A 117,950-nucleotide genomic window follows, 5' to 3' on the forward strand; every position below is an offset into this window, starting at 1 on the left:
TCTCTACTATTATTCTGACATTTCACAGTCTTAAAATACAGTGGTGATCCTAACTGGCCTAAGACAGGGAATTTTTACTAGGATTAAATGTCAGGAATTGTGAAAAACTGAGTTTAAATGTATTTGGCTAAGGTGTATGTAAACTTCTGACTTCAACTGTACATCAGTTACATCATGTCCATGTGTTTGTGACAGACATTGAGTGACAGTGACAGCCACAATAACAGACATTGGGTCATTGACGTAACGTAACTGTAGCTTTCTAGGCATGGGTCCTGGTTTGTGACCCTGCTGGTACGATCATGTGACTATTCTGGCATTAGCTAATGGCAGACCTGAGGCGGTGATCCGGTGTATCGGAGGGGTTGTCACCGACACCGGCGCTCAGGGACAAGTGGCCCATGTCTAACCGGGTGACATAACCAGGGCCAAGGGCCCAGTGACAAGCATTCTCCGTCATCGCTTATGGCCGTTTGCCCGTGCTGAAACTGATAGGGCTCAAGTGCCACCAAGAGACACCACAGGGACATGTTATCCACACCATGTGTGTGTGTTTCTGGTGTATATTTTCTGTTATGAATACAGTGGCTTGACTCTCTTCCTGTGACAGGTGTCACAATCTCTCTCTCATCATGTCTTAATACTGAGGGTTTGAATGAGCTACAGGCCCTTAGTGTGTGTTAATGAGAGAGTCTGTATATACACTACATGCTCGTCAAACATCTCATTCCAAAATCATGCCCATTAATATGGAGTTGGTCCCCCCCTTTGGTGCTATAACAGCCTCCACTCTTCTGGGAAGGCTTTCCACTAGATGTTGGAACATTGCTGCGGAGACTTGCTTGCATTCAGCCACAAGAGCATTAGTGAGGTCAGGCACTGATGTTGGGGGATTAGGCCTGGCTCGCAGTCGGCGTTTCAATTAATCCCAAAGGTGTTCGATGGGATTGAGGTCAGGGCTCTGTGCAGGCAAGTCAAGTTCTTCCACGCCGATCTCAACAACCCATTTCTGTATGGACCTCGCTTTGTGCATGGGGGCATTGTCATGCTGAAATAGGAAAGGGCCTTCCCCAAACTGTTGCCACAAAGTTGGAAGCACAGAATCGTCATTGTATGCTGTAGAGTTAAGATTTCCCTTCAATGGAACTAAGAGGCCTAGCCCAAACCATTAAAAACAGCCTCAGACCATTATTCCTCCTCCACCAAACTTTACCGTTGGCACTATGCATTCAGGCAGGTAGCATTCTCCTGGCATCCAACAAACCCAGATTCATTCATCGGACTGCCAGATGGTGAAGCGTGATTCATCACTCCAGAGGATGCGTTTCCACTGCTCCAGAGTCCAATGGCAGCGAGCTTTACACCCCTCCAGCCAACACTTGGCATTGCGCTTGGTGATCTTAGGATTGTGTGTGGCTACTCGGCAATGGAAACCTATTTCATGAAGCTCCCAACGAGCAGTTCTTGCTTCTACAGTGGGGAGAACAAGTATTTGATACACTGACAATTTTGCAGGTTTTCCTACTTACAAAGCATGTAGAGGTCTGTAATTTTTATCATAGGTACACTTCAACTGTGAGAGAAGGAATCTAAAACAAAAATCCAGAAAATCACATTGTATGATTTTTAAGTAATTAATTTGCATTTTATTGCATGACATAAGTATTTGATACATCAGAAGAAGCAGGGAACTGGAAGTATGGTTGTACAGAAAGACCATTAATTTAATATGCAACTTACAGAGAATCAATACGTTTCCCTGTAGTTGCTATTGCCCAGTTTGCACACACTGCAGGCAAGAATTTGGCCCACTCCTCCATTACAGAACTTCTCCAATCCCTTCAGGTTTTCCGGCCCCCTGTGCTGGGCATACGCGACTTTCGCCTCCTCCAAAGATTTCTATTGGGTTCAGGTCTGGAGACTGGCTAGCCACGTCCAGGCCTTGGATGCTTCTTACGGAGCCACTCCTTAGTTCGCCCCTGGCTGTGTGTTTCGGTCTGTTCATTGCTGGCAAAGACCCGAGCCCAACGAGCCCTCTTCCAATATCTAGCTGAGGAAGGATGGTCTGTTGGTCAAGATCTCGCGATGGCACGATGGCGGCCGCATCCATGCCCTGCCCTCAATACCCCCCGGCCCCTTAGCAGTCCGTCCTCTCCTCTATCAGAAAGTCATCACACCACCCGCAATGATGTTTTCCCAACCTCATGCGTTCACGAGTTGGGATAGTGTTCTTGGCTGGTGTACTCATCCTTCTATTCCTCCACACGGGCGATGGAGTTGAGCAAATGAGCTCTTTTTGTCTCATCAGCCCCCACTACCTCTCTCCATTCTCTCTGACCTCACCATGGTCCATGCGCCATTCAGACTGGCCTGAGACATGCCGCTGCCTTGAGCAGGGACCATTGCTAGTGCGCTGCAGGATTTATAATCATGCGCTGTTTGTTACTAATGTTTCTTTGGACTGTGTCCAAGCTCTCTCAGTCATATGCATTCCTGCCGGTAGTCTGGGCTGATCCCTCCCTCCATCATGCTCATTGATGCCCCACATCGTGATATCTTGCATGGCAGCCCCAGACCGAGGTGATTCGACCGTCATCTTGAACTTCTTCCATTTTCTAATAATTGTGCCAACAGTTGTTGCCTTCTCACCAAGCTGCTTGGCTATTGTCCTGTAGCCATCCCAGCATTGTTCAGGTCTACAATTATCCTGATGTCCTCTACACAGCTCTCTGGTCTTGGCCTTGTGAGAGGTTGGGTCTGTTTGATTGATGTGGTGTACAGGTGTCTTTTATATACAGGTAACGAGTTCAAACAGGTGCACAGTTAATACAAGGTATATGATGTGGAATGTAGAACCTAGCGGGGCTTCTTAAGAAAACATACACAGTCTGTGAGAGCCGGATTCTTACTGGTTGGTATGATTCAAACTTTATGTCATGCAATAAAAGCAAAATTAATTACTTAAAAATCATACAATGTGATTTTCTGGATTTTTGTTTAGATTCCGTCTCTCACAGTTGAAGTGTCCTATGATAACAAATGGACAGACCTCTACATGCTTTGTAAGTAGGAAAACCTGCAAAATCGGCAGTGTATCAAATACTTGTTCTCCCCACTGTATATTCAGTTTGGAACTCGGTAGTGACTGTTTTTTTACGCGCAACACGCTTCAGTAGTCACTAGTCCCGTTTTATGAGCTTGTATGGCCTACCACTTCCTGGCTGAGCCGTTGTTGCATCTAGGCATTTCCACTTCACAATAACAGCACTTACAGTTGACCAGGGCTGCTCTAGCAGGGCAGATATTTGACAAACTGATATGTTGGAAAGGTGGTATCCTATAACGGTGCCACATTGAAAGTCACTGAGCTCTTCAGTACAGGCCATTCTACTGCCAATGTTTGTCTATGGAGATTGCATGGCGGTGTGCTCGATTTTCTACACTTGTCAGCAACAGGTGTGGCTGAAATAGCCAAATCCACAAATTTGAAGGCATGTTCACATACTTTTGGCCATGTAGTGTATACTGTATGTTAGGGTCATGTCTGTCTGTATTAACAAGGTTGTTTCTGTGTATGTAGGTCATGTTTGTATAAGAAAGGTTGTATGTAATTATGAGGCCCAGTGTAATTATGGTGTTGGGGGTTGAGCCTTGGGGAACGACAGTGAGGGGTGGGTTCCCATCGCGTGCAGAGCTAGGTGAGATCAGGAACTACGGGAGGAAGAGGGGGGGAACTCAGACAGAGAACAGGAAGATGGAGAGGAAGAGTTGCTGACGTGAATGAAGGTGGAGGAAAAGAAGTCAATAAAGTGAGGAGCAGGGAGGAAGATAGAGGGATTAGAGTAAAGGTTAGGGTCACACTTTACATTCAGTTGTTCAGACACCAAGTGGTTAATGGTGGGAAGTCTCATTCCATTCATCACAATTCAGTCATTGTTTTGTGTACCTAGTTGTTTTATGTGTAGTTACACTGCGCAGCTGAGTAATTGCATTTTGGCTACAGCTGAGTACTTACTAAGTAAGCCCTAACTACTGTACATGTCATAGGGGCGACTTAACTACATGTCATAGGGGCAACTTAACTACATGTCATAGGGGCAACTTAACTACATGTCATACGGCAACCTAACTACATGTCATAGTGGCAACCTCACTACATGTCATAGTGGCAACCTAACTACATGTCATACGTGGCAACCTAACTACAGTCATAGTGGCAACTTAACTACATGCATAGTGGCAACCTAACTACATGTCATAGTGGCAACTAACTACATGTCATAGTGGCTACCTAACTACATGTCATAGGGGAACCTACACATGTCATAGTGGCAACTAACTACATGTCATAGTGGCAACCTAACTACATGTCATAGGGCAACTAACTACATGTCATAGTGGCAACCTAACTACATGCCATAGTGGCAACCTAACTACATGTCATAGTGGCAACCTAACTACATGTCATAGTGGCAACCTAAACTATATGTCATAGTGGCAACCTAACTACATGTCATAGTGGCAACTACTAACTACATGCATAGGGGCAACCTAACTACATGCATAGTGGCACCTAACTACATGTAAGTAGGCAACCTAACTACATGTCATAGTGGCAACCTAACTACATGTCATAGTGGCAAACCTAACTAAATGTCATAGTGGCAACCTAACTACATGTCATAGGGAACCTAACTACATGTCTAGTAGAAACTTAACTACATGTCATAGTGGCAACCTAACTACATGTCATAGTGGCAACCTAACTACATGTCATAGGGGCAACTTAATACACTGTCATAGTGGCAACCTAACTACATGTCATAGTAGCAACTTAACTACATGTCATAGTGGCAACCTAACTACATGTTAGTAGCAACTTAACTACATGTCATAGGGGCAACTAACTACATGTCAAGGGGCAACCTACTACATGCCATAGGGCAACCTAACTACATGTCATAGTGGCAACCTAACTACATGTCATAGTGGCAACCTAACTACATGTCATAGGGGCAACTTAACTACATGTCATAGTGGCAACTTAACTACATGTCATGGGGCAACTAACTACATGTCATACGGCAACCTAACTACATGTCATAGTGGCAACTTAACTACATGTTATAGTGGCAACTTAACTACATGTCATAGTGGCAACCTAACTACATGTCATAGTGGCAACCTAACTACATGTCATAGGGGCAACCTAACTACATGTCATACTGGCAACTATACTACATGTCATAGTGGCAACCTAACTACATGTCATGGGGCAACCTAACTACATGTCATAGTGGCAACCTAACTACATGTCATAGGGGCAACCTCACTATGTCATATGGCAACTAACTACATGTCATAGTGGCAACCTAACTACATTCATAGTGGCAACTAACACTGTCATATGGCAACCTAACTACATGTCATAGTGGCAACTTAACTACATGTCATAGTGGCAACCTAACTACCATGTCATAGTGGCAACCTAACTACATGTCATAGGGGCAACCTAACTACATGTCATAGTGGCAACCTCACTAATGTCTAGTGGCAACCAACTACATGTCATAGGGGCAACTACTACATGTCATAGTGGCAACCTAACTACATGTCATAGGGCAACTAACTACATGTCATAGTGGCAACTTAACTACATGTCATAGTGGCAACCTAACTACATGTCATAGGGCAACTTAACTACATGTCATAGTGGCAAACTAACTACATGCCATAGGGGCAACCTAACTACATGGTCATAGTGGCAACCTAACTACATGTCATAGTGGCAACCTAACTACATGTCATAGTGGCAACCTAAACTAGTCATAGGGGCAAACTAACTACATGTCATAGTGGCAACCTAACTACATGTCATAGGGGCAACTAACTACATGTCATAGTGGGCAACCTAACTACATGTCATAGTAGCAACTTAACTACATGTCATAGTGGCAACCTAACTACATGTCATAGTAGCAACTTAACTACATGTCATAGGGGCAACCTAACTACATGTCATAGGGGCAACCTAACTACATGTCATAGTGGCGAACCTAACTACATGCCATAGGGCAACCTAACTACATGTCATAGTGGCAACCTAACTACAGTATAGTGGCACCTAACTACATGTCATAGTGGCCACCTAACTACATGTCATAGTAGCAACTTAACTACATGTCATAGTGCAACCTAACTACATGTCATAGTTGGCAACCTAACTACATTCATAGGGCAACCTAACTACATGTCATAGGGCAACCTAAACACATGTCATAGTAGCAACTTAAAACTACATGTCATAGTGGCAACCTAACTACATGTCATAGTGGCAACCTAACCACATGTCATAGGGGAAACTTAGTGGGTCAGTGTTACAAGAATTTTGTTCTCAGTTGTTCATAATACACAAATTGAATTAATTACTCAGCCTGAAACCCAGAGTTTGTAAGAAACTGGTTGAAATGAATCAGGCGGAGGCCCAGCTACAATTGTCAGGAATGTTTATTTAGAGAGCTCTGTTGTGTATATACAAAAACGTTCCTTTAATACCTTCTCTTAACCTACGCACATACATACACACTAAACTTTGGATTCTCTCTTATCCTGGAGTCTCACCAAAGTTTAGTACCACACAGCTGACAGTTCCAGTCCCCTCCAGATACGGGAAATCTGGAGGGGCTCTCCATGTCTTATCTTATCTCCCCAGAGTTATAGCCCGGTAGGTTCAAATATAGTTTAATGATCCACTTTGTTTTCTTTAGGCACACACATACCTTCCTCTCTTCCCAGGTACATGCTACATAACCTCTTTCTTATGAACTAACATTATTTATCAATACAGAAAAACAGGGTAGAATTCAATTAGTTCTAGTTCTAGTTAAATGTATACATCATTTAGTCATTATTCATAAAATTCATAACAGTCAGGGATCCAGACAAGGTGATCTGTATACAGTATGCGGGGTAAGTAAGAGGACGTCACTGTGTTGGGCTCCCGAGTGGCGCATCGGTTTAAGGCACTGCATCTCAGTGCAAGAGGTGTCACGGCAGTCCCTGGTTTGATCCAGGCTGTATCACATCCGGCTGTGATTGGGAGTCCCATAGAGCGGCGCACAATTGGCCCAGGGTCACCCGGGTTTGGCCGGGGTAGGCCGTCATTGTAAATAAGATTTTGTTCTTAACTGACTTGCCTAGTTAAATAAAGGTTTCATGTTAAAAAAAGTGTGTCTGGAGCTTAGTGTGCCCAGGCCCACCCAACCAGAATGAGCAAAAATGTATTTATTTATTTAATGCTCTTTACTTGTCACTGTTCAAAACTGGACATTATTTGTATTTTTACCTAAACATGCAAGCTCCATCAGATAGAATCCATAGCAAGCAGTACACTGGGTTAGTCAGATTTGATTCAATATAACAGAACAGATGAACTGAAATGACATTCACTCTCACAGGATAGGAAGCCAAAAATAACTAAACACCCCATAATGACTTAGCGAAAACAGGTTTAGAAATGTTTGCAAATTTATAAAAAATAAAAAGCATAAATACCTTCTTTACATAAGTATTCAGACCCTTTGCTATGAGATTCGAAATTGAGCTCCGGTGCATCTGGTTTCCATTGATCAGGCTTGAGATGTTTCTACAACTTGATTGGAGTCCACCTGTGGTAAATTCAATTGATTTGACATGATTTGGAAATGCACACACCTGTCTATATAAGATCCCACAGTTGACAGTGCATGTCAGAGCAAAAACCAAGCTATGAGGTCAAATGAGTTGTCAGTAGAGTTTTACGTCATGAGGAAACCTGGAACCATCCCTACGGTGAAGCATGTTGATGGCAGCATCATGCTGTAGGGATATTTTTCAGCGGCAGGGACTGGAGAATCATCAGGATCGAGGAAAAATGAGAGAGAACCTTGATGAAAACATGCTCCAGAGTGCTGAGAACCTCAGACTGGGGCAAATGTTCACCTTCCAACAGGACAACGACCCTAAGCACACAGCCAAAACAACACAGGAGTTGCTTCGCGACAAGTCTCTAAATGTCCTTGAGTGGCCCAACCAGAGCCTTGACTTGAACCCGATCTAACATCTCTGGAGGGACCTGAAAATAGCTGTGCAGCGACGCTCCCCATCCAACCGGGCAGAGCTTGAGAGGATCTGCAGAGAAGAATGGGAAAAACTCCCAATATAGGTGTGCCAAGCTTGTAGCGTCATACCCAAGAATACTCAAGGCTGTAATCGCTGCTGAAGGTGCTTCAACAAAGTACTGAGTAAAGGGTCTGACTACTTTCTGAAATCACTGTATAAAACTGCAATTGTTCCTCTCTGCCCCATGGTAAATTGTGTCATAATTTGCAGGAAATTAGCTTTAAAATAGCAACATTTTCTCTCAGCCTCATGGCAAATTGTGTAAAATAGCAGTACGTTTGATTAAATGCTAATATCGGTCCCATGACTTGAATGGGATTTGTGCAACAAATGTTAAAATATTAGCATTTGGAAACAGTGTCAGGGAAACTAAACCAAAGAATGTGTTGCTGTCATACCTTGTCCATAAGCAAGGGTAGGCATCCCTGTTTCTGGAGTGCTGCAGGTACTGCAGGATTTTGTTCCAACTAGGCACCATAGGCTAGCACTGCCCCCTTGTGGGAAAAATGTGTACTGAATGTGCACAATCTTCCACTGTAATTGTCTTTAATTGAAGCATTGAGCATTAAGACCATCACACATGCATCCACACCTCTTACCCATATGTAAAACTGTGATAAACAGGAAAACATGTACACCCACGTGCGCACATACACCACCCCCTGGTTGATGCTTATTTATTAAACACTCTTAGGCCTCACTCCCCCATATCTGAGATATCTACTGCAGCCCTCATCCTCCACATACAACACCCGTTCTGCCAGTCACATTCTATTAAAAGTCCCCAAAGCACACACATCCCTGGGTCGCTCCTCTTTTCAGTTCGCTGCAGCTAGTGACTGGAACGAGCTGCAACGAACACTCAAACGGGACAGTTTTATCTCAATCTCTTCATTCAAAGACTCAATCATGGACACTCTTACTGACAGTCGTAGCTGCTTTGTGTGATGTATTGTGGTCTCTACCTTCTTGCCCTTTGTGCTGTTGTCTGTGCCCAATAATGTGTGTACCATGTTTTGCGCTGCTACCATGTTATGTTGCTACCATGGTGTTGTTATGTTGTGTTGCTACCATGGTGTGTTGTCATGTGTTGCTGCCTTGCTATGTTGTTGTCTTAGGTCTCTCTTTATGTAGTGTTGTCTCTCTTGTTGTGATGTGTGTTTTGTCCTATATTTATAATGTATTTTTTATTTTTTCCCCCCAGGCCCTCGTCCCCGCAGGAGGCCTTTTGGTAGGTCGTCATTGTAAACAAGAATTTGTTCTTAACTGACTTGCCTAGTTAAATGAAGGTTAAATAAAATAAAAATGTTAAAGAGAAAAAGAACAAGTCTTTATTGGAAGCTAGTAATAATATACTTACATCACAAATGAACCTGAATAAAAAAAATCTAGAAAAATATGAAATGAACAACTGAATCCAGAGCGGAAATAAAGAGACAGGAATGTAGTTCAAATATCACCTCCATAACTGCATCACCTCACACAAATACTGCAGCATCCGTCTTAAGAACACTAAAGACAAATATACATACAAATACATCCCTGCTAAAGTAAATAGATCATAACAGCTCTGGGTCCATGGTCACACATAACATGACACATGAATGATTGTACATGAAGTCAACAAGCACAGAAAAATAGTACAAAGTTCAAACAACCTGCCCCAGACAGACAGGCCTGTATAAAAGAGCTGCACTGTGAGGGGCCTCTCTGCTTTAAATACTCTCAGCCAACAAACTATTCAGTACATCTTGTTTCAATACAAGAAAAAAAAAAACCCAACACAAGTCATACTGTTTGGGTTGCAGTTTGGTTGTGTGCCAAACTCTCCTATCCTTAACCTGACCTACCCTGCGACCTTGGTTACTTTGCCAAAACCTTCAAACAGAAAGACAGGTACTCTTCACCGACATCCTATCTCTTTGAATGTTGTCAATGTAACGCTTCTTCTTGGTAACCATTTCACACTGAGCAACCCAAATAGTCATTTTTTGGCCCATGCCCTGTCTTTAGCTGCCACTAAATGGCGATGTAACTTCATTGGTATCAAAGACGCAAACAAGAATCTATAATGTGCTTTTTAGTCTTAAGATGAAGCTCATTCGCATATCAGTTACATACTAATCTCAATGCAATACAAATGGTAGCTATATGATGACTATTTAACTGAAAGATTCACATTTACTGAGTTGTTAGTCTAGCCGAGGATAGTGTAATGTTTTAGTATCCTCTGCAATAAAATGAAAAGTCAGAGGAACACTATTATTTTTAAGTAGATAAAAAAAAGTTAAAGACTTTCAATAATGAAGAGGCAAGGCAGATGGAAACGTCTCTAGTTGCACACTGTTTGTTACATGCAATTCCCATACCTTAAAGTTAGAGGAAAACGATGTATCTGAAACCAGCTAAGCTGCTACAATCGCAGTATAAGCTACAGTGAATAATTATTATCATCACAGACAAATAACAAAATCAATGTAGTCAAAAAGAGAGGAAATTAATATATACTTGTTTTAAGACTCAACCACAACCCCCACCACTTCTAAATGTCTACATCATCTTCATCTTCTTCTTCATTGTCGTTACTTAGAGGGTGTCAGGCGGGCGGTCACTTCCTCCTCTCCACAGGAAACAGGAAGTGGTCACAGCTAGTCGGTCAGCGAGCACTCTGACGTCATTGAGCACTCTGACAGGGTGCGCTCGCGTGTGCTTCCCTGCCTCTCGCGCGTGGTGATGTAATTAAGCATGTCAATGGCCGTCACCACCCCGAATACCATCTGTCTAAGACAGGGCGAGCCATCCTCCATGTCTTAACAGAGAGAGAAAGAGAGAGGGAAGAGAGATGGTTATTACTACTATTGAGATAACAGACTGTGACGAAGGTTTGTGACGAAAGGTGAATTAAGAGCAGTAGAACCACATCAATTATGTTAAATTACTTCTCCAAGTTCAAGATTTGGTAGATGGGAATGTTTTCCACAAAGGAAGTTGGAAACTAACTTCCCAAGCTCTTTATCCAAGGATGCAATAGTTGGCAATTACGCCAAATCAAACCAATCGGTTTACAAGAAGTTATGTAACTAGCTTCCTGTTTCGAGAGACAGGGTTACATGCTGACCAGACCGGACACGTCGCGTGCGCGAGCGCCGCAAAATAAATGTAGAAATCCATGTTATTCAATTATTGCACCCACACTGCTCGCGCTCGTCAACGAGCGTCTGCGACGCCAAGGGCTAAAATAGAACTCATTCCTATTTCTGACGCAGATCGCGCTGCAAGTCCTGCCTCTCCCATCTCCTCATTGGTTTATAGAAGCAGGCACCCACGTGCCATCTCCTCATTGGTTATACCCACGTGGGTGATTGAAAGACGAACTGTTTTGCGGTAGTCGTGGTAATACAATAAACAATAAAAGTTCAGATGTGATCACCATATAAGTTAAACGATGAAAAAGCCTGGAAGGAGGAGAGATGACTAGAAACGATTCGGTTGGCCGTTTTGTGTGTGGATTAATTGTCGGAGTAGAGGTCCTTGTGCATTTCAGGTAAAATAACAACTCAATGTTTATATCCAAGGACAAATTAGCTAGCAACAGCAAGCTAGCTAAATAGGACAAATTAACGTTAGCTAGCAAGTGCAAGCTAACTAGCTAAATTACCGTACATGTTTAATGCTTTTCGACCTGTCCCCAAATGAATGTCATTGGTTCAGAGTTTGTTTTGATATTTTAACCTGCGTGTCGTGATCGCGTTTGGTGTGGGGGGGCAAAATAAATGTATGCACGATAGCGCACGATGGCGCAGCCGGTTTGGGTTCCGTGTTAGGTCCCAACTAGAGTTTTCAGGGTAACATTTCTAGTGTTGATTCAGGAGTTAAATAAATAACCATTGTTGAGTGTGTCAGTTTTACTCTGTTGAGAGTAAAACATTCCCATCAAAACCATACCCAACATTTCCCAGCATGCTCTACTGCAGCTAGATGTTTTTAAAGATTGTTTTTTAAATCTGTGTTTTTGCTATGTACAGTACATTGACTGAATGATTGATTAATCTTATGCTACACAAAGATAAATAAAATCATTTTTCTAAACTAATCCAATCAGTTAGATTTATTGCACCCGTTACTTAAATGGTTTAGGTAGTTTCCTTTATCAATGTTCCCAACCCGGACAGTCATTATAAATACAGGTTGCAGGTGAATACAAATTCTAACTGTTAGATGTCTGAACTCTGGCTGGATTCCAATAAGAATTACATATAATTTTGCAAGCCAGCATAATGTGACTAAATCAAACATGGCCATCAAAGTAAGGCCTTATGATATATGTAACATATTGTCATAAACAGTTTCATTTTAATGATAACATTAGCCTACAGTAGGAGCTCACTTGGTGAAGTCCACAGGACTGAAAATAAATGAATTCAACAACCATGTATCTGTCATTAACAAATACAGCCATGGGTGGTAACTCTACAATTCACTCGAAAAGGCAAAGCACACTGGGAAATTATGTTGGGTGTGTGGCTTAGTGGGGCCGTGGCTTTCAATTAATAATTTTTGGCCACCCAAGAGTGGTAGTGGTCTATGGTTATGTTGATTCAAGTTTGAGCATGTCTGCTGCCAGTTCTGAAGGCTTTGTACTGTAAATGCTTACATAAGAGCATGTCGCAATAATGACATGTAAATATTTAGAGACACAGGCCTCTTGGTGTAATGGTAAAAAATACAATATGATGGGTTATTGCATAACACCATTGGTGCAAACTATATACACTTCCTAGTGTTAAAAATACTTTATATGGTGTTATTATATAATGCTGAAAGTGTTAATTCCCGAACACTGAAAAAGTGGAACAGCATCAGCACGAAGCACAGTGTTAATTCAACACTCAAAGTGTGGACCCATATAGACACTGGCCCAGTGATATATTGAATACTGCTGATTTTACACTGGAGAATTTGCGGTATACGAATGAGTATAAACTAAATAAATGTTGAAAGTTCTTTGTCATCTGATGAAGGTGTGGTGGTGGGTATGACCTATTAAGCAAAGTCCCCTTGTCTGTCTTTACACAACAGTCTGAGTATTGCACCATTCTACTGGTGGCCAGGCACTTCCAGGCACACAGTCACCAAAACACCACCGGTGGACTTTGACATCCACCACACACCTTGTTTACCTAGTAGACCACAACACTGCCAGGAAACAAAGCTGATGCAACAGGGCCTTAGAGCAAGCTAATCAGATTCCTAGAGAAACATGGGAAAAACACCAGCGAGGGAAAACAACCGCCATGTTGCCTCTGGCTGGGAGAGGGGCTGGTCACCTTCAACAGAAGAGAGCAGGGCTGCATTCAGTGCGTTTTTACGTTCTGGAACGTTCAATTGAACAGACACGGTGCTGTACTTAACAACCAATTGAAAAACGGGGAGAGTTGTGGGTTGGGGAACGCTGGCCACTGCCCTTTAAATACGTCACTCATTGCTTCAAGCCTCACCTTACCACACCCACCAAACGGGCACAAACGTTCCTCAACGTCTGTTCAAGAACGTAAAAGAGCGTTTTAGGGAAATTTGTCGTTCAGTACAAACCGTTCCGCAACGTAGCAAATGTTCAGGCGAACTGAACGCACCTCAGGTTTTTCTAAGACTGTTCGTCTCTACTGTCTGACAGAGGTAACCAGCGGTGGTAGAAAAAGGACAGAAGGAGCAAAGTGGGGGCTATAAAAGGTGGGAAGAAAAAGATGGCATTGGTGAGAAGATTGTTTTTAAAGGAGCGAGAGAAAAAAATAGGATGAAGCAATACAAGAAGAGTAGGAGTGTGATAAGAGGAAGTGAGAAACAGGAAGACAGAAAGATGGGAAGATGAAGGTCGATAAAAGAGAGGAGGAGGGGTAAACTTACATTGGATCTGCTCATGCACCACCAGGGCAAAGTGATCTGTCTCCAGGATACGGGACAGCTTTCCCAAGTTATCGGTCAGTCGCACCTGAGGACGACAAATGAGAATTAGGAAACCCTACTCAATGATGACCTTTTTGTTTGAAAGCTATTTGTTTAGGAGGTTCCGGTTGAGTGGAAGTATGAGGGCATATAGGTGAGGGGACTGACCTGTTTGAATTGTTTGTAAAGCACCTTGGCGACAGGGTCAGAGGCCTTGACCTTCCCAGCCAGTACTGAAGACAACATATTGCCCAGGGTAACCATCCCTAGGATCACGCTACACAGACAAAGATAGAGAGGATATGGTCATTATTATTATGACAACTGAATACAGGCAATGTTTTTTTCAATAATAATCAATGTTTTGTCAATAACAATACTAATATTTTGTCAACATTTGGCCCGTGGCCTCTATGACAACAAGGTAACTAGGGTAACCAGGTGAAATCGTACCCGGACTCGTCAACGACGGGTGCCTGGTCGAAGGCCTTCTCCTTGAGGATCTTGATGGTCTTCTTGATGTTAACTGAAGGCAGCACAGTGAGGGGGGAAAATAGGTCCAGACCCTGCAGACTCAGGTTCCACCACCAGGGTTTGGACACCATCTGGTCTTCTGGGGTTAGGAAGCCCTTATCACACATCCAGTTGTCACTCAGGAACTTAGACCTGGGGGGTAGGGGTTAGAACTGGGTTAGAATTGGTCCTACTGAAGTTAAATCACTGGTACCCCATAAAAAAAAACGTAGCAATTCTCCTTCATCCCAAACTTAACTCCCCCACATCATCCTTTTCCCATCAACCTCCCTCCTCTCCCTCTCCAGTTGCTTACATGTAGTTGCGGATGGAGTCAGGCAGGATGACGACACAGCGCTGGCCCTCCTTCAGCTCTGTGGCCATTCTAACTGCTGCAGCCATGGCCGTGCCTGAACTACCTCCTACACTTACAGACAGAGAGAGAGAGACAGACAGAGACACAGAGACCGAGAGAGAGAGAGACACAGAGACCGAGAGAGAGAGAGACACAGAGACCGAGAGAGAGAGACAGAGACAGAGACAGAGAGAGAGACAGAGACAGAGACAGGAGAGAGAGAGAGAGAGAGAAAAGAGGACACAGAGAGACACAGAGAGACACAGATAGACACAGAGAGACACAGAGAGACACAGAGAGAGAGTGAGACCGAGAGAGAGCGAGAGCGAGAGCTAGACCATACAGTACTACACAGAGATACACACTATTACAGAATTATGCTTTTTGGGAGCACCAGTCATTGTGTGTGACGTCAACCTACCGCAGAGAAGCCCCTCCTCCCTGATCAGCATGCGTGACATGGCAAAAGACTCATCGTCATTGGACTTATACCACCTGTCAATTACCTGCAAAAGAGAGAAACATTCATATGCATTCTACCATAGCACACAGATACAACATACATTATGTATAGATAATGAATCATTTACCTTCCACAATTTGAACACACTTGAGTTTGAGCTGTCATACTGTATATTATTGTAGATCTTACTGTATACAGAATAGAAAACCCAGCACTACCAGTCTCACACACAGCTCATCTCAGGAGGTCACTGTCACACACTCACAGATCTGTCTAGTACAGTAGGGATGAAGTCGTATCCGATGCCCTCCACCTCGTACTGGGTCTTATCGGTTTTGTTCAGCTTCTCTGGCTCAGCCAGTATAGAACCCTCAGGGTCCACACCCACGATCTACACAACACAGAACAACAATGTTAACTAACCATTACATCAATAGACCAAAATAACACGGTAATAAATACATCACACACAAAGATAAAGCAAAGGCAAGTGAGGCAACTGTTTGATCTTTACTTTATCAATTTGAGATACATTTTATGGCTTTATTTATCAGTGGCAGGCTTAATATTATTTTAGGATCCAACTTCATGGCTTAGCTCAATACGTTACACTACATGACCAAAAGTATGTGGACACCTGCTTGTCGAACATCTCATTCCAAAATCATGCTCATTAATATGGAGTTGGTTCCCCCTTTGCTGCTATAACAACCTCCACTCTTCTGGGAAGGCTTTCCACTAGATGTTGGGACATTGTTGCAGGGACTTGCTTCCATTCAGCCAGAAGAGTATTAGTGAGGTCAGCACTGATGTTGGGCGATTAGGCCTGGCTCACAGTCGGAGTTCCAATTCATCCCAAAGGTGTTTGATGGGGTGGAGGTCAGGGCTCTGTTCAGGCCAGTCAAGTTCTTCCACACCGATCTCGACATAACATTTCTGTATGGACCTCGCTTTGTGCGCGGGGGCATTATCATGCTGAAACAGGAAAGGGCGTCCGCAAACTGTTGCCACAAAGTTGGAAGCACAGAATCATCTAGAATGTCATTGTATGCTGTAGTGTTAGGGGCCTAGCACGAACCATGAAAAACAGCCTCAGACCATTATTTATCCTCCACCAAACTTTACAGTTGGCACTATGCATTAGGGCAGGTAGCGTTCTCCTGGCATCCGCCAAACCCAGAATCGTCTGTCAGACTGTTAGATGGTGTAGCGTGATTCATCACTCCAAAGAACGCGTTTCCACTGCTCCAGAGTCCAATGGCGGCGAGCTTTATACCACTCCAGCCGACGCTTGGCATTGCTCATGGTGATCTTAGGCTTGTGTGCGGCTGCTCGGCCATGGAAAACCATTTCATGAAGCTCCTGACGAACAGTTCTTGTGCTGACGTTGGCGGTCCTGTTCTGTGAGCTTGTGTGGCTTACCACTTCACGGCTGAGGCGTTGTTGCTCCTAGACGTTTTGTCTTCGCAATAACAACACTTACAGTTGACCGGGGCAGCTCTAGCAGGCCAGAAATTTGACGAACTGACTTGTTGGAAAGGTGGCGTCCTATGACGGTGCCACGTTGAAAGTCACTGAGCTCTTCAGTAAGGCCATTCTACTGCCAATGTTTGTCTATGGAGATTGCATGGCTGTGTGCTCAATTTTATACACCTGTCAGCAACAGGTGTGGCTGAAATACCCTGTGGGTCTTAAATTGACGTTGTTGCTAAAAACGTTCAGCTAAATTAATTTGCAATTGTCTCTCGAAGACAAAGTACACAGGGCAGGGCAATAACATGCAAGTCAGATTGCCTTATAGAGCTTGGGCACTGTGTTTTTGACTCAGTGCACTACCTTGATGTTGGGGCATCTCTCCTTCAGCTTGCGGGCGATACCAGTGATGGTGCCACCTGTGCCAGCTCCTGCCACCAACATGTCCACCTTACCTGCAAGAGCAGAGCGACGCAGAAAGATTTGTCTATTAGTACAGTAGTAGGAAAAGGGTATTCTTTACTCAATTTCTCTATCACACACACACATACCATCGCACTGCTCCAGGATCTCCTCGGCAGTGGTGTCGTAGTGGGCCAGGGGGTTGCTAGGGTTACGGTACTGGTCCAGGATATGAGAGTTGGGAATCTCATTCTTCAGACGCCAGGCCACGCCCACGTGGGATTCCGGCGAATCAAAGCGGGCGGCGGTTGGGGTACGCACGATCTCCGCCCCCAAGGCTCTAAGCACATCCACCTGAGGAACACAAGACCAGATTACAGTTAGTTACATAACAAATGCCTATGCATGGACACACAGACACAAACGTACACGAGTGCACAAACACACAGCAGCCTCACCTTCTCCATGCTCATCTTCTCAGGCATGACGATGATGCAGCGATAGCCTTTAACTGCAGAGGCCAGGGCCAGACCAATACCTGCAGCACAGAGAGAGAGAGAGAGAGAGAGAGAGAGGACAGGTGTAAATACAGGTGTGAATAGCTGCAGGTCATGTCAGCAGTACAGACCATACTGCACAACACAGGGCTACAGTGGATCCTAATGTCAAAGGTAGGCTGGGAGGTCTCAGTGACCACACCAGGCAAAACTCATTTTAAACGCACACACGTGTACACACATTTGTACAGGCATACTCACAAACAAAAAAACACAAACATAAATCCTTTGACTGGGGTGTAATCTTTCTGCTGTGAGTCACATAGCCAGTTCCACAGAGAGGGCCTTGTCTGTCTGTCTCTCTCATGCGTACCTGTGTTGCCAGAGGTGGGCTCGATGATGGTGTCTCCTGGTTTGAGGATCCCATTTCTCTCTGCATCCTCCACCATCCTTAGACTGATACGGTCCTTCACACTGCCCCCTGCGTTAAAGAACTCACACTTGGCCACTACACACACACACACACACACACAGAAAGAAAGAAAGAAAGAAAAAGAGACAGGGTGGTAACATGTGTGAGGAAATGTTGAATTTTGAATATGTACTCCGCTGGCTCATGTTATCCTTTACTTAAGCGTAACAACATATGGGAAAAACAAACCAATTTAGAAAACATATTTTAATACCACAGAAAAGACTCAAACTAAAATCCCCCTATGTACAAGTTAACTATAAAGCCCCTTAACAACACAAGGGATTACAGTAGAAGTTGCCCCAGGCAGGGGGGGGATCATGGGAAGAGACTGAGCCCCCATGAGCCGATTTGGAAAATGGGGGGGGGGGGGTCGTCCAAAGGTCTGCACACATACCACACCCACTCTCCCTTTCACACGTACAACAGCCGATTGGCACAGATTCCAAACTGCCCCAAATCCACTATGGACAGCCAAAAAGTACATCTGAATCACGTGAAAATCCATGGAAGTACCATGGAAACAGGCCTCTTTGTCCCACTAAGCCATGTGAATCAACCAGAGATTGACTCTAAACAATCAGGCCCATAAAAAAAACACTCACTGGCAAGAGGGGAAAGATTTAGACGGTTCACATGCAGTGAACTCAAAACCCCCCCGACATGGAGGGTGGTACCAAACGGCACTATTATTAAGTCTAGTATTATTGTACTTTACCGGTCATTGGTCAACTGTACCAATCAATCAGACAAAAAACAAGGGTCTGTCTGAGCTAGCTAGTCGCCGTGCAGAATAACTGGTCTTTAACAAGAACAACAGATGCTATTAGGTAATGAAGGGAACATTTCCCTCAGAATCGACCTCCTGACTTCCCAAGACTTCCCAAACCTTGTGACTGTCACAATCCTGCCTAGTGGCACCTGATACAAGACCTTGCCCCTCTCCTGCCGCCCCTCCCACCCCACCTTGCTACAGTGGCCCTCAGAAGGTCACCTATTCCCACAGAGCAGAGGGTCTTTCAGGTGACCATACCCCCCTCCACCCAGAGTGGACTAACCTACTTCAGACAAGACCCCTACCATCATACAGTGAAGCCTAGTGAACTGTAATGTCAGGAAAGGAGGCTATGTGATACCCTTACGTTTACTTTGAAGTAATGACAGTGTAACAAAGGGTAACCGTTCACAGCTAAACTGTACTACAGGAGGAGTCTAGAGAGCCTCCTCTACCTCGCTCTTGCACTCTTCTTTGGTCAATTATTTCATTCTCCCTCACTTCTATTTTATCCCTCTCTTCATTGCTATGTACCCATTTCTTTCTCCATCTCCTTCTCCCTCTCTCCATTTCTCCTAACCCTCGCTCSTTCCTCTCTCGATCCCTCCCTCTTTGTCATGTCCTCTACTACTGGATTTATGCTTTAAAACATATAACTGCTCTGGGGAAGACAGCTGATCGCCCACAATGTGTAAATCAAACACACTCACAGTTTTTTTTGGGGGGGGGGGCAGAAAATGTGAGTTAAAAATGACACAGCCAGATAGGTTACTGTATTTCCATCATGTTGACACAAACAAGGAAGTGCAAATACAGACATTGCCTTTATCTGGTTGTCTTTTGGCTAGTGTCAATATGCTTAGTGGGTGCCATGCTGGGTGTGTTGACTGTGTGTCATGCCTTCAAGGTTGACTGTGTGTGTCATAACATGACTGTGTGTGTATGTGTAAATACTCACAGAGTTCACACTTAAGGCCAAAGGCTTTGGGGATCTTGTTCATGCGGACCAGAGGTGTGTCTCCGATCTTCCCGAGGATGTTGGGTAGAATGCTGGGGGCTTCAGTCCTGAGAGGCGGGTATGGGATGGAGACCCAGTTAATATACACAGAAAATCATTCCCAAATAGCCAAGGAAACAAAAACAAATCAAATTAAATTGTATTTGTCACATGCTCTGTAAACATGGGTATATTTGCTCCAAAGTACACTATATATAAAAAGGTATGTGGACACCACTTCAAATTAGTGTATTCGGCTATTTCAGCCACACCTGTTGCTGACAGGTGTATAAAATTGAGCACTCTGCCATGCAATCTCCAAGTACAAACATTGGCAGTAGAATGGCCTTACTAAAGAGCTCAGTGACTTTCAACGTGGCACCGTCATAGGATGCTACCTTTCCAACAAGTCAGTTCGTCAAACTTCTGGGCTGCTAGAGCTGCCCCGGTCAACTGTAAGTGCTGTTATTGTGAAGACGAAACATCTAGGAGCAACAAAGGCTCAGCCGCGAAGTGGTAAGCCACACAAGAGGACCGCTAACGTCAGCACAAGAACTGTTCGTCAGGAGCTTCATAAAATGGTTTTCCATGTCCGAGCAGCCGCACACAAGCCTAAGATCACCATGAGCAATGCCAAGTGTCGGCTGGAGTGGTATAAAGCTCGCTGCCATTGGACTCTGGAGCAGTGGAAACGAGTTCTCTGGAGTGATGAATCACGCTTCACCATCTGGCAGTCCCTCGGACAAATCTGGGTTTGACGGAGGCTAGGAGAACGTTACCTGACCCAATGCATAGTGCCAACTGTAAAGTTTGGTGGAGGAGGAATAATAGTCTGGGGCTGCTTTTCATGGTCCGGGCCCCTTAGTTCCAGTGAAGGGAAACTTTAACACTACAGAATAAAATTACATTCTAGACGATTCTGTGCTTCTGACTTAGTGGCAACAGTTTGGGGAAGGCCCTTTCCTGTTTCAGCAGGACAATGCCCCCATGCACAAAGTGAGGTTTTGTCAAGATCAGTATGGAAGAACTTGACTGGCCTGCACAGAGCCCTGACCTCAACCCCATCGAGCACCTTTGGGATGAATTGGAACGCCGACTGCGAGCCAAGCTTAAATCGCCCAACATCAGTGCCCGACCTCATTAATGCTCTTGTGGCTGAATGGAAGCAAGTCCCCGCAGCAATGTTCCAACGTCTAGTGGAAAGCCTTCCCAGAAAAGTAGAGGCTGTTATAGCAGCAAAGGGGGAACTAACTCCATATTAATGCCAATGGTTTTGGAATGAGATGTTTGACGAGCAGGTGTCCATATACTTTTGGTCATGTAGTGTATCTTCTTGAATGTTGTTACAGTTTTGTAATTTGGAAACTTGTGTAACTTGGCTACTTTTGTAACAGGGTAACCTCTGTATCATGACATCTTTGGGACAGAGTTTTGTAACATGGTACTGTAGCCTATGGATTCTGTTTGTCAGTGAGACAAACACGCCTGTGCATGTGGCAGGCAGCACTGAGTTGTTGATGCCTTATATAACAACTTACATTTATTGAGTGGAGAGACTACAGTGTCAAACAGCCAGACTGTGCCAGAGAAATGCACACGCACATACCCTTTTCCCTAGGCCAAAATGCCAGCTCACTTCAGTGTTGCTGGAAACAATCCTAAAATTGCCATGTCATGGTGAAACACCAAACATCTTCTGCCCAACCCTTCCTCACTCCTGGGTCCTCTCTGTGGCTCTGGTCCTTTCAGGTGTGTCATTATGCAGGAAAATGGAGCCAGGCTAAATATCAAATTCTTGCAAGTCAAAACAACATCCTGCTTTTAATGTTGTTGCTCAACCAAACGAGAAACATAAAAGCACATGGGGCTGGGCTATCTTGCTTCTTTTTTCTCCTTTCAAGTGAAGCAAGCTGGTGACTATATCTTAGCTACGCAAGGGAAATTAGTAGAGTCAGTGAACTATGTAAACTATACAGTGCATTCGGAAAGTACTCAGACCCCTTGACTTTTTCCATATTTTGTTATGTTACAGACTTATTCTAAAATGGATTAAATAAAATAAAAATCCTCATCAATCTACACACAATACCCCATAATGACAAAGCAAAAACAAGTTTATAGAAATTTTTGCAAATGTATTAAAAATATAAAACACATACCTTATTTACATAAATATTCAGACCCTTTGCTATGAGACTCAAAATTGAGCTCAAGTGCATCCTGTTTCCACTGATCATCCTTGAGAAGTTTCTACAACTTGCTTGGAGTCCATCTGTGGTAAATTCAATTTAATTGACATGATTTAGAAAGGCACTCCTGTCTATAAGGTCCCATAGTTGACAGTGCATGTCAGAGCAAAAACCAAGCCATGAGGTCGAAGGAATTGTCCGTAGAGTTCCGATATCTGGGGAAGGGTACCAAAACATTTCTGCAGCATTGAAGATCCCCAAGAACACAGTGGCCTCCATCATTCATAAATGAAGAAGTTTGGAACCACCAAGACTCTTCTTAGAGCTGGGCGCCCGGTCAAACTGAGCAATTGGGGGAGAAGGGCCTTGGTCAGGTAGGTGACCAAGAACCCAATTGTCACATTTGACAGAGCTCCAGAGTTCCTCTGTGGAGGTGGGAGAACTTTCCAGAAGGACAACCATCTCTGCAGCACTCCACCAATCAGGCCTTTATGGTGGAGTGGCCAGATGTAAGCATCTCCGCAGTAAAACGCACATGACAGCCCGCTTGGAGTTTGCCAAAAGGCACCTAAAGGACTCAGACCATGACACACAAGATTCTCTGGTCTGATGAAACCAAGATTGAACTCTTTGGCCTGAATGCCAAGCGTCGCGTCATGAGGAAGCCTGGCACCATCCCTACAGTGAAGCATGCTGGTGGCAGCATCATGCTGTGGGGATTGTTTTCAGTGGCAGGGACTGGGAGACTAGTTAGGATCGAGAGACAGATGAACGGAGCAAAGTACAGAGAGATCCTTGATGAAGTCCTGAGCACTCTGGAGCAGGTTCTCAGACTGGGGTGAAGGTTCACCTTTCAACAGGACAACGACCCTAAGCACGCAGCCAAGACAACACAGGAGTGGCTTCGGGACAAGTCTCTGAATGTCCTTGAGTGGCCCAGCCAGAGCCTGGACTTGAACATCTCTGGAGAGACCTGAAAATAGCTGTGCAGCGACGCTCCCCATCCAACCTGACAGAGTTTGAGAGGATCTGCAGAGAAGAATGGGAGAAACTCCCCAAATACAGGTGTGCCAAGCTTGTAGCATCATACCCAAGTTTATCATACCCACTTTAGCCTGTAATCGCTGCCAAAGGTGCTTTAACAAAGTACTGAGTAAATGGTCTGAATCCTGTAAATATGATATTTCAGTTTCTTACTTTGAATACAATCTCTGAAAAACTGTTTTAGCTTTGTCATTATGGGGTATTGTGTGTAGATTGATGAGGAAAACATTTGTTTTTATCCATTTTAGAATAAGGCTGTAACGTAACTAAATGTGGAAAAAGTCAACGGGTCTGAATAGTTTCCGAATGCACTGTATGTGTTCAAAGAGGCGGGTGGATCAGCAGAATATGTGGAAATACTGTGGTTCTGCTATGGAGATGTGACTCACAGTTCAGAGTGGCAGTGAGGGGAATCTACGGAAGACCCGCCCAGTTTCCAAGTGCATTTGCTGGGCAAGTCAGGACGGATCCACTGCCTCTCCTGCACGCCTGCGGCTGCCTTCTCTAGATCGTTCTTCCCCTCGTGCCCGTTCACATGGACCGACCCATTCTGGGCCTTATGGCCAGCACTGTCCCCGTTCACTTGAGCCGATCCATTAATGGAGAGCTTGTGGCCGTTCAACATGGCTTCTCCGTTGACCTTGCACCCCCCTTTCAAAATGGCAGCCACTCCTTTGGCTTGCGTGTTGCTGAGCTTGGCTGCGTTGGGGCAGACGGAGGGCTCGGCGCCCACAGAGTCTGTACTGGAGAGAACCGACGACATGGCTCACCTGAGAGAGAGGACGGAGAGAGAGGAGACAAATAGTATCTGACAGATTATCAAATTATTGTAGTAAAATGTACTACCCTTCTCAGCTAATATGCAGATCTATAAAAAAGAACACACACCCAATGTGGTTACATTCCGGTTATTTATACATTATTACCATTCCTGTCCTTACATAACAAGGGACAAGCCAGGATATGTTCAGGTGAATACTGCCAGGGAGAATGCTCCCTCAACAGGCCTACACACTGCAACCCAGACTTTCACACAGGTAGCCTACATAGGCTACACACTGCAGAGACTAGAGCGTAAAGCACGAAACCTCGGTCTCTGCAGTTGGGTCTCTTTTTAAAAGGGCTGATTAGCCTAGCTCTGCATACACAGACACACACTACTTATCCTGATTACTCTATTGGATAACAAAGACAACTCTCCCTTTCTGTACTGCTTGAACAGATAAGAAAAGCACTTTTGAAATAGCAGTCTTCTCAGGGATTGCAGGTGGGAACGATCGTGTAGAAAGCCTAACAGGTCAAAATGGACGAAATGTACAGCAACTTTGACCAAACAAAGGTCCAATGTGGGAAACAATGCTCTGTCCAGGGTTCATTTGTAAATTCTGTTCATACTCAGCTGGATTGGCCATCTGTATTCAAGAGCACTAAAACAAGCAAAACTCAACTGTATCATTTTAAGGCTCTTGAATTTCTGAATGTTTTAAAAACCTTAAAATCTTATTCTGGTGACATGATGATCAATGATCAACTGCAGTTTTGACAAATAAAAACATTCTTGCTCTTATCCATAATATTTTAATGTACAGTCGTGGCCAAAAGTTTTGAGAATGACACAAATATTAATTTTCACAAAGTCTGCTGCCTCAGTTTGTATGATGGCAATTTGCATATACTGCAGAATGTTATGAAGAGTGATCAGATGAATTGCAATTAATTGCAAAGTCCCTCTTTGCCATGCAAATGAACTGAATCCCCAAAAAACATTTCCACTGCATTTCAGCCCTGCCACAAAAGGACCAGCTGACATCATGTCAGTGATTCTCTCGTTAATACAGGTGTGAGTGTTGACGAGGACAAGGCTGGAGATCACTCTGTCATGCTGATTGAGTTCGAATAACAGACTGGAAGCTTCAAAAGGAGGGTGGTGCTTAGAATCATTGTTCTTCCTCTCAGCCATGGTTACCACCAAGGAAACGTGCTGTCATCATTGCTTTGCACAAAAAGGGCTTCACAGGCAAGGATATTGCTGCCAGTAAGATTGCACCTAAATCAACCATTTATCGGATCATCAAGAACTTCAAGGAGAGCGGTTCAATTGTTGTTAAGAAGGCTTCAGGGCGCCCAAGAAAGTCCAGCAAGCTCCAGGACCGTCTCCTAAAGTTGATTCAGCTGCGAGATCGGGGCACCATCAGTACAGAGCTTGCTCAGGAATGGCAGCAGGCAGGTGTGAGTGCATCTGCACGCACAGTGAGGCGAAGACTTTTGGAGGATGGCCTGGTTTCAAGAAGGGCAGCAAAGAAGCCACTTCTCTCCAGGAAAAACATCAGGGACAGACTGATATTCTGCAAAAGGTACAGGGATTGGACTGCTGAGGACTGGGGTAAAGTCACTTTCTCTGATCAATCCCCTTTCCGATTGTTTGGGGCCTCCGGAAAAAAGGTTGTCCAGAGAAGACAAGGTGAGCGCTACCGTCAGTCCTGTGTCATGCCAACAGTAAAGCATCCTGAGACCATTCATGTATGGGGTTGCTTCTCAGCCAAGGGAGTGGGCTCACTCACAATTTTGCCTAAGAACACAGCCATGAATAAAGAATGGTACCAACACATCCTCCGAGAGCAACTTCCAGGAACAGTTTGGTGACGAACAATGCCTTTTCCAGCATGATGGAGCCCCTTGCCATAAGGCAAGTGATAACCAAGTGGCTCGGGGAACAAAACATCGATATTTTGGGTCCATGGCCAGGAAACTCCCCAGACCTTAATCCCATTGAGAACTTGTGGTCAATCCTCAAGAAGCGGGTGGACAAACAAAAACCCACAAACTCCAAACATTGATTATGCAAGAATGGGCTGCCATCAGTCAGGATGTGGCCCAGAAGTTAATTGACAGCATGCCAGGGCGGATTGCAGAGGTCTTGAAAAAGAAGGGTCAACAGTGCAAATATTGACTCTTTGCATCAACTTCATATAATTGTCAATAAAAGCCTTTGACACTTATGAAATTATTGTAAATATACTTCAGTATTCCATAGTATCATCTGACAAAAATATCTAAAGACACTGAAGCAGCAAACTTTGTGAAAATTAATATTTGTGTCATTCTCAAAACTTTTGATCACGACTGTAGACTAGCCTATCTGCAGAGCCTACCCACACTGTATCTGTGAGCTGTTGGCTAGAGCACATATGCCAAGACCAGAGTAGACACATTTACTATTTAACTCAACAGTTTTTGTGACAAAACTATTGGTAGAGTTGAAAATGCGATGGAAACACATTGAACATTCTATTTTTATTTGGTTCATGAAAAAGTACATTTTATGTGCACTACATCATCACACTAGAGGTCGACCGATTAACCGGAATGGCCGATTCATAACAATCGGTAATCTGCATTTTTGGACACCGATTGTGGCCGATTACATTGCACTCCACGAGGAGACTGCGTGGAAGGCTGACTACCTGTTACGCAAGTGCAGCAAGAAGCCAAGGTAAGTTGCTAGCTAGCATTAAACGTATCTTATAAAAAACAATCAATCTTAACATAATCACTAGTTAAACTAGTAATATTATCAACCATGTGTAGTTATCTAGCTTGTCCAGCATTGCATATAATCGATGCGGTGCCTGTGAATTTCTCATCGAATCACAGCCTACTTCGCCAAACGGGTGATGCTTTAACAAGCGCATTCGCGAAAAAAGCACTGTCGTTGCACCAATGTCCCTAACCATAAACATCAATGCCTTTCTTCAAAATCAATACACAAGTATATATTCTTAAACCTGCATATTTAGTTAATATTGCCTGCTAACATGAATTTATTTTAACTAAGGAAATTGTGTCACTTCTCTTGCGTTCCGTGCAAGCAGAGTCAGGGTATATGCAGCAGTTTGGGCTGCCTGGCTCGTTGCGAACTGTGTGAAGACCATTTCTTCCTAACAAAGACCGTAATTAATTTGCCAGAATGGTACATAATTATGACATAACATTGAAGGTTGTGCAATGTAACAGCAATATTTAGACTTAAGGATGCCACCCGTTAGATAAAATACTGAACGGTTCCGTATTTCACTGAAATAAACATTTTGTTTTCAAAATTATCGTTTCCGGATTTGACCATATTAATGACCTAAGGCTCGTATTTCTGTGTGTTATTAAGTTATAATTAAGTCTATGATTTGATATCTGATACAGCAGTCTGACTGAGCAGTGGTAGGCAGCAGCAGGCTCGTAAGCATTCATTCAAACAGCACTTTCCTGCATTTGTCAGCAGCTCGTCGCTGTGCTTCAAGCATTGAGCTGTTTATGACTTCAAGCCTATCAACTCCCAAGATTAGGCTGGTGTAACCGATGTGAAATGGCTAGCTAGTTAGCGGGGTGCGCACTAATAGCGTTTCAATCGGTGACGTCACTCGCTCTGAGACCTTGAAGTAGTTGTTCCCCTTGCTCTGCAAGGGCCGTGGCTTTTGTGGAGCGATGGGTAACGATGCTTCGAGGGTGGCTGTTGACGATGTGTCCCTGGTTCAAGCCCAGGTAGGGGCGAGGAGAGGGACGGAAGCTGTACTGTTACACTGGCAATACTATAGTGCTTATAAGAACATCCAATAGTCAAAAGGTATATGAAATACGAATGGTAGAGAGAGAAATTGTCCTATAATTCCTATAATAACTACAACCTAAAACTTCTTACCTGGGAATATTGAAGACTCCTGTTAAAATGAACCACCAGCTTTCATATGGTCTCATGGTCTGAGCAAGGAACTTAAAACGTTTGCTTTTTTACATGGCACATATTGCATTTTTACTTTCTTCTCCAACACTTTGTTTTTGCATTATTTAAACCAAATTGAACATGTTTCATTATTTATTTGAGGCTAAATTGATTATATTGATCTATTATATTAAGTTAAAATAAAAGTGTTCATTCAGTATTGTTGTAATTGTCGTTATTAAAAAAAAAAAAAAAAATTTAATCGTCTGATTAATCGGTATTGGCTTTTTTGGTCCTCTAATAATCGCTATCGGCGTTGAAAAATCATAAATCGGTCGACCTCTACATCACACACTGATTTTTATCTGCAACAAGTCAGTTTGGTAGAAACACCACCGGTGGGAAAATATGCATATTTCGTTTGTGCAGATTTTAGAATATTTGGAAGAAAATCTGTCGCCAATTGGATGGAAACCTAGCCAGTGACTACTATTTTTCTCTTTAAAATGTATGCCAAACAAAAACCATTGAATTCAAAGTTTACTTATGCCTAATATAACAACTCTACGCACAAGGACTACATCCAACAATTTACACACAAGACTTCACAAAACCCTGGAAGAACTGTGTAGATGCAAAGTGTGGTAACAGAATTACAGTAAAATCTCACTCGGTTCTTTGTGTCCACGTTTTCCAAAAAACGTTGCTAAATATCTGCTCCACATTAAGATTCAAAGATGTCTGCAGAAAGAATGGTGTGTCACATGACACCTTGAGTTTGAAAAATAAAAACTTTGGTTATTGAACTACAGTAAGTGAAGTGGATTTACACCCAATAAAATAATTACGGTAACAGATTTACATAACTCGTGCCTGATCTGTACTACACAGAAATGCATAATTGTGGATATGAATGTCAATCTCTTCATGATGATGTATTATGAATAGGTACACAAAGGTAGAAATATGCAATATCATCCTTTGCATTCATGGGTATTATTCTACGAACATGCTATTATTATAATGAGCTCAACCCCCAAACAAGAACAAATTTGGTTGGTCCAGACCAGACCAAATCTGAACCAATAGTAGATATTTATGTTTCACAAGTTTGGACATCACACTACAGCACAGTACAGCACATCACAGTGGAGTTCAGTAGAGTAGAGTACAGTATAATACAGTAGAGTGCAGTACAATACATTATAATGTACTCTAGTGCAGTGATTTTCAACTGGTGGGTCACCACCCAAATTTGGGTCGCAGGAAGTTTTGAATGGGTCGCAGGTGTTGGAGTAAAAAAAATATATATATGTGTGTAAATTGTTTTATTTTATTAAATATTTGTTATACTCCAGTCTGAACTTAAACGACTTAAACCAGGTAGAAAGTGTGTAGAAATGATAATGAACATACATGTTTTAATAATTTAATCTCTGAAAAATGTTTCTTCAAATCACAGTATTTTCAATATAGAGCTATTAGCAGGGCTATTTTGGTTGATTTTGTGGTTTCAAACCAGTGACTTTATTAACATTCTTCATCAAGAATATGATCAAAATGAAAGAGGTGGAAATGTTGTTCCCTTGTCATGTAATTGCTACATTTACTATCAACATAGCATTAAAAACTGTTTTCCAGATTGTATTTTGGTGATTATTTTTCGCAACAAGAAACTTGGGGTCACGACTGAGACAACCTGGTTCAATTTGGGTCCCGAGGCAAAACCATGAGAACCACTGCTCTAGTGTAATCTACTGTACTCTACTTTTCTTTACTGTACTGTGCTGTCCAAACTTGTGAAACATAGACGTCGATGATTGGTTTAGATTTGGTCTGGTCACCAATCATGGACGTGGTTGTTTGGGCCAAATACAGGCCGTCAGTGGACGTTGAACCACGGTCCGGCCCAAAAATCAATGAAATCACAGCCAGAGCGGACTGACAAAATGTAAACTACTTTTCAACGTCCATGGACGTCCAGTGTCGGTCAGTGCTCAGTAGGTGCGGATGATGGTTACAGTAAATGGAAAGTGAGGGGGCTCATGGGTTGGGTAGGTGTTAGTAAGAGCCGGGAGAGGTGACATTGAAGAGAGGAGGAGGGGTTGTCCAGACTGTTTTCAGAGAAAGAAAACAGTTATGAGCTGAACATAACAGTATGCCAGTGGAAGGGAGTAGCAAGTGACCCAACTGTGACTACTATGATATCCCATTGTAGCCAATTCAATTGCAGTAAGATAATTACGAGTTTTAATCACTTAATAATTCATAAACAAAACATGATATAAGTAAAAACACTATAACTAATTGGTAGGTCTACCTTTACTTGCTACTTCTATGAACTTGTATTATCCTCCCTCCTCATGAGGGAGAGAAATTAGAAAATACACTGCTCAAAAAAATAAAGGGAACACTAAAATAACACATCCTAGATCTGAATGAATGAAATATTCTTATTAAATACTTTTTTCTTTACATAGTGTGACATGGTGCTTACAACAAAATCACACAAAATGATCAATGGAAATCAAATTTATCAACCCATGGAGGTCTGGATTTGGAGTCACACTCAAAATTAAAGTGGAAAAACACACTACAGGCTGATCAACTTTGATGTAATGAGGCTCAGTAGTGTGTGTGCCTCCACGTGCCTGTATGACCTCCCTACAATTCCTGGGCATGCTCCTGATGAGGTGGTTGATGGTCTCCTGAGGGATCTCCTCCAGACCTGGACTAAAGCATCCGCAAACTCCTGGACAGTCTGTGGTGCAACGTGGCGTTGGTGGATGGAGCGAGACATGATGTCCCAGATGTGCTCAATTGGATTCAGGTCTGGGGAACGGCGGGCCAGTCCATAGCATCAATGCCTTCCTCTTGAAGGAACTGCTGACACACTCCAGCCATATGAGGTTTAGCATTGTCTTGCATTAGGAGGAACCCAGGGCCAACCGCACCAGCATATGGTCTCACAAGGGTCTGAGGATCTCATCTCGGTACCTAATGGCAGTCAGGCTACCTCTGGCGAGCACATGGAGGGCTGTGCGGCCCCCAAAAGAAATGCCACCCCACACCATGACTGACCCACCGCCAAACCGGTCATGCTGGAGGATGTTGCAGGCAGCAGAGCGTTCTCCACGGCGTCTCCAGACTCTGTCACGACTGTCACATGTGCTCAGTGTGAACCTGCTTTCATCTGTGAAGAGCACAGGGCGCCAGTGGCGAATTTGCCAATCTTGGTGTTCTCTGGCAAATGCCAAACGTCCTGCACGGTGTTGGGCTGTAAGCACAACCCCCACCTGTGGACGTCGGGCCTTCATACCACCCTCATGGAGTCTGTTTCTGACCGTTTGAGCAGACACATGCACATTTGTGGCCTGCTGGAGGTCATTTGGCAGGGCTCTGCAGTGCTCCTCCTTCTCCTTCTTGCACATAGGCGGAGGTAGCGGTCCTGCTGCTGGGTTGTTGCCCTCCTACGGCCTCCTCCACGTCTCCTGATGTACTGGCTTGTCTCCTGGTAGCGCCTCCATGCTCTGGACACTACGCTGACAGACACAGCAAACCTTCTTGCCACAGCTCGCATTGATGTGCCATCCTGGATGAGCTGCACTACCTGAGCCACTTGTGTGGGTTGTAGACTCCGTCTCATGCTACCACTAGAGTGAAAGCACCGCCAGCATTCAAAAGTGACCAAAACATCAGCCAGGAAGCATAGGAACTGAGAAGTGGTCTGTGGTCACCACCTGCAGAACACTCCTTTATTGGGGGTGTCTTGCTAATTGCCTATAATTTCCACCTGTTGTCTATTCCATTTGCCACAACAGCATGTGAAATTTATTGTCAATCAGTGTTGCTTCCTAAGTGGACAGTTTGATTTCACAGAAGTGTGATTGACTTGGAGTTACATTGTGTTGTTAAAGTGTTCCCTTTATTTTTTTGAGCAGTGTATATTAACGATAAGTGGGGTTTTGGTAAAATAATTACAAGGAAATGTTTCTTAACCTCTTGACGCTAGGGGTCAGATTATTATTATTATAATTTTTTTTTAATAACGTTCCCAAGGTAAATGGACTATTTCTCAGGTCCAGATCGTAGAATATGCATATAGTTTACAGATTAGGATAGAAAACATTCCAAAGTTTCCAAAACTGTCAAAATATTGTCTGTGAGTATAACAAAACTGATTCTGCAGGCGAAAACCTGAGGAATTCTAACCCGGAAGTGATTTTTTAATTTTTTATTATTATTATTTTTTATCTGTGTTTCCTTGCCCGTCTTTCTTCCATTTAAAGGGGTATCAACCAGATTCATTGGCTTCCTCAGGCTGTGACCAGGCTTTAGACATAGTTTCAGGCTTTTATTTTGAAAAATGAGCGAGCTGTTGCAAACGTAGTCAGGTGTCCTTTGATTAGTTCCTGCACGCGAGAAGGGTAGCTCTCCATTTTCTTTCTCTCTTTTATTGAATAGGTTACGGTCCGGTTGAAATATTATCGTTTATGTTTGTTAAAAACAACCTGAGGATTGATTATAAAAAACATTTGACATGTTTCTACAACCATTACGGATACTTTTTGGAATTTTCGTTGAACAGAATGAGGCTTTGGTTTTCTGAACATAACGCGCAACCTAAATGCCGTTTTTTTGTTATAAAAGTAATATTTATCGAACAAAAATAACATTTATTGTGTAACTGGGAGTCTCGTGAGTGSAAACATCCGAAAATTATCAAAGGTAAGCGATTAATTTTATTGCTTTTCTGACTTTCGTGACCGTGGTAATTTGGGGCTAGCTGTTCTAGCATTGATTGATACACTCACAAAAGCTTGGATTGCTTTCGCTGCAAAGCATATTTTCAAAATCTGACACGATAGGTGGATTAACAACAAGCTAAGCTGTGTTTTGGTATATTTCACTTGTGATTGCATGATTATAAATATTTTTAGTAATATTTTGCGCCCTGCAATTCAGCGGTTGTTTAGGAAAATGATCCCGTAGCGCAGAGAAGTTAAACATAGAGAAGGAAAATAATTTCTCCAGAACTAAATATAGAAGTATTGATATTAGTTGACGGGGTCTTTTGGTGTATTTCTAATATCTTTTAAGATGTTTTCTTGACCAGAAATCAAAGACTTTACTTATGACAAAAAATTTTTTTATGGAAAATGGATCTATGCCTTAATTTCTCTAAAATATACTCTTAGCTTTATTTGACACCCAATTTGATATACTCCTATGAACTTGACGTTGGTGCTCATGGGTCCTTTTACATGGAAATGACAATAGGCACACACAGTCTGTATCCATCAACTCTTAAAGCAGCTGTTAATGAGTGCTAAGGGAAAGGAACACACACACCTGCCCGGCACACACTGATTGGCTGGTTACATGATGATGATGATGATGATGATGATGCAGACCAGCTCACACAGACAACAACTGTATAAGAAGCAACAGTGTTTACCTTTTCCAAGACTGTGTACTTCAGTATGAGGCTGCAACGAGCACACCCAGGAAACTTAAACATTCTGAGCTTTAGTTACTGCCACTGATGCTGGCGAGGCCAACACAGCAACACCACACACACTACCTTTTACTACAGCTACTATTAATACCCTAGGTGTGCTCTTTTGAATACCTCTATAAAGCAGGGATGTTGGTGTTTGGCCCTGCAAGACAGCCCCCAACAACAGCTGGGGCTGTGGGGAGAGAGAGACCACATGGGGATATGAGTGTCCATGTGCTGTAACAAATACTGAGTGGGAGAACACAGTCTGCAGAAACAGATACTGCCCATTCCAATGTATGTGATGCAGGGCTCTACAGTGCTACCATTTTGGTTGCATATGCTCCTAAACATTTTGCTGTGCTACCTGGAATTTTTATTTGGAAGCACTCTTGCTCCTAGGAGAAAGAATCACGCCAATAATAATTTTCCAAACGATTACTTCGCTGCACTGCAGCCTCTGAGTGCCATAGAAAATACACTGAGGGCAGATTCTTGACAGTCATGCTTGAACCATTACTGCAGGGAAAACAGTTTATTAACAGTTTATATAAAACTGTTCAAATGTTATAACCCAGATTAGTTATTTTCTTTCTATCGCATATTGGGGGGGGCCGCATTTTAACTTTCATAAACAATGTTGCAGGCCGTTCATGAGCCGTTTACCTTGTTCAGTCATGTTACAGCATTAGCTAGCTAGCTAACAACCTGGTAACCACAGATGGATGTTATCATAATCTTGATTGATCATGTCAACATCATACTTTCAAAATTTTAGATAGTAAACTGGACAAGCAGTCATTATTATGAATCACGTCGACAATCTACTGGCAAATCCTTTTCAAACCAAGTCATATGAAGAGAAATTATAGATAAAGCGTATCGGTGCTCATCGGCCATAAACATTACACAACACAATCTGAATTCATCATTGAGGGGCCGCAGTGGATTGCGGGGCTGCGTACCCATCCATCCATACCCAAACATGAAGTCTGAGCCGGTCCTAGCCTTTTGGGGGCCCTAGGCTACATTTTGTCGAGTGCCCTGCACGCTCTCTCCTTGCAAGCAAAACATTTTAGCGGTCCCCCTCTTGACAGTGAAGAGAATTGATCCGTGGCCTACAAAAGAGGGGCCACCAGTTGCCCATCCCTGCTATAGGTAAACTGATAGGCCTTTCTGAATATTCAAGTAAGCCTATGCAGACTAATTGACATATTACACATTTTTCCAAGGATCATATAAGTTTTTTATTGTACCTATTTAAACCTTATTTTACCAGGTAAGTTGACTGAACACATTCTCATTTACAGCAATGACCTGGGGAATAGATACAGGGGAGAGGGGGGATGAATGAGCCAATTGGAAGCTGGGGATGATTAGGTGGCCCTGATGGTATGAGTGCCAGATTGTGAATTTAGCCTCAATGAATAGTAATTTAGTCTGCCAGCTATATCGGATCATAAAAAAATTATGTTTTCCTACATTTATCCTACTATCTAAAGGCAAAACCAGGATGCACTGGTCTTACAGTCTACAAATTGGGAATTAAAGCACGTAATTTCCCCCAATCCAATATACCATTTGCAAATGTAAAATGTTTTGCAATTACAGGCTACACTACCTAGCTAGTACTGATTTAATAGTGTATACATATTTCAAAAAATCTAATCAAATTGTATTTGTCACATGCGCCGAATACAACAGGTGTAGACCATACAGTGAAATGCTTACTTACAAGCCCTTACCCAACAATGCAGTTTTAAGAAAAATTTGTGGTAAGAAAGTATTTACTAAAATAAACTGAAGTAAAAAATAAAATAAAAATGTTTTAAAATAACAGTAGCTAGGCTATATACAGGGGGTACCGATAGAGTCAGTGTGTGGGGGCACAGGTTAGTCGAGGTAATATGTACATGTAGGTAGAGGTAGTGACTATGCATGGATGATAAACAGAGAGTAGTGGGGGGGGGTCAATGCAAATAGTCCGGGTAGCAATTGAATTAGTTGTTCAGGAGTCTTATGGCTTGTGGGTAGAAGCTGTTAAAAAGCCTTTTGGACCTAGACTTGGCGATCCGGTACTGCTTGCCGTGTGGTAGCAGAGAGAACAGTCTATGACTAGGGTGGCTGGAGTCTTTGGTCATTTTTAGGGCTTTCCTCTGACACCGTCTGGTATAGAGGTCCTGGATGGCAGGAAGCTTGGCAGGAAGCTTGCCCCCAGTGACTTACAGTCAGAGGCCAAGCAGTTGCCATACCATTTATGATTCTAGTTATTGATTATAGGTTTAGTGTCAATCTGTTCAACAGTGGACAGACAAACCTGTGCAGAATTAACTATTAAAAAACACGTATGTAACATTAGACATAAAGATAAATTCTGACATCAAATTGATAGCTGCTATTATGTCTCCTTTCTATTGTAGGCAATACTTTTTCCCCCTCCGTCGTAGGCTACTAAATGCTATACATCCTCCACTCACCAGCATGTCAAATTATACTTTTTGTTAGGCTACAAAATTTCGTATGAGATAGATGATGCAATCGCAGCATTTTACACTGAGGAGGTTCGTTTACCTGGCCCGGGTTACCCTAGTGGGAGGAGTTTTAACCGGGTTAAAAATGATTGCATTCGTTTTGGAACAGGGATGCGTCCCGGTCGTGAGCCAGGTGCTCCGCTCTGGCGGATAGCGAAGACGCCTAAAAACAAAAGTGACGTAATTAATTGTTTCACATGCAAAAGTGATTGCTTTTGATAAAAACGTTTTATCTGCCTTCCCAATTAAAACTAGTTTGAAGAGTCAACATTTAGTTAATGGAAAATAGATGTATGTTTCTGGACGATGCACCATTCTGCCTTGTTGACACCATGACCAATCGGCGCAGATTACCGATTGATTTGAGAAAGGCGCTCCTCCCGCCCCACATTCGCCCGATGACTTGACAGGACATTGCCCGGTTCATCCCAAACCAGCGTAATAGGACTCCACCATTGTCCGCGTTGGCTACAGTAGGCTACCTTAGCGCGACTGATGATGCTACTGTAAATGGTATTTCATCATGCTTGTTCATGTCACTCAGTTGTTTCAGATGGTCAAGTCACTCTACATGACACCACACAATCCATGAACCCTATAACATAACACTGCAATAGATTAGAAAAAGTAGGAAAGAGACAGAGCGCTATGATGTTCAAGCGCCACACGTGAGGAATGATGGAGTGTTCTGAATCAGTCAAAAAAATACTCAAAAATAAAAATGATATGGTTATTAATATCGTTCTTAGGTAGTAACATTGATGTTCACTCACCTTTGAGTCAATTAAGGTAGCTAGTGGTGATGTACCGGTATGTGATCCAATTTCAAAGATCTTTCGTAGAATGCGACTATATTAGCATTGCCAGCAGCCCAAGATGACAACGGTCCAATCTGATTCGAGTGTACTTGTTTGATGTGTGCGTTGATTGGCTACCGTGGGGGCTTTTGTCGGTCTTGCTCTTTTCAGAGTTTACACATTTGTCGGGCCTTTGCGCACATAAGAATCAAGATAGATCTACCAGAGATATTAGAAAAGGAGGAGATAAGAATCCATAGGTAAATGAATGGCGAAACGTTTCATGCTCCGCCCAGCAGACTGTAGACCAATCATGTTCCCGTTGTCATCTGCGTCACTCAGTTGCTAAGGGAATCGTCACGTAATCGTTTCTTAAAAAGGTATGATGCATTGTTCACATATATACTCGGAAATCTTCGACTTCCGACTTCAGTGCGTTCAAGTCAACTGGGAACTCATGGAAAAAACTATCTCCAACTGGGAAAATCGTTTAAAACGGTCATACAACTCTGAATTCCAAGTTTGAAACACTGGCATCCTGCACAACTGACTCTCCGACCTGAAGATCACTGACCATGATTTAACTTAGTTTTTTTTCAGAGTTCGCAGATGTCCCAGATGTGTAGGCGGTCATTGTAAATAAGAATTTGCTCTTAACTGACTTGCCTAGTTAAATAAAGGTTATATTAAAAATAATAATAATTAAAGGCACCATGAGTTGAGAAACCTGCCTAGTATTTTCCTTTTAAGTATGTAATGTCACGATTTCAAAGCTATATGATATTACAGAGAACAAGTTAATTATCTCACATCTCTGGAAAATATTTGTAATGTTTTAGCTTCACGTTATTCATGTTAATGTTGAGATTTCAAGCTAGTGCCCAATTGACTCCCATTCACTCCTTCCAATGGAGTTTCCCATCTAATCAAAAATATCTCTGCCTGGATCTACTAAGGATTTTGGTCAGTACTATCCAGGGTCCTTGGGACGTTCCCTTAAACCCTATCCTTAACACCTACCCTTACTATAACCTTAACCATAACCTTTACCTAACCTTAACCATTTTAAAGTTCTACTTCAATGGGGTAGGGATGTCCCAAAGATCCCGGATAGCACAGACGTTTTCTAAGGCTAACCAGCTTCAGCTTCACATTCCAGCTCAGGCTTCATCCGTACTATAACGGTGGATATTGCTCGTCCTCCTGCTGCTAAAGCGTAAATCATAGTCCACAGACGCTGGGACACGATAGTTCGCTGTCCAATTGTGACATACAGTAGGTACGCGGCTCTGAAACCACACCCACGAACGCGCACCTCCACACAATTCCCAACCAACGCGTCTCCAGGTATATGTCCTCTATTCATTTCAATGTGTTGACAGTTGGAGAAATTGCTTGAGCAATTGCATGGCATTTTCCTGTAAAGATGAGAAAAAAAGAGTAAAAAAAWAACAAATACAATTCCATGTTCAGATAAATAGTTAAGCAGTTAGATTAAACAACTCCATTGTAAAATAAATGTTTTAAAATTAAACATGTATGGAAACAAGTGAATTAACACTCAGTTAGCAGACTCAAGCAAGCTAAAACCCATATGGTAGCAAAAACTAACTAGCAGAAATTGTTAACAAGTTAGAAATGATTTAAAACACACTTTGCTGTAGGCTACTATTTACTAGTTAACAAAAAATCATGTATGTCATATAAAATATATTCACCCCACCCAGTATTGTAATTAAAACTTACCAGAAAGCATGTAGTCCTTGGCTTTTGTGTGCAAGATCTTGAGAATCAGCTGTACATGTGATGGAGGAGTGCACTGTGCATGAAGAGGGTTGCAATTCCATTGAACCAAAATATGCCACAAGACCTATAATTGCCTTGTGTATCCCACAAAAAAGGTTAACTGTTATAAGCTAACTTTTTGGATGAATTTAAGCAAAATTCCCCAAATTCCCAGGCTTAACTTCCCATGGAATTTTTTGGGAAAATGTATGACCCTTTGCAATCCTACTTGTAACTGGTCAAAATTAAAGAAAAGTTATGTTGCAAATTCAGCAGCTATTGTGTGAAAAAGGCTTTTAGAAGTGCCACCTATATTTGATTACTTATCATTAATGCAGACCTTGTTGTGCTTTGGTGTGCTTATCAATGCACAACAACAGGCACCTTTTCCCCCCACTCCTATTGATAAAATAATGTACTTAAGTCATACAAAAGTGTTACTGAACATGAAGTTGAAATATCATTCTGCCATTACTAAATGTGTAATGTGATATATTTTCATATTACATTTATTTTTTGTATATATATATATTTTTTTACATTTGATTAATACAATATTTAAAGCTGCAATATGTAACTTTCTGGGAGACTGACCAAATGCACATAGAAATGTGAGTTATAGATATGTCAATCTCATTGAAGGCAAGTCTAAGCGGTAGATTTGTTCTATGTAGGCTATTTCTATGCTTCCCTTTCTTACGTTTTGTTTTTGTGTCTTTTACTTTTGGTTTTGTACATCAGCTTCAAAAAGCTGAAAATACACTATTTTGGGTGCGTTGGTAAATTCACTCTATCTACTGCGATATCAGAGCACTCTCGTCTAAGTGTGCCAGAGCGCAGAATAACTGATTAAGTTACGAGCGCTTAACACCCGTTGAATATGGCCAATGCCAGTAAACGTTGGGGAAAAAACATAATTAAATTGTTGCCAGCAGCACAGTTACAGTCACCAATGCCAGCTCTGCTAAGGCGAGTAAAATGGTCAGAGCGAGGTGTTCTCTCATTTGTGTCTGGAAGTAGCTAGCAAGCTAGCCAACTTTAGCCAGTTAGCTTGAGTGCTTCACTGCTGTTGTGAGCTAGGATCAACCCTACTCCTTGGCCAGAGCGTCCAGTGTGCACTCTGAACGCTCCGAGAACGAACCATCTGGATTTAAGAATGGACAATCTTACAATGCTCTGAATTTACGAACCCCCGAGCATACTCTGAGCGCACTCAGGCACTCCAGAGTGAATTTACGAACTCACCCTCAATGGGTGTTGCGCATTTGTAAATTCCTCAGTTATTCTGCGCTCTGGTACACAGAGGAGTGTGCTCTGAAATTGGAGTAGATAGCCAGAGTGAATTTACAAATGCACCCTTTGGGTTATTGAAAATATACTTCACAGCGGTTTAGATGGTACAATGATTCTTTACAATAGGCCTATACGTTGCTTGTTTTGTCAAATAAATTGATATTAGACAAACTATTAGAATTTTAGCAACCAGGAAATGGCGGAGCGATTCAGCATATTATCTTTAACTTCTCTGGGGTAGGGGGCAGCATTCGGAATTTTGGATGAAAAGCATGCCCATATAAAACTGCCTGCTACTCGGGCCCAGAAGATATGATATGCATTTGGTAGATTTGGATAGAAAACACTCTAAAATTTCCAAAACTGTTAAAATAGTGTCTGTGAGTATAACAGAACTGATTTGGCAGGCTGAAAACCTGAGAAATCCATTCAGGAAGTAGGATTTTCTTTTGGTTTTGTAGTTTTCTATTCAATGCCATTACAGTATCCATTGACTTAGGACTCAAATTGCAGTTCCTATGCCTTCCACTACATGTCAACAGTCTTTAGAAATTGTTTCAGGCTTATATTCTGAAAAATGAAGGAGTAAGAGCAGTTTGAATGAGTGGACCCTGCCGTGTCACAGAGCTTTTTCATGCGCGCGACCGAGAGAGTGCCTTTCATGTTTACCTTTTATATTGACGACGTTATCGTCCGGTTGAAAAATTATCGATTATTTAGGCTAAAAACAACCTGAGGATTGAATATAAACATCGTTTGACATGTTTCTATGAACTTTACGGATACAATTTAGATTTTTTTATCGAACAAAAGGAACATTTATTGAGTAAATGAATGTCTTCTGAGTGCAACTATATAAAGATCCTCAAAGGTAAGTGATTAATTTTATCTCTATTTCTGACTTGTGTAACTCTTCTACTTGGCTGGTTACTGTTTGTAATGATTTGTCTGCTGGGCTATGTTCTCAAATAATCATAAGGTATGCTTTCGCCGTAAAGCATTTTTAAAATCTGACACCGTGGTTGGATTCACAAGAAGTTAGTTTTAAAGATTATGTAAAATGTTTTGTTTTCTGAATTTTTATATTGAGTATTTCTCTATTTTAATTTGGCGCTCTGCAATCTCACTGGATGTTGGCCAGGTATCTATTAACAAAGATTATAAATATATTGACAAGATACATGTTTCTCTGCTGTAACAATAGTAGTCGTTGTCCACAAAGCGGCACTGCGGGCTGTCTCGCTCCCACCTATCCGTTCTTTGGATGCATTACAATAATGAGATGTATTTTTTAATATTTGATGGGGGTGGTTGACATCAACCGCCTGTATTCAATGGAGAGAGATGCAATGCTATTAGCCTAATTGCATGAATATGCATAGCCATCTTGAGACAACTCCGATATAAAGTGTTTTTTCTCAAAGTTGCCGGAATGTCACGTGTCCTACTTACAGTCGAAGTCAGAAGTTTACATACACTTAGGTTGGAGTCATTATAACTTGTTTTTCAACCACTCCACAAATGTCTTGTTAACAAACGATAGTTTTGGCAAGTCGGTTAGGACATCTACTTTGTGCATGACACAAGTAATTTTTCCAACAATTGTTTACAGACAGATTATTTCACTGTATCACAATTCCAGTGGGTCAGAAGTTTACATACACTAAGTTGACTGTGCCTTTAAACAGCTTGGAAAATTCCAGAAGATGATGGAATGGCTTTAGAAGCTTCTGATAGGCTAATTGACATCATTTGAGTCATTTGGAGGTGTACCTGTGGATGTCTTTCAAGGCCCACCTTCAAACTCAGTGCCTTTTTGCTTGACATCATGGGAAAATCAAAAGAAATCAGCCAAGACCTCAGATTTTTTTTTATAGACCTCCACAAGTCTGGATCATCCTTGGGAGCTATTTCCAAACGAAGTTACCACGTTCATCTGTACAAACAATAGTACGCAAATATAAACACCATGGGACCACGCAGCCGTCATACCGCTCAGGAAGGAGACGCGTTCTGTCTCCTAGAGATGAACGTGCTTTGGTGCGAAAAGTGCATATCAATCCCAGAACAACAGCAAAGGACCTTGTGAAGATGCTGGAGGAAACAGGTACAAATGTATCTATTTAAACAGTAAAACAAGTCCTATATCGACATAACCTGAAAGGCCGCTCAGCAAGGAAGAAGCCACTGCTCTAAAACCGCCATAAAAAAGCCAGACTACGGCTTGCAACTGCACATGGGGACAAAGATCGTACTTTTTGGAGAAATGTCCTCTGGTCTGATGAAACAAAAATAGAACTGTTTGGCCATAATGACCATCATTATGTTTGGAGGAAAAAGGGGGAGGCTTGCAAGCCAAAGAACACCATCCCAACTGTGAAGCACGGGGTGGCAGCATCATGTTGTGGGGGTGCTGTGCTGCAGGAGGGACTGGTGCACTTCACAAAATAGATAGCATCATGAGGGAGGGAAATGATGTGGATATATTGAAGCAACATCTCAAGACATCAGTCAGGAAGTTAAAGCTTGGTAGCAAATTGGTCTTCCAAAAATGGACAATGACCCCAAGCATACTTCCGAAGTTGTGGCAAAATGGCTTAAGGACAACAAAGTCAAGGTATTGGAGTGGCCATCACAGTGCCCTGACCTCAATCCTTTAGATCATTTGTGTGCAGAACTGAAAAAGTGTGTGCGAGCAAGGAGCCCTACAAACCTGTCTCAGTTACACCAGCTCTGTCAGGAGGAATGGGCCAAAATTCACCCAACTTATTGTGGGAAGCTTGTGGAAGGCTACCCGAAACGTTTGACCCAAGTTAAACAATTTAAAGGCAATGCTACCAAATACTAATTGAGTATATGTAAACTTCTGACCCACTGGCAATGTGATGAAAGAAATAAAAGCTGAAATAAATCATTCTCTCTACTATTATTCTGACATTTCACATCCTTAAAATAAAGTGGTGATCTGGTAACTGACCTAAAACAGGGTTTTTACTCGGATCAAATGTTATTTGTCACATACACATGGTTAGCAGATGTTAATGCGAGTGTAGCGAAATGCTTGTGCTTCTAGTTCCGACAATGCAGTAATATCCAACGAGTAATCTAACCTAACAATTTCACAACAACTACCTTATAGACACAAGTGTAAAGGAATGAATAAGAATATGTACATAAAAAAATATTTGAATGAGTGATGGTATAGAACGCCATAGGCAAGATGCAGTAGATGGTATAGAGTACAGTATATACATATGAGATGAGTAATGTAGGGTATGTAAACATTATATGAAGTGGCATTGTTTAAAGTGGCTAGTGATACATTTATTACATAAATTCTTCAATTTTTCCATTATTAAAGTGGCAGGAGTTGAGTCAGTATGTTGGCAGCAGCCACTCAATGTTAGTGATGGCTGTTTAACAGTCTGATGGCCTTGAGATAGAAGCTGTTTTTCAGTCTCTCGGTCCCTGCTTTGATGCACCTGTACTGACCTCGCCTTCTGGATGATAGCGGGGTGAAGGCAGTGGCTCGGGTGGTTGTTGTCCTTGATGATCTTTATGGCCTTCCCTGTACATCGATGGTGTAGGTGTCCTGGAGGGCAGGTAGTTTCCCCCAGTGATGCGTTGTCCAGACCTCTACCCTCTGAGAGCCTTACGGTTGTGGCAGAGCAGTTGCCGTACCAGGCGGTGATACAGCCCGACAGGATGCTCTCGATTGTGCATCTGTAGAAGTTTGTGAGTGCTTTTGGTGACAAGCCGAATTTCTTCAGCTCCTGAGGTTGAAGAGGCGCTGCTGCGCCTTCTTCACAAACTGTCTGTGTGGGTGGACCAATTCAGTTTGTCCGTGATGTGTACGCCGAGGAACTTAAAACTCTCCACCCTCTCCACTACTGTCCCGTCGATGTGGATAGGGGGGGTGCTCCCTCTGCTGTTTCCTGAAGTCCACAATCATCTCCTTTGTTTTGTTGACGTTGAGGGTGAGTTTATTTCCTAAAACACCACCCTCCGAGGGCCCTCACCTCCTCCCTGTGGCCGTCTCGTCGTTGTTGGTAATCAAGCCTACCACTGTAGTGTCGTCCGCAAACTTGATGATTGATTGGAGGCGTGCATGGCCACGCAGTCGTGGGTGAAAAGGGAGTACAGGAGAGGGCTCAGAACGCACCCTTTGCCCATGTGAGGATCAGCGGGGTGGAGATGTTGTTACCTACCCTCACCACCTGGGGGCGGCCCGTCAGGAAGTCCAGTACCCAGTTGCACAGGGCGGGGTCGAGACCCAGGGTCTCGAGCTTGATGACGAGTTTGGAGGGTACTATGGTGTTAAATGCTGAGCTGTAGTCGATGAACAGCATTCTCACATAGGTATTCCTCTTGTCCAGATGGGTTAGGGCAGTGCGCTCTTGAACCGCTGGCACAAAGCATACGTAAAAATTAGCCTTCATCACATATCAAAATCAAACAAACTGAACAAGCAATTTCTCTGTATGCAGATGACATACTGCTCTACGTCGCAAACGTTCAGAAATCTCTCCAGCCAATAATGTCTATTTAAACAGCATTCAGCTCATGGTCTGGTTACAAGATCAACTGGTCTAAATCAGCTCTACGTCTTAACTCAGCTATGGGAAGCGTGCAACTACCACCCATGATCCCAGTGAAGAAACAAATCACCTACTGTACTTAGGCATTACCATAACCCCCTCTATTCACACAACTTGCAGGAAGAACTACTTAGAAACCTTTGAAAATATCCAAAAATACATAAAAAGACGGTCCGCTATATCCACTTTTTTGCATGCTAGAATCTCAATTATTAAAATGATTGTCCTCTCTCCTATCAATTTTATGAGTTCCATGTTTCCACTGCCTCCTCCTGTAGACTATTGGTCTAAACTTGACTCTGTCATAAAGAAGTTCATTTGGGGGAGAAAGAGACCACATATTAAATATGCAACACTACAATGAACAAAAGCATTAGGTGGACTTGCAGTTCCAAATATAACATTTTGTCACCTAGAAACCCCAATCACCAATTAATACATTTTTACTTTTGCCATATAACCTATCTAACACCTCAAAAAAGACATCACATGGGTATCAGTCCATTGCCATTATGTGTGTTCTGCACCACAGGGGACCTTGGTACTTTTCAGCATCTGGTTGAATTCTGGGGGAAAGTCAACAATGTCATCTCTGTACTTATAGATAAAATTCTACCATTAGATCCAATAGTGATGCTGCTTTGTGATGACTCTGATTTGCACTTGTCAGAACGCCAACGGAGAGTGTGGTTGGCAGAAACCACAGCTGTTTGTGGAATCGACCTCATCAGTTACCATTGCGACAATGGCTGCTCACATTTAAGGAAATTGTACTTATGGAGCTCTCCACAGCCAGGATCCACAGGGCCAAGGTGTCCACTCTAGACACATAGAAAAAAGCAGTAGCGGACATTTCTGAACTCTTAATCAACGGGCCTTTACATCCATGAATGTGTATAAATAATTTAATACTATTTCTGAGACTATATGATGTATTGTTCAGTAGATTTAGTATGTAATATAAATGTATTTGTTTTTATCTAATGATTTATTTTGCATGCTTTCAGATCGCTGGTGGGGCGTGGGGTGGGGATAAAAAAAAAAAAAAAGGTCTATAAATGTATTGTATGATCCTATGAATTGAAATAATAAAAACTTGATGTAAAAAAATCTACGGCAAGACTGTCTCGGCTGTCTCGCAATGATCAACAACCAACTTGACAGAGCTTTAAGAGAAGAATGTGCAAATATTGTACAATCCAGGCATGCAAAGCTCTTAGAGACTTGCCCAGAACGACTCACAGCCGTAATCGCTGCCAAATGTGATTCTAACGTTGACTCAGGGGTGTAAATAATACTGATGTAAGTTATATATTTCTTAATTTAATTTTCAACAAATGTGCAAAAATGTCAAAAAATTGGTTTTCACTATTGGGTATCGTGTTTAGATGGCAGAGAAAAAAATATATTTAATCAATTTTGAATTCAGGCTGTCACACAACAAAATGTGTAATATGTCAAAGGGTATGAATACTTGAACGCACTGTATATGTTCACACGGGTAATAGATCATTTCTTGTATTACTTGTGAGGCACAGCTGAGTGAGCATAATAATTAGCGTTTTACATTTTTATATACCGATGGCCTGCAACTGATGGAGGGAGCAGCGTTGAGGCCTCCTCTGACCCGACTCACTGTCCTTATTTCTGCGCCAATTCATGTTGTTACTCCTATGACCAGAGAAAGTAAAATATTCCTCGATATTAAAAAAGACACAAGCCGCTAATAATAACAACTGAAGCTTATCAAAGCACTTTGCTATACTCCTTCATTGCAGCTGCAGTACTGGTTGTAGCGTGAGCGGAAGTTAGCGTTGACAGTGCTGAATAACAACTTAAACATGAACTTACTCATGAAAACTGCAGATCTTTGATGTATTCGTTGAGTCTCTCAAGTCATGGTTTTAAACGTTTTAAAACCTCACATTATCAGCTTTGCTGTGCGCACAGTCTATGACGCGAGGAAACTGTGCAGACAAGTTGATCTGAGCTATCTGATTGGCCAGCGGTAGGCCTATAGGTGCACTTGATTTGCTCTCTGGGACTGCCAGGTAGGCAGAGTATTCAGATCTTTTACTATGAGACTCGAAATTGAGTTTAGCTGCATCCTGTTTCCATTGATCATCCTTGAGAACTTGATTTGAGTCCACCTGTGGTAAATTAAATTGATTGGACATGATTTGAAAAGAGGCACAGATCTGGGAAAGGGTACTAAAACATTTCTGCTGCATTGAAGGTCCCCAAGAACACACTGGCAACCATCATTCTTAAATGTAAGAAGTTTGGAACCACCAAGACTCTACCGAGAGCTGGCCGCTCGGCCAAACTGAGCAATCGGGGAAGAAGGGCCTTGGTCTGGGAGGTGACTAGGAACCTGATGGACACTCTGACAGAGCTCCAGAGTTCCTCTGTGGAGATGGGAGAACCTTCCAGAAGGACAACCATCTCTGCAGCACTCCACCAATCAGGCCTTTATGGTAGAGTGGCCTCCTCAGTAAAAGGCACATGACAGCCCACTTGGAGTTTGCCAAAAGGCACCTAAAGACTCTCAGACCATGAGAATCAAGATTCTCTGGTCTGATGAAACCAAGATTGAACTATTTGGCCTGAATGCCAAGTGCCATGTCTGGAGGAAACCTTGCACCATCCCTATGGTGAAGCACGGTGGTGGCAGCATCATGCTGTGGGGATGTTTTTCAGCGGCAGGGACTGGGACACTAGTCAGGATCGAGTGGAAGATGAACGGAGCAAAGTACAGAGAGATCCTTGATGAAAACTTGCTCCAGAGCACTCAAGACCTCAGAATGGGGTGAAGGTTCACCTTCTAACAGGACAACAACCCTAAGCACACAGCAAAGACAACACAGGAGTGGCTTTGGGACAAGTCTCTGAATGTACTTGAGTGGCCCAGCCAGAGTTGAACCTGATCGAACATCTCTGGAGTGACCTGAAAATAGCTATGCAGCGACGCTCCCCATCCAACCTCAGAGCTTGATAGGATCTGCAGAGAAGAATGGAAGAAACTCCCCAAATACAGGTGTGCCAAGCTTGTAGCGTCATACCCAAGAAGACTTGAGGCTGTAATCGCTGCCAAAGGTGCTTCAACAAAGTACTGAGTAAAGGGTCTGGAAACTTACATGTGATATTTCAGTTTTTTTGCAAAAATGTCTATAAACCAGTTTTTACTTTGTCATTATGGGGTATTGTGTGTAGATTGATGAGGGGGGAAAACTATTGAATCCATATTAGAATAAGGCTGTAACGTAACAAAATGTGGAAAAAGTCAAGGGTTCTGAATACATTCCCGAATGCACTGTATACATCATTGGACACAGCCCACCCTGTTCCAGCTCACCCTTCCAGTCTAATCTGGGTGGCCAAGTCAAAGCATTCTTACAGTGACTTTAACAACCACTCACGACCAGATGTAGCGCTTCCAACACCTCACACAAGATCTAACATCAGCGTGTATACAATTTCCCTACAGACATACATTTTCCATCTCAAGATTTCTCTATCCTTCCCACCCGTGTGCTGTTCTAAATGGTGTTGTATAACACTGTCTACCGATGAGTAGGTACAGCCAGCCTGTTTGACATTTCTGCATGCTGTTTAAAGAATGATGGTACAGGTTCTCAACAAGCTATAACATTTGTTTTTCAGCACAAAAAGACAACCATTACGTAGCCCGCCTTCCTGTTATCAAACTTAATAACAACCATGATGTACTGGCAATTACTGTATAGGGTTCTCTGTACAGAGGTGAAGAGACCATGTTAAACTAATGGGATATTGTGTCATTGATAGGTGGAGTGCTTTGTAAATCATAAAGCCTGTAGTCCAACACACACTGAAAAAAGCCTTGGTTTCTGTTTGAAATGAAAGTTGACTTTCAGACTTTGCATCCACCTCATGTTCACTTCCCATATGAAATTCTGCATCTGGGGCAGTATTCTTGTCTCTGGCACTGTGCTTCTGTCAATTCTGAATGGAAACTACTTACAGTACCAGTCAAAAGTTTGGACACACCTACTCATTCAAGGGTTTTTATTTGTACTATTTTCTACATTGTAGCATAATAGTGAAGACATCAAAACTTTGAAATAACACATATGGAATCATGTAGTAACCAAAAAAGTATTAAAACAAACCAAAATATATTTTAGATTCTTCAACGTAAACACCCTTTGCCTTGATGACAGCTTTGCACACTCTTGTCATTCTCATATTGAATGTAAATACATGTACCTAGAAGAATTCAGTATTAAATGTGTTACTTCAACCACACCATGGCCTTGAGTCCTCTCCAGCCAAGTCCATTTATCCAAAATTACAGGTCAACACAGTCAATAATATGTACTTGTAGACATAATCCAAACAGGCAAGTGTTGGCATGGGAAACTGGAAAAAAAAGGAGTATGATATGGTTATGGGTTAGGAGATAATCCTTCATATCTATGGCAACTGTCTTTTTGAGCCAAGTGAACACTCAGTTCACAGATGCGCATGTTCTGAGTGAGAAATTAGCTGAGGGAGTCAAGTTACTGGGAATCAGGGAGGAGTCTATGGGAAGTATTTAACTTCCCTCACTTACAGTAAGCCCAGTCTAGAGCATGACTCAAGACAACAATTACTCATTGCTGTTCACTATAAAAACATTACTTTTTCTGTTTTCCAGAGTAACTATTTATAAGAAATTGATAGAAGTGTACAAATCATATAGTTTTTTTATTGAAAAGGAAAGTGTTCCATTTCTTGAATAAAAATTATAAGGAAAAAAAAACAAGTCCAACATATTCCAATTAATTTGTCATTGGGACACAATTACATGAAAGGGCCATGGGTGAATTGATAAGCCGCAATGGAGGCAAGGATAGAGGGATTTGGGGATGGATGGAGAGTGATAATGGAGATGGGAGGGGTGGCTGTTTGGTAGATGCTCGGTTTAGAATCTTCCCGAGCGTTCTCTGTCTCTGGAGCGCCTTCTTTCGCGGTCACGTCCACCTCCACCTCCACCACCACCACCTCCCCTTCCTCTGTCCCTCGAGCGCGAACGACGTTCCCTGGAACGGGAGCGAGAATGATGCCCCCCTCTGAGGAAGAGAGGGGGAAAAAGAAGCTAGTTAAACTCAAAATGAGAACTTTCCCACTCAAACATACGTGAAAAACTTTATCACAGCAGAAACGTGCATTCCGGAGAACACTTGAAAGCAGCATAAGTTTTATGATTAGCGTTGACTCTCAGAGCCTGAGCTTACCCCCTCTTCCTGCGGCGTCCGTACAGCTCCCTCCTCAGCTCCCTAGAGATGGGCTTCAGGTGCATGAAGTTACAGAAGCCTCCTCGAGTGCACTCCCTGTAGAGAGAGCGAGAATTCAGTTAGTGCACTGGGGATGGGTGGGGCAGCAACTCTTGTATGAAGAAATCAAATCTGTGTAACAGAGAGAAAGGTGTGTGGATTTGGTGCCATTGGTAGGAATTAGCCTTGCTACAGCATTTGTATAGTTGAAATAACCCAACCAATGCAATGTTGAACTGAAAATGGTGTACGTGTGGTCCTGCGGTGGAGTACTGACCCCATCTCGTACTGGCGGCAGCAGGCTTCTCTGAAGTCGGTAACGGGAGAGAGCTCGGCGTGGATGGGCTGACCGTTGAACCAGCGGTTATTCAGATCCATCACTGCCTTCTCAGCGTCTTCTTCACGACGAAACTACACAAAGACCATCACCGAGTTAGTGTGTGTGCAAATGTAGGTTCTAATGAGGCTGAGAATGACAGTGTGATTGAATGAGAAGAGGAAGACCGTGTTTTGTCAACAAATGTACACAAAACCCACCATTACACACACACACACAGTCAGTGACACACCTTCACATATACGTTTCCGACCAGATGGTCTCCCAAGTTATCGCACACGTTCATTTCCTCCACCTCTCCATACTTCTCCTCCATCTCTGTGAAGACCTCCTACAGCAAGAGAAACCAAGGGAGAGAATGGGATTGACAGAAAAGGGTGAATACAGACAATAAGTTTCAAATGGATTTGAATTCAAAGTGCATTTCCCACACATGCTCAAAACACATTTCTATTCTGTTTCAGTATTTTGTACAACGATTCCCACATGGGCTGTGTGGAGGGGGAAGAGAAGCAAGGTAGACCTGAATTGCATCATCCACACCATTCAAATGGGCTTACTACCGCACGCTGACGCATCACTGACTCACCTCAAAGAACTCGTCATAGTGCTCCTGCATCTCCACATCACTGACGGCACCTAGTGGCCACAGGGGAGAAACTCACACATCAGGGACCAGTCAATGTGTTACAGTAGGTGACATCAGCATTGTGGTTTCATAAACTACATGCACAAGATAAATATTTCTAACACCTAGGAGTCTGGACAACTGAATTACAAATGTATTCAATCTAATAGCACACAGTCCAGTACATATGAAATAAGGACGACAGCAAAGACAATACTGTCCGGAGGCAAAGGGTCAATGCGAAAAACATGTTCATTGTGCCTCTGCACACCAAGGACAACAGTAAGACTGGACATTTGACCTTTATGAGAGGACAGTCTTGAGACTAATTTTAGTTACATTCAGTGAGTGCTAAGTAGTAATGGTACGGTCTGGCACAGACAATACAGCCGTCAATTGATGCTAAGGAATGAGACTCACTGGGGCCTAAACACAAATGTCAGTCACTCAACTCACCAAAATCACACCCCATGTGTCAAATCACATTTAGTACAATAAAAAACTAAAAATGTATCCTAAATTAGTTTGACCACCTGAGACTAGAGCAGGGTTAACCTCTAGAATATAATTAATAAAAAGTGTTTTGTGAGTGAAGCTGTAGTTGAAACAATGATGAATAAAATGTTTTCCTAGAATACGTGTTAGATTTTGAATTAATAGAAACATACTTTATGCATCAAAACATAATTTGGACTATTTCAGTTACACTGACTACATAGCACCAGAATGGTAGTATACATGGTTTGTTTTACTTAACATTAGTACCTGTTTTATTACATGTATATTACAGCACTAAAGGGCAGAGAATGTATATCACTGATCATGTTTAAGGGATAAATCTTAACATGTCAGATAGAGGACAGATGGCACCCCCAAAAGGAAGTGTGGGCAAATGAAGAGAAAGATAAAATAATAACATTTTGTGCCACAGGTCCCTGTTAACAAGTGGGAAACTTACAGCGCAAACCATCGGCAGACTGGGCAGTGTTTTGAGGGTTACGGTAAATGTTCAAGAGGGCAATGGTCTGAAATACAAAATGTACATTTTTGAGATAGTTTCAGGCAGATTTCTAAAATGGTAGTTAAATAGGTGCATTTACTCCCATCCCCCTCCCTCAAAACTGTGTACTTGTGCCCCAACCAGGCCCAGAACAGGGTAGGAAGGAATGACTGAAAGAGGTTAAGATGATCCATGGGACTGGTCCACACTGAAAGAGATGGAGCTGGAAGTAGTGAAAATCTCAGCATGACAATATTTGCCTATGGAAAATTATGGTGAAAAATCCAATACAACCGAAAATGTTGCCTACCCAAACATTACATACCAGGTCATTGAGGCTTGAAATGACCTCTAGAACTTGCTGAATCATAGGTGATTGGATGCCAAGATGTTTCTACTACTAGTTATCATTTCTTCCTTTTAATACATTTTTAAAATTAACTTTTTGCCAGTCATTCTGAGTTGCTCAGCTGAGAAACAGAACAGTTATACATGACAGCAACAAGACCACAAACCCACGACTTACCTTAGAGAAAGCGAGTGGCAATGCATCAGCTCTGCTAGCTGGGGCTCAACATCAGGGTACCATTTACAATATGGCTGATGACGTCTGAATCAGTCTAACGTATAGGGGCGGCAGTATTGCAAGAGCTAAAACTAAAATCCAAAACTGTTCTGTGTCTGGACAGTAACTCATGTAGATTTTTTTGCTGTCTATAACCAGGTTCTTATCCAACCTTTTTATGCGAGTAAAGTACATGTCGGATAAAATAAATGCCACGACAGGCCTGATGGAAACATTTTTCATTAAACTTTCCAAATGTCGACAAAACAAAATACGCTAGACAAGGTGGGATCTTTTTGAGTTGGTAAAATTAATCATGCGAGAAATGCTGGTGGAAACGCTTTAAGTGCAAATATTGATATAATAACCATCACATCAAAGTAAACTTGGGAGTCACGCGATGACATGTGTGGTCCTCCCACTATGACTCGTCGGTAAAGCATGCAGTTTATTAGACTACAGATGGAATAAGTTATGATGAACTTCACAGGGTGGTGAAAGTGCAAGGTGATGAGCTTGATACTCCTTTCTAATAAATATCGAGAGTCTTATTCTGGTGACATGATGATCGATGCTTGGCTGCCGTTTGACAAAAATAATCTCGCTCTTTAGTCCATAATAATAATAATAATAATAATAATAATAATGTAATCATGTAGGCTATACACGCGCTCTAGCCAACGGTGCGCAGATAGCGCTGCTAGAGCGCACGTGCCAATACCAGAGTGGGCACACTTGCTATAACGCACGTTCTATTGTGAGAAAACCATCAGTAGAGTTGAAAATACAATGGAAACCCATTTAACAGCAAAGGGTATTTTTATGTTCACGCTCATCACGCACAGCCTTTCATCTGCAACAGAAAAATATCTCATGGGGGAAAATGCATACATTGTTTTACGCAGATTTTAGAATATTCGCATAAAATGTCGCCAATTGGATGGAAACCTAGCTATTCACAAACGCATGTTGGGCACTAGGGGAGTGGGTGTGTTGTCAGTCTTCTCTGAAAGCGCCTGAAAAATACCTAAAGTCAGTCATCTGTGCACTATAACTGTTCGAAAACAGGTACGATGAGGAGATTTCCTGTGGATAATAACTTCACTGTAAAGATCCAATGTGAATTGTGGGGATCAAGGCATTATTTTTTTGAGTCCTTTTCAATGTCACTATCAGGGGATGTCATTCTACACCTAGGCTTAGACCTCCTGAATGGCAATAGATTTTTTTTAAATACAAAAAAAAATAAAAAATGATTCGATTGGCGATATACTAAAGTGTTGAGGTAGTGTTGTGGTACCCCCTGCTACCAGTGCTGAGACAGACCCTCCGAAGCCCTGCAGGAAGCCAGTGGAGACGCAGACCTAAAATCTGAGGAGGGGGAGAGAGCTAGAATGACCTGGTGGGCTGAGAGGACTGGACCGGAGGCACTTACAGTGGGAGCCGTCTGCCGTCTGCGCACTGTTTTGGGGGTTACGGTAGATGTTTTGAGTCACGATGGTCTGCAGAGGGAAAAATCAAAAAATTGTTTATAAAAATACAAAAACTAAACCCCCCCCCAAAAAAACTGGCTATATAGCAAACTAAAACAGAATTTATTTTTAACCCACAGGTGGTGCTGAAGGTAGAGGACTGTTTGGCCCCTCTTGCTAAAATGTGAAAAGGTTTAATCAATAAAATAAGAAATCCCGATACCTAGAACCTATAGGAGGGGGGCGGACCAAATCCCGATACCTAGAACCTATAGGAGGGGGGCGGACCAAATCCCGATACCTAGAACCTATAGGAGGGGGCGGACAAATCCCGATACCTAAACCTATAGGAGGGGGGCGGACCAAATCCCGATACCTAGAACCTATAGGAGGGGGCGGACCAAATCCCGTACTAGAACCTATAGGAGGGGGGCGGACCAAATCCCGATACCTAGAACCTATAGGAGGGGGGCGGACCAAATCTCGATACCTAGAACCTATAGGAGGGGGGCAGACAAAATCCCGAGACCTAGAACCTATAGGAGGGTGGCGGACCAAATCCCTGGATGTAGAGGAACCTTGAGTCTGTAGAAGGGGTAAGGGCAAAATAAAGCAGGAGTGCTTGACCGGTGGACACGCTGGGGAGTTTGTGTCTTTTCTCTGTCCCATGCAGGCAAGGCGAGCTGTAGGGAAACCTAGAGGAAGCCTAGAGTATGTATGTGCTATGTTCTAATAATCTGTTCAGTGAGAGGGATACATCTTACTTTGAGATGGGAACGGGCCACATAAATCCTACCACTTCAGACAACCCATTGCAGAGAGTAGGCCAACTGGTGGAAAAGTGCTAGCTATTGTATCGGCTATAAAGACATGGAAAGTTGTGCAATTTAAATAAAACCAGAGAGAGAGAGGCAAACTTGAGGCGATTTTGGTGAATTTGGCATGCAAGAGATTACCAAGACATATGCGTGTGTTTCGTCTTCGGTCTGTTGCGTATAGAATATCCTAGCCTATTAATTGATGATAGGCCCTGCTTTACTGAAGTTGCGAGACATTGCACGCCAAGAAATTGCGAGATACAGCATTTGATTGCCAAAAGATAAGCCTAGTGCACGGTTCTAACTTGTCTGCCTGGTGGCCGACCCGCCTATACGGTACCCCTCGCTAGCTATGAAATATTTGGCAGGTAGCCTAGCAGTTAAGAGCATTGGGCCAGTAACTGAAAGGCCGCTGGTTCGAATTCCTGAGCAGATTAGGTTTAAAAAAGTTGATGTGCCCGTGTACAGGCCACTTAACCCTAATTGCTCCAGTAAGTCGCTCTGTATCAGTGTCTGCTAAATGACCAAAATGCAAATGCTTTTGTTGTTGGAAGTGCAGCAACAAATTTAAATCAGTCTCATCTGTTCCAAAAATACTGAATCTTAGGAGTTGATTCTGCTTGACACTCAGAAATAAGCGTTCATGTGCAAGGAAACAAGGAATCAATTATTTTTGAGTCAACTGTCCACCACTACGCCATCATTGTTAACATTTGGGGATACCTAGTCAGTTGCACAACTGAATGGATTCAACCCGAAATGTGCCTTCCACATTTAACCCATCCCCTCGAGGTAGTACAGGTGCCATGCTTAACCATCTGAAAGGAACGCACCATGAGACCCAAACAGTTGCTAGCAGCAGCAGAGCTGCATTGTGAATTCACATGGAATTTTCTGTTTTTTTTTGTTGTTGTTGTCACATCCCTACAACGAGGGACATCAGGCGCATGACTATGTCAATAATCTAGCCAAAAAAACTAAAAAGGACTGCCAACAACCTGGAGAAAAGAGTGAAAAACTCACTCTAAGGTAGGGTCAGATCTAACAGAGGCTGGCCAGAGCAATTTGCAGTCTGTTCAAGCAGGCAACTTTCTGCATGGAATCTCTAGCAAAAGGCATGGCCAGCAATTACAATGGAGATGCAGAGGGAAGTGCATTGCCATGCCACCTTTCATCCAATCTTATGTGTAGAGAAAGATTTGTTTCTGAATTACACTCCACTATGTACACATGTGTGTGGATAGTGATGCTAACATTTTTTATTTGGCTCTATATTCCAGCATGTTGGATTTGAGATCAAATGTTTCATATGAGGTGACAGTATAAAATCACCTTTTATTTGAGGGTATTTTTATACACATCGTATTTACTGTTTAGAAATGAAAGCTCTTTATAGATCTAGTCCCCCCATTTGAAGATGTAACAAATGTCACTTATAGTGTATTAAAGTAATCAAAAGTTTAGTATTTGGTCGGTATTCCTTGCACACAATGACATCAAGCTTGTGCCTCTACAAACTTGTTGGATGCAGAGTATTCAGACCCCTCTAGCGACATATTTTCAAAAAAGCGACTAGCGACAAATCTAGAGACTTTTTCTGGTGTTATTGGACTTTTGGAGACTGACGTGCTTGCGTATCGTTCTTACTCTTCTCAACGAGCAGAAGGTGCTGCCGTGGGCCCCACCCGTCCCAAAGCACTCATAGGCGGCCCAGCCCTCGCGCTGCAGTCAGAGCAGGAGATGTTCACCCCTCCTCGTCCAGACTGCAAATGAATCGCGCATGCGGGAAGCCGCCGCTGGCTTATCCCGCCCTGGCTTACATTTTTTATATATTTTTTATTTTTACAATTAACCTGAATTAGGGCCAGACTAGTTACCATCATTTTCTCACATTGCCATTAACAGTTTTTTCTATTGTCTCTTTTTGGTCCATTTAGATTGTGAATGTAGATTGTATACAAAAAAAATAAAAAATTATGGTTAAAAATGTTCATGTTTTTACTGTGAAGGCTCCTAAGTGGACCGTAAGGTTAAAATCCAAACTAAATTAAGAAAACTAAGCTAAAAAACCCAAATAAAAATCTAAGTAACTCCGCCAGAGTGTCTCTTTTGGGTCACTTTTGCCGGTCCCAAGCCCAGATTAAAGGAGGGTTGAAATTGTGACATAAAAAAAAACAAGAAATCGACAGAAGAAAGTTAATTTGTAGTTCAAAACATATTTAGGGTGTTTTTTACTCACTTTTTGTCTCTCCCACGACGTTATTCCTCTCTCCTACAGCGTCCATCACAATTACATGCACATGGCCATTTATGCAAATCAGGCGATGACGTCATTTAGCGAATTCTAGGACAGCCAATAGCTACTTTCCTTACTGAGGAGTTGGCAACACTGGTTGGATGCATTTTTTGGTTGCGTTTCAGATTATATTTTGTCCAACAGGAAGTGAATGGTGAATAATGTATTGTCATTTTGGAGTCACATATTGTAAGTAAAAATAGATGTTTGTTAACACCTCAACATGAATGTGAATGCTACCACGATTACAGATAATCATGAATGAAATTGTGAATGATGATGAGTGAGAAAGTTAGAGGGACAAAGATCAAACAATGCTGATCTACCCCATTATTGGTAATGGTGAGAGGTTAGCATGCTTTGTTGTAGCCTCCAACTTTCTCACTCGTCATTGTTCATGATTTTTCTTAATCGTGGCATTGTCAAGATTATTTACTCAATGTTTCTGAACACTTCTAAATCACTTAGAATGATAAATTACTCCAGTCATCGTTCAGTTCATATTGGGAAAAACATAACCTCAAACAATCTGCAAATGCATCCAGTTTGTATGCAAGCTTGATGTAGCTAGACATTGTGTGCTAGGAATATGGGAACCATATACTGAACTTTTGACTACTTTGGTACACTACAAGTGAAATTTCACCAAACAGTTATGACATCTTCAAATGGGGGGGGGGGGGGGTAAATCAGATATGTATGAAAATGCCCTCTACATCCAAAATGCTGGAGTAGTGACAAATGTACAAAAACAGAAAAGAGCATTACTGTCCAAAAACATAAGGGAGTGTAAGACAGCGACTCATGGGACCCCAGGGTGAATCTAGCTCTCAATTCAAGTTCTCCGGCTATTTAGATATTTAAAATGTGACCGAGTGAAAGGGATGGAGGAGAGGATGACCTAGATTCAGGGCAGACATTTCCCTAAAAATGAGGGTTGTGACAATGCCAGTATCGCAATATGTTATCCTTGGCAAAAATGTAAACAAAAGCAGACCAACCTCTTTGGTCCTTTAAAAACCTGCTGTATGTAAAATATTGTGTGCTTTAGCTTGGGGAAAATGTTTTATGTGACTCTGGATGACACCATAATGATGTTAGTTTCCAACCTTAGGGCTGTTTTCCTGACGAAGTTAAAATCAGCTTTGTGTTTTGTTTCCTTGCCACGACACTAACGAGTATCGCGATACTGGTATCATCCTGGCCCTACTAAGATTAGGAATTATTTGTCCTATTGGTGTTAGAAAAAGTACCTGTTAATTTATGATGGACTAGCTAGAGAAAAACGGTAAAGCAGGGAGACACTGTCGTTTGAGATGTTTTAGTCTGGTATACTGAGACGCGGGATGCAAAAAATGCTTTGGATATTCGAAGCGAGGCCGCTGAACAGGCTTGGACCACCAAAAATGGAGGAAGTGTGTATATCGCTGTGCTTGTGTCAGTAGTATAGCTGCATAAAACACACTTCCTGTTTCATATATTTAGGACACTAACTTGTACAATATTTAGTGATCTACATTCAAACTCAAAACTTTCATCTTTTAGTAGTGTTATTATTCAAGAGGATTATTGACAAGCCCTTCTGTTTTCATCAAAAGGAATCAGATGATGCACAAACAAGCCCACATACACAAGCACACATCCATCTCTCTGCTAGAATGAATCAAAATATGTTAATGATGGGGGAAAGGGTTATTCACACAACATTGAATAACACTCCAATTCAATGTTAATCAATTCCACTATTTTGTTTCACTATCTGAAAACCAGTGCTGATAAACCTTTCCAGTCTGTTTAGAAGACCAGGTAAACAAAGCATCAATCACTGGATCAAAGATAGACCAAAGATAATGGCCATTTGAATAATCTTGGTTAAACCAGAACTAAAATCTCACATAATTTGGTCATGCAGCATAGTTCCACGAGAGGTTACCATTTGTCAAACCAGCCTAGAGCATGACAACCACTTCATCTTGGCAGGAGAAGTTTTACACATGCTATTCCCTTTCATGCAGCACATCTGGTAGAAGCAAATATTTTAAACAAGTTTGCTTTACCTAATTGACTTACCTGGCTGAAAGTTGGTTTATTATGTAACCTGGAGCATCGGTCACCATGGCGGCAGGCACCAATTTTAAAGTAGAAAGAACAGTTCACCCTGAAGGACGAAAAATGCAGATAAATAGCTAGCTAAACAGTCCTGAAATGCATAACTAGCTGCAAATTAAATGAAATGTGCAACTTTCCATCAAGTGATAAAGTTTGGAAAACAGCAGCATGTTCAAAGTCAAATTGCATTGGATTTAACAAAGTCACATCAGCTAGCTAGAGCAGATAGTATAACTAGGACCGAGGTAAAGTTGGTTTTATATTCACACATTCGTACATTGACAATCAATCATTCATCAAATAACTAAATAAATTGATTGTCACAGAAACATAAAACTAGATATGGTATATTCTATAAATGTCTAGCATACTTTTAAAACCTTTGTTTTGAGGAAAAATTCCAGTTTTGTCTTGATAGAAATACATATCTATGAAATGCCATTAAAAGCTATATAAATCAATGTTTTCAATGATGACAGAATCAAACTAGGTATGATTTACTCTATAAATGTCTAGTATGCTTTGAGTAGAAATTCCAGTTTTGACTTTATAGAAATACATAAAATGCTGTTTAAAGCGGTATAAATCAATAACTAATTCACCATTTGTCACAGAAACATCAAACTAGGTATGATTTATTCTATAAATGTCCTGCATACTTTTACAAACTTGGCTTTGAGTAGAAATTCCAGTTTTGATTTGATAGAAATACAAAAAAAACTCAAAGATTGCATTTAAAGATGAAGAAATCAACAACTAATTCAGTGATTGTCTCAGAAAAAAATTAAATAACTTGCAATAACTTTAAATGTTAATTTCAAGTGCCATTCGTTCTATATGAAGTTAGACAATGTTTACATAAAGTTGTACAATGTTTACAATCTTAAAGTGTATGCCAAATCAATGTCTGCATTTTTAGTGCAACAGTTCCACATTTTAAAGTCGCTCAGGAAGGAGACGCGTTCTGTCTCCTAGAGGTGAACGTACAAGGCACAACAGTCCTTTATTTATATGTGTCTAATTTAAGCAGCAAAGAGGCCCCATCAAATCATTATCTATTTTGGTTTTGTTGAAGTCCTTCTTTGTCATTTGTCATAGAAAAGCTGAATGGTACCATCTCTGGCACACAGAGCATTTCATCTGCAGTATTATAAACATAAAACAGGGTTATCTTTATTTACATGTAAATTACAGTTCTGGAATACCCAAAATCTGTTACATGCTTTTGCAATAAGGAACATTTTCAAATTGAATTGGATTTTTGTTCAATTGCTAAATTGAAATGCATTTGACCACAATTCTGACAGAAGCACACATACAGTTGAAGTCAGAAGTTTACATACACTTAGGTTGGAGTCATTAAAACTCGTTTTCAACCACTCCACAAATTTCTTGTTAACAAACTATAGTTTTGGCAAGTCGGTTAGGACATCTACTTTGTGCATGACAAGTAATTTTTCCAACAATTGTTTACAGACAGATTATTTCACATATAATTCACTGTATCACAATTCCAGAGGGGCAGAAGTTTACATACACTAAGTTGACTGTGCCTTTAAACAGCTTGGAAAATTCCAGAAAATTATGTCATGGCTTTAGAAGCTTCTGATAGGCTAATTGACATTATTTGAGTCAATTGGAGGTGTACCTGTGGATGTATTTCAAGGCCTACCTTCAAACTCAGTGCCTCTTTGCTTGACATTATGGAAAAATCTAAAGAAATCAGCCAAGACCTCCGAAAAAAAATTGTAGTCCACAAGTCTGGTTCATCCTTGGGAGCAATTTCCAAACGCCTGAAGGTACCACGTTCATCTGTACAAACAATAGTACGCAAGTATAAACACCATGGCACCACGCAGCCRCCATATCGCTCAGGAAGGAGACGCGTTCTGTCTCCTAGAGGTGAACGTACTTTGGTGTGAAAAGTGCAAATCAATCCCAGAACAGCAGCATAGGACCTTGTGAAGATGCTGGAGGAAACAGGAACAAAAGTATTTATATCCACAGTAAAATGAGTCATATATCGACATAACCTGAAAGGCCGCTCAGCAAGGAAGAAGACACTGCTCCAGAACTGAAATAAAAAAAGCCAGACTACGGTTTGCAACTGCACATGGGGACAAAGATCATACTTTTTGGAGAAATGTCCTCTGGTCTGATGAAACAAAAATAGAAGTGTTTGGCCATAATGACCATCATTGTGTTTGGAGGAAAAAGAGGGAGACTTGCAAGCCGAAGAACACCATACCAACCGTGAAGAACAGGGGTGGCAGCATCATGTTGTGGGGGTGCTTTGCTGCAGCAGGAACTAGTGCACTTCACAAAATAGATGGCATCATGAGGTAGGAAAATTAAGTGTATATATATTGAAGCAACATCTCAAGAAATCAGTCAGGAAGTTAACGCTTGGTCGCAAATGGGTCTTCGAAATGGACAATGACCCCAAGCATACTTCCAAAGTTGTGGCAAAATGGCTTAAGGACAACAAAGTCAAGGTATTGGAGTGGCCATCACAAAGCCCTGACCTCAACCCTATAGACAATTTGTGGGCAGAACTGAAAAAGCAGGTACGAGCAAGGAGGCCTACAAACTTGACTTCGTTACACCAGCTCTGCCAGGAGGAATGGGCCAAAATTCACCCAACTTATTGACCTAAGACAGGGAATTTTTACTAGGATTAAATGTCAAGAATTGATTCCACGAGGAATCTGCGTGGCAGGCTGACTACCTGTTATGCGAGTGCAGCAAGGAGCCATGGTAAGTTGCTAGCTAGCATTAAACTTATATGTTAAAAAAATAAAATCAATCACTAGTTAACTACACATGGTTGATGATATTACTAGGTTAACTAGCTTGTCCTGCATTGCATATAATCAATCTGGTGCTTGTTAATTTATCATCGAATCACAGCCTACTTCGTCAAACAGGGATGATTTAACAAAAGCACATTTGCGGAAAAAGCACAATCGTTGCACGAATGTACCTAACCATAAACATCAATGCCTTTTTTAAAATCAATACACAAAATAATATTTTTTTAGACCTGCATATTTAGTTAAAATAAATTAGCAGGCAATATTAACAAGGGAAATTGTGTTACTTCTCTTGCGTTCATTGCACGCAGAGTCAGGGTATATGCAACAGTTTGGGCCACCTGGTCGTTGCAAACTAATTTTCCAGAATTTTACATAATTATGACATTACATTAAAAGGTTCTGCAATGTAACAGCAATATTTAGACTTAGGGATGCTGCCCGTTGAATAAAATACGGAACGGTTCTTTATTTCACTGAGAGAATAAATGTTTTGTTTTCGAAATGATAGTTTCCGAATTTGACCATATTAATGACAAACGGCTCGTATTTCTGTGTTTATTATATTATAATTAAGTCTATGATTTGATAGAGCAGTCTGACTGAGCGGTGGTAAGCGGCAGCATGCTCGTAAGCATTCATTCAAACTTTACTGCGTTTGTCAGCAGCTCTTAGCAATGCTTGCTTCACAGCACTGTTTATGACTTCAAGCCTAAACTCCTGAGATTAGGCTGKCAATACTAAAGTGCCTAGTAGAAAATCCAATAGTCAAAGGTATATGAAATACAAATGGTTTAGAGAGAAATAGTCGACGCGTCATAATTCCTATAATAACTACAATCTAAAACTTCTTAACTGGGAATATTGAACCACCAGCTTTCATATGTTCTCATGTTCTGAGCAAGGAACTTAAACGTTAGCTTTTTTACATGGCACATATTGCACTTTTACTTCCTTCTCCAACACTGTGTTTTTGTATTATTTAAACCAAATTGAGCATGTTTCATTATTTATTTGAAAGGTTGCTGGATCAAATCCCCGAGTTGACAAGGTAAAAATATGTCCTTCTGCCCCCGAACAAGGTAGTTAACCCACTGTTCCCCAGTAGGCCGTCATTGTAAATAAGAATTTGTTCTTACCTGACTTGCCTAGTTAAATAAAGGTCAAAAAAAAATTTTTTTTATGTCAGTCTTTGAAATCCAAATCAGTTTAATCGTGACTTGTGCCAAATACATGTGTACCTATTAAAGTGAATAACTGTCATAGTATGAATCTAGTGTCTCTCATACTAGAATAATAAAATAGAGTAATGATAATAGAACAGAGAAATAATACAAGGATAACCCTGATAGATGTTATGTATTTCTATCAAAACTGGAATTTCTACTCAAAGCAAAGGTTGTAAAAGTATACTGGACATTTTATAGAATAAATCATACCTAGTTTGATGATTGTCATAATCAGTGAAAATGTTATTGATTTATATAGCTTTAAAAAATGGCATTTTATAGATGTTATGCATTTCTATCAAGTCAAAACTGGAATTTTTCCTCAAAACAAAGGTTGTAAAAGTATGCTAGACATTTATAGAATAAATCATACATAGTTTGATGACTGTGACAAAGGGTGAATACGTTAATGATTTATACAGCTTTAAAATTGCCTTTTAAATATTGTATGTTTTTCCATCAAATCTGGATTTTTTTAATTCAAAACAAAAGTTTGTAAAAGTATACTAGACATTAATAGAATAAAGCATATCTATTTTTAACGTGACAATTATTTTTTTTAATGGCTTTTGGATAATGTCTGCTGAATGTCCGAATGTGTGAATATAAAACCCAACTTTACCTTGGTATAACTAGGGCCCATAATCAACTAACGTTAAAAAATTGTGAACGGCCTAGTTAACTTATTGTCTCAATTTATTTAACTTGGATACACAACATGGGCATCAGTGGAGGAATTTGGGACTTGGAGCTAGCTAACTAGTTATCGTTAGCTAGTTACTGAATGTATAGCCACAGATTAAATAAATAATTGGTATAGTTAGCCTAGCTGGCTAATTTGGAAAAGAGAGCAAGTTGCCCATGTTTCCCTGGTCTCACACGAAATAATGCCCCTAGCTAAGCCTAAATTGTCTTAACAGGTTAGCTAGCTAACTTCAATAATATAGTTAATGCACATTTTTAGAGAGGTGGGACTGACAAACTGCTCAGCACACACACATCAAAGATCCCTTATCCATCTGTGCACACCATTGAGCTATAAAAGAACGGTCGGTGCATACGTTCAAACAACATGTTACCCCATGCTAATGTTAGCTAGGTACAGTAGACGCTAACATATTGACGTTTCACAACGTCTAATGCTGCATGATATATCATAGGTAAGTAGCCTAGACAGCCAAATGCAATGCAAAAGTTATCGTAGGCCTAGATCGTATGATTGTTTGACCAAATAAGCAAGCCTATAAGAACATTTTACTCACTTATCTTTCTCTGTACCGAAAATGGACGCCAGGTATTCCGCCATTTTCGATTATGTCGACTAAACCAAAGAGTGTAAAATGTGGACCACCGACAGAAAGGGTAACCCAGACACGTCAAATGGGCTATAAAGCTGAAGCCTCCGTTTAGAACGTTTTCTCACCACCAAATATTATAGTCAGAGGAAGTCCAGTAGTGGATGGAACTAGGCCAACATTCTGCCAATTTCCTCATCAATTAAACATCTGATCTCAATAAATTTGTCTGTTCCCAAAACTATAATATTTTACGAACACAGTGCACTAAGTTTTATGGACTTCAAGCTTTGCCACAGTTTTTTTTTTAATTGCGCTGTCTAGGAGTGCAAAGTCGAATGGAGTTTGTGCACACGCGCGCTTTTTTTCTTAACGGAAACATGCAAATATATGCTACAAGGCGCCAATGTTCTGCGCACTATGCTTAATTTGCTCCCACTGTAAAGGACACACATGAACTATCTTGGGTTATTTATAAATATCTTTGGTGAGAATACCCGTTTTACGCCACAAATTATACACTTCCGGTCTCGTTTGTGCACTGATTTTATACTAACAGAGAGCATAGAAAACCAACACAACACCCTGTACCAAACACTGACAGCTTACAACGTACATCAATCAAATGTATTTATAAAGCCTTTTTACATCAGCTGATGTCACAAAGTGCTGTACAGAAACCCAGCCTAAAACCCCAAACAGCAAGCAATGCATCAATCAATCATGAATATTTTTGAATTAAATGAAGTGTCAAAAGCTTTTATAAATCTGGAAGATTTGGAATAGTTGGCCCATCTTATCAGAAATGATCAGGGGAGCTCTGTTGCGCATAGAAATCAAGGCTATCGTTAAACGTTGTAGGTAATCTTGATATGCCCCATATTGACTGGCCTTTTAGCTAGATAAAATACAAACACTGAAATTGGCTTATAACTGTAATATATTGTGAGATATTGTGAGATTGATTGATGTACGTGAAGAGGGCACAACAAAGCCTTTTCCCCCTCAGGAAACTAAAAAGATTTGGCATGGGTCCTGAGATCAGCTGCACCATCGAGAGCATCCTGACGGGTTGCATCCCTGCCTGGTATGGCAACTGCTTGGCCTCCGACCGCAAGGCACTACAGAGGGTAGTGCGTACGGCCCAGTACATCACTGGGGCCAAGCTTCCTGCCATCCAGGACCTCTATACCAGGCGGTGTCAGAGGAAGGCCCTACAAATTCTCAAAGACTCCAGCCACCCTAGTCATAGACTGTTCTCTCTGCTACCGCACAGCAAGTGGTACCGGAGCGCCAAGTCTAGGTCCAAGAGGCTTCTAAACAGCCTCTTGGACCTAGCTCCCCCCCCCCCCCCCCCATACATTGCTGCTACTCTGTTATTATCTATGCATAGTCACTTTAATAAACCTACCTGCATGTACCTATTTACCACAATTACCTTGACACAAGTGCCCCGGCACATTGACACATTGACTCTGTACCAGTACCCTCTGTATATAGCACCGCTATTGTTATTTACTGCTGCTCTTTAATTATTCGTTTTTTCTATCTCTTACTTTTTTTTGTATTTCTTAAAACGGCATTGTTTCTTCGGGATCGGTGTTCCTTCCACGGGACGGTTGAGCTAACGTGAGGTTGTAAGTAACAAGAACATTTCCCAGGACATAGACATTAGAGGTCGACCGATTATGATTTTTCAACGCCGATACCGATAATTGGAGGACCAAAAAAAGCCGATACCGATTAATCGTCCGATTAAAAAAGAAAATGTATTTGTAATAATGACAATTACAACAATACTGAATGAACACTTATTTTTACTTAATATAATACATCAATAAAATCAATTTAGCCTCAAATAAAATGAAACATGTTCAATTTGGTTTAAATAATGCAAAAACAAAGTGTTGGAGAAGAAAGTAAAAGTGCAATATGTGCCATGTAAAAAAGCTAACGTTTAAGTTCCTTGCTCAGAACATGAGAACATATGAAAGCTGGTGGTTCCTTTTAACAGGAGTCTTCAATATTCCCAGGTAAGACGTTTTAGGTTGTAGTTATTATAGGAATTATAGGACAATTTCTCTCCATACGATTTGTATTCCATATACCTTTGACTATTGGATGTTCTTATAGGCACTTTAGTATTGCCAGTGTAACAGTATAGCTTCCGTCCCTCTCCTCGCCCCTACCTGGGCTCCAACTAGGAACACATCGACAACAGCCTCCCTCGAAGCATTGTTACCCATCGCTCCACAAAAGCCGCGGCCCTTGCAGAGCAAGGGGAACAACCACTCCAAGTCTCAGAGCGAGTGACGTTTGAAACGCTATTAGCGCCCACCCCGCTAACTAGCTAGCCATTTCACATCGGTTACACCAGCCTAATCTCGGGAGTTGATAGGCTTGAAGTCATAAACAGCTCAATGCTTGAAGCACAGCGACGAGCTGCTGGCAAAACGCACAAAAGTGCTGTTTGAATGAATGCTTACGAGCCTGCTGCTGCCTACCATCGCTCAGTCAGACTGCTCTATCAAATCATAGACTTAGTTATAACATAATAACACACAGAAATACGAGCCGTAGGTCATTAATATGGTCGAATCCGGAACTATCATCTCGAAAACAAGACGTTTATTCTTTCAGTGAAATACGGAACTGTTCCGCATTTTATCTAACGGGTGGCATCCATAAATCTAAATATTCCTGTTACATTGCACAACCTTCAATGTTATGTCATAATTACATAAAATTCTGGCAAATTAGGCGGCCCAAACTGTTGCATATACCCTGACTGCGTGCAATGAACGCAAGAGAAGTCACACAATTTCACCTGGTTAATATTGCCTGCTAACCTGGATTTCTTTTAGCAAAATATGCAGGTTTAAAAATATATACTTCTGTGTATTGATTTGAAGAAAGGCATTGATGTTTATGATTAGGTACATTGGTGCAACGAATGTGCTTTTTTCGCAAATGCGATTTTGTTAAATCATCCGCCGTTTGGCGAAGTTGGCTGTCTTTGTTAGGAAGAAATAGTCTTCACAGAGTTCGCAACGAGCCAGGTTAGCAGGCAATATTAACTAAATATGCAGGTTTAAAAATATATACCTGTGTATTGATTTTAAGAAAGGAATTGATGTTTATGGTTTGGTACACATTGACAGTCCTTTTTCGCGTATACGCACCGCATCGATTATATGCAATGCAGGACACGCTAGATAAACTAGTAATATCATCAGCCATTTTTTATTTATTTTATTTCACCTTTATTTAACCAGGTAGGCTAGTTGAGAACAAGGTCTCATTTACAACTGCGACCTGGCCAAGATAAAGCAAAGCAGTGTGAACAGACAACACAGAGTTACACATGGAGTAAACAATAAACAAGTCAATAACACAGTAGGGGGAAAAAATAGTCTATATACATTGTGTGCAAAAGGCATGAGGAGGTAGGCAATAAATAGGCCATAGGACCGAATAATTACAATTTAGCAGATTAACACTGGAGTGATAAAACATCAGATGATCATGTGCAAGWAGAGATACTGGTGTGCAAAAGAGCAGAAAAGTAAATAAATAAAAACAGTATGGGGATGAGGCAGGTAAATTGGGTGGGCTATTTACAGATGGACTATATAAAGCTGCAGCGATCGGTTAGCTGCTCAGATAGCAGATGTTTAAAGTTGGTGAGGGAAATAAAAGTCTCCAACTTCAGCGATTTTTGCAATTCGTTCCAGCCACAGGCAGCAGAGAACTGGAAGGAAAGGCGGCCAAATGAGGTGTTGGCTTTGGGGATGATCAGTGAGATATACCTGCTGGAGCGCGTGCTACGGGTCGGTGTTGTTATCATGACCAGTGAACTGAGATAAGGCGGAGCTTTACCTAGCATGGACTTATAGATGACCTGGAGCCAGTGGGTCTGGCAACGAATATGTAGCGAGGGCCAGCCGACTAGAGCATACAGGTCGCAGTGGTGGGTGGTATAAGGTGTTTAAGTAACAAAACGGATGGCACTATGATAAACTGCATCTAGTTTGCTGAGTAGAGTATTGGAAGCTATTTTGTAGATGACATTGCCGAAGTCGAGGATCGGTAGGATAGTCAGTTTTACTAGGGTAAGTTTGGCGGCGTGAGTGAAGGAGGCTTTGTTGCGAAATAGAAAGCCGATTCTAGATTTGATTTTGGATTGGAGATGTTTAATATGAGTCTGGAAGGAGAGTTTACAGTCTAGCCAGACACCTAGGTATTTATAGATGTCCACATATTCTAGGTCGGAAACATCCAGGGTGGTGATGCTAGTCGGGAGGGCGGGTGCAGGCAGCGAACGGTTGAAAAGCATGCATTTGGTTTTTACTAACGTTTAAGAGCAGTTGGAGGCCACGGAAGGAGTGTTGTATGGCATTGAAGCTCGTTTGGAGGTTAGATAGCACAGTGTCCAAGGAAGGGCCAGAAGTATACAGAATGGTGTCGTCTGCGTAGAGGTGGATCAGGGAATCGCCCGCAGCAAGAGCAACATCATTGATATATACAGAGAAAAGAGTCGGCCAGAGAATTGAACCCTGTGGTACCCCCAGAGACTGCCAGAGGACCAGACAACATGCCCTCCGATTTGACACACTGAACTCGGTCTGCAAAGTAGTTGGTGAACCAGGCAAGGCAGTCATCAGAAAAACCAAGGCTACTGAGTCTGCCGATAAGAATATGGTGATTGACAGTGTCGAAAGCCTTGGCCAGGTCGATGAAGACGGCTGCACAGTACTGTCTTTTATCGATGGCGGTTATGATATCGTTTAGTACCTTGAGCGTGGCCATGTGTAGTTAACTACCATGTGTATATATACACCATGTGTAGTTAACTAGTGATTATGATTGATTGATTGTTTTTTATAAGATAAGTTTAATGCTAGCTAGCAACTTACATTGGCTTCTTACTGCATTCGCATAACAGGCAGTCTCCTCGTAGAGTGCAATGTAATCAGGTAGTTAGAGCGTTGGACTAGTTAACTGTAAGGTTGCAAGATTGAATCCCCGAGCTGACAAGGTAAAAATCTGTCATTCTGCCCCTGAACAAGGCACCGTTCCTAGGCCGTCACTGAAAATAAGAATGTGTTCTTAACTGACTTGCCTGGTTAAATATCGGACAAATCGGTGTCCAAAAATACAGATTTCCGATTGTTATGAAAACTTGAAATCGGCCCTAATTAATCGGCCATTCCGATTAATCGGTCGACCTCTAATAGACATATCTGATATTGGCAGAAAGCTTAAATTATTGTTAATCTTACTGCACTGTCCAATTTACAGTAGCTATTTAGTGAAATAATACCATGCTATTGTTTAAGGGGAGTGCACAATTTTGAACATGAAAAGTTATTAATAAACAAATTAGGCACATTTGGGCAGTTTTGATACTACATTTTGAACAGAAATACAATGGTTCATTGGATCAGTCTAAAACTTTGCACATACAATGCTGCCATCTAGTGGCCAAAATCTAAATAGCAACTGGGCTGGAATAATACATTACAGCCTTTCTCTTGCATTTCAAAGATGATGGTAGAAAAAAAATTCTAAAGAACAGTTCGTTTTTTCTTTGAATTATCTTTTACCAGATCTATTCTGTTATATTCTCCTACATTCCTTTCACATTTCCACAAACTTCCAAGAGTTTTTCCTTTCAAATGGTATAAATAATATGCAAATCCTTGCTTCAGGCAGTTAGATTTGAGTCATTTTAGGCAAAAATTGAAGGAAAAAAGGGGGCGGATCCTTAAGAGGTTGGGCTTATAAGTAAGCATTTCACTGTAAGGTCTACCTGTTGTATTCAGCACGTGACAAATACAATTTGATTTGATCATGGCTACTGAATGTGTTGCCCAGTCTGAAATCAGTCTATTGCCTACCACCCACTCCTTGCTTACCGTACACCCCATCAAATGATTTCTTCCCTTGGGAAATGTCTACTGGTAGGGTTATTTTTGGAGTGGGCATGTTTGAGGTGTCTGAGCATTATGCAGATGTCACTTACTGGTACAAGATTAGTATTCTTGGTGACTAGATATATCAACATTACATACAATATGTATTCATTATGAACAGGCACTGCAGCATAAGGATACTACTTAGATAATTACATTTTAGTCATTTAGCAGACACTCTTATTCAGAGCGACTTACAGTTAGTGCATTCATCTTAAGATAACATATCACAGGCATAGTAAGTACACTTTTCCTCAATAAAGTAGTTACATGTATCAGCAAAGTCAGATCTAGAAAGGGGTGGGTCAAGTGCAAGTGTATACTAGATAATACTTTGAAATGAATAACATCCTTCTGTAATAAGAACTCATTCACTTTACATGTTTGTTTAGGGATTTTATTAATAACATATTCAAATTTTGAATTTACTAGGATATCTATGGGAGGGACATTGTGGAATAAGGATGGCTGGTATATTTCAATACATAAATGCAAACATACAGCGACTGTTCTTATCTACAACAGCCTGTTGTTCCAAGTGGGTTAAATGCTAAAAATCAATAATTATGCTTGCTTTCAAACATCACATACATACACATAATTACAACCAAATTCACACATATATCATGATGTATTTGCTTACAAGAGTAAACGCTGGTCTGTCTAAAAGGCAAGCTTGTCCCCGCCCCCTCGTTGACCAAAAACTTGCATGAATTCGATTTGAGTGAAGGCTAGCTAGCTTGTTATCCTACATCGACTCATAGCAAGTCCACTATCGTGGAGTGTACATTTGAAGAGGTATGAGTATTAACTATTTTTTATTTAGATATATGAAATCCATAACATATGACAGGAAGTGTATCTCCTTTCACTATGCCTCATCGGTCTTCCCGCTTTTTGTATCAAACTATGTTTGCTAGGTACTAACTAACGTTAGCTTGTTGATCCGCTAACGTTATGCCACATGCCATGGTGGATGCATTAACCTAACTAAAAACAATAACATCAAATCCTAAATACTACTGAAATGAATAGTTTTCAGACGACTTCACAACTACAAAATATATTTCTAAAATGACTTGCCTACGATGTACCTCAAATCCCAAATCCAACTTTCGACACGTTTGCTATTAACGTTAGCTAGCTAGGTATAGTGCTAGCTAATGCCAACGACAGCTTGCGCGGTCCAGTTGTTCGCCGTGTTGATACGTTATAGCGTTAGCCAAATATAAATAAGCTTTCTTATTGTTATAGCTAGCTAAATATAAATTTATAATCGAGCAAATTACTCCGGAATTTTCCCCTCACCGCTCTCGGAAGTCTAGACAACACTGTAAACTTAGCCAGGATTTCCGGCTTCTTTGCATTTGCCCCTCTGCTGTTTTGTTTCCGTTTCTCTCATTTCCGTTTCAAAGTTTTCCAGATTATAAGTTTCATAGTATATTTTCATCGACATTTAAATCAGTTATTTTAGTGAATACTTTTTTTTACAGTCAGTATCAATTGTGTATTTCACATGAGACCCAACCCCGGTTTGGCGCTTGCCTCACCCCTCCACGTAACATCGCTGACAAATATGCTGGCTAGCGAGCTTTGTATTGCTACAACATTGTAGAGCTATGCTACGCGTATAGTGTGCATTCGTACCGATATATATATACACGAAGTGTTTGCTTTCAAGGGCGTTAAATTTATCAAGTTTATGTCATGATTTATAAACTAATGGCCCACCGCAAGGCCTATGCGTTGGAGAGGCCTCGCCCTGGAGTTAGTACTTAAGCGCACACAACTCTCTGCCGCCCAATGAGAAACCGATGAACTCTATTCATCAGAACTGCCAGTCACTGGTCATGAACCTTGTAGATTTAATTTTTTATGAAATGCCACTTTTCATGAAATGCATTCAAGGTAATTCACTAAATGTTTGACTAAAGTGACAATTTTGTTGCTATTCCTCAATGTTATTTTAATTGTATATGAAACAATATACCACGGGTATGACGAAAACATTTTTTTTTTTTACTCTTCTAATTACGTTGGTAACATGTTTCATAATAGCAATAAGGCACCTCCCGGTTTGTGATATATGACCGATATACCGCAGCTAAGGGCTGTATCTAGGCACTCCATGTTGCGTTGTGACCATGAACAGCCCTTCGCTGTGGTATATTGGCCATATGGTATACTGGCCATATACCACAACCCCTAGGGCCTTATTGCTTAAATATACCAATCAGCATCCAGGGCTCAAATGACCTGGTTTATAATTGATGATATCTGATGTGAAGCCATTGTATGTGTTTTTAACATAACATCTGAAAATAATTGATGTAATCTAAATGTGGATTGATACTTACCCCCTGCCTGTCTTTTCCTCAGAATAGGTTTAATCTTGGTGTACAGCGATGTCTAAAAGCGAGACCGAGGAGATGATAGAGATCGAGATCGATGGACAGGAGAAACAGGAGTGTCTGGAGGAGGGGTGTGTGATATATTTTACAATGTGAAAAGGCACCGATAAGCCCATCAATTCAAACCCAGCTCCCTCCCTACTACTGATGACTTAACGTTACTATTTGTGTGTTTTTGTTTGTGTGGTTGTGTCATTTTCAGGGTTGAGGAGCAGACCATCACATCAGCCGATCTGATCCAACAGGACATCGACATCAATGAGCCAATCGGTAACCTGAAGAAGCTCCTGGAGCCCCGTATCCAGATGCCATTGGACGGATATGAGATCTGTCTACAGGACATCCAGGTACTGATAGAGGCCTGTATTTAAGGGGTTGAAATATCTGTCCAACCTGATCAGACCTGATACTAATGGAGAGTCTCATGTGTTCTAGAGTTTTATCATTTGATGGAGAAATGTGTTTAGCATTATCTAATTTATTTTGATCTCCCTTTCTGACCCTCCCATTTGCTCCCTCCTCTCTTTATTAATCTGTCCTTTTCTCTCTCTCTCCTGTCCACTTTCTTTCTGTCTTTCCAGCTACATCCAGACCACAGCCTCTTTGATCAGGGAGTGAAGACCGATGGCACAGTGCAACTCAGCCTACAGATCATCACCAAGCCAGGTACACACATAAGACTCTGCACTAAGACTTTATCAAAACCCAGGCACCCAAACTATAGACGCACACAAATGTTGCACCATAACAATTAGACTGTCGATAGTATTGAATCACACTCTAACCTCCACTCACCTCCCGCCTCCTTTCATCCAGGCGAGGAAAAGCTGAACATCTTGGAGATCGTGAAGCCGGTGGAGACGGTGGAGGTGGTGATCGACCCAGATGCAGCAGGGGAAGAGGGCACCTTGATGGAGGAGGAGGGCCAGCTGATCGCAGTGGAGCGCTCCTCCCTGTCAGACGACACGTCGGAGCAGGTGACCCGCTGGGCCGCCGCACTGGAGGGCTACCGCAAGGAGCAGGTCCGCCTGGGGATACCCTACGGTGATGAGTACACACACTGAAACACATACACATGAATAAGACACAACACAGATACACGCACACTCTGAAACACAAAAACATAATTAATCAGGCAGTTACACACCATTGTACAAAGTGAGGCCAGTTTTCTGCAGTTGCCTTGACATTTTTAACAGACAAAAAAGCTGTAGTCCGCATCGTCACAGTCTTGTAATGTGTCTCTCCTCTCAGACCCAGTACAGTGGACGGCAGACCAGGTGATCCACTGGGCAGTGTGGGTGATGAAGGAGTTCAGCATTGACGAGATGGAGGTGGGAGGGATTCACATCCCGGGTCGCGATCTCTGCACCTTCACCCAGGACGAGTTCCTGCAGAGGGTCCCCAGTGGAGAGATCCTCTGGAGCCACCTGGAGCTGCTTCGCAAGTGTGAGTGTCACTGAGTTAGTGTGTTAGGGTTAAAGGCTAGCCTAAGTAGAGCCATAATAACCATATTGTTTACACATGCTTGGTCCCTTCCCACTGAGAACAGACATCACTTAAAATTGTATTCATCACATTTATTAATTTTTATTTAACTAGGTAAGTCAGTTAATAACAAATTCTTATTTACAGTGATGGCCTAGGAACAGTGGGTAAACTGCCTTGTTCTGGGGTAGAACGACAGATTTTTACCTTGTCAGCTCGGGGATTCGATCTAGCAACCTTTCGGTTACTGGCCCAACGCTGTAACCACTTGGCTACCTGCCGTCACATGCACCAAATACAACAGGTGTAGACTTTACTGTGAAATGCTTACTTACGAGCCCTTTCCCAACAATACAGAGTTAAAAATGACAAAAAAAATAGCACAATCAAAAAAGGAAATAGTAACACAGTAAAATAACTATAACGAGGCTATATACAAGGAGTACCAGTACAGAGTCAATGTGCAGGAATACAAGGTAATTGAGGTACATATAGGTAGGGGTAAAAGTGACTAGGCTATCAGGATAGATAATAAACAGAACAGCAGTGTGTGTGAAAATGTGTGTGTGGTGTCAATATGCGTGTCTGTGCCTGTGTGTGAGCATATGTAGTGTGTGTTGGATTGTAAGTGTAGAGTCAGTGCCCCCCAAAAAAGGGTATCAATGCAAATAGTCAGGGTATCCATTTAATTAGCTTTTCAGCAGTCATATTGCTTGGGGATGGAAGCTGTTCAGGAGCCTTTTGGTCCTAGACTTGGCGCTCCGGTAACGCTTGCCGTGCGGTAGCAGAGAGAACAGTCTATGACTTTGGTGGCTGGAGTCTTAGACCATTTTTTTTTAGGGCCTTCATCTGAAACCGCCTGGTATAGAGGTCCTGGATGACAGGGAGATCGGCCCCAGTGATGTACTGGGCCCTACACACTACCCTCTGTAGCACCTTCTGGTCAGATGCCAAACAGTTGCCATACCAGGCAGGGATGCAGCCAGTTAGGATGCTCTCGATGGGGAAGCTGTATAACTTTTTGATGATTTGAGGGCCCATGCGAAATCTTTTCAGCCTCCTGAAGGGGAAGATGCGTTGTCATGCCCTCTTCACAACTGTTACGGTGTGTTTGGATCATGATAGGGCCTTAGTGATGTTGACACAGAGGAACTTGAAGCTCTCAACCGCTCCACTACAGCCCCGTCAACGTGAATGGGGGCATGCTTGGCCCTCTGTTACATGTAGTTCACAATCAGCTAATTTGTCTTGATCACGCATCACAATGCTAGGTTTCTGACCTCCCTATAGGCTGTCTCATCGTTGTCGGTGATCAGGCATACCACCGTTGTGTCGTCAGTAAACGTAATGGTTGTGTTGGAGTTGTGCGCGGCCACGCAGTCGTGGGTGATCAGGGAGTACAAGAAGGGACTAAGCACGCACCGCTGAGGGGCCCCTGCATTGAGGGTCAGCTTGGCGGATGTGTTGTTGCCTACACTCACTACCTGGGGGCGGCCTGTCAGGAAGTCCAGGATCCAGTTGCAGAGGGAGGTGTTCAGTCCGTAGCTTAGTGATGAGCTTGGAGGACACATCATTCTCACATAGGTGTTCCTTTTGTCCAGGTGGGAAAGGGCAGTGTGGATTGCAATCGAGATTGCATCATCTGTGGATCTGTCGGGGCGGTATGCGAATTGGAGTGGGTCGAGGGTGTCCGGGATGATGGTGTTGATGTGAGCCACGACCAGCCTTACATCTGTAGCCATGAAATGCTTTGAGAGTGCTATGGGGCAGTAGTCATTTAGGCAGGTTACCTTCGCGATCTTGGGCACAAGGACTATGGTTGTCTGCTTGAAACATGTAGGTATTACAGACTGGGTAAGGGAGAGGTTGAAAATGTCAGTCAAGACACTAGCCAACTGGTCAACGCATGCTCTTGAGTGTTCGTATTGTTAATCCGTCTGGTTTTACTCACATCGGCTACAGGGAGTCTATTCCATGTTGATTTCATTGAAATGATGTGGAAACATTGATTCAACCAGTTTGTTCCCAGTGTGTTCAGATCTGAAAATTCTGAAGGGATAGAGGCTAGGACAAGGGGATTGAGAGCCTGGGCAAGCATGTTAATTGAAGTTGGTTTTAGCTCATACTGTATCTGTCCCTGTTCTTTACAGATGTGTTGGCCAGTCAGGACCAGTCTGGCCAGGAGGCCACAGTCACCATTGACCAACGTACGTTTATTTCCTCCCTCTCTGACTCACTGTCACCCTGAATGCACCTACCACACTATCTTTCCTCTGTGTGAGTTGTTGCCTGTAATAAAAAGCATGAGTTGGCGCACACCCAGAGAAAATTATTTGAATGTGGAGGTGCTGACTAACGGGAAATAAACTGTAAGCTATAAAAAAAAACACCAATGTTTTGGCATCACTGTGCCTTCTTCGGGGTCTGAAGAAGGCACGGTGATGCCGAAACATTGGTTGTTTTTTACCCAATAAATGACCGGGAGGTAATATATTACGAAACATTTATTTTTATTTTTATAGTTTACAGTTTATTCCCCGTTAGTCAGCACATTAAATCATTTTCTCTGGGTGTGCGCTTTTAATTAGGAACACCAAACTGACAATAGATCAGTGTCTAACTCAATCATGTATGTTTCTGAGTGTTTGAACCTCCTGTCTCCGCCACCAGAGGTCCAGATCATCCCGGCCGCTGTGCCGACCTCGCACACCACCATCAAGGTGCTGAAGCAGAGCCGCGGCCCCAAAACACCCCGCATCTCCGGAGGAGAGGAACGCAGCTCACCTGGCAACCGCACAGGTACGCATACATGTGTGCGTACACCTGAAGAGCATAAGTCTTGATGTTTTTTCTGAGTGCCTTAATGGTGTATGTGCTCAAATCTGATGTGGATGTACACACACACACACACACACACACACACACACACACACACACACACACACATATACAAACGTCCTGTCACCTGTCCTTGCAGGTAACAATGGTCAGATCCAGCTGTGGCAGTTCCTGTTGGAGCTGTTGACGGATAAGGATGCTAGAGACTGTATCTCCTGGGTGGGAGAGGAGGGAGAGTTCAAACTCAACCAGCCTGAACTGGTGGCCCAGAAATGGGGCCACCGCAAGAACAAGCCGACCATGAACTACGAGAAACTCAGCCGAGCACTCAGGTATGTCAATCGGCCTGTTTTTTTTTCCCCATTTCCCTCTCTTAAATTTCCGTTGCATAAATTCAATTTCTTATCTTATATCTTGAACTCTCTTGTCTTGTTTCATTTGAGCCCTTTGGCCTATGATAGGGCTAAATTGAAAGGTTTCTTACAGAAGAAATATGAAATTCATATGCATAAGCATGGTAGCAATTGAAAGGGAACAGTTTGGAGGTTATGGGAAAATGATTAGACCAAATGTGTGTAAACAACAGTTAACCTGACACAAGACTGAATTCAAATATTACACTGTAAACTTTTTGGGCATTTTACATTTACTGTACTTTTCGCCGCATTTGTTGATAGCTAAATATGAACATACTGTGAATACATTCAGTCACATGATTAGGATATTCCTGTAAAATGTGTGGAAGGTGCAACATAAGAAGAAAACAAATTACAAAGGTTTGAGAGGACTAACCGGTGTCTAAGTGGCCACACCCTTCTCCAAAGTGCACAATTCCTAAGTAATTTCAATGCACTTTTATGAAAAAATGTATTGAACTATAATATGCTTTTTTTGAGCTCTCATAGCTGTGCCGTTGAGGAACTAGAGCAAGCACACTTGTAGTTGTTTTGTTTGGAACACAACCCTGTATCCCCGTCACAATTACTGTTTACACAATCCAAAAACGGCCCATTGAAATCGCAATCTGGGTCAGGAGGCCATCATTTGAAAGCTTGTTCTTTTGCCAACATGACTAGCTAAGTTATAAAATCCAGTCTTAGTGTTAGGCTTTCACAAGGCAATTCAGAGATGTTTTGGTACGCATAGAAAGATTCAGGTGTGTGTTCCACAACAAATTATCTTAAAAATAGACTGATATATTCTGTTCAGAACAACCCAGGTTATGACGCCATGTCATCTTGTACCTGGAATATAGTGGTCATAAACGTTGACACTGTAAATGACATGAGTGTTTTATGGAGATGTGAGAAGAAAAAATAAGAATTAGCACCCTTATGTAGACATGGCTCCACCCACATCTGTTCCATCCACCAAATATAACAATGTGCATTTCATAAATATTCTAATAAAGTGTTTACATAAACACGTCTGTAAAACCACAATGAGGACCACGTGGTTTTACAAACATGTTTTATGTGAACACTTTATTAGAATATTTCTGAAATGCACATTGTTATATTTTGTAACACGTATTTTCCCTCGACTCAACCCCATTCGATGCATGGAACGGATGTGGGTGGAGCTATGTCTACATAAGGGTGCTAATAAATTTAAAAAACTCCCAAGCTCTGACGAAGGCCGTGAGGCCGATACGTAAGCTTATTAAAGATCAGTGATACTATCAAGAGCAGTGTGCGGGTTTCTTATTTTTTCCTCATCTTATTCAACTGTTACCATGCACCTGCAAAAAACATAGCTCAGGTGTGCAAGTGCCTTTTGAATTATGATATGGAAATGTGTAGTGCACATTTGGATGGTTTGGATTGCTTCTATGGCATCACAGCGGTATTTATTATAATCAACATCTCATCTTTCAAAATACATTGAGTCCTCTTTACAGCATTTCTCTCACTCCAATAACAAAACATTTGCAAAAGTTGCCCAATTAGCAGGAGGGATGTGGGCAACTTCTTGTCGCGTGCAGTGCTCAAGTTCAGAACAGCTGTCAGTCAAAACCCATACAGCGCTGTGAAACGTAGAGCCTGGGCTCTGGCCATTTTATAGCATGTTAGTGTACAGCCACTGCATTCTAATTTAGGTGCTTATCGGTGCACAAATCTGCCATTTTCAACCCCTATACAGGTATGAGTGTAAGGATACTTCATCTGATTATTTTCTCAGGTATTACTATGATGGGGACATGATCAGCAAGGTGCAGGGCAAGCGTTTTGTCTACAAGTTTGTGTGTGACCTGAGGACTCTGATTGGCTACAGTGCTGCTGAGCTCAACAACCTGGTGACTGAGTGTGAGCAGAAGAAGCTGGCCCGCATTCAGTTGCACGGAATTGGCCAGCCCATCACCACTGTGTACGCCTCCGCACAGGACAGCTGAGGGGGGGGAGCCTGGGGCTCTTTGATAAGGGTAGAAGTTGCCCATAGGCACAGATCTAGGATCAGACTACTATGACCAGCCCTAAGCTTAACCATTAGAAGGTGGAAATGATAAACTGACCTTAAAACAGTGTCTATGGGAAACTTCATCCTACTCCTTTGGGTTTGATTGGAGACGGGGCTGAGGCAGGATGGGGAGGTTGTTTTCTTATTTTATTTTAACCAGGGCGGGAGTGTCTATGGATATTGTGTGTGTGCATGAGCGTTAGTGTGCCTCAGTGTGTGTGTGTGTGTGCATGAGCGTTTGAGTGAAGGAGTGTCTGTGTTTGAAATATGAGCTTAGCATTTTTTTTCTTCCTTTATCTTGTAGCTTGGTATCGTTTCCATTGTATATACCGGTTCTTCATGTTTTTGATAGCCACAAGGACAGTGTATTTTCATATTTTCCATTTATAAATGATCTGTTTTCTATTTTATTTTGAGTGTCTTTTTCCCTGATGAGCTGGACATTTTCTGTCCTCCAGGGGGAATAAAGTTTCATGTTTTTTCCTAAGGACTCAGTGTAACATTGCTCCAATGTAATGTGTATGCACAAACACACTCTTTTGCGCCATGATAACGTGTTCAAATGTTTTATTGTTCCCCCTATATAAAACACTTGTCATTCACACAGGAGTCAAGCTCTGTCATGAACAGAGATCTGTATGTACATTACATTTTTTTTATTGATGGGATGTGTGTAGAAAGCTTTGTAAAGGTACAACGAAAGTCAGAATTAACAAATGAAAGATAGCATGAGTATCCTTGACAACACAATTACCTGATTCAGTTTGTGTGTGTAGATCTGTGGAATAATTTCACAATACGAATGTCACATTCATGTCTATTGGAGGCTGTAGTTTGACTTAATTTTGGTAGGGGGTATGTCTGATCTCTACTACTGCCTCTAAATACTGATCCCAGATCTGGTGTGTGTTCAGTGAGGTGAAACATTCTGAATGTTGCAGATAGAAATGTAACAAACACTACTTAACAGACAATGACATCTGATCTAAACATTGACGTTGTGCGCTTCATATCAGGGCCCATATTCACAAAACCTTAAATGTATTCTTAACTATAGATTTAAGAAAATTAAGTTGCTATTCCTCAAAGGTTATTGGGGGGGGGGGGAAATTGCGCTATTTCTTATGTTTTGCCTTGAGAATTTTTTAATTAGATTCTTGAAAATAATGTTAATTTCAAGATATAGCTAAACCCTTGTCTTAAACTCAGCGCAGTGAGAGAAAAAGCTCATGAAAGCAATTGAACATATTTAATTCACTCAACCTTCATCTGAAAGTTTCAGTACTGATTATTTTAAATCCAAGAACATGTTTTAGAACAGTATTTTCAGTAAGGAATATGCTAACATGTTTTAGAACAGTATTTTCAGTAAGGAATATGCTAACACGGTTGCCATGGCTAGCTAGACATCTTTGTTTTTTAAATGGCAAGAAGATATGAGATGTTCGTAAGAAAATAAGATTGTTGAGGAATTGCACTTAGGAGGTTATTTTCCTGAAGTTTTTGCACAATACGAGTTTTGTGAATCTGGGCCCAGGTCCCTGTTTTTAGCTTCGCACGCATTGGTCCGAGATCAATTTTACCATCAATAAACTGGTCTGAGGTCAGTATTTCTTTAGCCTCTGCTTTTAAAACCAGGAGGTCTGAGAATGAGAGATGACAGACAAGCAAAAAGGGGGATATCCACCATGAAACACATAGGTACACTGTACACTGTACATGTATCAAACACTGGAGGGAATGTGTGTGTGCAAGAGTGATGATAGGAAAGGTGACTTTATCACACTCAATCCCCGCCCCCTCTCAACTTAATCTAATTCTCTCTTACACACCAACTCCAAAGCGCCGACACAGCACAAAGAGGGAGTGATAGTGAAGGGATTGAGAGCAGGGCTGTTGGGGGGGTGGTCTATGGGACAGAGAGAGGGAGTGATAGAGAAGGGATGGGGAGCAGGGCTGTTGGGGGGGGACTGTGGCTGTCTCTTATACACATCTAGATGTGTATAAGAGACAGGCGGGGGAGTGATAAAGAAGGGATGGGGAGCAGGGCTGTGGGGGGGGTCTATGGGACAGAGAGAGGGAGTGATAGAGAAGGGATGGGGAGCAGGGCTGTTGGGGGGGGGGGGGTCTATGGGACAGAGAGGGAAAGAAAGATAGAAAAAGAGTGAAAGCCTGAGAAAAATATTAATTATTTCTGTTTCCATAAATTATATTCATAGATATTCACAGATGATATAGGAATTGGAAAGATAGGGTGAAATACTGAGATTTCTGGAATAAAATGAGGAATGGAGCTGAAACACAATTCTATGGACATGGAATATCAGTTAACAGACGGAATGCCGATAAACAGAGCAGTAATACCAGTAAATAATCTGACTCTAAATGAGTGCATAGAACGCAAACAGTAACACATTCGACTTCCTTTCAGATACTATTACACTTCATATTATATTACATATAGAGCATTCAGCCCATGCAGCTAAGACCGAATGAGGCATGGGGGGGAGAAAACAAAGGAGAACACAGATTCTATTTAAAGCATGTCTCCGTGACAACAAAAACCAGATTCAAAATACTTTTTTTCTCTTCATATCACAAGATCAAAGAAGACACTAAAATGTTCTATCCTGCTAAGTGCACGAGGCCCAGTCCCCACGACAGGAGCCAGGTTCTCTATGTATATCCGTCATCAATATCACCATGCACTACATATAGTTAGAGCTTTTTTCTGCCTTGTTTCAATACTTTTTGCACAAAATAAAAACATTCGATATTTATTCATTTACATATTTCTGATGACATATATATATATATATTTTGTATATATGTTTTACCTGAAAAACAAACCTGAAACTCTTGGGATATAATTCTGCAGAGAGGAGCTCAGGGTAGACTGAGCCCATCCTCCCTTCGCTAGCACTAAGAGCTGTTATGTCATCACCAAAAACAGCACAGCCGTCATCTGAGAGGAGCAGTGGGAGAGATGGAGGGGGAGAGGAGTGCGTAGGAGAGATGGAGGGGGAGAGGAGAGTGCTTCAGAGCGAGGAAGATTACAGGTGTATATGAGGCCTCTGTTTAGCCCTCTTAGAGATGTGAGTGCTGTACTATGGGGGAGGGCCAACCAACCCACAGATACATGGACAGATAAATCAATGTGTTTCTCTATTCTGTACAAACGCTACGGGATCTCATCTGTGATTGGCTAAAAATGTGTAGGTGAAGAAGGATACCCTTGTCTGACTAATGGCAGCTATGGATGTTGATGTGCTGCACTCTACGAGGAAGGGATGGAGAGTGTGTGGCTTGGTTCCATTTTGGCTCCTAGCCCCTTGGCCTTCACTACCCCTGGGTGGCTATAAGTAATATGACCACGGCTCTTTCTAACCCAATAGATTTACGTGGAGCTTCAGTCATACTGGTTTCACCTATCAAGTCCTTTAAGATCCATTGAAAATAAGAGTAGGAGCTAGGAGAAGGGTTTAGGGACCAATATGCAACGGGGCCTAGGTGTGAGGGGTTAAGGAGGGTTCAGGGTCAGTGAGGGATCAAAGAGTAGCTCCTTAGTTCTGCATCTGTTCGAAGAACTTGTAGGTGGGGTTCTCATAACCGTTCTGCTGCATCTTGGACAGGTGTCGCTCCTCTGGGGTCACTGCAGCATCCACCTGCAACACACACACCAGGTTAACACACAGGTACAGAATACACACGCACGCAAACACACACACTCTGTCTTACCTCGATGACTCCGTGATGGATGGAGGTGTACTGCTTCTTCCTCAGCATGATCAGAGTGATGACGATGACTGTCGCTATGACAACCCCACCCACCATCAGCCCAATGATGGCACCCTTGTTGGAGCCAACATCCTCAGCAAAGAACACCTGGTAATAATCAACACAACACCTGTCAACTGGATATGGTGAGTATTTGTTGAGTGTTTCTGCAGGTATAGACTGTGATGAGAACTGTGTTTACAAGTCTCCAATGCACAGATAAGCCATTATAGAAATGTTCCCGTTTCTATCATAAACATGTGAACTACTGAGCCAGTTTGTGATGTATACGTGTACGAACATGTACCAGTGTATAGGTACTGAATGTTTCCGTACCAATTTTTGATGATGCACTTCATAGCTGGCGCTTTGCCGCTCTCCTTTCTCCATCCGCACCTCAGGGAACTCCTCAGGCCTCAGAGCAGAGACTCAACACACAGAGAGAGAGAGAGAGCATCATACACCATACAAACATACACACATAATCAAAGAGACAAACACAACCGAAACCGCAAACATACCCATACAGCATAAACACAATCATACACATACTATAGGAACACACACACACTTACCAGGCCGAGTGGGCAGACCTCTATCTGGAACTGGACGAGCGTCAACAGGATCAACTGTTTTAACAGAGGAAACACTCACTGACAAAAAGCTTTAGAGCATGACCAATTTAATAAATAATGCACGAAACAGCTGTTCTGTGTGTGTATTTCCGTGGTTTTCTAGGCTGTGTGTTAGGCTGGTTGTGTTAGTGTGTTACCATGGTTGTCGGTGTTGGGTTGGTTGAAACTCTCTGGGTGGATGAAGCCGAGTCTGTCCAGGCCCATGCCAGGGTCCAGAGGGGCAGAGCTGTAGGCCTGGTCAGGCATCAGGGCATCGTTCCCATAGCTCACCCTGACATCAGTCTGCAAACAGAGGATACACATGACTGACTTTCAGTGTGTGTGTCAAGTAAACTTCAATAACAGTTATATTTTAGAATATTTTTATTAAAATCACTTCCTGAATTGACTGCCTTCCATTTGAATTGGTCCCAGCCCTGGTGTGTGTGAGATAGGAGAGATTGTAACATTTTTATGAATGAGAGTGTGCATGCCTGTGTGTAAAACTCACCCTCTCATCACTCTGCAGAGATGAGACTTGCTGAGACAACTCTGACTGAACCCTCTGCATCAGGATCGCTACACACACAGAGACAGAGACAGAAGGGGAAAATAGAAGGAAAAGGAGACAGAATGAACAAGCCAGAAAGGAAAAGGTATAGTAGGTACATTATCTCTGTAATAACACAAAATAGTATTACACTGTGTATGGACTGAATAATAACATGAAACTGCAGTATATGGGTAGGAGTAGGGCGGACACTCACAAACTTGGTCTTGGATTTTGTTGGCCATGCTGGGCACTTTGAAGAGCAGCCCCAGGGATTGGTTCATCCTCTCGTCAATCACACGCAGGTGGGTCATCACCTAGAGGTCAGAAGGGCAAAGTTCAGAGGTCAAAGAAGTAACACAGGACACAGAGTGGCTGTAGGGGCTTGTGGGTAGTGTAGGGTGGTTGAACGGTGAGCTTAGGGGGCTTATGGGTAGTGTAGTGTATTATAGTGGTTGGGGGAGTGGGGGTACCTGGGGTCGGATCTGAGCAGCCTTCTTGGGGTCGACCATGCGGACGTGTTCGTAGTGTTTCAGGGTGTGTTGTCTGTCCTTCTGCTCTGCACGGACATACTTCTTCAAAAGGCCCAGCACCTGACGAGGCCTAAGGGGGAGAGGGTGGGGGGGGGGGAGAGAAGGGGATGGAGGAGAAGAAAGTGAAATGACAGAGAGAGCAAGAGAGAAAGTGAGAGAAGGGGGACAGAGACAGAAAGAGAGAAATAAGAGGTATTGATGTGGACAACGTGTATGTACAAGTGAGGATGTGTTTGATTATAGTGAGAATGACTGGTCAGTGGGTATCCACAGTGAGAGAATATGTACAGTATGTAATGAGTGAGTATCTGTGTACATTATACATGGTTAGGGATAGATATAGATAGATATATATAGACAATATGTATATCTATATACAGTATCTATATATATATTATACACACACTACCGTTCAAAAGTTTAGGGTCACTTAGAAATGTCCTTGTTTTTTAAAGAAAAGCAACATTTTTGTCCATTAAAATAACGTCAAATTGATCAGAAATACAGTATAGACATTGTTAATGTTGTAAATGACTATTGTAGCTGGAAACGGCTGAATTTTTGTGGAATATCTACAGAGGCGTACAGAGGCCCATTATCAGCAACCATCACTCCTGTGTTCCAATGGCATATTTTGTTAGCTAATCAAAGTTTATCATTTTAAAAGGCTAATTGATCATTAGACAACCCTTTTGCAATTATTTTAGCACAGCTGAAAATTGTTGTTCTGATYAAAGAAGCAATAAAACTGGCCTTCTCTAGACTAGTTGAGTATCTGGAGCATCAGCATTTGTCTGTTCGATTACAGGCTCAAAATGGCCAGAAACAAAGAACTTTCTTCTGAAACTTGTCTGTCTATTCTTGTTCTGAGAAATTAAGGCTATTCCATGCGAGAAATTGCCAAGAAACTGAAGATCTTGTACAACGCTGTGTACTACTCCCTTCACAGAACAGCTCAAACCAGAATAAAAAGAGTAGTGAGCAAGAGGACAAGTACATTAGAGTGTCTAGTTTGAGAAACAGACGTCTCACAAGTTCTCAAGTGGCAGCTTCATTAACTAGTACCCGCAAAACACCAGTCTCAACGTCAACAGTGAAGAGGTGACTCCTGGATGCTGGCCTTCTAGGTAGAGTTCCTCTGTCCAGTGTCTATGTTCTTTAGCCCATCTTAATATTACATTTTTATTGGCCAGTCTGAGATATGGCTTTTTCTTTGCATCCCAGAGTCGCCTCTTCACTGTTGACGTTGAGACTGGTGTTTTGCGGGTACTACTTAATGAAGTTGCCAGTTGAGGACTTGTGAGGTAAGGGCCTTCCCCAAGGGCCTTCCCCAAACTGTTGCCACAAATTTGGAAGCATAGAATTGTCTAGAATGTCATTGAATTCTGTAGAGTTAAGATTACCCTTCACTGGAACTTTGGGGTCTAGCCCGAACCATGAAAAACAGGCCCAGACCATTATTCCTTCTCCACCAAACTTTACAGTTGGTTCTCTGCTTTGTGTCAGGTAACATTCTCCTGGCATCCGCCAAACCCAGATTCATCCGTTAGACTGCCAGATGGTGAAGCGTGATTCATCACTCCAGAGAACGCGTTTCCACTGCTCCAGAGTCCAATGGAAGCAGGCATTACACCACACTAGTCGACGCTTGGCATTGCGCATGGTGATCTTAGGCTTGTGTGCGGCTACTCTTATGGGCAGAAGCAGAAGCTCCAGACAAACAGTTATTGTGCTGAGATTGCTTCCAGAGGCAGTTTTGAACTCAGTAATGAGTGTTGCAACCGAGGACAGACCCTTTTTACTCGCTTCAGCACTTGGTGGTCCTGTTCTGTGAGCTTGTGTGGCCTATCACTTCGTGGCTGAGCCGTTGTTGCACCTAGACGCTTCCACTTCACAAAAATGACACTTACAGTTGACCGGGGCAGCTCTAGCAGGGCAGAAATTTGACGAACTGACTTGTTGGAAAGGTGGCATCCTGTGACGGTGCCACGTTGAAAGGCACTGAGCTCTTCAGTACGGGCCAGACCACTGCCAATGTTTGTCTACGGAGATTGCATGGTTGTGTGCTCGATTTTATACACCTGTCAGCAACAGGTGCTGGGACATTTTCAGCTTCCAGGAATTGTGTACAGATGCTGAAACATGAGGTGATGGCGGCGGATGGCATGACAATGGATCTTGACACTATCTTGATAAAATCCAATTGTGTTCATTGTCTGTAGGTTATGCCTGTCCATACCATAACCCCATGCCACCATGGGACACTATTCACAACGTTGACATCAGCAAACAGCTCGCCCACACAACGCCATATACGTGGTCTGCGGATGTGAAGCCGGTTGGATGTACTGCCAAATTCTCTAAAACAACCTTGGAGGTGGCTTATGGTAGAGAAATTAACATTCAATTCTCTGGCAACAGCTCTGTTGGACATTTCTGCAGTCAGCATGCCAATTGCATGCTCCCTCAAAACTTGAGACATCTGTGGCATTATGCTGTGTGACAAAACTGCACATTTTTGAGAGGTATTTTTTTTGTCCCCAGCACAGGGTGCACCTGTGTAATGATCACGCTGTTTAATCAGCTTCTTACTATGCCACACCTGTCAGGTGGATGGATTATCTTGGCAAAGGAGAAATGATCACTAACAGGGATGAAACACAAATTTGTGCACAAAATTTGAGAGAAATAATATTTTTGTTCGTATGGAACATTTCTGGGATATTTTATTTCAGCTCATGAAACCAACACTTTACATATTGAGTTTATATTTTTGTTCAGTATATACTGTATATACCCTGGGTGGGTTGGCCTGCAGGGCGCTAAGGTAGTTATCCAGGGCCATGCGACGGCAGCTGTTGAGCAGGGCCTCTACCCGGGCCATGTGGGTCTCAACCAACTGCTGTCTCTCTCCTGCTGCCTCCTGCTCCAGGGCCTCCACCTTCTCCTGGAAGTGCTGCACACAAGAGCACACAGAAACATTAATACACACTAGTATACACACACACACATTACTGACACACACATAGGCACGCATGTGTATTGATGTGTATACAGGGCTCATCTGTAAAAGAGACCTTGGTTTCAGTATGACTCCATGTCATAATTAAGGGTAAATAAAAACTATATATACTGCGCGCGCACACACAGCCCAGGTACCTGAATGACTGCCTTCTTGTCAGCGTGAGGGAGACTCTTGGCCTGTCTCTCTGCCGCCTCCCACTCTCTCATCACCTGGAGAGAGACATCAGAAAACACACCTTTCAGTTCACATCAGAGAAGGGATACTTCTCTCTCTCACATACACACATACGTACACCAGTGCTTTTGCCCCTAATATGACTTGGTGGGGTAACTGGGAATGTGTAACATTGTTCATTTGGAACCTTTGCATCATCACATCACAAACCGAAGGTCAGTTATTGTCACCCTGTGTGTGTGTTGATATGCTGTGTTATGGGCAGAATATAACTATTCTTGCTGTTAATGTGGTGACGTGACAAAACTGACTGACTGACTCTCTCTAGTTCAAACACACACACCTGGGACATCCTCTCGCGGTGCTTGGCCTCCAGACTCTCCTTGGCCTTCTGGAAGTCGGCGTGTTCGTTGTCGTCTCCGGTAGACTCCAAGTAATGGTCCACTGCTTCAGGGGGGGAAGGGGCCGTGGTGGGCACTGGGGGAGAGGGGAGGAGCGGAAAGTGGATGTCCACAAAAGGGTCCAGAGAGAGAAGTTAACTGTTAAACAGTGACATATCCTCCTCCCACAAGTCTGCATTATCTGCCACTGTAATCTAAAACTGTACTAAGACGTTGGAGTCCTGTCTGGTGGCACAGATAGATTACAGCAGCTAAGTCTGTCAGCCAGCGAGTGACAGGTCATATATCTGTTTGCCTTGACGTGTGTGATGTGGGAGACTGGAGATAAGATAAGTGAATCAGGGCAGGCGCTGAGTCATCCTCTCCCGCTGAGGAATGTTGTGCTTAACTGGGCGGAAAGTACCAGAAAAGAGAGGGACAGGAAAACAGACTCAACCCACTGACCCACACTGATACAGTCATATGAAGAGAGACTGCTGTTGTTAGGTTAAGCCAGTTAGGACATGAACTCATTAACACACACACACACACACACACACACACACACACACACACACATGTTATACAATCGACACACAACACACCAACACACACCACACCACACAACACACAACACAACACACACACGTCAGACCAGCATAAATCACTAGACATAAATATTGTCGCACACAAACGAGACTCATAAGCTCCCATGTTTATTGAGCTGGTTAGTAAGTGATGGAGTGAGTAAGAGAATTGTTTGCGAAAGCAGTAAAAGGTTAAGTGAGGGAGGGAGTGGTGATGGCTATTTCCCTGCTTAGATAGTTCCCTCATTTCTCAGGTGTTTCTTAAGTCTCTATATATATTTTTTTTAAACCAGAATGACCTAATCGAAAGGTTAACCTCTGTCTGTACACCCACTAGATCAGACTATATTGATAGGAACCCTCTGCACTTCCCACAGTATTGAATAGCTGAGATGGAACTGCAGACCTGGACTCAGAGACCCTGGACCTCAGGGGTGGGTAGACACGCCCCGAGGGGGAGGGTAGGGAGGAGGGCAGGGGGGAGAGGGCAGAGGGGGAGGGAGGGGGGAGGGGAGCGAGGGACCCGCCGGAGAGGACCCCCCCCCCCGACCCCCCCCTGGACTCAGACCCTGGACTCAGACCCTGGACTCAGACCCTGGACTCAGACCCTGGACTCAGACCCTGGACTCAGACCCTGGACTCAGGAAAATTAAAGACCAATAAAATGTCTAAATGCAGTGTTTTTTTATTGACCATTTTCCTTCATTGACCAACGTGTTGCTTAATCTAGAACAGAAACATTTTCCCCTTTCAGAGCTGGTAGTACATAAGGGAAGAGGGATACCTAGTCAGTTGAACAACTGAATGCATTCAAGCAAAATGTGTCTTCCGCATTTAACCCAACCCCACTGAATCACTTATGCTCCAAGTGTCATAAGAGACATCAGACAGACGGTGTCAGACAGACAGCCGGCTCAGAAAGGTAGACAGCAGGGTGGACAAGGCCCAAGGTAAGGGGCACAGAGGGCCGACTCAGCACGTGCCCTACATACCTCAGAGAGACACACACACACTCTTAAACACACGACACGTGGTATGTACACATACACACAGAGCAAACACACACACTGCTTGGGTGTGTGTTTACACATAACATGTTCAAACGTACACACTCCATCTTATCCATCTCCACAAACCAACCAACAAGTATTTCTCTCTTTCCATCCATGGCGTGTTCTTACCTCTGACAACTTCCTCAACCGACTCAGTGGTGGTCGTGGTGGTAGTTGTCATGGCGATGTTGGAGGTGCGTTCACCACTGTCCCGTTTGTCAGTCACATCATCTTCATCCTCATCACCGTCACCGTCCTCGTCCCTATCGAAGGCATCCTCATCATCCTCAGTGGTGGCAGCCCCCTGATCCGCCTGGTGAAGCATGCTGTAGGGAGGGTGGGTGTTCGTGAGTGTGTGTAGTCTGGTTGTGAAGGTTATCTGTCAAAAGTGTTTAACCACTGGTTTCATGAACTTGAGTAAGCATTTAAGATTATATATGTGTGCTTAATTGTTTGTGTTTGATCTGGTAATGCACCCGTGCTTGTGCCTTTGTGTTTGTGTTTGTGTTGTGTGTGTGTGTGTGTGTGTGTGTGTGTGTGTGTGTGTGTGTGTGTGTGTGTGTGTGTGTGTGTGTGTGTGTGTGTGTGTGTGTGTGTGTGTGTGTGTGTGTGTGTGTGTGTGTGTGTGTGTGTGTATATGTGCGCATGTGTGTATACCCATTATCGGTGTATTCAGTCTCGGCTCCGCCCCACCACACGTCAGACTCAGTCAGCTCGACGCTCTCTGACTCGCGATGCGTGTCTGCCGGGCAACACACAAACTCCACCCCTCGGAAAAGGTCGATGCCACATGGCAACAGCATGCCGTAGTCATGGAGATTCATGGTGCGGTCTCCACAGGACTGATAATAATAGTAATTTGAAAGAATCTACACAGGTCTTTACACGCAATTACATATCTCTAGACGGTTTCCTGATCAGGTCACATGGTCAGGAAAAAACAATCATATGAGGCAAAAAAGAACCTTCTTACAATTATAGCTCTGGTTGACTCAAATTCTGTGAAATAATTGAAGGAGGGAGGATAGGATGAGAGGATTCAGGCTTGCAGGAATGGATGGATGGAGACAAAAAATTGCTGAGTGACCACAGCACAGCACACACTCTCCCAGAATATTAGAGAGAAAGGAAAGAGAACACTAGATAGATAGAGAGAACACTAGATAGATGAGAGAACACTAGATAGATGAGAGAACACTAGATAGATGAGAGAACACTAGATAGATAGAGAGAACACTAGATAGATAGAGAGAACACTAGATAGATGAAAGAACACTAGATAGATGAGAGAACACTAGATAGATAGAGAGAACACTAGATAGATAGAGAGAACACTAGATAGATGAGAGAACACTAGATAGATAGAGAGCGGAGAAAGGAGTAGAGAATACGAGAGAGAGAGCGAGAGGAGGAGAGAATACTAGATAGATGCAGAGAGCAGAGAGGAGGAGAGAATACGAGAGAGAGAGCGAGAGGAGGAGAGAATACTAGATAGATGGAGAGAGCAGAGAGGAGGAGAAAATAATAGAGAGAGAGAGAGAGATAAAGGGATACAAGGATAAAGAAAGATATTAAATGAGAAGGCACGGAAAGAGTACAAAGAGAAGCTCCTCATGGACAATCCAGAGACACTTTTTGCTGACTGCTACAAAAATGGAAACGTAAGCAACCTAATCTTCAACACAGACCATCCCTGGGCATGGCACACAGTGATAACAGCACACTACCCCTCTTTTAAGAGACAGGGTATTGGTGGAGGGAGGAAAATCAGAATACTGGAAAACAAGGACCCTGAGACTGAGACCTTCTGTCAACCTGTACAGGAATGGAACGGTGGTGGTGCAGGGCAACTTCATACATTTCCAAAAGGACTTCCACAGAATCAAAGCGAGAGCACGGCAGGAGAAGCTTTCTCTTGGTGATGACTCATCCACCCCAAGCGAGTCTGATCACACCTCTTCAAACTGTCCTGCAGACGAGGATAGTCGCCCCCCCCTGCACTGAACACACCCAGGTCCTACAACTGCACTGCTCATCCATCATTGATAGGATAAATTCACTGAGCTGGAGAGAGACATGGTGGAGCTCAGAGAGCTCCACACTCCAGACAGCACAGACACACAAAACAGACCAGCACGACACCTACCCCCCTACAGTACCCAGAGAGCTAAAGGTGGAGATGGCTGCCTGAGAGAGCTGGCTACACTCCGGTCTGAGAGAACTTGAGGAGGAGAGAGAGGAACACACAGCCCAGCTAACAGCACTACAGGAGGAGGTGAGAAAGCTGAGGTGCGACAATGAACCACTCATGAGAGAGCTAGCCACCCCCCTAGAGAAGCCAACAGAACAGCCCACTTCAGACCTTGATCACAGCCTTAACAGCAGGCCCCGTTCACCCACAGGATAGCTCTCCTCACAATACCCCCACACCCACTGAGGACACAGAAAAGCCACATCATAATACACACAGGTACAAATGACCTGACAGCCCAGCAGGAAAGGGTGGCCACAGCATTGAAAGAGCCTCTTTCACTTTCCACAACACACATGTGGTTACCTCTACCTTGCTACCACGAAAACTTGGTTTTCACCCTGCCGGGACTGTGCCTCAAAACCAAATGTTTACCTGGCCCACCACTCCGACTTGGACAGCATTTACAACCAGGTCAACCTCTACAAGGCAGCAGTCCCCACCTTTGCCAGGACCCTGAAGGACATCACCCTCAACCGCAGCCCCAGCACCTCACACAGGAGCAACAGAAAAACAGACACCCTGCCCAGACCAGTGAGACACCCTCCCAGAACTGCGAGAACCCCCCGGAGGACCTGCACCAAGAGGATCCACACCAAGAGGACCTACACACAGACCACAGCACCACATCCCCATCCCAACCAGTCAACCACTATCCACACCCTATATAGGCCCCCCCAGATCACTCTTATGCCCCCCCCCCACCCCACCCCTGCAGCAACGACCTCAACATGACAGCTGCACATATGCCCAGGCTGTGAGCAGAGCAACAGGCCCAACCCCCACTAATAACCCGCCCATGCCCCATCCTACGACCTAAGAGGTATGTATCAGATGCTCAACATGCTCTGCTCACACCTACTGTAATGGTCCGAGCCTAAATCACACGAAAACACTAGACACTATGGAACACAAAGCTTGTACTATCTCAACCTGGAATATACAAGGTCTAAGGTCATCTGACTTTGGCCAATGTCTGGAAATACAGACATTGTCATCCTACAAGAAACATGGTATTGAGGAGACGGACCCACTGGTTTCCCGCTAGGTTACAGAGAGCTGGTAGTCCAATCCATCAAACTACCACGTGTGAAACAGGGAAGAGACTCAGGGGATATGCTAATTTGGTATAGAGCAGACCTAACCCACTCTATTAAATGAGTCAAAAAGGGAACATTTTACATCTGGCTAGAAATTAATAAGGAAATGATCTCAACAGAGAAACATTTCCTCACGTGTGCTACCTATACCCCTCCCAATAGAATCCCCATACTTTAACGATGACAGCTTCTCCATCCTAGAGGGGGAGATCAACCATTTCCAGGCCCAGGGACATGTACTAGTCTGTGGCAACCTAAATGTCAGAACAGGACAAGAACCTGACACTCTTAGGACACAGGGGAGCAGACACCTACCTGGAGGTAACAGCATTCCCTCCCAAATATGCCCCCCTAGACACAACTATGACAAAACAACCAACAAAAACGGTTCACAACTCCTGCAGCTATGTCGAACACTGGGTCTATACATAGTCAATGGTAGGTTTCGAGGGGACTCTTACGGTAGGTGCACCTACAGGTCATCCCTTGGCAGTAGTACTGTAGATTACTTTATCACTGACCTCAACACAGTCTCTCAGAGCATTCACAGTCAGTCCAGATCACAGCAAAATGACAGTCTACTTGAACAGAGCAATATTCAATCATGAGGCATCAAAGCCAAAGAAACTGCATAATATTAAGAAATGCTATAGATAGAAGGAATGTAGTGTAGAAACCTACCAAAAAACTATTAGGCAACAACAAATTAAATCCCCTTTAGACAACTTTCTGGAAAAAACGTGAAGGTGTAAACTCTGCAGTAGAAAACCTAAACAGTATATTTGATGTCTCAGCTCTCCTATGAAATCAAAACATGTAAATCAGACAACCTAAGAAAATGAACAACAATGACAAATGGTTTGTTGAAGAATGCAAAAACCTAAGAAAGAAATTTAGAAACCTATCAACCATAAACATGGAGACCCAGAAAACCTGAGCCTACGCCTTCACTATGGTGAATCACTAAAACAATATAGAAATACACTGCGGAAAAAGGAGACAGCACATCAGAAATCTGCTCAATGTAATTGAAGAATCCATAGAATCTAACCACTTCTGGGAAAAATGGAACACACTAAACGAAGAACAACCTATCCAAAACGGAGACGGATAAACCACTTCTCCAATCTTGTTGCCTCTATAACAAATAACAAACAGCAAAAACATACATGATCAAATTCAAATAAAAAAATCAACTATTAAAGACTACCAGAACCCACTGGATTCTCCAATTACATTGTATTTTGTCCAGTAGTTCATTCAAACACTCCAACCCAAAAAGGCCTGTAGTGTTGATGGTATCCTAAATGAAATGATAAACTATACAGACCACAAATTCCAATTGACATCTTCCCCAATATTTGGAACCAAGGACTGATCACCCCAATCCACAAAAGTAGAGACAAATTTGACCCCAATAACTACCGTTGGATATTCGTCAACAGCAACATTGGGAAAATCCTCCACATTATCATTAACAGCAGACCCATACATTTCCTCAGTGAAAACAATGTACTGAGCAAATGTCAAATTGGCTTTTTACTAAATTACCATACGACAGACCACGCATGTGACCCGTTTAAGGAAACTAGGTGCATGTCGCAGGTCACTACTTCACAGCAGAGCCTTTTGTTTTACCTTCTCGATCATGTGAACTTCATGTGCCTTAATAACAAAATTGTAAGCCATCTGTAAATACAAATACAATTGTTAAATTCGAAGCCTAGTTGGTTTAGCCACAGAAAAAGTCAGCAACCTTCCCACTAACCATGCTTGGCTAAGATAATGAGTGGGCTGGACATGCCGAGAGATTAGTTTGGATTGGTCTGCCATATAGCACACTTCTGTCTATTTGAGCTGGTCAGTATGTCTAGGTAATCCTGTCTAACGCAGTTTATTCTTTAAATGTATGTCACGGGGGACTAGGTGGGTGAAAGAATCAGACGCAGAGAGAGAGCCGCTTGGGAAAAAATATTCCTTTTACTGCTACACAAAAAATGATAAGCCCGAACATACAGGGCGCAGAGAAACACTTGCAAAAACCCAAAACACACGCACGTAACCAAAAGACAATCCCGCACAAAACAAGGGCGGGTCAAACTCCTAAATATAGGGAAGCTCATTTACGAAACCAAAAAAACCACAGGTGCAACTAATCAGACAAAACAAACAGACAAACGAAAAAGGGATCGGTGGCGGCTAGTAGGACGGTGACGACGACCGCCGAGCACCGCCCGAACAGGCAGGGGAGCCAACTTCGGCGGAAGTCGTGACAATGTATCGCGTAGTAAAACTGCATAAACTTAATATCAAGTTAAAGTATACTGTTAACTAGCTAACGTTAGCTGGCTGGCTCGCTAGCTAACGTTATGTGTATGCTCTCCACTTTCTGGAAGACCGAGTTTTGAAATCAGTGGAATTAGAGTATGATAGCGAAGGAGATGGAGAAAACACCTGTCTCTGGATTACATCTTCAAACTAAGGGCAACCATGGCATCTGACAGGAGACGTGTCCAACCATGATGTATACAGGTAAGATAGTCTAGCTAGCTACATTTTCAGATATGACATGTTTCTAATTTTGATAGAAAGTGGTTTCATTACAAGTTAATGTACTGTTTGCTAGCTAACGTTAGCTTGCTGGCCCACTAGCTAACGTTACGTGTATGATCTTAGTCTTCGTTTATCAGACATATTTGCTTGACTAGTTATAGCCTAATGTTGGCTAGCTAACATTGAACCTGATTGGTTAGCTACCTGTAGATTCATGCAGGGTAGTAACGTCATGAGTTAGGATTATGGTTCATTGTTTACATTCATTGTTTTGTTTTAACAAAATACTTATCTTAGAGTGCCAGAACACCCATTGAATATGGCCAGTGTCAGTAAACGTTGGCAAAAAAGCATAATTAAATTGTTGCCAGCAGCACAGTTACAGTCACCAACGCTCTGGATAACATGAAAACAGCCTAACCAGCTCTACTAGGGTGAGAAAATGGTCAGAGTGGGGTGTTCTCTCATTATGTGTCTGGAAGTAGCTAGCAAGCTGGCCAATGTTAGCCAGTTAGCTTGGGTGCTTGACTGCTGTTGTGGTCAGAACCAGCTCTGCTAGGGCGAGTAATGTGCAGTGAGCTGTTATCGCTCACTTAGATGTCTGGAAGTGGTTAGCAAGTTAGCCTGGGTGCTTACCTGCTGTTAGTACAGAACGCTCGGATCAACCCTTAAAGAAATGGGTGGGGCTAAAGCTTAAGAGGGTGTGAACAATGCTGAATGGGTGTAGACAAAGAAGGGCTCTCCAATAGTAGTACCAAAACATTCAAAGGCCATTTTCTCAAAAGTGAGTTTACAACTTGATCTACTTTCAAAGCAAAATTACTTTCCTATTGTTCCTCAACTGTAGTGTATGATATACAATTTTGTAGCTCTGAGTCTCTACTACATAAGACCGATTTGTGCTGGTCGATCACATATTCACCCTGTAAACTCTAACTGACAGTCAAACAGTCTTCTCATGCTTTGTTGATTTCAAAAAAGCTTGAGACTGTATTTGGCATGAGGGTCTGTTATACAAATTGATGGTAAGGTGTTATAAAATCCATGTACACAAATAATAAGTGTGCGGTTAAAATTAGCAAAAACAAACACACATTCCTTTCCACACGGCCGTGGGGTGAGACAGGGATGCAGCTTAAGCCCCACCCTCTTCAACATATATATCAACTAATTGGCAAGGGCACTAGAACAGTCTGCAGCACCCGGCCTCACCCTACTAGAATCTGAAGTCAAATGTCTACTGTTTGCTGATAATCTGGTGCTTCTGTCCCCAACCAAGGAAGGCCTACAGCAGCACCTACATCTTCTGCACAGATTCTGTCAGACCTGGGCCTTGACAGTAAATCTCAGTAAGACAAAATAATGGTGTTCCAAAAGTCCAGTTGCCAGGACCACAAATGCAAATTCCATCTAGACACCGTTGCCCTAGAGCACACAAACAACTATAAATACCTTGGCCTAAACATCAGCGCTACAGGTAACTTCCACAAAGCTGTGAACAATCTGAGAGAGAAGGCAAGAGGGGCCTTCTACGCCATCAAAAGGAACATCAAATTCAACATACCAATTATGATCTAGCTAAAAAATACTTGAATCGGTTATGATTGTGAGGTCTGGGGTCCACTCACTAACCAAAAATTTACAAAAAAAATGGGACAAACACCAAATTGAGGCTCTGCATTCAGAATTCTGCAAAAATATCCTCATGTACAATGTAAAAGACCAAATAATACATGCAGAGCAGAATTAGGCTGATACCCGCTAATTATCCAAATCCAGAAAAAAAAGCTGTTAAATTCTACAACCACCTAAAAGGAAGCGATTCCCAAACCTTCCACAACAAAGCCTTCATCTATAGAGAGATGAACCTGGAGAAGAGTCCCCTAAGCAAGCTGGTCCTGGGGCTCTGTCAAAAAACACAAACAGACCCCACAGAGCCCCAGGAAAGCAACACAATTAGACCCAACCAAATCATGAGAAAACAAAAAGATAATTACTTGACACATTGGAAAGAATTAACAAAAAATCTGAGCAAACTAGAATGGTATTTGGCCCTAAACAGAGGGTACACAGTGGCAGAAAACCTGACCACTGTGACTGACCCAAAATGAATGAAAGCGTTAACTATGTACAAACTCAGTGAGCACAGCCTTGCCATTGAGAAAGGCTGCCATAGGCAGATCTGGCTCTCAAGAGAAGACAGGCTATGTGCATACTGCCCACAAAATGAGGTGGAAACTGAGCTGCATTTCCTAACCTCCTACCAAATGTATGACCCTATTAGAGACATATTTCCCCCAGATTACACAGACTTGTTGCCACAAGAAAAAGGCAACCAGTGAAGAACAAACACCATTGTAAATACAACACATATTTATGTTGATTTATTTTCCCTTTGTACTTGAACTATTTGCACATCGTTACAACACTGTATATAGCCATAACATGACATTTGAAATGTCTCTATTCCTTTGGAACTTTTTTGAGTGTAATGTTTACTGTTCATTTTATATTGTTTATTCCACTTTTGTTTATTATTAATTTCACTTGCTTTGGCAATGTAAACATGTTTCCCATGCCAACAAAGCTCTTTGAATTGAATTGAGAGAGAGAGAACTAGATAGAGAACGAGAGAGATAGGAGGAGATAATACTAGATAGATATAGGAGAGAGATAGAAGAGGAGAGAATACGAGAGAGATAGCGAGAGAATACGAGAGAGGGGAGACTGGGGAGGAGAGACTGGGGAAGAACATACCTGAACACAACAGAATGGCGTGAAAATGAAGTGAAAAGCATGTGTCCTCACCTCTTTAGCCACGGTGTGCCAGTGCAGATGGCTCTCACACATGTCCATTCTCTCCTGGTGCAGGAACTTGCACTTATCAGGAACCAGCAGCGCATCACTCACAAACTCCCCAACTGCAAAACATACACAGATTACGGAGTCTCTCACACACACTCAAGCACACACACAAACACAGCTTACCCAGGCAGCGGTAGGGCACCACGATGTGTGTGTGACTGCGACACTGCTTGCGTTCCTTCTTGCACCAGTTCTGGATGCTGACTGGCTGGTTGGCCTCCACCACGTTTGTGCTCTGGAGCTCAGGGTACACCTGGGGAAGGAGCAGGGTTCAATGAATGTCCAAGACTTCACACAGTTGTTTTGTATTGGTGTAATATTCACAACATTTACCTCAGATCTGCCTTGTTTATCTTTCTCGCCCTAATTTCATTCCGGTTCCACCCCTATATCTTCCACTCTCCTTATACCTTTCTTTATTTCTCTTTTTCCTACCGCTCACCCTTTCCTCTCTCTGCCACCGTTCCCTCCCCCCTCCCTCCCTCCCTCCCTCTCCTCCAACCTCCTGGCAGTACTGCAGGATGCCCTCCTTGGTTCCGATGCAGCTCTTGGTGCCGGAGGGGTCCGGCTCCCACTTGCCACTCTGGACGTTGACGTGCATGTTGAGCTTCCCACAGAACATGGCTACCTGGGGCTCCGCTAGCAGAGCCACTGAGTCATCAGATGGCACCTGGAGGGATGGAGGAGAGAGACCAAAAGAGATGGTAGATGGTGGGAGGAGCGAGGGAAGATAGAGGGAGTAAGGAGAGGGAGAGAAGGATGGTAGATGAAGGAATAGAGGACATAGGAATGACCGGGGAGGAGAGGGAGTACAGAGGGAGGAAGGATGGTGAAATTACTATAATTACGGTTTAAAAACTTTATTTGCAGTTGAAGTGCACTCAAAAGCTAAAGTGACTCAAAACACAGAAATGTATTCATTCCCACGTTGCAGCTGAGATCAGGTCAATCCGGCTGTAGCTTTCATCATTTCCTCTTAGAACACACACCACCGTGAGAGAGGTCACACACTACTTGAGATAATGTTACCCTCTCACACACACACACACACACACACACACACACACACACACACACACACACACACACACACACAATAACACATTTCCACTCTCCCAACACAGCATAAAGGACTAATATGCTATGAGGGTCACAGCCTCTGTGAATCATTGTGTAATGCCACATTTCAGTTATGACTAAAAAAGCATTAACACTACTCTGAGCCACTTAGCAAGGCCGGCTGGCCGGAGCAATCTACTAAATCACTGACAGGCAAACAGGCAACGTAACAGACTAGCCTGCTTTTAGTCACTCAACATTTATACAGTAGGCTATGTGACAGCCAGGTAGTAAAACAATCCCAAGAAAAGTCCTTGTTATTGACGGGGTCAGTTTCAACAGGAGTAACAGAAACCACATTCCACAATGTTAGGACCTTGGGAGTGTCTGTTATGCTTAGGAAAGAGGATGCTTGTGTTTATGTAGCTTGCCTTGTTCCAACCTTGCCTAGATGTTATATGATACCTGCCACTGGCTGACTGGCACTACGGTACCAACTAACATTTACTAGCTAGCTAGGTGACAGTTGACTTCAGGTCCCATTGTCTCAGGGAAGGTGACATCCCCAGGAGAGGCTGCACTATAGCAGAGAGTAAGAACCACTTCTCTTTGACCTCCTCTTCTCTGCCGTAATCCCAGCAGCTGAGACATCCAGTGTGTTCCGCAGCAATGAAGCATGTTACTACTCTGTGTCAGTGTTCAGTATCATACTCCCTCCCAGCCTCCCACCAGCACTTTTCACCCTGAAGCCAACCCTACACACCACTAGAGCGAGAAGTTGACCTGTCACTCTGGAGACAAGTTGACCCGAGGTGTCAGAGAACCCTTATGAAAAATAAACATGAATTTCACGTGAACACATTTGATCTCATGTGATTTAATTTGATAACATGTGAAGCAACATGTGACAACATCAAACTACACATGACAACATTTACATTTACATTTACATTTAAGTCATTTAGCAGACGCTCTTATCCAGAGCGACTTACAAGTTGGTGCATTCACCTTATGATGTCCAGTGGAACAACCACTTTACAATAGTGCATCTAACTCTAAGGGGGGGGGGTTAGAAGGATTACTTTATCCTATCCTAGGTATTCCTTAAAGAGGTGGGGTTTTAGGTGTCTCCGTGAGCACGTCAGAACATGATCTCATCTGAAATTAATGTGAAAACATGGGGACACAATTTAAATATGTTATAACATCAAACTACACCTGACAACATGTGAAAACACAATCTCAAGTGAAATAAATGTGACAACATTCTGACGCTAAATTTCAACATGTGATACAATGACACTGCAAATGTGAAAACTAAGGTGTCAAATGTAATTTAGAACATTTTACTTTGAAAGGCACAATTGACATTCATTCACTTTTAACAGTCATGGTCCACTACAGGTTTTGTCTAATTCCCAGTTTGTTCTAGGGATGTCCCCAAGGACATTTGTAGAGTTTTGTGTCATGGTCCCTTGGTTTTTGTCTAGTTTCAGTGCAAATATGGTAAATCTACAACTAGATATTGTATTTTTACAGATACATTTAGGTGTTAATGGACAGTGTGCGGATTACTTAGGACTCAACCTCACTTGGGATTTTAACTCACAAACTCTTGGATGCTAGCTACCTGAAGTTCCTGCTGTGCACCAGGACTGTAGACATACTGGAGATTGTCAAGAATACATTTCTGCTAGTTGCAGTAAAAATTAAGTAACTATATACAACAACTTGAAGGTGTGATTTCTATAAAATGCCTTCACTGACTTCTGTTGACAACATGCACATCACTTACACATACTGTAAAAGGCGTGGCTTATTTGAGGTGTGGTTTCAGCTATAGCTCTTTTTGGTCTCCCATAAAAGGGAATGTCATCCCAGTTAATGTTCTCTGTTCATAAACTTTAAAGATTGTTTTTCATGAAATTGTTTGATATTGATCTACATTGATAAAGTTTCATTATAAAGCTACTGGTCCCCTCTCGTGTCAAACACTTGGACTCAGGAGGTGGGATTATTAAGGGAATAAAGAGGCATCACCCTAACTTTCATTTTAATACACTAATCGTAACATGATATTGTCTTACCTAATTTAAATAAGTACTGTTTTGAAACCAACATCAGAGAAGGAATTTGGAGAAGGGTGTGGTTTATATAGCTAGTTAGCTACTCTACTGGTGCCAAAATCTGACTCTAGGGTGTCAGCAAATATAATAAAAATTGTACCTTATTCAACTATGGCAAAGATACTTAAATGTTTCCCCTTTCATCTGTGTCTGGTGTAGTTACTGGCTAGCTAGGTCTTCATCTGTGTCTGATGTTAGCTAGTTACTGGCTAGCTAGGTCTTCATATGTGTCTGGTATTAGCTAGTTACTGGCTAGCTGGGTCTTAGGCCAGCATGGAACAAAAGGCGGGTAAGGGTCATACAAAACTCTGACAGTTGTCAGGTCAACTGTGAACTGCATAGCAAGAGACATGCCAAATGGGAGATGTATAAAACATTGACATCATTGATGCAATGTAAAAAAAATTATAACAAATTTTGTACCCCTTTTTCTCCCAAATTGGTAGTCACAGTCTTGTCCCACCACTGCAACTCCTGTTCCCACTCAGGAGAGGTGCAGTTCGAGAGCAATGCATCCTCCGAAACACAACCCTGCCAAGCCACACTGCTTCTTGACACACTGCTCACTTAACCCGGACGGAAGCCACGCCAATGTGTCAGAGGAAACACCTTCCAACTGGGTCAGCATGCATGCACCCTGCCCGCCACAGGAATTGCTAGAGTCCAATGGGACAAGGACATCCCGGCCAGCAAAACCCTCCCCTAACCCGGACGACGCTGGGCCAATTGTACACCGCCTCATGGGTCTCCCGGTTGCGGCCGGCTGCAACACAGGGCAGGATCAAACCTGGATGTAGTGAAGCCTCTATAGCAATGCGATGCTGTGCCTTAGACTGCTGCGCCACTCAGGCGGCCACTCATTGATGCAATTTTTATGTTGTTTGAGTATCTCCAAATTAGCTTGAGATGATTTTACTGCAACACTGCATCCAAGTTGCTTGACACAGGCGTTTCAAAGAGCCAAGGCAAGCTCATGTTCCCCACCCACTTAGTCTGTATTTTTAAACTTCTTGGTAGTTAGCCATGAGAGAAATGTATTATTTATTTTTGGTGACATTCTAGTCACTCAAAAGTCTATATCACATGGGAATCAGAATGATATCATGGCTTTAGAAGCTTCTGATTGTCTAATTTACATAATTTGAGTCAATTGGAGGTGTACCTGTGGATGTATTTCAAGGCCTACCTTCAAACTCAGTGCCTCTTTGCTTGACATCATGGGAAAATCTAAAGAAATCAGCCAAGACCTCGGAAAAATTATTGTAGACCTCCACAAGTCTGGTTCATCCTTGGGAGCAATTTCCAAACGGCTGAAGGTACCACATAGTATACAAGTATAAAGACCATGGGACCACGCAGCCGTCATACCGCTCAGGAGATTAACGTACTTTGGTGCGAAAAGTGCAAATCAATCCCAGAACAACAGCAAAGGACCTTGTGAAGATGCTGGAGGAAACAGGTACAAAAGTATCTATATTCACAGTAAAACGAGTTCTATATCAACATAACCTGAAAGGCTGCTCAGCAAGGATGCCATCTATTTTGTGAAGTGCACCAGTCCCTCCTGCAGCAAAGCACCCCCACAACATGATGCTGCCACCCCCGTGCTTCACGGTTGGATGGTGTTCTTCGGCTTGCAAGCCTCCCCCTTTTTCCTCCAAACATAACAATGGTCATTATGGCCAAACAGTTATATGTTTGTTTCATCAGACCCCGGGTCATTTACAGCAATGACCTGGGGAATAGCTACAGGGGAGAGGAGGGGGGATGAATGAGCCAATTGGACGCTGGGGATGATTAGGTGGCCATGATGGTAAACATCCCATCCAATCTACACAGGGCAATGTCCCCAATCACTGCCCAGGAGCGTTGGGATATATTTTTATTATATATATTTTTTTTAATTATTACCCCCTTTTCTCCCCAATTTCATGGTATCCAATTGTTAGTAGTTACTATCTTGTCTCATCGCTACAACTCCCGTACGGGCTCGGGAGAGACGAAGGTCGAAAGCCTTGCGTCCTCCGAAACACAACCCAACCGAGCCGCACTGCTTCTTAACACAGCGCGCATCCAACCCGGAAGCCAGCTGCACCAATGTGTCGGAGGAAACACCGTGCACCTGGCGACCTTGGTTAGCGTGCACTGCGCCCGGCCCGCCACAGGAGTCGCTGGTGCGCGATGAGACAAGGACATCCCTACCGGCAAAACCCTCCCTAACCCGGACGACGCTAGGCCAATTGTGCGTCGCCCCACGGACCTCCCGGTCGCGGCCGGCTGCGACAGAGCCTGGGCGCAAACCCAGAGTCTCTGGTGGCACAGCTAGCGCTGCGATGCAGTGCCCTAGACCACTGCGCCACCCGGGAGGCCTGGGATATATTTTTAGACCAAAAGAAAGAGTGCCACCTACTGGCCCTCCAACACCACTTGCAGCAGCATCTGGTCCCCCATCCAGGGATCAACCAGGACCAACCCAGCTTAGCGACAAGCGAGCAGTGGGATGCAAGGTGGTATGCGGCTGGCTAAAAAGTTCCTGTGAACAAGCTGCCATTAAGATACTTGAAAATGTGCAGCTCTTGACCATTACAAGTACTTACAAGGATTACTGAACTGACAATGTCCATAGAGATGCTCAACCCTCATCAACATAACAATAAAACCACTTCAACTGGTACAACATTTCCACTGACGGTTGGAACAAATACAACATATTTTAAACCATGCCCCAAATGAGACCCCACCAGCATATTGCCCCCACCTACATTTCAAAGTGCAGTAATGATTGTACCTAATGCAGTGTTAGTAACCAAGTGGGACATATAATACATAAATAGAAAAAATCCACTTGAACGGCCCTCCAACTCGTAATTAATAGTGGGAAACACGTCTATCCCACATGTTGACCTCTGACGTCACCGACTAAGGAAATGACCTGGATAACAGCATTTTAGCCAGTTAAATTTAACAACAAAACATTATTTATAAAAAGCAATTTATTAATATGGTTTTTAAACTCTTTCATTTGTTTAAGCATCTAAAGTGAGGCAATGCACTTTTTGGCCCATCATACAAATTATCTTAGCATGACTCACTTGCAATTCCATTTAAACTTGTAGGATACTTTAGATGAGCTTATGACAAACTGTTAAACAGTTACCAGCTACTAAATTGAGGTGAAAATAGTGGAAACAACTTAATGTATTTCTACAGCTGAACTATAATAAACATTTCACATGTGAAAAACATTGTTTTTGGAACACTTCACGTGATTTTTCATATGCGAAAACATGTTTGTCGAACACTTCACATGTGATCACGTTTTAAAATGCACAATTCAATTATGACCAGACTTGGGATTTGAACTCACAACCTGGTATTTTGAACATTCTCCTGCGCCACAAAGTCTGTAGCATTCCCCTAAACATTCATTACCTATAACACATCTCTGCCATCTGCACTGCTATTTAATTACAGATTTCAGCAATTTTGGGGTTTTCTGTATAGTTGTCCAATGTTGGTGGGGCATATTATTCTGTTTTAATGTTAGTCCTGAATCACTATGATATATAGTGCCTTCACCTACACACAATTCCCCATAATGACAAAGTGAAGACAGGTTTTTAGACATGTTTGCAAATGTATTAAAAATTTAAAAAGAGAAATACCTTATTTACAATACATAAGTATTCAGACCCTTTGCTATGAGACTCGAAATTGAGCTCAGGTAAATCCTGTTTCCATTGATCATCCTTGAGATGTTTCTATAACTTGATTGGAGTCCACCTGTGGTAAATTCAATTGACTGGACATGAATTGAAAAGGCACACACCTGTCTAGATAAGGTCCCCCAGTTGACAGTGCATGTCAGAGCAAAAACCAAGTAATGAGGTCAAAGAAATTATCCATAGAGYGCCGAGACAAGATTGTGTCCAGGCACAAATCTGGGGAAGGGTAACATAACATTTCTGCAGCATTGAAGGTCCCCAAGAACACAGTGGCCTCCATCATTCTTAAATGGAAGAAATTTGGAACCACCAAGACTCTTCCGAGAGCTGGCCACCTGACCAAACTGAGCAATTGGGGGAGAAGGGCCTTGGTCAGGGAGGTAACCAAGAACCCGATAGTCACTCTGACAGAGCTACAGAGTTCCTCTGTGGAAATGGGAGAACCTCCCAGAAGGACAACCATCTCTTCAGTACTCCACCAATCAGGCCTTTAGTGGCCAGACGGAAGCCCCTCCTCAGTAAAAGGAACATGTCAGCCCGCTTGGAGTTTTCCAAAAGGCACCGTAAGACTCTCAGACCATGAGAAACAAGATTCTCTGGTCTGATGATACCAAGATTGAACTCTTTGGCCTGTATGCCAAGCGTACCGTCTGGAAACCTGGCACCATCCCTACAGTGAAGCACGGGGGTGGCAGCATCATGCTGTGGGGATGTTTTTCAGCGGCAGGGACTGGGAGACTCGTCAGGATTGAGGCAAAGATGAACGGAGCAAAGTACAGAGAGATCCTTGATGAAAACCTGCTCCAGAGCGCTCAGGACCTCAGACTGGGGCAAAGGTTCACCTTCCAACAGGACAACGACCCTAAGCACACAGCCAAGACAAAGCAGTAGTGGCTTTGGGACAAGTCTATGAATGTCCTTAAGCGGCCCAGCCAGAGCCCGGACTTGAACCCGATCGACCATCTCTGGAGAGACCTGAGAATAGCTGTGCAGCAACGCTCCTCATTCAACCTGTCAGAGCTTGAGGATCTGCAGAGAAGAATGGGAGAAACTCCCCAAATACAGGTGTGCCAAGCTTGAAGCGTAATACCCAAGAAGACTCAAGACTGTAATCGCTGCCAAATGTGCTTCAACAAAGTACTGAGGGTCTGAATACTTATGTAAATGCCATAACTCTTGAAAATCGAATCATGCACTGCTACAAACAACACCTGAGTGGTGTCGAACCACCACACAGAAAATTATTGAGTGTTAAATCAACACTGACAGTGTTAAATGTAACACTGTGTTTAGTGCTACGCTGTTACACTTTGTCAGTGTTAGAGAATTAAAACTTTCAGTGTTATGCAATAAAACATTATTTTAACACTAGGAAGTGTATATAGTTTGCACCAATGGTGTTATGACATAAAACCTCATAGTATTTTTAACCATTACACCAAGAAGTCTTACTCTCTTGTTATTCAGTGTTGGGTTAAGGACATTACAATAATGTTAAAAAGTCTTTATTGCCATATGCTCTTACATAAGCATTTATGAAGACTTCGGCACTGACAATAGACATACTCAAACTTTTAATTAACATAACCATAGACTACTTACACGGTACAACACTTCCATTCACAGGTGGCCCAAAATAAGTAATTGAAAGCCACACCCCAACTAAGCGATGCCTCCAATATAATTTGCCAGTGTCCTTTCCCTTTTCGAGTTAATTGTAGAGTTACCACCCATGAAAGGCAAGGCCCACTGGAAAATATGCAAAGGAGGCTTTACACTAAGCAGTGTGTTAATTTAAGACTGAAAAGTGTGGACCTGTATTGACACTGGACCAGTGTTACATGTAACACTCTCAGGGGTTTTTTAACACTGGAGAATTTGCTGTATGGTAATGTTTTACTCTCCGCAGATTAAAACAAACACTCTCACACTAAAGACTGGACATTAACACCAACACTGGTGTTCTTTTACACCAGAGTTAATTTAACTCCTGAATCAACACTATAAATTGTACACAAAAAAAAAATTAACACTAGGTAACACCACCTGATATATACACTAAGAACTAGAGATTGCATCAAAGATGACCAACCTTTGTTTTCAACATAATCTACTCACGTTTGCATTTGCCGTTACGTGGATGCTGCCATCTTTCTTACTGGGAATACTCTGCCTGCGCACTAGCACTGCGAACTGGACAGACAGCAGTTTCGCGCGAATATGCTCCGGAAACTCGGTCAGAGCAAGTGGACAGCTAAACAAGCCAACCAGCACTTCCCTGGCTAGCTGTGGTCATGACCGCAGAGCACGAACGTAAAATGTTAATCTTTGTGAGTGATATATTTTTTTTAAATATATTATATATATATTTATGCCTTCCCGACAATAATTTTAACAGATGTTTTGTGCACAGAGGTGATGACTAAAGTGTCTTATTAGGAGTTTTCTAATTTGAGTTCTCTATGGGGCCATCAATGGGAATTGTCTTTCTCGGCCGTCATTGAGTTAAACTGCAGTACCGAAGCAATACTGTCGGTGCAGTCAAAAGCAGGCTTCCAGACCGGAACCCTTGCCCCTTGGGTAACACTGCTCAATTTGCTGTGCAAGTATCTTAACACTGCAGCACCGACACCATCTTGCTTGTGTCGAGCTTCATCCTTTTCTGTTCTCCTCACCACATAACCAACCCACCAGCCTCCGCTGGCCGCTATGTGACAAATGCAACATTGTATCATGTTAATGTATGGTCAATAAAGGCCTCCACAGGCTTCCCATCCGAAACAGTTTGTGCCAGTGTTGTCAATATAGCAACTTTGATGCTAGATTAAGCAAGATTTCAGACACCTCCAGCAATTTGAGGATTGTGACAAATTAAGCTACTTTGTAAGGCTGCCACCAACTTTTGGATGATTTAGCAACTTTCCTGTTTGTGTCCGCTCGGCTGAGCCTTGTTGCGCTGCTCTGCAGTCTGCACTCTCTCTGCGGCTCTGCCTGCTGCTGCGTGTGTCACTTGTGGCCCCTGCCTCTCTCTGGTCCTCTCCACGCTGATACAGCGAGTTGAGTTAATTGTTGTTAAATGACACCACAGCTCTCCAAGGCATAACTAATATTTAAATTCTCTCTCTTTTTTTTATTTATTTATTGGTTCCTTTTTACTCTCCTTCAAACATTCTATTTAGTATTGCTTTGGAAAATGTGTCATTCATTGCATGAGACACTGAGGGACAACATGAGCATAAAAAAATATACAGAACCAGTCAAAAGTTTGGACAGACCTACTCATTCCAAGGTCTTTACTCAAACGCATTAAGAAGGAAATACATTCCACAAATGAACTTTTAACAAGGCACACCTGTTAATTGAAATGCATTCCAGGTGACTACCTCATGAAGCTGTTTGAGAGAATGCCAAGAGTGTGCAAAGCTGTCATCAAGGCAAAGGGTGGCTACTTTCCAGAATCTCAAATATAAAATATATTTTGATTTGTTTAACACTTTTTTGGGGACTACATGATTCCATATGTGCTATTTCATAGTTTTGATGTATTCACTATTATTCTACAATGTAGAAAATAGTAAAAATAAAGAAAAACCCTTGAATGAGTAGGTGTGTCTAAACTTTTGACTGGTACTGTATATATACACACGTAGGGAAGCCTTAAGATAAATCATCCACTTGTTAATAGAGAAAAATGTTGATTGTTTTTGAGTAAAGTAGTAATATGTTAGGTTAGTATGTTGGGGGGAAAATGCCCCCCCCCCTTCCAACTGGGCGAGAGGCCCCTGGGGGTTGATTATTTGTTTTTATCTGTAATTTAGGTACTTGCTAGCCCACTTAGGTAACTAGCGACTTCAATAGCAGAAAGTCTGAGTTGAACTAAATGCTAGCCAGCTAGTTAGCATAAGATCATGTCTGCTAGCATAGCTAGCTAACCTTCAGTTTGCAGGGTTAGGGTCAGAATAGGGGGTTATGGTTAGATTATTGGTCAGTTCTCCACCGTTCCTAAGATATACATACATACATACATACACACACTACCGTTCAAAAGTTTGGGGTCACTTAGAAATGTCCTTGTTTTTTAAAGAAAAGCACATTTTGTTTGTCCATTAAAATAACATCAAATTGATCAGAAATACAGTGTAGACATTGTTAATGTTGTAAATTACTATTCAAGCTGGAAACGGCAGGTGTGTTATGGAATATCTACATAGGCGTACAGAGGCCCATTATCAGCAACCATCACTCCTGTGTTCCAATGGCACGTTGTGTTAGCTAATCCAAGTTTATCATTTTAAAAAGGCTAATTGATCATTAGAAAACCCTTTTGCAATTATGTTAGCACAGCTGAAAACTGTTGTTCTGATTAAAGAAGCAATAAAACTGGCCTTCTTTAGACTAGTTGAGTATCTGGAGCATCAGCATTTGTGGGTTCGTTTACAGGCTCAAAATGGTGAGAAACAAAGACCTTTCTTCTGAAACTCGTTAGTATATTCTTGTTCTGAGAAATTAAGGCTATTCCATGCAAGAAATTGCCAAGAAACTGAAGATCTCGTACAACGCTGTGTACTACTCCCTTCACAGAACAGCTCAAACTGTCTCTAACCAGAATGGAAAGAGGAGTGGGAGGCCCCGGTGCACAACTGAGCAAGAGGACAAGTACATTAGAGTGTCTAGTTTGAGAAACAGAGGCCTCACAAGTCCTCAACTGGCAGCTTCATTAAATAGTATCCGCAAAAACACCCGTCTCAACGTCAACAGTGAAGAGACGACTCCAGGATGCTGGCCTTCTAGGCAGAGTTCCTCTGTCCAGTGTCTGTTCTTTTGCCCATCTTAATCTTTTCTTTTTATTGGCCAGTCTGAGATATGGCTTTTTCTTTGCAACTCTGCCTAGAAGGCCAGCATGGTAATGCAAAACACATTCAATAAAGAAAGGCGGTTGGCAGGCATAGGCTAGTTTTACGGTTTTATTAAGCAACACCCAGAATTCTCCATCCATATCCCACAAGCAACCAGTCTCGCTCGAGCTGTTGGCTTCACCCCAATCATGACCTCTAATCTTGCCACAACATCAACTGCCACCACAACCTCCACCCCCAGCACCCACATGTCTCCAGTGACCTTGCTCCGAATGTTGGTAAGAAAAAACATCAGCACTAATTTTAGGAAATATATAGTAGCATATAGAGTGATTAGAAATAATCGTTTTTTGAACCAATACTCAAGAGTTCTTGTTGTTTATTTGTTTGTTTGTTTTTGTTATAAGTACCAGTTCTACAACAAACAGCAGCAGAGGTCATATTGGAGTTGTCCCCCATGCCAAGGAGACAGGAGGCAAGGCCTGGGAAAAGAAAGGCTGAGTCGGCTACAGTCCTGACAGCCTCACTTCACAAGGTTCCTGGAGGACAAGGCAATAAAAACTAAGAGAGAAGGCAGAAAGCAAAGGGAGAAAGAAACCAGTGACACTGAAGAAAGCTGTGGCGCCACTGAAAAAGTTTGTTCCAGGTTCCAAAACCACAACAAACACCCTAAAAGAAGGGGATGCCGAAGGCTTGTTCTGTAACAAGCTCTTCTCTGTTACCGGTGGGGTCTGGATACGGCATGAACAGTATCAGAGGTGGGCTCACGAGCTATGCTCAAATTTAATTGGGTGGGATTAATTTGCGACCTGTGTCAATAAAAAAAATTGAGAAAATGCCATTGTGTTAAATGATTGTCATTTGTTAAAGTCCAATGAATTTTTTGTTTTTTTTAATCTATATTACAAACTATTGAAAACCGTTTGCTCTTGAACTTTATTTTAAAGGCTGCTGGGATTTAAAATCTTGCTTTATTCAAATGATAATGAGTTTAGTTTAACTGTACATAATGGAGTGTAAGGAAAAGGTAAAAGAAGAAAAATAATGATGTGCAGGTAAAAAAAGGGACACTTCTGTGAAACCCTATGGCTTAATCTTCTATTGCGGTAACCATCATCCACCTACCATCTTTTTTTCAAAACTTTTTTGTGTGTTCAATTAAACATTGATCTGGGGGGGTAAACCTAATTATCTTGTTTGTTTATCAGGTCTAAACGAAAATCTGCTCTATATTCTACAGAATGCTCACACACCCTTGTAAAATACCAGATCTGCATACACGTAGGCTACACCTGTGAAACAAACGCAATCGCACAATAAAGGCCCTATCATCTTCGTTTAGATATTTGGAAGGCTAAAATAGTGGTCTACCAGAAGAAAAACTGAACAAACATGCTTGTGTAATTCTGAGCCCCTTTAATCTACAGTGCCAAACTGTCAATCCAGTGTCGTTGACAACTATAAGTGTAGTCCAAATAGGCCTAAAAAATTATAGGTTTAGTCAGGTTTTTTGCTTTACGCATTATGATATTCTATTCCACAATTAGGCTGACAGAGATGAAAAAACAAGCTTCTTCTCGCCACTACGCAGGACGCAATGATCAGAAAAATAGTGGTTGGAACAAGATGGAAAAGGAATGTAGCCTAATCGCAATAAAATCTATGGCGTTGACACGTATGGTGTCTTAAAACCATTGTAGGCTATCAACGTCATTTCAAACATTTTTTTAATGTATCCAAACAAATGCAATCTTGATTCACCCTTGGTCTGAATTCCGTTATTTCCACTCCTGCTTTTGCACCCGTATCCTCCGCTGCTACAGTGAGGGGAAATACCTTATGAAGGCTCCAGTTTCCTCCCTTTTACTTACCTCCGATGTCAGCGTCAAGCTCGCCACCCATAACAACAGAAATGCTGTTCGCTCGACCATGCCGTTGACCCTAAATCAGTTCTGTCCAATCTCTTGAAAATATTCAGATATATCCGTTAGTATGAGCCTCTATCCCGTTCCCGTGCACTCCCGTTTGGCGACGGTGCGTGTTACGAGCATAGGATGATGGAGAGCGACAACGAGGCTGGCCAGCTGCTCCAAAGCCTGTCACCTGACCGGGCCGCGAGAAAGTACTATGGGAAGAAACTAGTGGGTGGGTGGCAGCTCCTATTGGGAAGTACTGTAGGGTAATAGGTGAGGATTGAGATGTATAATACAGCGATAAGGCCCGAGGGGGTGTGGTATATGGCAGCTCCTATTGGGAAGTACTGTAGAGTAATAGGTGAGGGTTGAGATGGATAATTAAGCAATACGGCCCAAGGAGGTGTGGTATATGGCCAATATGCAGGCCAGTCAAATTCTTCCACAAGATCTCAACATACCATTTCTGTATAGACCTCACTTTTGTGCACGGGGGATTTGTCATGCTGAAACAGGAAACTGTTGCCACGATGTTGGAAGCACAGAATCGTCTAGAATGTCATTGTATGCTGTAGTATTAAGATTTCCCTTCACTGGAACTAAGGGGCCTAGCCCGAACCATGAAATACAGCCCCAGACTGTTATTCTTCCTCCATCAAACTTTACAGTTGGTACTATACATTGGGGCAGGTAGCGTTTCTCCTGGCATCCGCCAAACCCAGATTCGTCTGTCAGACTGCCAGATGGTCACGCGTGATTCATTACTCCAGAGAATGCGCTTCCCCTGCTCCAGAGCTTTACACCACTGCAGCCAACACTTGGTATTGCTCATGGTGATCTTAGGCTTGTGTGCTCCAGACGAACAGTTCTTGTGCTGACCGTGCTTCCAAAGGCTATTTGGAACTCATTAGTGAGTGCTGCAACCAGCACTCAGCGGTCCCTTTCTGTGAGCTTGTGTGGCCTACCACTTCGCGGCTGAGCCATTGTTGCTCCTAGAGGTTTCCACTTCACAATAACAGCATTTACAGTTGACCGGGGCAGCTCTAGCAGGGCAGGATACAGTATACAGTATATACATATGAGATGAGTAATGCGAGATATGTAACATTCTTAAAGTGGCGTTATTAAAGTGACTAGTGTTCCTTTTATTAAAGTGGCCAGTGATATCAAGTCTGTAAGTAGTCAGCCGCCTCTCTGTGCTAGGGATGGCTGTTTAACAATCTGATGGCCTTGAGATAGAAGCTGTTTTTCAATCTCTCGGTCCCAGCTTTGATACACCTGTACTGACCTCGCCTTCTGGATGGAAGCGGGGTGAACAGGCAGTGGCTCGGGTGGTTATTGTCCTTGATGATCTTTTTTGCCTTCCTGTGACATCGGGTGTTGTAGGTGTCCTGGAGGGTAGGTAGTTTGCCCCCGGTGATGTGTTGTGCAGACCCCACAACGTGGTGCTCACTTTGCTGTTTCCTGAAGTCCACGATCATCTCTTTTGTTTTGTTGACATTGAGTGAGTGTCACGTCTGCTCCTGCTCTTCCCCCCTGGCGCTCGAGGGCGCCAGGCTGCCCTGCATCACGCACTCCTGCCATCAATTACGCACACCTGCCTTCCCTCGTCATGCACATCAGCGATATTGGATTCATCTGGACTCACTCATCACCTGTTTATTACCTCCCCTATATTTGTCAGTTCCCTTGCTCTGTTCCCTGCTGATGCATTAATTGTTTTTTTTTATCTTTGTTACCCTTGTGCTGACGCTGTTCCTGTCTCGTTCCTTATTAAATATGTGACTCCCCGTACCTGCTTCATCGGGGAGTACTGGCGTTCCGTTTGGTGGTGACGTCGGCTCTGGATCGCCGTCGATGGAACCGGGGGTGCCTAGCCAGCTCGTCGGGCTTCCACGCCCTAGCTGGCTCGAGAGGTTTCCTTGCCCCGGTTGGCTCGGAAGGCGCCCATACCACGTTGGGCCTCAGCCCGGATCGCCAGGTCTTGTTCGCCCAGCTGGCCCAGGAGTTTTTTTTTTTTTTTTTTTGGTGACGTCGGGGTGGATTCCGCCGCCAATGGAACCGGGGGTGCCTAAGCCAGCCCGTCAGGCTTTCACACCCTGGCTGGCTCGAGAGGTTTCCGTGCCTCGGTTGGCTCGGCAGGTTTCCATCCCATGTCACGCTCCACCGGATCATTGGGCTCCCTCGTTGCAGGGGGATCGACAGGCGTCCTTACCTCTCCCGGATCGTCGGGCTCCCATGCCCCAACCGGCTTGCCCAGTGCCCATGTCTCGGCCGGTTCGCCCAGGTGGGACGCCGCTAGAGGGGGGGGGGGGGGGTACTGTCACGTCTGCTCCTGCTCTTCTCACCTGGCGCTCGATGGTACCAGGCTGCCCTGCCTCACACACTCCTGCCATCATCAATTACGCACACCTGCCTTCCCTCGTCAAGCGCATCAGCGATATTGGATTCACCTGGACTCACGCATCACCTGTTTATTACCTCCTCTATATTTGTCGATTCCCCTGCTCTGTTCCCTGCTGATGCATTCATTGTTTTTGTCTTTGTTACCCTTGTGCTGATGCTGTTCCTGTCTCGTTCCATGTCCGTTCCTTATTAAATGTTTGACTCCCCGTACCTGCTTCGTTTCTCCAGCGTCAATTCATGTGACAGTGAGAGGTTATTGTCCTGACACCACACTCCGAGAGCCCTCACCAGGCTACTCCTGGCAAACGTCTCTGTCGCGAAGCAAATGCCAGTTAGCCTTGAGCTAGGCCCATCTCCAGGCTAGCCGAAGAGGTCCACCAGCTAATTATTGGGCTACAATACCTCTTTTGCCAATTGGCCTGGACCATTTATTGCCGACACGGAGCCCTGCCGATCCATCACGACTGGCCTGCCGATGTGATCGTCCGAGGTGGTTTCAACAGGCTTTTCCGTTGCAACGTCGCCGAAGATCCATCTGCTGGCCACGGCCCGCTAGCTTTCTGAACGCCGTGTCTCCAGCTCACCTAGCGTAGTAGCGACTACCGAACAGCCGCTCTGACTCATCTATTGCTGCTCATTGGACACTATGATCACTCGGCTACTCATGCCTCTCCCTAATGTCAATATGCCTTGTCTACTGCTGTTTAGGTTAGTTATTATTATTATTATTATTGATTTATTTCCCTATAGAGCCCCCAGCCCCGCCTTAAATGCCTTAGATAGCTCCTCCACAGAAGCCAGGTGAGGTCTCCGCATAACTGGTGCCTCCAGAGACGCAACCGCTCATCGTCACTCAATGCCTAGGTTTACCTCCACTGTACTCACATCCTACCAAACCCTTGTCTGTACATTATGCCCTGAATCTATTCTACCATGCCCAGAAATCTGCTCCTTTAATTCTCTGTCCTCAAAGCACTAGACGACCAGTTCTTATAGCCTTTAGCTGTACCCTTATCCTAATCCTCCTCTGTTCCTCTGGTAATGTAGAGGTTAACCCAGGCCCTGTTGCCCCCAGCACCACACCTATCCCAAGGTGCTCTCATTTGTTGACTTCTGTAACCGTAAAAGCCTTGGTTTCATGCATGTTAACATCAGAAACCTCCCTAAGTTTATTTTATTCACTGCTTTAGCACACTCCAACCCTGATGTCCTAGCCGTGTCTGAATCCTGGCTTAGGAAGACCACCAAAAATTCAGAAATGTCCATCCCCAACTACAACATTTTCTGACCAGATAGAACTGCCAAAGGGGGCGGAGTTGCAATCTACTGCAGAGATAGCCTGCAGAGTTCTGTCATGCAATCCAGGTCTGTGCCCAAACAATTCAAGCTTATACATTTAAAAATTCACCTTTCCAGAAAAAAGTCCCTCACCATTGCCGCTTGTTATAGACCCTCCTCAGCCCCCAGCTGTGCCCTGGACACCATATGTGAATTGATTGCCCCCCATCTATCTTCAGAGTTTGTACTGCTAGGTGACCTAAACTGGGATGTGCTTAACACCCCGGCCATCCTTCAATCTAAGATAGATGATAGATGGATGCAATCTCACACAAATTATCAAGGAACCTACCAGGTACAACCCTAAATCTGTAACCATGGGCACCCACATAGATATCATCCTGACCAACTTGCCCTCTAAATACACCTCTGCTGTCTTCAACCAGGATCTCAGCGATCACTGCCTCATTGCCTGAGTCCGTAATGGGTCTGCGGTCAAACGACCACCCCTCATCACTGTCAAACGCTCCCTAAAACACTTCAGCGAGCAGGCCTTTCTAATCGACCTGGCCCGGGTATCCTGGAAGGATAGTGACCTCATCCCGTCAGTAGAGGATGCCTGGTTGCTCTTTAAAAGTGCTTTCCTTACCATCTTAAATAAGCATGCCCCATTCAATAAAATAGAAAAACTAAAAACAGATATAGCCCTTGGTTCACTCCAGACTTGACTGCCCTTGACCAGCACAACAACATCCTGTGGTGTACTGCATCGAATAGCCCCCGCGATATGCAACTTTTCAGGGAAGTCAGTAACCAATACACACAGTCAGTTAGGAAAGCTAAAGCTAGCTTTTTCAAACAGAAATGTGCATCCTGTAGCACTAATTCCCAAAAGTTCTGGGACACTGTAAAGTCCATGGAGAATAAGAGCACCTCCTCCCAGCTGCCCACTGCACTGAGGCTAGGAAACACTGTCACCACTGATAAATCTACGATAATCGATCATTTCAAGAAGCATTTTTCTACGGCTGGCCATGCTTTCCACCTGGCTAACCCTACCCCGGCCAACAGCTCTGCACCCCCCACAGAAACTTGCCCAAGCCAGTTCTCCTTCACCCAAATCCAGACAGCTGATGTTCTGAAAGAGCTGCAAAATCTGGATCCCTACAAATCAGCTGGGCTAGACAATCTGGACCCTCTCTTTCTAAAATTATCAGCTGAAATTGTTGCAACCCCTATTACTAGCCTGTTCCACCTCTCTTTCGTATCGTCTGAGATTCCCAAAGACTGGAAAGCTGCCGCGGTCATCCCCCTCTTCAAAGGGGGAGACACTCTAGACCCAAACTGCTATAGACCTATATCCATCCTGCCCTGCCTTTCTAAAATCTTCAAAAGCCAAGTTAACAAACAGATCACCGACCATTTCGAATCCAACTGTACGTTCTCCACTATGCAATCTGGTTTCTGAGCTGGTCATGGGTGCACCTCAGCCACCTGAGCCACGCTCATAACGATAAAAGACAGTACTGTGCAGCCGTCTTCATCGACCTGGCCAAGGCTTTCGACTCTGTCAATCACCGCATTCTTATCGGCAAAC

General features: G+C 42.8%; 4 protein-coding genes and 2 long non-coding RNA genes across 14 annotated transcripts; 2 read left to right on the forward strand and 4 right to left on the reverse strand.

The window, feature by feature from the left end:
- Nucleotides 1–9,468: 9,468 nt before the first annotated feature.
- LOC111959713 (cystathionine beta-synthase-like) lies at nucleotides 9,469–46,465 on the reverse strand. Of its 2 annotated transcripts, none has more exons than XM_023981485.2 (14): nucleotides 46,353–46,465; nucleotides 23,673–24,053; nucleotides 20,012–20,118; nucleotides 18,180–18,314; nucleotides 17,768–17,847; nucleotides 17,459–17,663; nucleotides 17,271–17,362; nucleotides 15,700–15,825; nucleotides 15,393–15,477; nucleotides 14,933–15,038; nucleotides 14,557–14,769; nucleotides 14,272–14,380; nucleotides 14,065–14,149; nucleotides 9,469–10,969 (listed from the first exon to the last, which is right to left on the reverse strand). In XM_023981485.2, the coding sequence occupies exons 2-14, from the start codon at nucleotides 24,044–24,046 to the stop codon at nucleotides 10,809–10,811; spliced, it is 1,878 nt and encodes a 625-aa protein (XP_023837253.1). In that variant the 5' UTR covers nucleotides 24,047–24,053; nucleotides 46,353–46,465; the 3' UTR covers nucleotides 9,469–10,808. The 2 variants fall into 2 exon arrangements, with proteins under 2 accessions (XP_023837253.1, XP_023837252.1); XM_023981484.2 differs by lacking the exon at nucleotides 46,353–46,465 and adding an exon at nucleotides 36,802–37,074.
- Nucleotides 46,466–48,533: 2,068 nt separating this feature from the next.
- Nucleotides 48,534–64,731, reverse strand: u2af1 (U2 small nuclear RNA auxiliary factor 1). Of its 4 annotated transcripts, none has more exons than XM_023981100.3 (8): nucleotides 64,328–64,731; nucleotides 58,985–59,072; nucleotides 51,722–51,788; nucleotides 50,725–50,774; nucleotides 50,368–50,466; nucleotides 50,076–50,209; nucleotides 49,760–49,855; nucleotides 48,534–49,564 (listed from the first exon to the last, which is right to left on the reverse strand). In XM_023981100.3, the coding sequence occupies exons 1-8, from the start codon at nucleotides 64,369–64,371 to the stop codon at nucleotides 49,447–49,449; spliced, it is 696 nt and encodes a 231-aa protein (XP_023836868.1). In that variant the 5' UTR covers nucleotides 64,372–64,731; the 3' UTR covers nucleotides 48,534–49,446. The 4 variants fall into 4 exon arrangements, with proteins under 4 accessions (XP_023836868.1, XP_023836870.1, XP_023836867.1 ...); XM_023981102.3 differs by lacking the exon at nucleotides 51,722–51,788 and adding an exon at nucleotides 53,764–53,830 and having other exon boundaries at nucleotides 48,534–49,594; nucleotides 64,328–64,730; XM_023981099.3 differs by having other exon boundaries at nucleotides 48,534–49,594; nucleotides 64,328–64,729.
- On the reverse strand, nucleotides 53,837–58,978 carry LOC139023802 (uncharacterized). Its single transcript, XR_011475006.1, has 3 exons — nucleotides 54,220–58,978; nucleotides 54,145–54,183; nucleotides 53,837–54,108 (listed from the first exon to the last, which is right to left on the reverse strand). It is a non-coding gene; the product is annotated as an uncharacterized lncRNA (long non-coding RNA).
- A 6,281-nt stretch (nucleotides 64,732–71,012) lies between the features above and the next one.
- Nucleotides 71,013–80,012, forward strand: gabpa (GA binding protein transcription factor subunit alpha). 4 transcript variants are annotated; one of them, XM_023981215.2, is made up of 10 exons: nucleotides 71,013–71,133; nucleotides 72,715–72,817; nucleotides 72,949–73,093; nucleotides 73,328–73,412; nucleotides 73,563–73,790; nucleotides 74,001–74,195; nucleotides 76,385–76,441; nucleotides 76,905–77,033; nucleotides 77,212–77,404; nucleotides 79,254–80,012. In XM_023981215.2, exons 2-10 carry the CDS (start codon nucleotides 72,741–72,743, stop codon nucleotides 79,462–79,464), a joined length of 1,320 nt encoding a protein of 439 aa, XP_023836983.1. In that variant the 5' UTR covers nucleotides 71,013–71,133; nucleotides 72,715–72,740; the 3' UTR covers nucleotides 79,465–80,012. The 4 variants fall into 4 exon arrangements, with proteins under 4 accessions (XP_023836983.1, XP_023836984.1, XP_023836985.1 ...); XM_023981216.3 differs by having other exon boundaries at nucleotides 72,720–72,817; XM_023981217.3 differs by lacking the exon at nucleotides 71,013–71,133 and adding an exon at nucleotides 71,714–72,243.
- Nucleotides 80,013–80,079: 67 nt separating this feature from the next.
- On the reverse strand, nucleotides 80,080–112,918 carry LOC111959686 (amyloid-beta A4 protein-like). Of its 2 annotated transcripts, none has more exons than XM_070437531.1 (18): nucleotides 112,628–112,918; nucleotides 99,493–99,660; nucleotides 99,114–99,243; nucleotides 98,934–99,046; nucleotides 90,879–91,063; nucleotides 90,351–90,547; nucleotides 88,546–88,679; nucleotides 88,163–88,237; nucleotides 87,792–87,959; nucleotides 84,944–85,063; nucleotides 84,688–84,787; nucleotides 84,432–84,499; nucleotides 84,079–84,223; nucleotides 83,882–83,935; nucleotides 83,643–83,734; nucleotides 83,268–83,414; nucleotides 81,542–83,194; nucleotides 80,080–81,172 (listed from the first exon to the last, which is right to left on the reverse strand). In XM_070437531.1, the coding sequence occupies exons 1-17, from the start codon at nucleotides 112,685–112,687 to the stop codon at nucleotides 83,093–83,095; spliced, it is 2,058 nt and encodes a 685-aa protein (XP_070293632.1). In that variant the 5' UTR covers nucleotides 112,688–112,918; the 3' UTR covers nucleotides 80,080–81,172; nucleotides 81,542–83,092. The 2 variants fall into 2 exon arrangements, with proteins under 2 accessions (XP_070293632.1, XP_023837213.1); XM_023981445.2 differs by having other exon boundaries at nucleotides 84,944–85,072; nucleotides 87,801–87,959; nucleotides 112,628–112,917.
- On the forward strand, nucleotides 110,534–111,594 carry LOC139023745 (uncharacterized). Its single transcript, XR_011474901.1, has 2 exons — nucleotides 110,534–111,034; nucleotides 111,164–111,594. It is a non-coding gene; the product is annotated as an uncharacterized lncRNA (long non-coding RNA).
- Nucleotides 112,919–117,950: the final 5,032 nt, after the last annotated feature.

Source organism: Salvelinus sp. IW2-2015, linkage group LG36 (genome assembly GCF_002910315.2).
Source record: "Salvelinus sp. IW2-2015 linkage group LG36, ASM291031v2, whole genome shotgun sequence".
Taxonomy (NCBI): Eukaryota; Metazoa; Chordata; class Actinopteri; order Salmoniformes; family Salmonidae; genus Salvelinus; species Salvelinus sp. IW2-2015.

Excerpts from the sequence above, each read along its gene's own strand:
- LOC111959713 (XM_023981485.2), bottom strand. The coding sequence starts at position 24,046 with ATGTCGTCGGTTCTCTCCAGTACAGACTCTGTGGGCGCCGAGCCCTCC. Across the intron at positions 20,119-23,672 it reads CCTCACTGCCACTCTGAACT|GACTGAAGCCCCCAGCATTC; the intron begins GTGAGTCACATC and ends CCCGCCTCTCAG. Across the intron at positions 15,039-15,392 it reads GGAGGAGGGGCTTCTCTGCG|GAGGTAGTTCAGGCACGGCC; the intron begins GTAGGTTGACGT and ends CTGTAAGTGTAG.
- u2af1 (XM_023981102.3), bottom strand. The coding sequence starts at position 64,371 with ATGGCGGAATACCTGGCGTCCATTTTCGGTACAGAGAAAGATAA. Across the intron at positions 50,775-53,763 it reads GACGGCAGACGGCTCCCACT|GTGCCGTCAGTGATGTGGAG; the intron begins GTAAGTGCCTCC and ends TGTGGCCACTAG. Across the intron at positions 49,856-50,075 it reads TGCCGCCAGTACGAGATGGG|GGAGTGCACTCGAGGAGGCT; the intron begins GTCAGTACTCCA and ends CTCTCTCTACAG.
- gabpa (XM_023981215.2), top strand. The coding sequence starts at position 72,741 with ATGTCTAAAAGCGAGACCGAGGAGATGATAGAGATCGAGATCGATGGA. Across the intron at positions 72,818-72,948 it reads CAGGAGTGTCTGGAGGAGGG|GGTTGAGGAGCAGACCATCA; the intron begins GTGTGTGATATA and ends TGTCATTTTCAG. Across the intron at positions 74,196-76,384 it reads CCTGGAGCTGCTTCGCAAGT|ATGTGTTGGCCAGTCAGGAC; the intron begins GTGAGTGTCACT and ends TGTTCTTTACAG.
- LOC111959686 (XM_070437531.1), bottom strand. The coding sequence starts at position 112,687 with ATGGTCGAGCGAACAGCATTTCTGTTGTTATGGGTGGCGAGCTTGACG. Across the intron at positions 85,064-87,791 it reads ACCCACCCAGGGTATATACA|GTGCTGGGCCTTTTGAAGAA; the intron begins GTATATACTGAA and ends AGGCCTCGTCAG. Across the intron at positions 84,224-84,431 it reads CTCTGCAGAGTGATGAGAGG|ACTGATGTCAGGGTGAGCTA; the intron begins GTGAGTTTTACA and ends CTCTGTTTGCAG.